This window comes from Daktulosphaira vitifoliae, unplaced genomic scaffold, assembly GCF_025091365.1.
Source record: "Daktulosphaira vitifoliae isolate Bord-2020 unplaced genomic scaffold, ASM2509136v1 Scaffold_4, whole genome shotgun sequence".
Lineage (NCBI taxonomy): Eukaryota > Metazoa > Arthropoda > Insecta > Hemiptera > Phylloxeridae > Daktulosphaira > Daktulosphaira vitifoliae.
In genome coordinates, this window is record NW_026099575.1 from 35493110 (window position 1) to 35637288 (window position 144179).

General features: G+C 27.7%; 10 protein-coding genes across 22 annotated transcripts in view; 5 read left to right on the forward strand and 5 right to left on the reverse strand.

Moving 5' to 3' along the window:
- Window positions 1–2171, forward strand: part of LOC126905890 (uncharacterized) — a 20022-nt gene extending 17851 nt beyond the window's left edge. Inside the window, exons 1-4 of one of the 4 annotated variants that reach the window (XM_050686010.1) lie at window positions 762–1044; window positions 1168–1342; window positions 1643–1779; window positions 1879–2171. In XM_050686010.1, coding sequence (XP_050541967.1) covers window position 1044; window positions 1168–1342; window positions 1643–1779; window positions 1879–2039 — 474 coding nt within the window. In that variant the 5' untranslated portion in view covers window positions 762–1043 and the 3' untranslated portion in view covers window positions 2040–2171. Of the gene's footprint in view, window positions 36–761; window positions 1045–1167; window positions 1343–1642; window positions 1780–1878 lie in introns of those variants that run through there. The other 3 variants (XM_050686011.1, XR_007704134.1, XR_007704133.1) reach the window with 3 other exon arrangements.
- Window positions 1–12028, reverse strand: part of LOC126905888 (uncharacterized) — a 16831-nt gene extending 4803 nt beyond the window's left edge. The window contains exons 1-4 of one of the 2 annotated variants that reach the window (XM_050686006.1): window positions 11872–12028; window positions 11493–11748; window positions 11056–11192; window positions 10886–10956 (exon numbers count right to left, since the gene is read on the reverse strand). In XM_050686006.1, coding sequence (XP_050541963.1) covers window positions 10886–10956; window positions 11056–11192; window positions 11493–11748; window position 11872 — 465 coding nt within the window. In that variant the 5' untranslated portion in view covers window positions 11873–12028. The remainder of the gene's footprint in view (window positions 1–10885; window positions 10957–11055; window positions 11193–11492; window positions 11749–11871) is intronic. The other variant, XM_050686007.1, reaches the window with a different exon arrangement.
- Window positions 12029–14333: 2305 nt separating this feature from the next.
- On the reverse strand, window positions 14334–60277 carry LOC126905728 (probable inactive serine/threonine-protein kinase DDB_G0274821). 2 transcript variants are annotated; one of them, XM_050685719.1, is made up of 7 exons: window positions 59959–60277; window positions 37252–37332; window positions 31577–31657; window positions 17821–18117; window positions 16918–17389; window positions 16481–16847; window positions 14335–16420 (listed from the first exon to the last, which is right to left on the reverse strand). In XM_050685719.1, exons 4-7 carry the CDS (start codon window positions 18002–18004, stop codon window positions 15947–15949), a joined length of 1497 nt encoding a protein of 498 aa, XP_050541676.1. In that variant the 5' UTR covers window positions 18005–18117; window positions 31577–31657; window positions 37252–37332; window positions 59959–60277; the 3' UTR covers window positions 14335–15946. The 2 variants fall into 2 exon arrangements, with proteins under 2 accessions (XP_050541677.1, XP_050541676.1); XM_050685720.1 differs by lacking the exon at window positions 31577–31657 and having other exon boundaries at window positions 14334–16420.
- Window positions 60278–68864: 8587 nt separating this feature from the next.
- LOC126905731 (intraflagellar transport protein 46 homolog) lies at window positions 68865–73310 on the forward strand. Of its 2 annotated transcripts, XM_050685722.1 has the most exons (9): window positions 68865–68966; window positions 69264–69420; window positions 69852–69967; window positions 70206–70277; window positions 70340–70568; window positions 70654–70763; window positions 70831–70937; window positions 71181–71204; window positions 73046–73310. In XM_050685722.1, the coding sequence occupies exons 1-9, from the start codon at window positions 68896–68898 to the stop codon at window positions 73198–73200; spliced, it is 1041 nt and encodes a 346-aa protein (XP_050541679.1). In that variant the 5' UTR covers window positions 68865–68895; the 3' UTR covers window positions 73201–73310. The 2 variants fall into 2 exon arrangements, with proteins under 2 accessions (XP_050541679.1, XP_050541680.1); XM_050685723.1 differs by lacking the exon at window positions 71181–71204 and having other exon boundaries at window positions 68888–68966; window positions 73046–73304.
- A 54-nt stretch (window positions 73311–73364) lies between these two features.
- LOC126905732 (homeobox protein rough-like) lies at window positions 73365–78773 on the forward strand. 3 transcript variants are annotated; one of them, XM_050685724.1, is made up of 3 exons: window positions 73365–73956; window positions 75722–75959; window positions 78571–78773. In XM_050685724.1, exons 1-3 carry the CDS (start codon window positions 73674–73676, stop codon window positions 78698–78700), a joined length of 651 nt encoding a protein of 216 aa, XP_050541681.1. In that variant the 5' UTR covers window positions 73365–73673; the 3' UTR covers window positions 78701–78773. The 3 variants fall into 3 exon arrangements, with proteins under 3 accessions (XP_050541681.1, XP_050541684.1, XP_050541683.1); XM_050685727.1 differs by having other exon boundaries at window positions 73367–73956; window positions 75722–75975; window positions 78567–78710; XM_050685726.1 differs by having other exon boundaries at window positions 73368–73956; window positions 78567–78731.
- Window positions 78774–82231: 3458 nt separating this feature from the next.
- Window positions 82232–111098, reverse strand: LOC126905726 (angiotensin-converting enzyme-like). The gene is made up of 13 exons (XM_050685717.1): window positions 110316–111098; window positions 105279–105437; window positions 104861–104957; window positions 104253–104396; window positions 103846–104037; window positions 103676–103773; window positions 103444–103613; window positions 103146–103270; window positions 102844–103087; window positions 100749–100847; window positions 85064–85204; window positions 83357–83523; window positions 82232–82739 (listed from the first exon to the last, which is right to left on the reverse strand). Exons 1-13 carry the CDS (start codon window positions 110838–110840, stop codon window positions 82597–82599), a joined length of 2304 nt encoding a protein of 767 aa, XP_050541674.1. The 5' UTR covers window positions 110841–111098; the 3' UTR covers window positions 82232–82596.
- Window positions 91897–95899, forward strand: LOC126905727 (uncharacterized). Its single transcript, XM_050685718.1, has 2 exons — window positions 91897–92052; window positions 94014–95899. Exons 1-2 carry the CDS (start codon window positions 92035–92037, stop codon window positions 95769–95771), a joined length of 1776 nt encoding a protein of 591 aa, XP_050541675.1. The 5' UTR covers window positions 91897–92034; the 3' UTR covers window positions 95772–95899.
- On the forward strand, window positions 96053–100063 carry LOC126905729 (uncharacterized). Its single transcript, XM_050685721.1, has 2 exons — window positions 96053–96368; window positions 98273–100063. The coding sequence occupies exons 1-2, from the start codon at window positions 96363–96365 to the stop codon at window positions 99722–99724; spliced, it is 1458 nt and encodes a 485-aa protein (XP_050541678.1). The 5' UTR covers window positions 96053–96362; the 3' UTR covers window positions 99725–100063.
- Window positions 111099–136728: 25630 nt separating the features above from the next.
- LOC126906149 (DNA topoisomerase I, mitochondrial) lies at window positions 136729–143994 on the reverse strand. 5 transcript variants are annotated; one of them, XM_050686468.1, is made up of 4 exons: window positions 143842–143994; window positions 143588–143678; window positions 142070–142119; window positions 136729–139413 (listed from the first exon to the last, which is right to left on the reverse strand). In XM_050686468.1, exons 2-4 carry the CDS (start codon window positions 143592–143594, stop codon window positions 137230–137232), a joined length of 2241 nt encoding a protein of 746 aa, XP_050542425.1. In that variant the 5' UTR covers window positions 143595–143678; window positions 143842–143994; the 3' UTR covers window positions 136729–137229. The 5 variants fall into 5 exon arrangements, with proteins under 5 accessions (XP_050542425.1, XP_050542423.1, XP_050542421.1 ...); XM_050686466.1 differs by having other exon boundaries at window positions 142070–142122; XM_050686464.1 differs by having other exon boundaries at window positions 142070–142122; window positions 143807–143973.
- On the reverse strand, window positions 140437–142063 carry LOC126906150 (tubulin delta chain-like). Its single transcript, XM_050686469.1, has 2 exons — window positions 141450–142063; window positions 140437–141389 (listed from the first exon to the last, which is right to left on the reverse strand). The coding sequence occupies exons 1-2, from the start codon at window positions 142003–142005 to the stop codon at window positions 140770–140772; spliced, it is 1176 nt and encodes a 391-aa protein (XP_050542426.1). The 5' UTR covers window positions 142006–142063; the 3' UTR covers window positions 140437–140769.
- Window positions 143995–144179: the final 185 nt, after the last annotated feature.

The window sequence follows — 144179 nt, forward strand, 5'->3', positions numbered from 1 at the left end:
ATGTCACGTTACAAGCTTTATAAAAATCTATTGATGTAAGTACTTATTCAATAAAATAATTATAAACTCTTCTTATTTTAATAACAGGTTATAAATTAGATCATAGAAATAATGATTATTAAGTGTTAATAATATTTAAATATGTCGACATTTTAGAAAAACGTAGAATACATATTAAATTTATTATTTAAGTCAGTGTTCGAGGTCAGTGTTCCGAGGGTTTTCTTTTTTTTTACTAATACAATTCCAAAGAAAAAGGAATATTACTATTCATATGTATATGTAAATTTTAATTTACTAAAAATCCAGAGCAATCGCCAACCGTAAAATAACAGCTCAAACGAAATCTGCTCTATATAGATTCAGTTTTACCAAAAGTACTTATTTACTTTATTATTTATATAGAAATTTTATGTTCAGCATTTTTGCTTACCTTAGAATAAGTATTCTTTTTTTTTTCTTTTTTAAAATGTGTCTTTTCACACTGATGATGTTGATAAACTAACTGACATTCAGAGATTCTAAGTGAAAGTAAGTTTTTTATGCCACGTTAACCCGTCTTTTATACTTTTCTTTTAATTCAATTAGAGATCAACATCATTAGTGTTTCCAGATATTTTTATTGACATATAATTTAATTGTGATCAAAGTTTACAATATTTTCCTTAAATACACAATAATATGAGTAATAAAATGATAGCATAATTTTTGTCACGTTAATACTATTATTACAACACACTAATTATTATTAATAAGAAGTACTTAATTTCTATATTTGTCACAAAAAACCCATGCTGGTTTAAAATATAAATTATCGTATCCATTGAAACAGTGAAAACTTTTACAAATTTTGTTAGTTTACAACATAATTTTGTCATATCTTTCAGTTGGCGTTTTGCATTCGACGATTCTTATATTCTCTCATCCATCTCAAATACGCGATAATATATACACAGTTAAATTCTATTTATCTTAAAAATTATTATCATAATTCTTAATTAATCTAAACGGTACTATTACAAAGTGAAGCACAGCATTCCATTAGTAAGTGTCACATTGTATAGATATTTATTTATTTGTCGCGATTTATTACTTGAAGTCAAAACAACATTTTTTAAAGATTAAAACAATTTTACAATTATTAATTAAAGTTTTATTTATTTACAGTGTCAAAAATTTATAAGAAATCTGTTATAAAACGTTTGAATATTTTAGAAACTAGAAATAAAAAATATACTCGTATCCCTCCTGAAATCATGAAACAAAATCGCCTGAAAGCTATTAATAAGATTTTGAATCGTGGAAATAATTTAACAAATATAAATATGTCAAAACGTCAAAAGTAATATTATTATTATCTTTTTTAAAATAAGTAAACAAAATTTCATATAAAATTAAACAACACAGAATAGTTAAATTACAAGTAATAAAACTATTGAATTCTCACTGAAACTTAAACAAACTATGATTATATTAAAGATATGAACGTATTTCAATATATAAAAATTATTTTATCAATATTTTTTTTTGGATATATACAATTGTCATTGTTATGTATAGTATTTAGAGAAAACTAAGCACAGGAATCGTAATATATTTTTATGGCAATTAAAAATTTAACATAAATTTGTTTACATTATAGCAACTATACAGTGAGTCTCAATGCATCATTGTTAGAAAATATGACAGGTCAAAATGAGCCGTCAGACTTGAAAAGGAAAAATTATGAGACATCGGAGATCAAAATTATTAAAAGAAGAAAAATGTGTCACAGTCCTAGTAAGTAAAATCGTTTTAATACAACATAATTTAGTTTCGTGAGTAAGAAAATAGAAATAAAAGTTGTTTAATTTTATATTTAATAAATATCTTTTCTAGTTCGTCATGATCAAATGGTTGACAATATTGACACGGTTATTCATAACGGCCATCATTATAATGTACAACAGGTTTATGATGCCAAAACGAATCCATTCCTGCAACGAATTAAAAGAGAGATATGTATGGCGAGTGGGACTATTATAATACAAATTCCATGAGAACAAATCTCAGTCATGTTAATGATTTCAATATTATGTGTATATTATTTTGTCTTATTTTTCATTTGTTAATAATTTCATATACATTTTGTTTACGTTATCAACTTTTTTTTTGGCAACTTTTCGTATTATTGCAAATATTCTTTTTAATTGTATTAAAATTCATTTACTCAATAAAAACTTATTTTTGTTTTGAATATTGTTCACATTATTACAATAAAAATAAATAGTGTATAGAAACAAATAATTTATTAAGGTTAATATTTAATTTTATAATTTTTAAAGTAATCGTTTGGTCATATTTTAAGTCTTTTTCAATATATATTTTTACATAGCGTTCATAATTGATATATAAATATTGTATTTATTAAAGCTGAACGTTGACTAGTGTAAATTTGACTGATGACAGACGCCCATTTACTTTTTGCTATNCTGATGACAGACGCCCATGACTTGCTATATTTTGTAATGTGCATTTTTTGCAAGTGTCCTATAATACATATTTAACGTTCGTATTATGCGTAAACATTTTTTTTGAACAGATTAAAATTGCATTATGAAAAACTCAAATGGTTAACAGGTAAATTGTAAAATCTACTCTCAATTATGTTTAAACCAATTTTTTTTAAAAATATTTTAGTTCTCCAACTTCAATTTCTAAAAATAAATATTTTTGTTTTTTATGCAAGATCTTACTAAAAAACTATGCCATTAATATATAATAATATAATGTTCATCGGAGATCCAAAAAGTTAAAGTAAGAAAATTATTCATAAGCCTATAATTGAACAGTGTCATAATTTTTTTTATATAATTACTTTAAGTGTATATCTTTCATTTTGTACACGTTTTATAAAAACTTTATATCTGCTATTAGATGTGATTTAAAATAGCCGTTTTTACAATAAAACTCTTGATAATTTTCGGAAAATACAGCATCCTTTAAACATATATTACATATATGTAAAAATATTGTTTCCCGATTCAATTCTAATTTTAAAAATAATTATGTTTATAAATATTGATGTATTTATAAACATTCGATTTTTACTTTATAAATATTAGGCTGTTTAAAAAAAAATACATAGCAATTTTATAGATACAAATTGCGATATTTGCCATTGTTATGGGCTCGTTTAATAGTTGAGGTCAAAACCAAGAATCGGAAGCTATCCGACGTCTGCCCAAATATCGTCCCTATCTCCTTAAATAAGTTTTAATTGCCTGAAGGAGACATAGGCAATCGTGTACCTTAGTTACACGGGATAAATTATTAAATAAAATTAGACTATTGTTTTATGTCAACGACAAAGTAAAGTTATATTTTAGATGTTTAGTAAATATAAGGTATATGTAATGTACAATACGTCTGACCTGAATCCTAGTACAGTTGGTTAGTAGGTATATCCAAGTGAGACGGAGCTGGTTGGCTCTGATGACAATTGGCGATAGACGGGCCGTTGAATAAAACAAGTAAGGTTATAAATAATATAAATAAGAAAAAAGTAATAATATTGAAAACTATGTCTATAACGGCCACTCATACACAACTGCCCTTTGTTAGTTCGACGTCAGTAGCTCTGGGTTACAGAAGAGTAGAATTGTCACATCAGCATCTCCCTCTATGCTAATTAATATGTATTACGAATTAAATAAATAGAAATAAAACGTGTGTAATATAAGTGGTAAGAACATAGTAATAAATGTTCTTACATTACCCTCTCCTTTATTAAAGGTTCGACTCTGAACCTTATAAAAGGTCAAAATATTAAGAAAAAGGGAAAAGAAAGAAGAGAAAAAAAAATTTGTCTAATAATGCTTTTTGAGCTTATAAGTTATGGTTCTCTTTAAAATTAGGGGTGGGAACCTTATTGTGTTCACGAATCTTCTTTTAATCTTGTATCTTCATGCGATCTTAAATAGTTGTTTTCTTACGTAATTAGTTGTGGTATTCGTTTTAATTGATAGTGGTGATATTCATGGTATATATTATAATTGCCTCCTACGACTTAGTCTGTTGTTCTCGAAGTTCATTACCACTACAAGATTTTTGCTTTTATTTACATTTCATAGGGTAAATTTATATATTAATGTTAGGTTACAAAGTTAGACTTATGCATTGCGATTGAATAAAAATAAATATATAAATCTTTTATGTGTTTAAATTTATTTTAAAATCAAAATTAATTTAAGTTAACCTAATTTATAGAATAAAAACGTTGCTAAAAATTCTACAAATTTACAATTTGCTATCTTACTTTTAACTAGACAATGCATAATAACCTGTATAAAATGATAAAAATAAAAATTGTGATAATGGAACTATTTTATAGTTATTATACTGTAACGTCACAAATTCGAAGGTGGACCGTTTATGATTTTTTGTTATGTCTACTTATTTATTTTATCGCGCGAAAGAACCTTTTTCTGACACAGCGGTGTCAACCACTCATTATTTTGCCTCTGACCGCTAGATAAGGCGATAAAGAGAAATATAATTAAAATCGAATTGTTTATCAGTATTGATCCCTTCCAAAAAGACTGGCCGTTATCGATTTGAAATTGCCGTTAGATCGGTGTTGACTCTTCTCTATTCTTTCTTCTGTCATTGACCGTGCTAGGGTGCACACATTTGTTGTTTTATTGACATATTTTTCAATGATGGAGTAGAGCCGCCAACGGCGAACGGCCAGATCTTTTCGGCGAAGCATCCAGACCATCGGATGGGTCTCTTCGGAGACCGGGTATCGTTTTCTTTTTTATATTATATTTATGTAATGAGCTATATTTTATTAATTATTTTATTGTAAATTAACTTAATTTTGTTTATGTGTGGAGAGCACGTGTTTCCCTTTTCTTCTAGCCAACGCTAAGGAGCGAGTGTCCAGACCGCTCCTGGTGTTCTTCATTAATTTCCGATTAACATTAACGGATGTGTTCCAATACCGTCCGTGATGTTTGTAATATTATTTGTTTAAATATTTTATTTTATTTGTATTGCCTTTATTTGTAGACATGGTTTTTGATGCATTCGCATTTTTGTCCATGTTTAACTTAATTTTCTTTTTTTAACAATTAAATTAAATTTCCTTATTAATTTCAATTGTAATATTTATTTTATTGCGCGAGTAACTTAATTACTCGCGTGTATTTCATTCCTATTCCTTAATCTAGACACGGGCTACGGTATGTTTTACATATCAACCACATACAACTTTGATTGTCATAATTGTGTTCTATAAACCACGAGGCATTATAGTAATTTATACATATAACGACATATTAACTTAGATAATACTTTTAATTAACTTAAAATTAAATTCTACCTATGGTCCGGTAATCATATCTGATAGGTGTGACACCTCGCGTAGGTGGTGGCGACCCTTGCTACTCTAGCTAGTCGTTATGCAAGTGACAAACCACGTTGTTGTTACAGGCCGAATTACTAATCTAAAAGCCCGCTTGCAATACAATATAAAAATATGCATGTATTTAAATAATACTTATTATATCTTGTCTACTAGTCCAACTGTACAGAACGTAAAAATCAGGTTTCGATACGTGGAATAAAAAATAAACAATTAGTCAATGACAGTTAGTTTCAATATATAATTTTATTTAGTAATATGTTATTACACTATAATTTAATGTGTACTGAAATAATATAAAAGAAAGTTATTAGACAGTTTGCCGTGAAGATGGCAGTTTTGTTTAAAGTTGTTAAGTTAATGTTTTCTTAGCAATCGACCTGTCAATGCCTGTAACATATCTAAAAATTAATTTTCATTTTATTTAACCATACCTTAATTAATATCATGCAGCACATTGACTTATATTAAACTGTATATTTGATTAATATGATCAGAAAATTTAACAAAAACTAGTATATCAATTGCTATTCAGTTATTGTAAAAATTTTAAAATGGTCATCTTGAGTTATGTGTTATATAGACTTATGTAAGTATATTATTTAAGTTCATTTTAAATAGTAAAACTTTTATCCTTATTAAGTAGCAATATTGTTTTGAGTAGAATTGTCACATCAGCATCTCCCTCTATGCTAATTAATATGTATTACGAATTAAATAAATAGAAATAAAACGTGTGTAATATAAGTAGTAAGAACATAGTTTTTTTTTTTTTTTTTTAACAAAATTTTAATTATTACGCTATCTGTTACAATATTGAACAATAAGCTTAAGTGATAACATAAAAAGAAAAAAAAAAAACAGACAGAAGAGACTGAGTGAAGAGACCTCCCATTGGAGGTACTTCAACATGAATATTAATTTAAATTTAAGGTATTAGTCCTAACATAATATTAATAATAGTGATAATAAGTTGGATTGATATATATACATTTTTTTTTTTTAAATTATAAAAGTAGGTCACGACACCACTGTCTTTTTAATCTTTTGTGGGGATTTCCTGGAATAGTTGTAGATGATAGTTGGACAATAAGGGGATTGGAATGATGTGTTAACTTGTTATTGAATCGTTTGTAGTGGAGTTTGGCTAGTTTAGTGACGGTGGGTAAATTGAAGTCGGAATAAAGGGTATCATTTGAAATATAGAAGGGAGCTTTGGAGATGACGCGAAGGACTTTGGATTGGAACCTTTGTATACGGTTTGTATTTGATACTTTGGCTGAGCCCCAGAGTTGCAAACCGTAGGACCAGATGGGCCTGAGTAGTAGTTTATATAGCAGTAATTTAGTAGGTAGTTTGATATTTTTAGAAGTTAGGAATGGCCGGAGAAGACGAAAACGATCGTTCAGCGTTCGAGTTTTATTTTTAATGTGAGCTGACCAGGTAAGTCGACGGTCGATGTTGACTCCAAGGTAGCGTACATTTTGGGCAGTGGGGAGGGGTTGGTTGTTAAGGAGGAGGGTCGGGCACACTCCTTGCCGAAGTGTAAAAGTACAATGGATCGATTTGGATTCATTCATTTTAACTCCCCATTCCTTGTACCAGGCTTGGAGAAGGTGAAGGTGGTCCTGAATATAGCTAGAGGCTAAATGAGGATCAGGGCTAGAGGCTAAGATAGCTTTATCGTTGGCAAAGTCACCGACAAGCGTATGGAGGGAAGAAGGTTGATCAGATATATATATGTTAAATAGGAGGGGAGCTGTGACCGCACCTTGAGGTACGCCTGCATTGATTAAAGTAGAAGAACATAGTAATAAATGTTCTTACACCATTTTACATTGTTTTCGAAAAAATAATGAAATTCTTTTGTTTCCCGTAAGTGAGGGAAATCTTCCAAAAAATTACAAATATCAAAATTGGTAATTTTCTACTTTTTTATAAAAATGAACATATTAACATAATTTTTTTTTAAAGATAATTCAGATATTAATGATGTGTTTTATTTTTTATATAAATGTGACCCTTTACTTGCCCACGCATAAGGTTTTAAAAGGGCAACTTTTTCGACTTAAATTTTGAAACTGTTTCGCAAATAATGACACATTTATATATAAATATATATATATATATATAATTAAAGCTTATGTAGTATACTTCATTTTGAAAAAAGAAGAATTCGACTTCTTATAGTGTATGGTACAGAACGCCTTTAGAAGGATCTATTTGACCAGTTGTTATAAAGATCGTTGATTATATTATTTCGTGGGACAGCTGATCACTAGCATCTTGCTTTACTCACCCCCTTGCTCACCCATCACAGCAAATCGATGACCTCCGTGTCGGTTTTCATCCATGTGCAGTTCATTGTCATAAGTCAGTCAGTCGTTTAGTTTTACGTGTCATTCCTTTTCTGTTGCAAGCGTCTTTGCTTGAATAGAAAATTATTCGGCCATTGTACGGCATAGTTTTTTATTTCTTGTTTATTGCACCCTTGTGCTCAAAGTTTACGTGCCCTTGCACGCCACTAGTGATTGGGCCATGACCATCACTAAATATCTTCATTGCCGTAGTCGCCTTTTCGCGGTCTGTTCTCATCTGCCATTACGTACCTGGATTTACACTCTGACTCGTCATACTCAGATATTCGACACCATTACCACAAGATCTCATACAATCCACTAATCATCATCAACAGCGTCATCTATACAGCTGAGTTTTATATTATTTTTAATGTTAATTATTGTTTGTTCTAATTGAGATTAATTATTTTGTTTTATGCCGCTTCGCCGGCCACTAGTATTTAAGGGCCCCCCGTTACCCCTTAAATTTAAGATACTCTCTGAGGAATTTCTAATATATGTGATTATTTGTTATTTAATTATTGTCTACTCTCGTTTACTTATTGGATGTATAGTTAGCTGTCATCTCCTAGGTGACCCACTCTCACATCATTATTAACGTTTTATTAAACAGGCTTAAGGTAAAACGGCATTCTAGTGCGGTGCACAACTAGCCGTCCTACGGTCTAGCTGCCTCGTACGCAACATATAGTCTTCATCTAAATTTTATATTTCTATATTTTCTTTATATAAAATACCTAACAAGGATTTGATATATTAATAATTCCACCAATTTTTTTATATTAGTTATATGAATCTAACTTAAATCGGTTACTCTACAGTCATTCACGCTTGAGGTACGAGATTCGAACCCGTTATTCAAATTGCCATTTTTTTGCATTTTTATCTTAACTCTACTTAAGGTGGAAAAATCCAAAAATTCCTTTAATTTTTATCTCATTTAGATTGAATAACTTCAATGAATATCAAAGATCCCGTCACTTTAGTCTATCCTCGTGAAAAGGAATTTCTTAATCATATTAAAATTATTTTACATTTCAGTTTTTTTTTTTTTTTCGTTAATTTTCCTCAGCTCTCACTTGATTAATTTTTTTAACAATATATCAAATAATCCCAACTATTATCTAGTAAATATATTATCCTCATAAATGAATAAAATTCTCCTTCATTACATAATAAGTTGCTTAATCATATAGACAATTAAAATCTTTCATTTCCAGTGTTTTAAACAATTAATTATCGAATAAAATTTGAAATAATCAGTTATAACTATAAAGTTGCATAATCTTACTTTTTAATTTATAAATTTTTTAACTCAATTTGTGAGTATATGAAACCAGTCTATAATATTCCACATTTTTGGTGACATATTACTCTATTAATTATTTAAAAAAAATGATTTTCATGTAATCATGTAAACATTAGCTGATATTTTCTCTTGTCTTAGGTTGGAACATGTAGCTGTTGTTTTATTTTTATTAACCATACAATTATGCATTTTTTATTTCTATGTCCTTACTCAGTAAAATAGAAGTATATAATATTTCAAAATTTTACTGTTAAATTATAGGCTTATGAAACAATTTTCTTATTTTAACTTTTTGGATCTCCGATGTCTCAAACTTTTTTATTTTGTGTAAAGTTGGAACATGTAGCAGATTTACCAGAATTACATAGACTATTTATATTTGAACCGTTTAGTACACGAAAGATGGAAGACACCGTAATTATCAACAGCTATTTGATTATTTTCAAATATCTCAGGAGTAGCACTAAGTTTAGCTCTCATGCTCTCTATTTATGTTATAACAGTCATATATAGTTTTTAATTTAATTTCATAGTATATTATGTATAATATATTATATAAAATGATCAACAAATTTCTTTTGAACACAAAAATTGTAATACTCGTGAAGTAAATTTTCTGCGTTGTTTAATTTTTTAGGCAATATTGATTACTTATTTATGAGAAATAATAAAATTACATTTAAAGTCTTGTTATTAACTCCTCATGTAAATCTTTATTTGTATCAGATGCTGTAAAAGATTCATGTTGACCATTATAAACTTGCTGATCTTCATAATAAGGACTATTGTAAGGACTTGAACTAGGAGTCTAGTATATTTGAATATTCTCCTGCGACTTTGCTGTATTCATATATAATGCATTATGAATCTCTTTTTCATCATTTAGAATAAGATCAATGAATTTTGCATAACTTAGTATAAACAAATTGGGAGAATAGTAATACACCACTTGTTTTCCTTTGGGTGTATCAATAAAGTATCCCACAGCTGATGTATTCTCATGTCTAAGGTTGGAAAACGTAATCGTTGTTCTTTAGTTCGTTTATTGTATAATAATTAACACAGTCCATATTTCTTTCAGTCGAAAATTATGCTATAAAAATTATACTTTATGTATAGCTGAAAAGGGATAAAAAAGAATTAAGAGTAGATTTTACTATTTACCTGTTTAACATTTGAGTTTTTCATAATGCAATTTAAATCTTTTCAAAAATGATGATTACACAGAAGCGCTCGAAGAGAAGTAATGAATTATAGGGTACTTGCTAAAAGACGCGCGTTAAAAAATATAGCAACAAGTAAATGGTCGTCTGTCGTCAGTCATATTTACACTAGTCAACGTTCAGCTATAATAAATACAATATTTATATATCAATTTTGAACGCTCTGCAAAAATATATTGTGAAGAAGACTTAAAATATGACCAAACGATTACTTTAAAAATTATAAAATTAAATATTAACCTTAATAAATTATTTGTTTCTATACACTATGTATTTTTATTGTAATAATGTGAACAATATTCAAAAGAAAAATAAGTTTTTATTGAGTAAATGAATTTTAATACAATTAAAAAGAATATTTGCAATAATACGAAAAGTTGCCAAAAAAAAAGTTGATAACGTAAACAAAATGTATATGAAATTATTAACAAATGAAAAATAAGACAAAATAATATACACATAATATTGAAATCATTAACATGACTGAGATTTGTTCTCATGGAATTTGTATTATAATAGTCCCACTCGCCATACATATCTCTCTTTTAATTCGTTGCAGGAATGGATTCGTTTTGGCATCATAAACCTGTTGTACATTATAATGATGGCCGTTATGAATAACCGTGTCAATATTGTCAACCATTTGATCATGACGAACTAGAAAAGATATTTATTAAATATAAAATTAAACAACTTTTATTTCTATTTTCTTACTCACGAAACTAAATTATGTTGTATTAAAACGATTTTACTTACTAGGACTGTGACACATTTTTCTTCTTTTAATAATTTTGATCTCCGATGTCTCATAATTTTTCCTTTTCAAGTCTGACGGCTCATTTTGACCTGTCATATTTTCTAACAATGATGCATTGAGACTCACTGTATAGTTGCTATAATGTAAACAAATTTATGTTAAATTTTTAATTGCCATAAAAATATATTACGATTCCTGTCCTTAGTTTTCTCTAAATACTATACATAACAATGACAATTGTATATATCCAAAAAAAAATATTGATAAAATAATTTTTATATATTGAAATAAGTTCATATCTTTAATATAATCATAGTTTGTTTAAGTTTCAGTGAGAATTCAATAGTTTTATTATTTGTAACGTAACTATTCTGTGTTGTTTAATTTTATATGAAATTTTGATTACTTATTTTAAAAAAGATAATAATAATATTACTTTTGACGTATTAAATCCTCGGCCATTCTATTAGAAAAGTTTTCTTCAACGTCAGGAATCTCAATTGATGCAGGATTTTGTTCTTGATGTTTTGACATATTTATATTTGTTAAATTATTTCCTCGATTCAAAATCTTATTAATAGCTTTCAGGCGATTCTTTTTCATGATTTCAGGAGGGATACGGGTGTATTTTTTATTTCTAGTTTCTAAAATATTCAAACGTTTTATAACAGATTTCTTATATATTTTTGACACTGTAAATAAATAAAACTTTAATTAATAATTGTAAAATTGTTTTAATCTTTCAAAAATGTTGTTTTGACTTCAAGTAATAAATCGTGACAAATAAATAAATATCAATACAATGTGACACTTACTAATGGAATGCTGTGCTTCACTTTGTAATAGTACCGTTTAGATTAATTAAGAATTATGATAATAATTTTTAAGATAAATAGAATTTAACTGTGTATATATTATCGAGTATTTGAGATGGATGAGAGAATATAAGAATCGTCGAATGCAAAACGCCAACTGAAAGAATTGNAAATATAAGAATTGTTGAATGCAAAACGCCAACTGAACTAATTGACAAAATTATGTTGTAAACTAACAAAATTTGTAAAAGTTTTCACTGTTTCAATGGATACGATAATGTATATTTTAAACCAGCATGGTTTTTTGTTACAAGTAAACTGAAAAATTATTATAATAATATGTTAAGGAAAAAAATAATGGATGTTATTGTGCATTTTATATAGCCATGTGTATAAAAATGTCAGCATATATGATATTTTGATGACTTTTTGTTCATAACCAGCTTACAATGAATAGAAATATATGTCAATTCAATATTATTATTATTCCTTCTCAATTTTCGAACTTTTAAATTCGCTTTTATTAATACAAGTTTAAAAGCGAATTTATAAAATAGCTTTCAAAAATTGTCTTGCCTTTCGCAAATTTTAAGTCTAAGTTTTAAATATTGAGCAGTTGCTGAAATCAATGTCAAACTTTTCTGCGATACTTATGATAATTTTTGTATGAATAATTAAATTTGACTCTTCTTCTTTTCCTCGCATTTATCCTAACTACTTGAGGTCGACGAAATTTATAACTCTAAATTTGACTAAAAAAAATTTGTAAGCAGCCAGACTATGCTATGGATTAATACTAAAAAAATACAAAATAAATTTTATGATACATAAAATTGTTATTCTTGAAGTATTACGTTTTTTATATTTCACAGCCATTTACATTAAAAAAATTGATAGTTAGTAAAATTGTTTAAAACTCTTATATAGAAAGATTAATTTTGGATTCTCAAAATAAATATACCCATAGAAAATTAAATGTTTAAGGTATGATAAAGAAAATATTTATTTATTTTCAATATTTTAAATCTAAAACTGAATAAAAATTCGTTTAAAATTCATACGAAGTAATAATAATGTACTCTTAAATTACGAATGTTGTTTCAAATGTACTTATATTAAATAATAAAAAATTTTGATTCTCATAAAACAAATTCATTGGGTTTTTTTTTATTATAATAGGTAAAGTATCTTAAGTACCATAAATGAATTAATAAAAAACATATATTTTTAAATATATGTGACATCGAGTGTTAGTACATTTTTCACTGTATATAAATGTTAATTTTTTATAAAAATGAATATTAAAAATTTAATAAAAGCTTTCTTTTTGTTCAAAAATGAAAAATACACATTATCTCAAAAACAGGTCCTGATCAGTCAATATTGAGTCTGAAGTCATTTTTGGAATAGCGACCCTTTAGTTTCGGCCTGGTTCAAAGATAGTTTTATAAGAAAACCGATTAAGCGTTCTGTAATTTTATTTCAAATTTCGGTTCAGTTTTATTGTGCACAATGTCTGTAAGAAGTTCTGTTATAACTGCAACCTCTGCCATAGATAATTCATACGGAATTTATACAATACTACAGTAAAGTTTTTCACTTATTATTATATAGCATATTTTCATTATTATTTAATATTATTAAGTAATAATATATTTTGTAATATGGTACGTGTATTCAAAATTAGTACACGTATTAAATTATTTGGCTAAGAAGTGTCAGTGTCAGTATTTGACAGAAATTTATACACATCTCACATATCAGGAAAAATTTAGATCGTATAGTTGATCTGTGAAAACGATACAGTTTTCTCGAATGTGCAAACTTTTTAACTTTCTAGATGGTTTTATCAAATTATCAAATATTTCAATTTAATTTCAATTAAATCCTATAGTTTTTTTAAAAATAATTCCATCAGTTCAAACAAATTAATTCTTATATTTAATTAACTCTAGTTTAAATATTGCTCTCTTAGTCCTCAATGGGAAATTGTCATAATGTTTCTCCAAAATTAAACAAGCATTTTTGCATTTTCTTATAAGTAAATTACAGATAAAAGTATTTAAGTATGTTTAAGTGATTATGTTGTTATTTAGACAAGGAAGTTTAAACCTTATGAGGCAGATAACATAAATAGTACATTAAAATTCATAATGCAAAATATACCCATGTAATATTTCTTATGTATGAGATTTAATAAATGCGTCAAAACTATTGAGATAAATTAACATTTTATAATTGATCAGTAGGGTTGACACATATTAATAAATATACCAATTAGGAATAAATAATGTTCATTAATCTTACAAAACAATTACAAACAATATAAAAATTCTTAAACAATTACTGAGTAGGTATTTAAAATACAAATATATAATAACTATTATATTGATGTACATTTTACTATATAAGTAAAGTTTAAACAATTAAATAATCGTTGTAAATTATTACCACGAAGGCGATTTTGAAAATAGACATATATTCTTATTGTATACTAACATAATTAACTATTAACGTACAATATGTATAATAAAATATTAAAATATTAATATTTAAAATTTAATGAGAAAAAATAATATAAAGATACATTTTATAAATCACAGTCAAATTTTATTGCAGGAATGTATATTTTCAATTTTTTTAACATTTAGTGTCACGTGCGATTACATAAAAAATTAATAATTTAAAAATGATTCGTTTTACTATAAAAAATTAATTAAAATAGCTTTTAAGTAGTACATCTATCTTTAATTTAAAATTAATTTGGCATAATTTTATTGATGTAAAAACTATTTTTTGTCATGTTTAATGTTATGGCTTATGGCACAAAAAAAAAAAAGGTAAGATTAATATTACACTATTTCAATTCTATTGTATTTAAAGTTTTTAAATTAATGAACTAATATAAACCAAGTCAAGTCACTAATTAATATTAATTATATAACTTAACAAGGCTTAATGTATTGCAAAAATTATTTTAAAATTCTATTATAGTTTAACGAAACAAAATATCTCAGCCAAATTATCTTGATACATCTGAGCATATCAAATTAAATTTGTTTAGCATTACTTTTACATCGCATTGGCTTTATACATTTTTAAATAAAGCACACAAACAAATAATTAAACTTATTATTTTAAATTTAAGTAAAGTACAATATGTTCAAGTAATAATTATTTAAGTAGAGTTGGTGTCATGGTAGTCTTCATAGGAACACCCAACACATAAAATACATTCGAATTAAACTAAAATACATATAACAACAAAATTTAAGTAATTAATTTCGTATTTTTTTTTTATACAAAGAAGGCCTTTTTAATACTGAAAATTTATTTTCAGTATATAATACATTAGAATTCAGTTATGTACTTATCGTTGTCTATCACAGGCCTTAGAACACAATAGTACACGATAGCAGATGATAGTTAAATTAATTTTCATTTGAGTTTATAACATACTTACATAAATTATACGTACATTTTATATTGTAAATCAATTTTTAACATGTTATGATGAAATTATATTTTGATAATTTATATTTTACATACCTAAGATTAATAATATACACAAAATTATATAAGGTGTTCAGTAAGTAAGGAAACGGGTCTCTACTGCTCTCATTGTTTGTAACAATTGACATGTTTCCTTACTTACTGAACACTCTGTATAATTATAACTATCGTCATACTAAAATTTATAACTAATAATATCGTTATAAATTACTATTTATATTTTGATTCGAGGGACGTTTACAGTTATTATTACTTCATAAATGAGGTTAACTTATTAATAATCACATTAAAACAAACCGTCTTTCTAGGTCAAGAAGAAAACGATATCTTGATTAAATTTTTGCTAAAACGCAAAAAGCGTTGTGTGGGTATAAACTGTGACAACAAACTAAATGGTTCACTTGACACAAGTAATAATACCCGTATTTCTATTCTCAGAAGAGAGAACATTTGGGAGTTGAGGATGTACTAGACGGTGGTACTTTATCTCTGAACAAAACCAGAACCCTTATAGTATCTGGCTAAGATCAAACATTATATGAAAACTAAGTAAACCAGAGGGCTATCTAGACGTGGATCGTCGACCTTTAATGGTTGCTTGAGTAATCGATAGTGGCTGTGGCTTAGCTGGCGTCGTATGTGTGTGTTGATGCTTTGCTAAATGGGCTTTTTGTCTGAAACTTTTTCCACACACCGTACACATAAAAGGTTTCTCTCCCGTGTGAGTTCGAATGTGAACGTTCACCGAGTATTTATCTTTAAAGCCTTTGCTACAAATGTGACAATGATGCAATGATCTTTCTTTTTTGGCGGGTGGATTAGTGGACTGATCATCTACAGAATTGGCAGATGATGTCGCCGAAGACACTGCTATTGCCGATGAGCCCAACTTTGTTTTACCGTTGGCAAGTTGAGACCGGCGGTTATACTTTTTAGCTGGTGGCCTGCTTACTGGAGGTGATGAAGATGTGGATACTTGTTCGGGTTCTCTGGGGTCTAGAACCACTGTTGTTGGGATTTGTGAGATATTTGCCACCTACAGAAAATAAAAATTCAAATGATACAAAATAAATATTTTAATAAATAATAAACTCACCTCTGTAATGAATGATACGAATCCCTGACTACTGTTGGGACAGTACTGTTGGAACGAAGGAGACATATCGCTGTCAAGTGCTTCAATGTATTGAAAGTCAAAGTCTGGCAAGAGGAGATCATCGACGTTTTGCGAAGAACTACCGTCGCCGGCTACCAGTAATGACATGGACGGCATATCATCATCTATCATCACTATAGTATTACCATTTATGCCACTGCTATTGTTGGTCGTGCTTAACACGTCTTGCATGTCTACTGTGGACGTTGACGGGTACGAAACATCCGGAATAGAAGTTGGTACGGGTGACGAGTTTTGGCTATCCGAAGCTGTTGAAACTGATGGTTTGATATCCTTGTCGATATACCTGTTTATAAATTCATTTACTTTAAAATTACACTGATAAATTACGTTGTATAGGATAGATTTTTATTTACCTTTGATGATGGTTATGATTAGTTTTACCTAATAAGGCGTTTCGAAGAAGTTCATCGCCGGTGTACTCTACAGACTCTTGTTTGACAACGTAATCTGCATGTTCTTGTTTAATGTACCTACAAGATTGATCGACTGGATCCCCGCCGTTCATCGACAGCAAAGCTTCGTCAAAGTTAGTGACTGCACTACCACCCTGGTGGTGTTCAGTGAGTGCCGGTATACACCAAAGTGATTCACTGGCACCTCCGTCTGCATTATTGACCACTTCAACAGTATAGATAGCACCGTCCGTGTTCAGCGTTCGCCATTGATCAGCAATGTCTGATTTATCTTGGAACGATGTTGGCGCACAATCCAAATCAAAACCGTGTTCACCGCCCATAATAGCTTCGAACCCGTTGTTGTTATTGTTATTGTTGTTATTATTATTATTGTTGTTGTTGGCGAAAGTGAATTCGTTATTGTTTCTCTCTGTGTCAAATAAATTATGATAAAATAAATTTGCTAAATTCGCTATCTTAAAAATAAACCCACAAACAAATTGATTTTGTAAACTTGACACGAGAATAAAAATAAAAAATGCTTATAATTTTATTTGAAAGTGTAATTATGACTTTTAAATTATCCTAATCTTGGTGCTTTTTTTTTTTTTCAAAATCTGATGCGTTAATTTCATTAATTTTTTTGAAAACCCGACAATTAAAAAAAACTAATAGCAGTTAATGTAAATAAATAATATTTAAAATGAAAAAACTAATTTTTCAAAAAAAATCAAGTTATCATATTAAAAAAATCTTTTTTTCTATAAATTATTAATAATTTCAATACTCATATTTTATACTTGTCGGATTTTTTGAAAAAATATTCAGATTTATGATAAAAAATTTAACATTTTCAAATACCTGAAAGAGTGGGGTCGTTCAACAAATGATCCACGGATGTGTTTAGCCTGTGTGATCCATCGTGAAGAGACTCTAGATGTAGTCCAAGCTCCATAAGTCTAAGACTATCACGGTTGTTCGCGTCTGACCCATTGTCGCCCGAATAAAGCGCAGTCTTTAAGTAATCACTGGACGCTACGTCCATAATATTTTGCAATTGAGTTTAATTTTAAACACTATTTGAGAAGTACACCATTTACATTTTTAGTGACACCAATGATAATCACTACTGAAATGCGACTGAAGTAATAGTTCTACCTGCAATAAAAGAAAAATTTGCATTAGATAAATATTATAATAAACAACAGTACGGGGGTTAGGAATGGGAAATTTGCGTACACACATAAAGTACAATTATATAGAGCGCTATTATTATACAATAATATAATTAGCACGCAAAACTCAAGAACAGGTAATGTAGATGATTTGTGAACAGTATTAAAAGAATCGCTGAAGGGACCGTAATTAGGAGGATCACATTAACTTATTTACCTTTTGTATTCGTGAATTACACCTATAACAATGATATTGTGTAGCATACATCACATTCTTATAAGAGTAATTCATATAAGTATTCAGTATGAAAAGTGAAAAAATAGTTTAGGTTCAAACTAAATGTAAATTCAAAATACTTTACAAAATGTATACTTAGAACAGAAATAACAATTACGTATATATTATAAGTCACAAGATACTTGATGATGTTTTGGTAATTTTTTTTAATACTACAAGACTAACTTTTTACAATATTATGCGATTAAAAGTCCATACAAATTAGATAAAAACACTATTAACCTATAAATGTTTAATTATTGATCGAAAATATTTAAATCAACTTATAAAAAATATTTAACAAGTTGTTGATCAAATAATTATGTAAAATGGAGTACGAAATCAAATCTCAGAATGCAATAAATTGTTTACAATAATAAATACTTAAATAAATAAAACGTATTTTAAATTTAAGTTTTCTAAACTAATGAATCTTCGCATAAATGTTTATTTAAAGATAGTTAATTAGTATATCAGATCTCCAAAACCGCGTTGAAACTTAAACACGAAAGCGTATATTTCTAATTATTGAGTGATCAAGTACTTTTCACTCATTAAAATCGTTGAAAAATAATACTTTCACATTTCGTTTCAGATAATTTATTTAGTAGAATATAATGTATATATTATATTTATATTAATCGTACGGAATGCCTAGTGATGTTCATAGATTTTTGCAGGGCGGAGGACTACCTTATTTTTTTACAACTAAATGCTCTCAAAATACTTTTAACCAACTCAACCTACTCCTCGGGTTTTATATATAATTAAATTATTATTGTTTTGCAGAAGACAAATTTTTTTTATATTTATCTTTAATTCATTTGGATACTATTTAAAAAAATATTAGTTACTCTCTTAAAGAATTAAAAAAAAAAATCTAGTTCTTATAACTAATAAATCAACTAATTTAAGATTTTGTAAGTCATTAGACATAAAAATAATTATGTAGCTACGAATTAACTAGCTATATTTTGCTATAATTAGCTATATATTTTATATATTGGAGCTATATTTTAACTTTAGGATAGGTCAAAAACTGTCATGAGGGGTTAAACTTTTCTCAGTCTTGTATTTTGAAATGACGGTTGTATGCCGTATTCATTGAGTTTATGCATTTCAAACGATCTGACATATATTTTAATCATCTTGTACACCTCATTTTTTCAAACAACCTCTCATTAACGAACTGTATTCAACTGTGTCCAACCGAACAAATAAAGATTCCGATGTAATAGCAATGCACTAAAATTGTCATTCATCATTATGTAGATAGAATATCCTGTTTAGTGGAATTGTTGGCCGCCTTAAATCAATAATTTTGCAAACTGAAATTAATCTAGACCTTAATTGATATCAATGATTAATTAAATTGTGTATACGTTACACAACACTTTGTTCTACAAGCTTCAAAAAATATTCAGGCCATCTATCACTACTTATTTCTAGAAGTATTAAATATATTATGCATAGTTTATTAAACCAGTTAATATTATTAATCAATCTGAAAAACGGTTAATGGTCAATTCAGAGTTCACATATTCTTCCGATGAGATAGTTTCTCAGCGGTAGACGAAGTATTTTTGTGTTTAGGTAGGTTACAAGAACTCTTTTGTACAATAAAAAAATAGTAGCGTTTAATTTACAATCTGTCAGTTTTGCTTTCGGTGTAAATACTTTATTATAGACAATAGCTACAAAATTATACAAAAAGTTTCAACGTAAATTTACTAATTATCATTAACTGTCTTGTGGGACGAGGCTGTGAGAAATAAATGTAAATTCCTAGCAGCTAATTACGTATTCGGATCTAACATCCGTTAGATGTTTATACATATATATAATGAATATTAAATTTTGACAAGGTAGTACTATAGTTAAATTTAAATTTTCAAAATAGAGTGACATAATTTTACTTTGTGTGCAACTTTTTCGTCTGAGTAACATATTTTCTAATTAATACAATGCTTAATTATCCATAAAATATATAAACGCATATAGTATTAAAAAAACCCTCTGATAATTATCTCTAAAGACTGTGATATTTCTTTAAGTTTCACTGGTGATCGACAGTAACACAATAAACGAAGGTTATTAGCCCAGACGTGAAATTTGGTTAATGAGTAAAAAAGTAGACGTATTATATCGTAGGTGGATACGGTTTTACAGTAATTGCATAATGACGTATCGTCTACCGGTTGTACTATAAATTGATAACAAGTTTAACCTATAATACTCGTCAATACATCAGAATTAACGACCGGCTGTTATGTCATTCATGAGTAAGCTTTAGAGATTTTGTGTTAGTGCATAGCAAAGCCTAAAAATGTTACAATAAGTTATGGCTATAACATTAAAATGGCAAAAATATAAAAAATTCAAAAAAAAAGGTCTCAAATAACGTAAAATATCGTCATATAAAAAAATATATAATTAAAATTTAATTATACTAAAAACGTAAAAAAAATTAAACATTAAAATATTGCATTAGTAATTGTAATATAACGTTATTTAAAAAATTTCATTTATTTTAAAATAACGTATTAAGACAAAGTATAAGGTAATCAAAATTTCAGATTGATCGTTTTAAGAGATAAAATTGAACACATGCTTTTTTTCATTTTATTAGTGATGCTATTGGCAACATTGTTATACCATGTATAAACATTAAATTAATAATAAATATTATATTTAAAAAATATTAAACAAATTCTTTTATTATTAGTGTCTAATATTGAAACTGTTGTTTAAAAATATTTCAAATAAAATTCTACTCATTTTTTATTAGTTATGTGTTCACGTGTGTTGTTTTTCATTAACTCAAGAATTATATGTAAATGATATGTTATAACGAATCATGTATTTTATTACATTAAATTTTATCATACGTAATACAGTGAAGTCTTCAGTCATCGGAAAGGCTGGGGCTAAATTATTTTCTGTTATGGAAAGGTTTAAGTTGGATAGAAATAAGTATTAGATGGGTTTAAAAAACTGGGTATAAAAATATTTTTTGATCAGGGGTCATTCTATTGAGCTAAAGTTTCGTTATACTATAAAAATATTGCTACATTAAATTATTTTTAAGAAGTTTGTAAGAGATTTCACTCTATATAAATTACTTAAAAATTATGTATACTTTATGTCAGTATCGTCCTGTGAGGGGGTTAGGAAAATTTAATCGTTTAAGTCGGCAATTCTTTAATATAAGAAGACGCTACCAAAAAAATATTTATTCAAAAAAAGGTCGCATAATTTAAAAAACTAAAAATACTAACAAAAATTTAAACACTGAACCATAAATTGTATTTCGTTTCCAGTTTGCCAATTTTATTTTATCATAAAAGGTTTGTTAGGATAGTCTATCAAGTTTCATTGTATTCACCACTGTAATGATATTCTTTTTTAACAATAATTTTATCTGGTCTATAGTTCATCCGCATTTCGAAATAAACATCGTTAAATATTAAAACAGTGAGTTATACACAGACATATGCACGAGGTACTTGGAAACATATACAGGACGTGCACTCACCACCAACACACGAACAACCTGAGGCCATGGTAACCTACTTCGGTCCTGCTACGACGGCTTTTTACTTAAATACACACGCACACTAATACATTAGTACGTATGGATATACTGACTCGTACCACGTACACGGTAGCGTTTTTTAGTTAATCAGTGTTTTCAATCGAGAATTTTCTTTTTGGAAGCCGCCACGGTTAATGAACGTTGCCAGTAGTACTTGGTTAGCATCGTGTTCAGCCCTATGTATGGTTAAATCTTTACTTTAGAACGTTTCAGAGCAATTAATTAAGATTTTAATATACCGGAAACATTTGGTAGACTATTTAATTTTTACTCGTTGTTTCTCTTTACAAGTATTGTAATAATTAGGTAAAGTTAACATAGAAATATTAAATTGAATTTGCGAGAAAAATAAGATCTTTAGGTTCATGGATGTCATTTTAATTTATTTTTTTTTAGTATGGATGTACATCTAAATAGAACGGGATGAAGTCGAAAGAGTTTCTTAAGTCTTATTTGGATGCTGAGAAATTGAGACCAGAAAGACTATACCTCAGGGATCAAATTGATAACATAGAATTTTAGGTACGTTTGACGTCCCAGATTTAGTCCATCCTAATTCATAGTTAGATATCTATCTTTACATGAATGGGAATGGTATTAATGCACTCAATTATTATAAGGATATGTACATTTTTAGGTAGCCGATTAAACCTTTTTGGTTTTCAAAAATTATTCACATTCATTTAAATTTTAGTTATCGTAATATGATATGATAAAATTATTAGTTAAGTATAATCTTAAAAAATATTCATCCGTGTTTTTATCACGCATAAATGGATTAATGTAGCGATGGTACAGTTATCTTTTTATTTAAATGGACTACATTTCAGTATTTCATAGAAAGTCAACTCATTGACATCTTTAGATAGAGTGATACATATCAGTATTAAATAGAGTTAGTCATCGGTCCATACGTAATTGCATAACAATCCAGTAAACCTCTTGAGACGATTAACGTTTCGAGTGAGTTTGGTGGAAAGGTTCTGATATAATTGCGCAAATGTTGGTGACAAGCAACAAGTTCGACTTGAACACATACCGCAATAGTCAGATAGGGATCGTTTCGTGGGAAATGATTCAACGTATTAGGATTACAAAAAAAAAAAACAATAAAACAAGTATAGTCCGTAGGTACAATGCGTCAGCGTTCAGTTATGAGGCGTGGCCTGGAAATATGATTATATTATTTGCAATAGATTTTATAGTAAAAAAAAAATATATATATATTATTGTATGGTATGTTAAAATCCTCGGGCGTTGTTTTAATTTTTACTCTTAACGGTTACTATGATTTATAGGTAAACTGTAGTAAACAAATTGAAGAATTATTTAAGTTTTTGCAAATTTCGTTATGAAAATGGAACATTTTAGGATACTAAGAAAGTTATTTTTAAAAGAATGTTTTTTAAGTAGTATAATACAGTGTTTAGATTGGAATTTCTTAAGGCCGTTTGATAAAGTTCGTTTTGCTTTAAACATTCTTAGAGCAAAGAGTCACTGACGCTTTCTAAAAATAATCTACAGAAAAGCCACATTCTTGAATATTAGTATTATTAATAACGACGCGATAAGATTTTATCATTGTCCATGTGCACAGCATAACAAGAATAATTATAATTGTTAGCGCAAAGTTGACCTGCCTTTCAGTTACAATGCGTTTACAATTAGCCAAGAAGAGTAAAATAAATAAATAACAATTAAACGTTGCGTCGTTGCGTCCGATGATTGAGTTGCGGAAATGTTGACGTATGTGCTTACATTCTTCATTTTATTGTTTTTTATGGACGCATCCATGTTAGCGATAAAGCTTGGAAAACACTGAAAGGATATTGTTATAGAATGTAAGACAAGGAAACATTTTCTCTGAAGTTTAATTTTCAGATTACCTCTGAACAGCGATGGATCTGAGAGACTCGACAATTTCCTCGAATTTAAATATACCAAAAATATATACGGAGTTTCTAGTAGCAAACGAAGTGAACTGTAATAGCAGAGACGATTTTTCTGCCAGTCGGACTATGTGTATGAAAATGATTTTAGTTTTTATGTATTTGCAGTTCATCTAAGTTTTTCTGCTAGATATGATACAAAAAAATTATTAATTTAATATTATTTGATTTTTATTCTGGTGATCGCATTTTAAATGGCAAAAAATGTCTAAGATGTTTACCGATAGTTTTCTAAAAGATATTGGCGGTAGCACATTAAAATACAATCAGAATAATTTATTGAGATAACTGCCGAATGAGTAATAAAATTTATTATATTTTCTCTTTCATCACACGTGAAGTTTGAAAATAAAAAATTGACTGCAAGGTTGCCAACATACAAGAAATATAATACATCTATGTATATTTGTATATTAATATTTCAACCGAAAGCGACTCGCACGCATGTGTGTTCGGTCTCGTGCTTAAAACCTGTTTGTTTTGCCTCGAGTATAGTTTTGCTCTATATCCACACGTACAAAAAAATGTGTATATTTTATATATGGTAAAGTATAAAAAGTAGACTAAATTTCGTATGTGCGTCATTCTATAGTTGATCAACGTTAATTTTATGTATCCAGTCTAGAATAATTATATTATTTTTCGCTAATAATGTATGTAGACTTATGTACAACGGAAATTTTCTTATTTTAATAGGAACTGAGTTACAAAATACCAAATTAGGATCTGAATTTACATCTAGTAGTACGATTACCTTTCAAATTATTAAAATATATTTTAATGGAAATGGGTTGAAAGGTTTTAGGCAAACATATATTCATTAGAAAATAATATACATTTTGCGAGTGGGTGCTTACAAAAGAAGATATTTCGCATTTTTAATTAGTACTTACTTATAAAATAATCTTTCAAATATAAATATATATTTTTTATTTTTATCTACAAGGTAATTTTATTTTACCAACAGTAATTATGATTAACTAGATCGATAAAACGATTTATAACACGATAATGTAATTACCAAGGCTCATAACTTCCAATATTAACAAATTTTTCTTAGGAAAGTTCTAAAAATACCTACGTGAGTTATAAATTTGTTTTAAATCAAAATGGTTTTAATTCAATTTGTTAATTTTCTTGTAGAACTTATGACAGTTTAAAATAGTTTTTTTTCAATATTGTTATTTAAAATTGTTTAATATTTTGATTGTACTTGGAAACTTAATAAGCCATAGTAATATACAAAAATTAATAAAACCATAGAAATGCTCTAAATGTAAAGAAGCCATTAAATGTCTTTCAAAAATACTATTATACTTCATAGTTACTAAAAAATAGTATTTTAATAGAATAAAATACATTTTTTTCACATTTAATATTTTTTTTGCCATTTTGGTTTATAATATTACACTAAAAACAGTATTTTCAAGTGCTTATTTTAGGCTTTAAAATATCACGTTTTAGTTCTACAATTTATGAATATTATAATTATATTTGAATTTCAAAAGATTATAAGAAATATAATATGTTTTCAAAATAATATAAAATTAAAGAAGCATCAAGATAAATATACTTTTATATTGTTATATTGTGAAATAAATATTTTTGCAAATCTTAAATTACAAAATTAACACAAACATAATAAAAAAATTATTCTTAGAATAAGAATTGTACGTAGTATTATCTAAAATTAAAAATATATTTAAAAAATTATTCACTTGAAGAATTTTACAAAATTACTTTAATAGATCGAAAATACACGAAAATACTTGTATAAGTAGTTCATGGATTGTTTAGAAAATGCAATATTTTATAATATAATTAATAAGATTGTGCAGCTTTGTATATTAACTATAGAAAGATATTGCTTTCGATGTGGTACGATTGTTATACTCGGTGTATTTCCACTTAAATTAAATAAATATTTAATGTACTAACTGCTACGTCAATTTGTTAAAAATCTAATTATGTAGATATAGAGAGCCACCTAATTGGAAGTATAATCTACATATTATTTTTTCATAAGATATATTTATATTGTGCATATAGTTTATGAATATTAAGTGCAAACATTTTTTTGTAGAACGAGATAGCTATGGCTTTATATATATCATATATGCATTCTATTAAATTCACTTGAAACGCATTATATACACGCCCTGTTGTACAAGTAGAATAAATTATACAATGGATAACATAAGTTAAATGAAAATAAGTGCAAGTATATTATTTTTATGCGTAGTAAATCACCTTTTAGATATTATTACTCATTAAATAATAATCAATTTAAATGCACACTTAAAATTAAAGACTTAGGGCTACTTTTTTGGAGTAAGTTATGCTTTTCTGCACATATTGATCAAATTTATTTAACGTTATTAAAACTTCTTGATTTTTAAAACATAATAGCTACAAACTTAAAAACATAAATTATTTAAAGTTTCTGTACTGCTCATTAGTTTGCTCTATACTTCAGTATATACTTCCTTACTGCTGGATAATGAAATTAGAATGTGTACAAACTCGATTTGTTAACTGTGTAGCTTTCATATTAAGTAAAAATATTGTTATTGAAGCAGTATTTTAAATATTAAGTTAGTATTTTCTCTTTAAACAGAGGAAATTGATTGATGTAGTTATATTTGTAAATGTATGAATTACCTTATTGACTGTCTGGAATTATTAGAACAAATTAATGTACATGTATATGAGTTACACTTCTGGTTCATAGTTTCGTTTGACCTATCACACTATTCCCAAACCTTTAATTATAATAAAATGTTAATAAATTGTAACAAATTTTCTAATTGTAATTTTTTTCATAGCTCTATGCCTAAATCATTTTCAATAATCATGTTCTGTATAATGTTATTTTGATATATGTTTTAACATTCTTCTTTTTCTCCTTCGCTTTTTTTTTAATTATTTGGGTCCGGCCACCCTTTTCCACTTCTACTTTCAACGTTTATTTCTATACCATACCTTCAGCTTCTGATTTCTTACATCTCATAATATGAACAAACCCTCTAAAATTATTTTTCTCATTTTATCTACGATCGACCATACAACTATACTTCCTCATACATTTTATTTCTTATCCTATCTTCTCTCATCACTCCACTCATCCATCTATACATTCTTATCTTTGTTGCATTCAATCATTACTCTTTCTTGTCAATCACGCAATACTGACCCATACAAAATAGTTTGTCTCACTGCACTTTTTTTAGCCTCATTAGGATTCTCTTATTATACAAAACATCGGACGCTTCATTCTCTTTGATCCACCCGCACTTAATCTTATATCTCACATCCTCGTCAATACTACTGTTCTTAAATATAAAATAATTTTTATTTTTTGTACTTCTTCTCTCTTGGGCCTAATAATAATAATATACTCGTATATGAATATCAAAAAATTTAACATATTATTGAAGACTTCAAAAATATTAATTAATAATAGATGTTCATTTTTTATTTGCTCCGTTTAAAAAGTAATTAAAATTAGCTGTTTAAATTGTGGATGTGAAATTTTCAATTAGTTGAGTGATTTGTAGTGTAAGTCGTCATTTGACCTTAACCTGAAATCCTGTACAGACTTATAGCGCGAAAATCGAGAGTACACCTCGTAAATCACAATACGTAATTTTTTTAAATGTCTTTTACACTGAACGCGTATTGACTTTATTACAACAACAACTATAATTTATTTTTGCACGATCAATCTTATACATTTGTGTTATCTAAATCGTCAATATTGCAATATGTTACTCTACAATAATGTGTTGTAGAGTTTATTTGTACAATGCCGATGCGAATACTGTAATTGGATTTTGAACATTAGTCACTATAGCTTCTTGTCGCCAATTTAACAATCAGAACTAAATGCATACTAGTAGTAAATAAGACGGCATATTATGATTTGGTACTGTGGAGATGTCCTCTTTAACAGCCTGCCACGACAGTGAATATGGTCGACTTGCTTCTTTTATTTATTTACTTTACTACACTGTAATCAAATAACAATAGTTGTGCGTTGTTATTGCTATGGCAATGTCGGGGTAAATTGTGTCTCAAGAAAATATAATGATTTAATCTAAAAAGAAATATAATAGTGTTTACTGGTCTTTACAAAAATCAAAGTAGTAAACGAGAGAAAATGTGCATGGTAAAAATCGCGTTCATTGTCAAAGAAAATGTGTCGGACAACACTAATGACCGGTACCGTAAATAAATTGAGGTTAAGGTACCTAGAAAAGAGTGAATTTTGCTTTCATTATTTTTTTGTTGCCATAATTTTTATATTTACAATAAGAGCCTAGACGATACTGTAATACATTTATAAATTTTGTTTTTCTATAAAACATTGCTTTTAATAAAAATTGTGAAATTTTAATGACAAAATATTAGGGTATGGCAACATCACATAATTATGCTAAAATTACTTATATCTTAAGGATAATGTATAACTCCCTTGCGAGAAAGTCAATATCTTTATTCATAACGGAAATCGCTATTATTGTCCAACTGTTCGACAAACATCTTGATTTAACTAATACATAATGTAGTGATTTTTTTGCAAATAATATAAAAAATTGTATAAAACTTATGTACAGTTAAAAGTGGTGAATAATACAAAAACATTGTTAGAAATACCGTAAAACAAAAATTTAGAGCATTCCAAAATTCTAAATTCAGTTTGTCTAACTAGTGGAAGTTAAATGTTTTTTAATATAAAATAAAATTTTCGTTAAAGATTAATTGGTCTGAGGATTCCATTCACGTATAGACATGTTTAAAATTGATCTAATTTAACTTTATTTTGTATATTATAGTTTTTGGATAGAATTCTATTTGTGAAAAGCTGTATTATATTATTACATAGTTTGACATAAAACTGATAATCGACCAATTTTATTTTTATTATTTTTTTACCATTTTCAATACAAAATTTAATTCTAAGAATTTATAATTATTATATAATTGTGTAGTGTCTATTTCTGTACTAAGACGTTATAATCAAAGAAATGTTTGAACAAGAATCGTGTACGTTAAGTAAACAGTTTAAAATGTGTTCATGCATCGCAATTGCCTACACAATACGCCTGGTAAAAATATATAAATAGGATATGTAACGGTTTTATGAAAATGGTCTTTGTAATTAGTCAAATGTATTTATACTATGAGCTGTATTTAATAAAACATTACCCATACTTCCTTTTATTTACAATGTTATGGTCCAGTGCAACAGTTTTTAGTAAAACCATAATAATTTATATGGTGACCTAATTGTAATATTTGCATTTTGTTTATTGCTGTTTAATGAGAGTGACACTTGTCCTCGGAGAATGTTCTAAATCTTTTGCCCCCGTGTCCAACCATTGTCGAATTTTTATTGCAACAAAAATGAAATAATAACTATTTTATAACAAAAACTACTTATATTATAGTTTTACTTAGCCTTCAACAATTGTACATGTCTAGATCATGCGCATTTTCATAAATCACTGTCTTTAGAGCGCAAAGAAAAACTGTTTTATTTTGTTAGTTTTTCTTAAACATAAAAACCATTAACGATGTTTACAATCATAAAATTAGTGCATCAACATATACTGAGATATTGTATGTAGTTTGAATCACTCTTGACTTAGTTTGTCTATAGTCTATAGAATATAATGTAAATAAAATTTACATATTTAAACAGTCTTATCGTTTAGAATTTTATAGAAATTTATCAAAAATACATTTTTTTATTTTAAGAATTTATGTATATTTTCTCAAATTTAAATAATTAGTGCATCGTTAATTAACAGATGGATAACTTGTTTTTTTTCGATAACCGACCAGAAAGACAGCATCCTGTATATTTTATGTATAAATTTGAAATTCAAGTAAAATATTTATTTATATACAGTTTTTAATGTATTTTTGAAACGTGTTTGCCATTTGCGACGAAAGATTAGTTGCCGATCTGTCAAGCAGGGTAGGAAAAATAAACAGTTATTTTTAAATAAAACAAAACAAACGTTTTAACAAGTTTTACTTACCTTAACAATTTTGATTTTTAAAAGATACTTTTTTAAATATTTTAATTTTAAGTATTCTAATTTTAATATACAACATTTTTTTTAGAAAAATATAATTATTGCAATATTATGTGGTAAAATAAAGTAAAAATATCATGATTTTGTAAGACAAAATGTAATTTTTTTTAATATAAAAGAATATTACAATCTGTTAATAAACAGAACAAAATGTATTTAAAGCACTAAAGTATTTGTTATCTATATATATCAGGTAAAGTATGAAGTAATACACAATAAAAAAATCATGTATAACTCGTACAGTGACTAAGCGACCAGAATTTTTCTTAGGGTAGTTAAGTTCAACAGAATTATTATGTAAAAATTAAACTTAAAATGTTCCAAAATAATAACATTGATTTTTGGCATTTTTAAAAGGATTTACGACACTGCTGACAACGGCAGATTCAATTAAAAATATTATTTACAAATAGTAAATTACATATCATTAAAATTCACCAAACTAGAATTTGATTTGATTGATTATTTAGAATACGTATAAAAACGATTAGTTGAGATGTTAATAATTGTATTTAGAAAAAAATAATTTATTTTTGAAATGTTTTCAATCATTAGTAGAGCAATTTAAAAAATATCGTGATTTAAGCGGAAAACACTTAGATTATACAGACTTGGAATTAAATTATCATGTCGAATTAAATCATAAATTTTAATTTGTCGAAGATGTGTCGGTTCGTATAAGATTTATGCACCAAAAGATGCAAATGATTGGTGGCAATTCCAATATTATACACATTCACATTTTATGATACTTTACTCTCGTTTGAGATACACGTCGGTGTCACAGTTTTACGTTAATGGCGAGTCTACGGGCCAACGTACCGTTTTGTTTGGGCAACTTAATAACAATAATAACGATGATAGTAATAATAATAATAATAATAATAATTGTAGTAGTGTAAGTCTGTGGCAACAATATTTTGTTAAGCCGAAAAAACCGGTCATCCGCATCGACCGTTGTGCTTTACACACGCATTCTTGGATTAACAATAATTCCACAGAAATTAGCATAGAATAGAAATCTGTTTCTTTTTTATCGCTAGTATTACATCTGTGTAGATAAATTGATGGCCAAAACATAATAAGGTTTACTCGCCTGGTGCAATGTGCATTTTAATACAGTAAATCAAGTATTCTTTAAAGAAACGCACGATTGTATATGATATATGTACGTGTGCTCCAGGTATAATTTTCTGTTTGAGTAAGCGTTTTTTAATACACTAATTATTGCTAATTTAAAAGCGGTTTTCGGTCAGTATTTCTGCACGCAACTGCGTATGACTGTGGACACTGTGCACACATAATTATAATAACGCATAATTAATACAGCACTGTTAAATGGTATCATGATACCGACTACACTTTATTCCTCATTTTTTACTCGTATGGAAAAACAACTTATATTGCCGTTTCACAGAAACTATTTTAATAAATTAAAAAAACTCCGCTTTTCAACAACGACACTTCCTAATTAGTGTCTAAAGTATCAAAATATCTTTGGAAAAACAATCTTATACCTGATACATTGCGCACCAACTGAATCTGCTCGAGTTATATACACCACGACGCCTGTCCATTAAACTGCATAATAATTGTGTCTAAAAAAATAAAAACGAATTTTGTATAATGAATATTTCACGTAGGTAAACGCCATTATATTTTATTAATTATTAACGAACTGGAACAAATAATAAATTAACTTTTTAAGCTAAATTTGTGTTGTTTTGTTAAATTGTTAATTAAATTTCTAAAAAATGGTTTTTTGAGGAGATCAAAATTAATAAGTATTATACAATTTTGTGCTAAGCATATAAATTAAATTATTTAATAAACCACTAGTAATTATTTATTTGTATTTTTTACAGTTTTGTTATTTAACCGGCTTAGAGATTTTTTTATCAAATAGTAATTTATAATACTGTGTAGTTTGTTTATAGGTTACTTGAAACAAATAATATATTCAATTGTTTAATTTCTAAAACAGAAATGTACTGGTTACGAAGCAATATGATGACACGGTTATAAATTGCCCAAAGTTTCCATAAAAGTTTGAAATCGTCGTTGGTCTGTAAATATTTAACAACGTGCTGCGTTGAACGATTATTTTACAGATGATTGTATGTCAAAGTGCCCCACCCACACGTAGTTTTATGACTTAATGCAAAATTCTCAAATATAACGGTCGCATAAAAACCTGGCTAGATTTGATATCCATGTTTATGATATAGTAAAATTGCCGTCTTTAATAACATATATTCGGATAAGTCACGACAACGTCCGTCCCTCTCGTGTCGTCAATCATCGACTGGCACGATGAGTTGAACGGTCATTACTGTGCCTTGCAAACGTATCTTACAGTTGAACTTTGGGTTAAAAATTGAAAACCAGTTTTTTAGAAGTAATTAAGAAACGCAGTGCGTCACTGGAACCTTCTTAGCCCAGCGCACGTTAATCAATGTGCGACATGAACAGAGTAGTTTACGCATTATGTGTTCCCTTAAAAATGTTCATTTAAGTTAATAAATAATCGTTTCTCTTAAAAAAAAAAACAATAAGATGGAAATAGATTATAATTATTTGAAAAAAAACTTTTAAATTCGGTGGAAAAAGACTTTCGAATAGTGTTAGAAAAAACTGTTTAAGATGATCCAGGCGGATAGACGATTATACACAAGTATTGTAAGCTACAATTTACGTTTGTCTTCTCTTTTTGTAGCACAGCAAAATTATACGGGCAAGCCAAAATGGATTGACGTCAATTTTTAGTCATTAGCGTGTCATGGATTATAATAATTTATTACTAGTATTATTATATTTGATTATTATCAGTCATAAGAACTGTTGAAAATTTTCCAAAAAACAACGATGTGTAAATTTTATAGGATTTATAGAAATTGTCTCGACAAAGTACTTATTTTGCACTAATTAAACTTCAGGCACGAAATAATGATATTTTTTATGGAGCTATTCATAATAGGGCAATTAAAGGTATATGGTAATAATTTGTTCATATCATTATCAACTTCTACTCCTATTATAAACCGATATCATTTAATCCATTTATAGAACAAGTTAATAATTTTACATAAAGTTAAAGGATTGTACAATTCTAGTTCATTAGAGTTTTATTTTGACGCAAATGTCAATATTCAGTTATGATCTTAATCAATAATGCAAAATTTTGGTAGTTTTCCATTTCATGTCGTAAATAATAAATCCGACACACTTTACTATCGAAAGTGTATTTAAATCTTGATCAAGCGTTTAATCACGTACATAGTGTACTTTTACATACTTTTTGTTTATAGTCACTTTTCATTAAAATAATTATCGTTACAACGCCAATATTCGTTTGGGAGACGTAAAAAATCAATGAGACTTTCTCTTGGCTCTCATTTGCATATAAATAAATCAAAAGCCGTCTGTAAATGCCACAGAACTAATAGTAGGAGTAAAATAAATCTTGAGGCTAACGAAGAATGCTACATTGGCTTAAAGTTAGATAAAAATATATTTTCCCGTTAAACATCATTTTCTAAGCTGCATTAGAGTCTAAACACGTTTGTACATTTTTTACATGAACCATAATCAAGTTAAATTATTCAATCATCGATATTCATCTTATGAATTTCTATCAGCAATATTAATACATATTAATGTATTATTTGTACTATTTTTATACATTGTCAATACTTAAAAATTCACAGATTCTTATTATTTACCAACAGTAGATACTTTCCACAATATTTTATCATCATGATTTTTATTTGCTGTTTGATGGCAGTTCGGATGAGAAATTTTACGGACATTTTTCATTCTGGTGGTAACAAAATTAATTTTAGGAAATATTTTACAAAAGATTCTGGTGACTAGAGTAATTTTATTTGATGCCATGGTTTCAATAGAATGTGATTTATTTTGTCTTTACTGTCAACTTCATTTGGCAAATAATTTATACAACACTCAATCCTATAGCTGATTAACGTTTCTTTTATACCAATGTTGTATAATGTTAATACAATGGACTATCTTATAGTATGATCAAAAAGAAGATTCAATTTGAATGGCGTTAAACGATCAATGCTGCAATTAGTCATTTAAGCCATACCTTCTACATAAATTTGGCTCTTAAGATCGACACATAATAATTATATAACTATGCGGTTGTTTGAAGTATCGACGGACTGTTGCCAAAATTTCAATTGAAATTGCTACAGGTTGCAAAACTGAGTACCCACACACCTAACCGCAATCACAGCGGCCTCTGACATTTCAATCTCGATGATTAATGTTTTCTTAATTCGGTAGGTCATTAGACGTATTTGGAATAACCCTCTCGTACTCGAGCAAAGCGTAATACTTTTATTACATTATAAATTTACTGTCATGTTATTGCGGTTGTTATTCTCGGAAACTCAACTGGGGTAGAGAAATAACAACAAAAAGTAATCTTAAGAATTCTCTGAGGGGGGGGGCAAGGTTGATACAGCAAGGTTGCGTCAAAGTCAGATACTTGCATTACATTTTTTAGTAGGCCAAACAAAATTTATCACAATAAAATCAGTCGTTGGTATTTCGAAATTCTATTTTGAATCGAATGTGTTTACTTGCGTACTTTCGTGTGCAGCAGTTGGTGTGCAAAAATAATATAAAAAAAAAATACATTTTTCTACTAAGTAAATTTTCTCACCGGCGTTTGATCTCCATTCATTCCTGATCATTTTTTCTTTTTTTGTCGCTTTCTTGTAATTCTAATTGTGTAGTTGAAATAAAAATTACTCGCAAACTTGTAATGCCTTATCATGCAAAAGAAGTGGTTGAGTGCCGAGATGCCGAGGTCATTAAGTACACGAATTTTTCCCAGATGTAATGCCGCATGACTAATGCGTACGCGAGCATTGGAACAATGATCAATCGTGACTCGAAAAGTCATTGCCATATTGTTTATATTATGTGCAAAAAAAAAAAAAAATAGAACTATTGAGCTATGCGAAATTTTTATCAAAATGTGTCCATGTGTGCATTGTATCGAACGCTCATTCATTCGGACTCGTCGGTTTTTTAATAATTGAATTATTGTCGTAATATCTTATTATAATTCATAAAGCTCCGAGTTTCATCATGATAATCTGACTTCTTCACTATCAAAATACCTAATATTCTAAATGGTCTATAAGGATTCAGTTAATTCATTGTTTAAAACGGATCCTGTAGATAACCTATTCCAGAGTATTCTCAGCAATGTTGCTTACCGAAACTTCAGAATAATTCTATTCGCCGTGAGAACTTGACCGATCACTTTCTATCATCTCTGAATGCTATCCCATGTCCATACTTATCGTAATTGCTGTGGGTGAGTTTGTTATTTTGTGTGATTATGGGGAATCAATAATCGTCAGACCATATAGAGTTTCGCTTTCTAGAAAATTTTTATATAGTTGTATTATACCACAACGTAATATCGTAGCCGTACGGTTGGGTCAATAGATGAATACAATAGGTCGATCAGATTTCGTTGGTCAGATAAAGACAATAACAATAAACCGAGTATGCGTATTTTTTGTTGTTGGATTCGAATAATTAAATATTTCTATATTATGAAAAATGGTTGTTGCAAAATCAGAGCGAAATAGGAATTGTGTGTACAAATATGGCACCGGACGTTTGTCATTATATTCTAAGTACACATTTATGTTGTTAATAGAGTTCACATTAGATTCTAATGAATGAAAACATTATATTCGACATTGTGTTTTTTTTTGTAAGTTTAATATGTGCATAAATATGAACATCGTTTACCATTTTTATACTTTATAAGAATCTCAAACAGTCACAATTTATTTCAGAACTCTAATCAAAATTCTTTAAAAAATATCTCACTTTGATAACTTTTATATGTATGCAAAATTAATGATAGATTGCTTTTATTAACTCAAATATAGGAACATATAAATGTCACTGTAATTTCGTATTAGATTTTAAGTGTTGCGGTATAAAGGTACGTGATTTTTTTTTGTCAGTAGCCGCAATATATCTCAAAGGATTCGTTTAACATTATGAGATAATTCTTAATAAATTTTGTGTGCCGTATTTAGAAATAATTTATATTTTTTTCTAATATTTGGCGAACAAGTTTAAGATCGTAAATATTGTACGTCATACATTTTATAGGATTATAAAGCTAAACTTGAACATTAAAATAGTATTACACTCTAACGGCTATAGATATGTAACTATAAAATACAAATGAGTTTGTATCAGCATAACATGTTTTATGGTGTACTTATATCTTTTGATTTGACATCAACAAGTTGACAGCGATTAGAGCCAAAATAAAATGGACTAAGCTTTCCAAAAATGGTTTCAACAGTGGAATATATAATCGAGGTAGCCATCTAAAGAATTGAATTAATAAATTATATTAAAAGCTTATAAAGTTTTTGACAGGCATTCTTAATAAGTCAGTGACACATAGTATAAATCGCATTTGTAAGCAAATAATATGCATTTCTATTTCATTCCAGTGTTTTTTAATACTTTTCAAAACAAATGTTATTCAACCAAGATAGATATTTGATCCATAGGTCATTAAAATATCTGTGCCGAAGATAACGATCGATTTCAAAACATATTAGTCTACGCCTACCTTCTATGATTTAAATTTTAATAACCTATTGAAGTCTTCATGTTGCCTAGCCAGACCAACTCTAAAACAACATTCAAAACTAAACTGCCGTTGCGTGTGTTAATAAGAGTAATAAAACAAACCGCATTTGTTGTGTAGTAGTGTTCTAGTTAATTGGATCTCTGTATTAATTAGAAACTAATTTGGTTCTACATTTCACTGTTTAGTGTTTTGATTGGCTCGTTTGTAAGACTGACACAACACTGAATGTAAATACATGCGTAATATACGGTAGTGTTTTACTAAACAATTCACACAACAGAAAAAGGAAGATAAATTAGAACCAAATAAAATGTTAATCTTTATGACATTAAAAACAAATTATGGTAAAATAAATCGGTCACAGACATGTTTATCTGCACCTTTAGAGTTAGTGTTGGGTTAATATTAATTGTGATTGTACTTTATAATACAATATTTTATAAAAAGTTTAATTTTTTATAAATCATAAGCGTTTATTTAAATAGATATAGTGTTTTAGTGTATTAAAATTTATCAAACATTTACCAGCAACAACGTTTGATGGCCAACAGTCACGTTGATTTAATGTTTTTACGCATGGCGATTGGTTCCACATGACTTGGCAAGCTGCAAAAAAAACATAATAATGTAATACTGTTTTTTTCTTCAATTATTTATAACCAAAAATTATTATAACAAGCCAGATTTCATCACATAATTGTAAGAATGATGCTGATAATTGGAAAATATGAACTATAATTTTATAACGTGTGTCTCATTTCACATATATTTACAAGCATTTATTAGGTTTATTAAAAAAATTAATATTTAGTCAACTCGTCATAAATTTATGCTAACAGAACGTCTTCCTCTATTTACACTGGAAATAATGGTAAGGCTATATGGTTTTCATGCAAAATACAATATAAATCTATGCATCTCTGTATCTGCATACACTAGAACAATTATAATAATAATAATAATTTTTACTGTTGTGCATTGTCATCGACGCAAAAATTAACATCATAGCCGAATTTGTGAATGCGTTATAAAGCTTTATCGAGTATTGTTTGTTCTTAGTGCAATTAACAGTATGTAAATCATATGCGCTTTTGTTGCCCGTACAAAAACATTTCCATTGTCCAATGTCAAACAATATACGTGTAAAAACCTTTTATAATGTTTGTTTATTCAAATGAACAAACTTCAAATTCTCTTAGTAGTTTATAGAATGTTTAGAACTAAACTTGCCAAAAACCAGTAGTGTATTTAAAAATATTGTAGGGGGTCCAGATAGATTTTAAAACGTAGAGTAGTGAGAAAATTTACTCCTCCGCTACCCATGTTAATATTATTTTATGTAAACGAGGAGACCAAGACCACAAGAACTCCCAAAAATACGCCACTTCTAAACAATATTCTTAATGTAAATAAATTTACTGAATGGATTTTTTCAAATAAGATTTTATTATTTTCCTATACTCAATCTAAATATTACTGATAATATACAATAATAAGCAGTATTTATTATGGTAGCTACATCGATACTGAGTATCTCATTTAAATATATGAAAACTACCTAACACAATTGGTAGTGTTATACTAGCAATTTTGCAGTGAAGAATAATAAAAAATTATTTCCAAGTGACAATATTGTTGGTTTATTTGTAGTAAAATATTACTGTAAATTAAGCTTTTAAATACTTAAAAATTTTATGTCGATAATTTTCGGCTGAATTTTAATTTTATGAGTACACAAAATTTCCAAGAGAATATGCGTCTAACATTGCTATATTTTAAAATAATTATGTTTGAGTTGTGAAACTAAATGTAAAGTTTGCTAATTCATTGGTAAGTATTATATAATTATTTAGTGGATGACTAGAAAGAGTTAAATGGAATTTTGGTTATTTTTAACATAATTATACCTTAATAACTAGAGATATTCTTCCATAATTAATATTATTTTCTTTGAAAGCTTATATCCCATGTTATATATTTAATGTAACGATCATTAAAGTCTCTCGTGAATAACTTGATTGGCAAGTCCAAACGTGCTTTTTTCAGATAGAAAAGAGATAAAATCACGTCTAGGATGTTATTGACTGGGTGTTTATGTTTTTCATAAGCTCGTGGGGTCATAAGGCCGTCGACACTTTAAAACGTTTAAATGTCAAATCGATGAACGAGTAAGTTTCAATTATATTGGCTTGTTTTTTTCTAGACAACCTATATTGGTGTTGAAGTGGTTTATACGATGGCTAAAAAACGATCAGCCGATTATACCGACGCAATATAAATTTTTGTTTAAATGAATTGCATAGTAATGAGTAGTGTTACGGAGAAATCATGTAGTAGTTTTTTTTTTTCAAAATTATTTTTGGCAAAAATAAAGTAGCAGTATTATAATGTCTGTATTTTTTTTCTACTTATCCGTTAAACGAGCAGACAATGTAGGTCACTTGTCGGCAATAATTGCTATCGTACGTGTAGGTACGTAAGTATTTCGGCTACTTGTATGTGTGCATTTTTTCGGACTAGTCACACAAGACCATTAGAGGACCGTAAGACATAATAGCATAAAAAAATTACATATGACACAGCTGCTGGACAAATTGCTTATTTTTAAGAGGGGTGGCAGAGAGCGCTACCAGAAGAAGGTAAGAATAGTACAGAATTTTAGTAACATTACTTACACGGTAATAGCATCATGTGTGTACTTGTTAAAGGCCTTAGGTGTAACTATATACTACTCTTATGGTGGATAAACACGCAAGCTGCTAGTACTCATAAGATAGGCGATTGCCTCTGGTGACACAGTGCACGTAAATACATTACCAGGCAATAGTAACAAAACATAAGAAGTATATAAATTTTTTATCTTCTATATCAAACACACACAAACGCGTTATAATATTTTATCCTCGGGCTGGTGAAACTCTGTTCGGCGAATACGAATTGATGTCAAAATAATAATAATAATTATTATTATTATTATTACAATGTTAATTTTACTGTTCGTGCGTCACACAAGTTATATAAAATATATTATTATAAAAATTTTAAAGTGACCAAATACCGTACAGGGGATTTTAATTAATTGATAAACTCTGTTTAATTTATTCGATAGTAATTTATGTCATTGGCGTAAGGTCAAATTATTTTTTAATTTATTGTAGTCAATTTAAAAAATATATAAAAACGTATTATTCAACATTCGAAAAATTTTCCATTGATCTACACGGTTTGTTCTAATAAGATTTCAAGCAAACATTCATAAATCAAAATTCTGGTTCCAGACTACAAACTTTATAGAAAAATATTTGTTTGTCGTATGTTTTGACACTTAATTTTTATTCAGTCACCAGTTACTTATCGTTTAAATGGTAGTAATTAAATTAACTATTCAGCATCCGCTTATATATTATATCCTTGACAACAGTTAATGGAAAACCAATTCAGTTGTAACACAAAAAGTAGTTGTTCAACGACTTTGAGTAAAACTATCTCATAGATTTTGTTTTGTATTATAGAACGCATGTTGAACTGTACTTTGTAGTTTTTCCATTTTTGCGCTTATTAATATACAAATGACAAACTAATGTAATAATAGATATATTCGTTTAAAATTTTATAATTCATTATCTATAATGAACAACTAAAGCTGTTACACTTATGTAGTTCGTTCATATTATGAACAAAAAGGAATGTACTTGGACGAGTTATTTGAAATTTAGAGTAATAGTTTTTATTTTTGTATCAAAAGGGAATTTGTAGTACTATTTATAGGTACAACAGACAAATGGTTAGTAATATTTAAAAAAAAGAATGTAAAAATAAACTACGTTACAAATGATACTATCGCGAATTTATTGTTTCACAATTGTATTTTAATATGTTTTGAATTAACAAAATGATCGAATTTTTTTCTATTAAAAACTTAAATAATTATACTGTTAATTTAAAATAAAAATGATCAAAAAAGGTAAATTGTAAAACGACGACAATTTCGACGGGAACATGCTTGTTTTTATTTTGGTGAAACAAATTAGTTTTCATACAGTAAAACTACTTTTTAACTCAAATTATAAATACCATAAATATTTTTTCACGAACAACACCAATACATTGAGTGTAATAAATTATTTATTTTTCAAGTTTATTTATCGCTTATGTATAATTAAATAATATCTTTCAACTTCTGAAGTGAACTAGTGAGGTTATGTTACGTAAATAGAGGAATTTTATTTTTCAGAGCTCGTTCTTTGTCTGATAAAAAAGGCATCATCTAGTAATCAAAATAGATTTTGTTAGCTATCTATATTGTATTTAACAAATAAAAAATAGTTTTTGTGTCCCAATCAATACTCGAAAACAATTGATTTCACAGAAAGAAAACAGTTGAATGTTTTTTCAAAGTATGGTCAAGTAGTAAAATAGTAAAATGTACAAGGGAATAAGTCGTACTACTCGAGCGAGTAGCTTTCAGAAAACATTTGTCTGTGTAATTAACGTAGCGATGGTTTCGTTTACGGCACAAAGAATGATATTACACATTGTGTAAACGAACGATACGATCAGTGATATGATATGATCCTACTGAATGTCTACCCAGTGGGATATTGTGTGCTAGACAGTCCCGTTTTAGATTTTGAGTCATGTACACAAGCGTATGGACAAACACAAATAGCGGCCGGTGGGAGTAGTAATCCTAACCAAGTTTTGGGGTACGGACGAAAAATGTTTATGGACACCGCGAGATTCTCCGTGTGTACCAGAGCGTGTACGTACGGACCGTGACGGCTTCGGTGGCGGTCGACCGGAGAAATACGGACGGAGTGAGGCGGTGATGATGGCACGTCCCGTTACCATTCTTTACTATACGACCACGACCGCGTAAATAGGTTTTTTTATATTTTTTATACTTGTGTATAACATTATGCCTTCCACCGGGAGTAGTATATGAGTGCACACGCGTGAGGACTTCTTGTGCCGCTACTACTACAACGGTCGTAATGATTGCTTACCCAAGGACGTTCCACATTATTTCCATTATTATACCACTCGGTATTATAACGACCGTCCTTCTGTCGGTCTTCCCGCCGGAGACCAAACCGCGGTTACGTTGAAAAAGCCGGACGTCCACGTTATACCGTTATGTTTTAATAACGATCAAATAATATCAAATATATTGTCCAAGGACGACATGTCAAATGACCGCTATCTTATCGGTCCACGCATCAGCTGTTGATAACGATTCGATTCATCGTGTTTGTGTTGCGTTTATGGAAATGTTATCAGGGTGGATAATCTCATTCGTTAATCCAACTCATAGGTTTGTTTCGATTACTTTCAGAATGACTTACTATTGAATAAAAGTCGACGTTATCGGTCCACAATATCGTTTAGTTCTTTGATATTTAATATAAAATTGATATGACATGGGTAACATAAGTTATGCTTTCTACAAAATCATTATTATTTCTATCGTAGTTATCATATACTACTTATGGATAATTTAACTTTCAAAATTTACGAGAAAGTATTTAAACAATTAAAAGCCTTATTAAAATTTTAAATAATTATCTATATGATACCACTACGGGAAGTGTAAACATTTTAATGGTATTTAGTCACAAACGAAAATAATACCTATGAAATTCTTCCATTTTAAAATTAAAATCTAAATCATTTACTATCTTCTAAACTACTAGAGCCTAATCTATACTACAAATTTCAAAAGACTTTCTTAAGAAGAAATAGTGATACGGGGTTAAAAAAAACTGGGTGAATTGTTTCGTTTAACGAAATACTAAAACTGCTAGAACTTGACCTGGTGAACTACCATGTGCTCAGATATTTCAAGTCTAATAAACGAGTTTTACCATCGATGGTTCCGTTCTAGATCATAGAGTTTTGATATATTGTGTTGTTGATTTAAGAAAAATTGTTATGACAACAAACATATTTGTTTAAAAAATATTTGTTCATAAAAAGAGTAACATAGTTTTTATGTTGAAAAATAGCTATTTAAAGGAACTTTAAACATCAATAAATCAATTGAATTTAGATAAATAAGTAGTCTTTAGGTGAAAATCATAAAGTATGAAAACTTGAAATGATGGATTTCTTTAACAAAATATCATTACCAATCCAGCGAAACTATTGACTTAAAATAAATACATTATGTTTCTATATTTTACTACTAAAATAGATTGAGTTTCTGTTGAACACAAATCAACTATGTAAAGATATTATTACAGTAATAACGTAAATACAAACTGTTTTAAATTATATAGAACAGTTGAACATCGTGTCTAAGGTTCTAATAAATTGTTCGACATTTAAATAAAACCACAATTTAAGGGTAATTTTTTTACATACAAAAACTATTTCATTAGAATTGAATCGCATCGTAAGAAAAAAATTCAGTATTTCGTATTACTGTGGTGTCTGATCACGGAGTGTCGTGAGAGAACTCAAAGAATAAGAATGAACAGAAAAAATTCCCTTTGGTTCAGTTTGACTTGTACATCTAGGGCATGGTGAAATGTCGTCAATATAATCTGAATAGTTTTTTTAACCAACGATGGCGGACGCGGCTTAGTGAGAACCAAATAAAAAGTTCCAATAGAATATTGTAAAAATATTTGAATAGAAATATTATTGTAAAGGTGGGCGTATGTTCGATCTCGGACAAGCAATTGTTCGGTGAGGAACAAAATATTTAGAATCTCATTCGATGACAGTGATAACCGGTTGAAATGTCTTTATAGAACGGAACTTACTATTGATTGTTTATTAAATTCTACATGTCTCACGGTTGTAATCACACTCAATCGCATTTATTAATTTTTTCCGCCGCGTCGGTTCAAAAGCGGTTTGTTAAGAATTATGATTATTAAAAGGTTTCACCGTACTTGTTATACGATATGGTGTTATAATAGTTATATCGGAAAAGAAATGATAAACCGGAACACATATAATTCTATAATATCCTTCTTAAGAAAGTAGAATTTAATTTATTACACATGCCTACATTATATTTATTATGTAAATTAAGCTGCTTAGAAAAAAAAGGTTTTAACGGACATTTTATGGATTATTCTAAACATCCGGTTAAACATATTTTCAACATGTCTAAAGTTTAGATAGAAAATGTTTCATTAGCTCGTCATAGTAGCATTTTATGCAATAGTAATTATATATGTCTTATCGGTCAAAGATTTAATATGTTAAAGCCTCCCAAAAAGTAACTATTAAGAATAAATTTCTTTTGAAAATGGTTTTATGGAATTATTAAGTTTTAAATGTTTTCTTTTTAAATACATTATTTTTAATGTTTTAATTAAGTAACAAAATTATAAAACTAATAGGTTAAATTTCGCCAATAACTTTTTTAGTACTCACTAAATTTATTTTATAGGTAGCCGTTCTTTTTATTAACGCACATTTCTGAGTAGTAAGTTAATGAAATATGGAATAATTTTAATATAATAATGAATTTTAATTAAATATAAAATTTAATTTTGATGGTCGTGAGTATAACTCAATAAAGTGTGTTAAACGTATATGTATAAGTGTATGGCATATAGTGATTAGTGGGTGATGAATTAACACTTAGCTTTCACTTTTAGTACACAGCAGGTTAGTGTACTGAGGCCAATAACCTTTTCTGCTCATTATAATTTGAGATATTCTAAAAACCTGAAATTCGGAAACGTTTAATTGCGTGCGCGTTTTATCTCACTCTTAGAAAACAATAAGGTAGTCATTTATTTGAATATATTCAACGACCTATGTAAAACATCAAGCAATAGTGTTTCTTAATAAATTATAAAATCAATTAAGGTTGAAATGTATTTAAAAGAAAATCAATTACTTGGTACTGAAACTCATGAGTTCAAAATTTTCACTAGCGAAGTCGTGACGTGCTGTTCTCGAGACATCTCATTAACAAGATGATTGCGAAACATTTGCTATGGAGGTCGGTCGATGAACTTAAAAAAGTTGGAAACGTACTGACCACCAATAATAGAAAACAATTGATCTATGCGTATATGATAACTATAAGCTGAACCGCCAAATTTTCATACATTGCAGACACTGTTCGATGGTGTAAATCCCGTTAGCTACTTTATAAAATTATCGGCATTTTTTTAATGATAAATGTGTTATCAAGTCTAGAGAATTTTTGTATACGCAAACTAGAGGATAAAGTGAAAATTAAGCCTCTTTAAGAAGTGGCTGATAATTAAATATTTTCAAAACTGTATAAAATTTCGATAGATTTAAGCACTATCTTTTATAAATTAATACAATGTAATATTGTATTGAGCACCTAAAACAGTTTATGATGTTTTTGAGTCGCGCTCTAAAAATTTGTGCGTATATGATAACAATAAAAGGAATTAAATTAAAAACCGTACTACATTATTATATTTTAAATTTTGCGTTCACAGAGCAAGTAAAAATCAATCCGACATCGGTACTGACATTCAACAATTACTATTTTTATCATTGTGGCCATGGTCTTGGTTCTGCTTCTAGGCCATCTACCCTAAAATGATTAACCATTTGATATTGTTTTGCTCTTTGTACAGTAAAGATCACAATTTCATAATATCATATAATAGGTATTCATAAAATATAATTTAATTATTGGCGAATGCAGTTGTGTATTAAGTTTCACCATAACGAACACGTGCGAATACAATTGTCAATAATCAATAGGAAAATTTAGAACCTTGGGTGCAATTCCATTCATTCGAGACTTTAATTAAATTTTAATGTCTTTAGATTTAAATTAAACTGTAATTTGTTTTATAAGCGTATATTTTTTAATGATGATTAACGATAACGTATAAGTTAATGAATAATATTTAAATAAATTGAATATATATAATTGTATTTTTAATTATTTAAGTTGTACTAAATATGAGACTAAAATTGATCTTTGTGTCCTTATATGATTATAGGTAATACTATAATAAAGGCTAAAAAAAAAAAATTTATTATATTTATGTAAAAGAAAATTATTAAGGTGTCTTATAATCAATTGTCATTTATTAAACATCTGTATGTATAATTAAATAATATTTAAGAATATTACAATTTTTGATTCAAATTAAAAAACAAAACTGCATAGTAATGAAGTATTATTTACGTTAAAAACATTATCAACATGATCGTCATAAAACACCAAAACTAAAATAGAATTACTAATTATCCACTATTAATCGGCTTTATTAATTTTTAGTAAAAAACTATCAATCAAATATTATGTATTTCATTGTGCACATTGAAAATACATAGTATTCTATAAAGTACGGGTGATACACAAGAGCAAGAAAATTTTCAAAATTTTCGTTTCTCAATAAATAAAACTCAAGCCTTTATAACAAAAAAAAATTAATTATTTTAAAGAACCATAATTTTTAAAGAAAAAATGCATAAGAAGAATCGTACCAATAAAATATATTGTACATATACTCATTTTTTATAAATGTCTGTGACTATAATCGCAGTCGGATCTTTTCAGTGGGGTTTGCCCTTATAAAATAAATTCATATATGACTTTATTCTACAATATTTTATTATAATACTTTAAAACACGACTCTTGGTCATTCAAAGCTGACAAATCGTTCCATAGTTATTTTAGACGTTAAAAAATATATAAAATTTACTAATAACGGTCATGACATTTCAGGTGCGGTTATAGGATGCCATTTCCAGAAGATTTAATAGTATTGTCATTTAAGGCTTCCAAAGACGTTGAAATATGTGTTCTACTTATATGCACACGAATCAGTCATTGCCATGGGGTTAATAATGACACTAGTATTCATTTATCAAATAAAATTACTTCTTAAATTCAATTACAGTACAGTTTAAAATGGACAAGTGCATAAATTATCCATTTAATTGTATCAATAATCATGTCGGAAAAGTGTACTTTTTTCGTTTTCAATTCGATCAATTTAATTGCCATTAAACACAAATAATATTTTTATTTTTAAATTCCAATCACGATCACGGCACCACAAACATCCGTGTAATTGGAGTGTACATTTATCTACATGTAAATGACCGATAGTGTTATACATGCGGATATCCGGAGAATTTCAACTGTCCAACATCTATCGAGGAAAATAATCTCAAGACAATGGTCTGGGCGGAGTTGGTATGGGTACCACTATGATATTATTATGTTGCCTATAAAAATATTAACGTTTGTGTGTGTATCTGTGTACAAAAACGTGAAACTAAGTCACTAGGTACTTGAACCGAAGCTGTTTAGAGAGCTGGTTGTTGAGTTCACGATTTTTCCCCCTCAGTCCATACCTCAGACAGACTGCAGACGGGCGGACGGACAGAATGGGTTCCGATTTCATCAACCGCCTTCGGCCACCGACCGGTTCGCGAGAAAACCCCGAGCGTAGGACCGTAAAAAAGTAATAACGCTTACAAACCAGTACTTTTAAATTTTCATTATATCTGTTATTAATTCACAATTTTTTTTTGTTGATTTTGTGGTTTAATCGATTAGGTTTCACATTTTTACGTTGTGCATCATGATAAAATTGAGTTTGTTTTCTATAGCCAAGGGCAAAGAAATATTTATAATGTGAGCAGATGACAACGTCAACGATGAAACGTATGCATAAAATGAATATTTCACACTTAATGCATTCAACACCTTAATATTAAGATGTATAAAGAGACAATCAAGCTCTCATCCGAAGGTTCTTCTATAGTTGTGGTGCATACTGCACATGAATTTGATTATAATTTTTTTTTTTTTTGTAACGAACGTTATTTTAATGCAACCAGTTTGCTTTTAAACATTTTGTTTTTCGTTTTTTAATTGTCACACACACCTTGTCACAATTCGCGTAGAATAGGTCATGCGGTGTTTGTCGCACATGGTGACTAACACGGTCTTCTTACGGTCGTACGGCTATAGATAGCTCAGTGTAGTAGATAGTGTTTTTGTAGGCGTGAAACTCAAAAGTCTTGTTCTATCGTAGGAAGTTTTTTTCTAATATATAATTTTGCTGCAAAATCTAGTACCACAGTGACATAAGTTAGTAATTCACACAACTATCTTAGGATTACATACATAACTTTGACCTAGACATTAAACTAAAGCGTATTTATCAAGTAGATGAATCGTTACTGTAGTATTAAAGAAAATGCAAATGTAAATGTTAATAGCTAAGAAGAATTCAGTTTTTTAGACTTGGTGACAATTAATAGTTTTGGAAACTATCAAATAAACTTATAATACTTGGAAATCATTAATTAACACGGATAAAAATTGAGAACCAATGCCAAGTATTCATTTCGGACGACGAAAATTTACTACTGGTCCAGAGGTGGAGGCGCAGAAATATAAATAATACATGTGCGTGTTTTTTATACATAGAGAAAACAAAAACAATGTTTAACCAAATGTGCTCACACACGAATGCCCATAAACTCAAAAACCAGTCGCTTTGTATGAGCATAATATTTCCTGAACGTGATCGCACTTGTAATACAACAACACCGTTCCCTGAGTCCCACGATCGAAGCCATGACGACACTTAGTAAATCGGTTTGGCTATTATGTGATAATTATTTTCCGATTTCGTTGTATACAGTGCATCCGTGCAATTAAACACGTTCAACAGGCCTTTTAAGATTAAGGCCTATTATCTTATTTAAGATTAAGATATCGTAATATTTTGTATTTTTCTTGTATTCTTCTCATTTCGCTTATTTATTACAATCGAACTCATACAACAGTAGAGAAGCATCGTACACTCTACTTATTCAAAAGTTAAATTGAATGTAAAATAAACATACTCGATATCATCTTTGAACTGTATGTGATTCATATTAAACGGCCAGTAAAACAAAAGCCCAAGTTAAAGTGAACACATTGGGAAAATTTGTGATAAATATCTTAAAGTATTTTTACAAAAATTTCATTCCATTATTTTACTAAATTATTGAAAATTTAAAAATGTCGAAAATAATTATAATTAGATCCATTCTAATGGTGGTTTTGTATGTTGCTCTGTTACTTTTTTTTTTGTGTCAGAATGAAATATTTTCAGATATCAAATTTACTGACACTCAATAACGGAACGGTGGCGATTATTGTGCATTGAACAAAGAATACCGCAGACCACTAAAATTTCATTATTCAGTGCATTGTAAAATATCAAATTTAATATCGAAATGAATATTACGATTATTCAAGCCAATTAAAGCTGCTATCTTAACGTCTTACAATAACTTTTATTTCTGACTCGTAATTAGCTGATGCATTTGTTATTTTTGTATCTCTCACATCGTGTGACGTAGTCATCTACATACATAGAATAGATAAAATCGCGAAAATCCTTAAACGACCAAGCGTGAGATGATCTCGGCAATTGTTGTTAATTATTAATGCTCCATTGTCTGAAACAATTTACATACAAACACATGAATGATGCTGTCTGCTATGTACACCTCGAGCTTTCGTCCACAAGGCATTCATCAGTAAACGCCATTATTAATCGGATTCGCGTTCCACGTTAATGCATAATGAATAAGTTATTGTTAACTTAAAACATTTACTTGGTCAAAGTTTAATAAAATTAATGAAAAAAGTATGTAAATGAAGAAAATTTATTCAAAACTGATTTGTTGTACTGTTAATATTTTGTAGAAAATTGACATAAGTATCAATTTTCAAATAATTTAAATAAAATTGTTTGTTTAAATGGACAGAGTGAATTTCACATTGATTAAACAAACAAATCCATATAAGTATGGAGAAAATCTACGTTGGCATATTTGATGAAAAATAATTATTTTAATTTTCGTTTTTATGTTGATGGTAAAATAACCAAAAAAATGTACACGACAAGCTCAAATCGACCTAAGAGGTCAACATTTCATGACGACCACTCTCGCGATATGGCAAATAACAGGGAAAATATCGAAAATTTTGGGTTATTACGAGTAAAATAAATATCCGAAACTCACAACATAAAACCAATGATGTATATTCAACAGCGTGATGAAACGTGCAAGCGATAAGTCTTAATAATCTGTTACCGGTTGTCAAACTTTCCATTTTGGGAATTGGATTTTGAGTGAGCATAAGTACTTCTTATCTATGGCATCTGTAATACCTATAGAGCTCATAACTAATTTACTTGTGCGCGTATTATTGTACGGGCAAAATTATACGGACCGTATACGCCATGTACAGTGTCTAATTAAAATAGATATTGAAGATCTCACACGAACTCGTCGGGCGAAAGCCGATTATCTGCACGGAAAATATCAATCACTCGCCGACTGTAAAGAGCTGTGACGGCAGTGAACAAGAACATCAGAAGCGAAAAAAACGAGACGAGCTAACGAGATAAAGTATTTCTTTTTCGAATATTCGAACATGTCTAGGTTATGGCGCGAAAATTTTTAAATGATTTTATGCAAATAAATTCTTGGTTTGAGTATTTGGGTCAACCGCGACCGTATGCTCGAGTTGGGGGCGGAGTTACAAGCGTAAATAACAATCGAGTGCAACATTTTATATTCATGTACATTATAAATACACACAATGGAAACGTTAAACTTCCATTTTTGACGTCTCGTCTCTTCTCATTTATACACGCAAGTGTATAAATGAATAGGAGTTTCTCCGCGTATGGACTGGTTTTTTATTTGTACCCGAATATTATTATTTATTCATGGACCAAACGTGTACTGCAAGTTCGTTTTAACGACACATCGACTGTATTATGGATGTTGTACTGAGAATATGTCAGCTCGAGTAATACGTCAAACGCGTTTGTCTTCGACGCATCGACGTTAAACCCAAATAACCGGTACACACAAGTCTCTGGCTCAAAGCATCTGTAGAAAAACTAAATCTATTAAGGAAAATTTAGATGAACTTCTACCAACCGTCCACCCACATCCGGTACTTGTACTCGTGAAAAAGTAGTATGTAATTATTTATTAAATACTTTTATTGAAACATTAACAACCTATGAATTTTCTGAAATCAAAAAAAAAAAAAAAAGAAACAATGAGTTTCAACATTTCTTACAGTTCGTACTACCAACTTTTAAAACTAAACTCTATAATGATTTAATTTTTAATATAGCACGCATTATCTATTTAAAAATAGATTTGCTGTAGAGTTACGGGCCCCACTTTAGCCATTCTTATGCTTACTAATAGTGGTCAATAATTCATGGATATTAGACCGTGGCGTAACCTAGTTCTATAGACCTCACGATGGATAGGTACAGCTGTTGTTGTGGTAGTGGTTTCGCGTACTCTGTGGAAGGCCGCTGTCATTGCGAATCTTTGATCACAATAAAGGGAATTTCGCATTAAGTGACACACACACAGGATCGTCTCAACACGATCAGCGTGCAAGTTCGCAGCTCAAATGATGCAAGACACTTGGATAATGCACCGAGTACATACTACATTAAAGAGTATTTGAACACAGAGAAATATTGTTATGATATGTGTGTATTAAAATATAATAAAGCGGAATCGTGATCTGTGGATAATTTTTCGTCCAGATCGTGATTCGTGTATGCTAATTTCGTCAGAGGCAATAAATTAGCAAGAGTTCCCCCCTTGGGGTTTTTAAAAACAATATAACCTATAAAAATGACATGTAATATGTAAAACTTTGCGGTTTTGGGTAACCTATAGAAACATTCATGTGTTTGCCATTTTTGGGACGTTTAGGATACTCGTCTTAAGTTGAACATGTCCTAGATTTTTTGGCCAAAAATAATTTGGCCACGTTTCATTTGTACATGCCATGAAAGCTACATACTATTATTATAATTGTCCTTAGAAATCATTGTACATAATTTTTTTTACAAAAGTAATTAACGATATGATTTTGGAAAAAATTATTTCGATACATATATAACCCTCAACTCTTGCCAATTTTTATACATTTTTACGTGCTTCCAGTACATTTTTTAACCATGAGTATCCAATGACATTTTAAATAATTAAATCATAATTTATTTCGTGTTGTAGAATGTGCAATACTAATTAAATAGAGCTCAATACTAACAATACTCCGAATAATAAAATCGAGTAGACAAAAATAATTTCTAAAGATATAACTATTATATTATGTATGCTTGACAGTGATATGTATTATGTTAATTTATATATGTAACGATATGGAATCATACAAACAACGGTACCGATATTATTTTGCCACTAAGAAAGTGGGCGTTTATCGATTTCCATTCAAACGACGTTGTTGAGTTGACGACCAACTCTAATATAGATTCGCATCGATTATGATTTTACACAGGCCAATAATGCAAAATAAAATCAGTATAACGAAGTTAACTACGGTCTAAGGATTTTTGGCGACGCCAACACATTTAGCAAGTATATGTTGCAAAAGGAGTTTTATGTGCCACTATCTGAAAATATGATATCGCGAAATACAACTAACTCTGATTAAATTTTTATGAATACACTACCGGGTCATAAAATTCTAAGAATTTTTTACTTAATTATTTCGCAAACACTATAAATTATAATTATCTTTGACTAACTCTTTATAAGAAGATGATCAACCAGTATAGAAAAACTATTACGCTGGTATAATCTTTTTAAAATTATAGAATTGACCCAATTATCAATTTAATATTAAGATGTACTATAAAATTATCGGCGCGAGGAGTCACATGATGATCTTTGAATGGGTTCACGGCCATCGACCCTATTTGGTGATCTTGCTCTCTATCGTTCACGAAAATCCTGGTTTTGGTACCAGTCAATTTATACTATTCGAATTTGCTATGACAGACATAATAGTGGTGGATCAAAACAATAATCGTGCTGCTGATGATGACGGAGAAGGAGTGGGTTTGCCGGTTTTTACAGCACCCACGCAACATATTTTGATTAATCTGGTCCGGATATTTCAACCTGACGGTACAAACCGGTCTAGTCGTGTCCCCACCGAGGAATTTTTTCCCCTACCAGATTTTTTATTAATAAATACTAATCTAGCTTGAAAATAGCTGAACATTGTACAGCTTTGATAGGCAAAGAGCTGCAAGGATAAAGCCGGAGCATATAGGGTTCTAGCGCAGATCCGTTTTGACTCGGGTGTGGTCCTGGTCACGACATTACCTACATTTTATCATGATATATATTAAAACAACTTATTGTAGCCTTTGGAATAAAATAATCTAGTTGACACTTGATACTATTGCAAAAAAACCGATGTATTGATTACCTAGCTAATTATTTAGTGTACATAAAAAAAAAAGTAAAATATGCCCATAAATGTTTTCAAAATTGTGTGTCTATTAAGTTGAAATCGGTGTATTGTAAGTGCTACAGTCAATATAATGTCATTATTTTTCGAGGGGGGGCAGCAATTAAGCGGAGATAATTTTAAATGGGTCAGTGTCGAATTTCGCGGTATAGATAAAACGAACTGGTCGCCCAACGGTCGTTGCACTTGAACGTTATGTAGGTGAACGCGCAGACGGGTTATTTGAAGTATGTCTTTGGTCAGGGAAAACGCGACTATGTATCGGAAAAATCGATAATGGTCGACACAGTGGAAACGATGACGTGCTAAAAAAATACCTAGACCAATATTTACCTAACAACCGTGATTGATGTAGTAAAATTCTGTTATTCCTATATAAAAATATATGCGTTTATGTACAAGAACACCGATACAATGACACGTCGGGTTTCAGCATGCTCGGAATAAGTTAACGCGTGAAAACATAATATCGAATGTCATTAGCATAGTGATACCATGCCACCGTTTGAATACTTAATGTGCTCATAAACCCTACGATTCATCACAAATCATGAACATCAAAATATTATTTGTATGTAAATTGAAAAAAATTCTTGGAAAGAGATGCGAGGTTAATGTCAAAGTATCACGAAGAGCGAGATTATTTAACAGATTAATTGCAATTCACATAAAACACTTATTTCGAGGTTATTGATTGTTCTACCCTTGAATAAAAACAGAGAAAAACAATAACGTTATGACGCTTTTGCTCATATTATTTATTTTAGCATAAAAATTTGTATTTTAAAGGTGTTAAATGTGGCTGATATTATTTTACCAAGTAAAACTATTTGGAAGACTAAATCTCTAGTATGTCCCTATTTAAACTGCTGTCCTAATTGTATTAAAAAAATCTGCAGTTAATTATTTTTTATCAGCCGATATTTACTCTGTTAGTATATTTATTTTAAGAATTACTAAAGTTTTCTTAATTAAAAATGTTTGGTTTACTATCAAACAGGATAGTAAATAATTAATAATTAGGTTATCAAAAAACTGTTTAGTGCTCCCAGTATGTATATAATTATGGTAAGGAAATACGCAGGATTGAAATATTTACATAACATTGACAGAATGATAAGTATATTCATAGGAGCTACCAATGGTGAGCAACATCATTGACTATATTGTCAAACTAGTTCTTACATGTTACTGTAACGGTACAAACTACGACCTACTGTCTCCAGTCGACATGCACCAGCTCATTTTTTGATTTATAGTGGTAGCGCCTAAGCAGCACCAGTGAGCTTAAACAGCTGGACAACAAAAATACTCTTGTCGAGTTAAAAAAAAATTTAACTGAAAAAAGATACACGCATTGTAAAATACAATACACAAAAAGAAAGAAAGAGAAAAGGAAAAACGCCTCGGCGGAGCGGAACACACAGACCGCATTAAAAACCAGTTTCCACGACGCGACTGAATGTATCAGCTATTATTACAACTCTTGTCTGGATAATTAGCCCAGATCTGAGTATGTTACTACTACCAGTTGTAGCTGAAGTACTGCAGCTGATAATGATTTTTTTTAGTTCGCTATTCCAGTATTGTGGAACTTTATACTATTTTCATATTATAATTTTTAATGACGAATGTATATAAATTCACAATTTTCTTAACAATTATATTGGTATTTGATTATTATACAACATTCTAATGATAATAATTCAACAATATAGTAGCATCATCATGATTCAAAATCATATTCCTAATGAACTGTGTTGAATGGAAGTATACTTTAGGGAGCTGGAGCCCTCTTGAAGTTTCGATAATCCCCTGACAATATCAGGGTAACAATGATAATTGAGCTATTTTTGAAAATCGTCGTCATATTTCGTTTAATATTGAGTTGAAAACCATTTTTTTTTATTCATCAACTTTTTTTAAAATAATTTTATTAAAATATAGAAGAAAAAAAGTTCTGCTTTCACCAATACTTGGAGCCTCTGTCGAAGAAAATTCTGAATTCAACAATGAGCGTAATACGATAATTTATAAATCGTATAATAAAACTAATATAATAAAAGGTCTACGACGAGGAAATTGTTAGAAACGCGTGAATTGCATACTAGAAATATAATTTAAAAAAATTAAACTCTATAATTATATCGTAAATAACTTCCTAGAAAAGTAGTAATTAATTAAAATCGTTTTTATAATATTTTAATATTTTTATCTCGGTAACGTACTCGTGTCTTGTAAGTAACGGGCGTTAAACTCTCCGAGTGCGTCGCGTCATTGACAGACGTGGTCTGTAAACAACACTCGAATGCGTAAAATAGAAAAGTTCTTGTGAATATTTTTTTATGATTTATCTTTTTGACAGCAAATAAAAGAAAAACCGTTAAACATTTTAAAAAATCAACCATGGTAAGGTCGATCATATCTTATTTACTAATTTTTATTCACAACCGTTATTACTTAAATTAATTATACCAAGTAAACTTTAACGGTCGATTAAAAATACTGAAATACAATCAAATGGCTACGAGTTAAAGTAATGAATGCTGTTAATAAATTAAGATTTTATATAAATACATAACCTGTCTGTATGTTATAACATCTTATATCCTGGACAGGTAAATTTGATCGGCTGTTGATTTAATAATATATTATTCATAATTTTTTGCTTTAATTAACTGCACGAACAAAGGTATGTATGAATAAGGAAGTGTGTAACCTTTTTTTGGGGAAATTAATTGTTTATTCATTTAGTGAAAGCATGGAACTAATCTACATTGGATTTTTATTGCACTCGACTGCAGCAACTACTAAAAGAGAAACTTAAAATCGAAGTTAATATTAAACGGTACTTAAAAATTTTGTTAAGACAAAATATTAGTATTTGAATTTACCGTCGAGTCATTAGTTTCACGTCTCAAATTTATGACCCGAGGACATTTTTTTATCAAAAACGAATACAATTTTTTACGTACTAACTCTTAATTATGTCAAGAAATCTTGTTCACGTCTTACTACTTTTTTTTGTAAAACTAAAAATTAAATCACGCAAGACGTGAGATCAGTACTATCTGTTTCGAAATTTCCAAGACTTTATAGTTCCTCAAGTGCCGCATTTAGAGTGCATATAAATTTTGTAGAAACTGACAACCAATTATTTTCTTCCCCCAAAGTCGTTAGCTATCAGTCAAAATCTGATGAACTTCTGTTCATATATATTTATATAGTTACACAATCATAAGAACGTGAATCCATTGGTTCACCACCAGCACAGCGATGATAAAATTTTGCACGTGGAGTATATTCATGTAGCAAATTGTTTGTCTGACCGACCACAACTATCTGCAAGCATCGCGAAAACGTTAAGCATTGCAAATCACGATCGTCTGTGTAGAGTCTTTGGTTCATCTCACGTTATTTTTACGTGGCTGGAGTTGTTAGTTCCACGCGACCGGTAGAAGAATAAAACGTTTATAATAATATATTGCGTTTAACGTATAATTTATAAATAATGATACGAAAATTTCGTGGGTTTAATTGGTGGTCGTGTTTCGAAAAATGAATTACACGGACCCAACATGAAATGGAGTTATTTTTTTGTTTGTTCCTAGGGCTGCGTTCCATCGTTAAGAGGACGGTAAACTATGATAACTTCATCGGCGTGTGTGACTAAAGTGAATGAAAACGCCTAGATGGTACACGAACGGAATCCATTGTTTTCAGTGGGTCGTTTCCATCACGATCGGTCATCAAAAAATATTCACAGATTTCGAAGAGACAACGACTGGACTCCATTTGTTTTATAAATACAATTTTGTCCCCCTCTATTTCACACACACCCTTCTCGCAGGACATGTATAAACTAGTTTCGTACGCTTTGCGGTTATTTCTCGTGTACAACAAGCATAGGGGTACAACGAAATACTAAATAATATAAATGATATGCTGTTAATTTATTCCTTCTGTAGTCGTCAATAACTCTATCATAGGACATAGTAATAATATACATGCACTCGAGATAATTTGTAGAACCTGTTGTTTTTCAGTAATAAAAAATATGAATACAACCGCGTGTTATAATAAATGTAGACCCAATACCGTGAGCGCACAGGTGGAATGTCGCTATCGATGTGAATCGTTCAAAGGCAACAAACTTTCTATTCTACCCCAGTGCAGCCAGTTACAAGCACACCCGTAAACTAGTATAGTGTGTAACGATAGTAATGAAATTTTTTTACCGGTGGCTGATGTGGAGTATTAAGAAGGGAAATCATCATTACCATTACACACAGCGTACGATATTTTCGTTGGACATTAAGTGCTCTCGCCTGGGTCCGTGATGAGTCTACATCTGTCTATGTACATATAATTTCTCGCGGGGGATCCGCTACACGTCAAAATGTGGACGATTATTTTTTGACGGCACGATTTCTATATAATATTACATGCTCGGCAGTTTTATGGTGTGCCGGCGGATACACGTATAGAAATTTCGTGTAGAGAGGAAAAAAAATGGCAACGACCTCAGCCGAAACATGAATAAACCTCAGACTTCATCGTAGACACTCAACAGTGTCAAAGGTCGAGTTTCTCCTCAGCTGACACAGCCCCGATCGGTTTTTGACCATAAACGGACTTTCGTGTGTTTATTATGGTATTCCCCAATTTATATTACCACTCCATCTAGTAAAGAGATTGATTAATCTCGGCGTTTAACTATTTACAAGTGATCTCGTTGAATTGAAACTCTTGTGGTCGTTTAAACAATACGTAACAGTAGTTTCGGGTATTAGATTAAGCCGTTAAACGACGTCATAATCATGATTAATTAGTGCTATAATTATTATTAGCTGCTTTCTTTCTAAGGAAATCTAGAATTACAAGCACTTTTTTAGCGACAACCTCGCATTGATCCTCGTCACTGTTGTCCGAAGTAAAACCGATGCCATTGGAATTTCGTCCAGGAAACCACCACATATCATTACTATGTCCATTAATGTTAGAAATTAGTATTATAATTTAGGTACTATAATTCATGGGTTATTAACGCTCTAATTCGTACAATACTTTAAATATTATTCATACATAGCTATGCGTAAACGAATCCCTCAGTTCGTTGTCGTGACTTAACGACGTCAATTAAAACTGTAAATTTATAATGAACATGTACTACCAACGTACTCAACAGAGTACTTGTATTGATTAGTGTATCGATTTGTGTAATTAACTATTTATAATAATGCTATCAATTATATGGACATTAACACAATACAATTGTTTCTACTGTAAATACAAGGCTTTGATTAATCATTTTCAAAAAATATATTAGCACAAATAGTAAAACCTAGTGTATCTAATAGCACGGCATTTTATGTGTCTAGAGTAATAATAATGTTGGACTGTTATGAAAAGATTGAAAAAAAGTTCGGTCGTAAAGGACACCTTTTACTATGGTAACAGTAATATTGTTTCATTTTATATTTATTACAGCTACTATAACTGTAATCTCTTGTAACAGCTGCCGTTTCTATAAAAATAAAACCGCATTGTCATTAAAAAAACTTACGTCCGAATACACAAACATGAACAACAACGATTTATACAAGAACCTCGTTGAGGATGAAGACGACAACGACGAGTGTCATATAAATAAGACCGTTGGCAGTGGCGGGCGGAGGGAGAAATTCCGTTGAGGTTATAGAGGTGCAATAGTAGATGTATACACAAGAAGAAAACGGTGCCCCGAGGGGGTAGCGCACATTCGGCTGTAACCTGGATACACAAACCCGTGTAGGACATAGGGGGGGCCGTGTCCAGTTCAGGTAAACTACTTAGATCGCATGATTTCTCGAGATCGTAAAAAAGCCGTTGATGGTTTTTTCTTCACGTGAACGTGGGCGCTGCAGCTCCTTAGCTACGTAGTATATAAGACCGTAAAGTGACAATCGTAAAAAACAATAGAAAAAACCAGGGTCATGTAATAGTTAAATCTCTTTTTTAAAGAAAGAAAAGAAAACCGGCGTTATGTTTATTGTTTTTACTTTAAGAATCTCCCAGAAGTAAGCACAGCTAGATAGTTTTACATGTAAAAATTAGTTATTCTAAAAGGAGAGATATCTATCAAAAAATGGAAAATGCAAAGGTGTTATACTGCGGTACACCTTTTCTTTTCTATAACACCTTTCGGTTACTATGGATTGACTTACTATTTTTTATTGTTATTATTATGAGTATCGTCATCGCATTGTATTATTATGGTCACCAATAAAGGCCGACCAAAATTACTACGCAAGCGTTAAATGTGACGCGCAACAGGTTTTGTTTATTGCCACCGTTATAGGGTTAGTTGGTCACCTCAGAGTACGATCAAGTGTGTATTATAGTATTTCAAGTGGACAGCAGATTCTTATTTTAACCACAACAACGCGACGAAGTTTTTTTTTTTTAAGACCTACCTAGTGTTTTTTAATCACAAAAACCGTATGTCAGTGGCCGTGAAAAATATCCGTGGGACGTGGACTAGTCATGCGTTTAAATGTTAACATGGTAGTATTCTCGACAAAGTCGTATCATACGTTTGTTAGTGAAGACAATAAAAAAAATGTTTAGGATTTAAAAAGAACTTGAACTGTCCTGATGTCTCAACGGTTTTAGTGACAAAAGACTTGAACGGTCGTATACATCTATACTAATGCAACATTTACGGGGAAAACGTAACTACATCAATATCGACGCCGAAAGTTTTTTTCGATTGTTCATGAAATACAATGTCCGATTTTTAATCTTTTAAGCGTGGTATTATTAACAAAATTAAGGAGTTCATCAACCCGCGATTGCAACCGCTAAACGGTTATGCGGAAGTCGCAGTTGAGTTCCTATCTCAGGCAGTTGTTCTTATAGTATTGTATTGTAACAATGTAATTACCATGATCGTCGACCCAGTAGAGCTCGTGTAATCCAAATACGAGGATCTCTTGTGACGCAGCGATGACCTTTTGCACAACAAAACAACAATATTTATAACAATACTCCGAACGCACAGCGGCGGTAGCAAACACACATTAACGAGTCGGTGGTGCCGTTGCGGTGGCTCTTACACGGCCTAATACGCGCACACGCAAAGGGCAAATTCAACGGCGACCGGCTTGGTATGTGTGCGGCGGAACTTTCGACGCGCGGCGTGTAGTTAGCGGCCGGCGAGACCGTAAATCACATACTGCACGCACACAGGTAACTCGACCGTCTTGGCGGCGGAGGCCACGTGAAAACCAGCCGTGAGTCCATCCGCCTCCCACCCAACCACCAATCGCAGTTACCCAAAGACCTAGTTCCACCGCTGCTGCTGCGGACGCCGCGACCTCCTCCTCCTCCTCCTCCACCTCCTCCTCCGCCTTCCCCTCAAACCGCAGCAAACGCTCGCACTCGCATACACGGCGTGCAACTGGTTCCGTTAAATCTCTCAGCTGTGCGCGGCCACTTCGGGTCACACACACAGACAACCGCAAGAATAAGACCCGCGTACGCATAGAACTTGCCGCAAGAGTAGCAATAACAGAATGTGTGCGTTATATAAAAAATAATAATTCAATCATGTGTGTTGCACATGTTGCTTGTTGCCAAAAATAACCCGACAACAAAATTACTTTTATTAAGTACGTTGTATTTAGCTTATTAAAAAAAAATTATTTTATGTGGTCCTTATGTCGACAGCTTATAATCGTTTATTGAACCCTACCAAAATTCACCTGTCGTCTTTAGGTCAATACGAAATACACAGTTGCTTCAACAACCTCAATATTCCAAGTGAAAAATCCGAAACTTTTTAAAACATTATTGATGGAATTTCTCATTATGGTTTAAAGGCAATACATTTCTTTTAATAAATTGCTTGAACTTGAGGAAATTTCTATCGGGTGACATTTTTTTACCTTCATCTTTAGTAATAAACATAAAACGAAACTTATTTTTTACTACTTGTTCTAGTAGAACAGATGAGATTTTAATCTTGATGTATGAATACAGTTTTATGGATGCAAATAAAATAAAATAAAATTTTTACTACCATAATTTGATCTTTAAATCGAAATATTTTTATTAATATTTAATTTTCATTAAAAATGCATTACTTTTCCATTGAAACTTTTACTTATAAAGTATAATATATTTGTATGTTTAGAAAATTAACTTTTATGAAGCTTTCTAATGCGAACGTTTGTTAGGCAAGCTTATATAAATATATTTTATGTTGATGGTTTTTTGCTAATTCTTTAAATTGTTAAAATGTGTCGCCAGTTTTTGATATTTTTATTAAACAAGTCTACTGTCTAGTAAGCTAAGTGTTTTGTGCGTAATTCACTTTACTTGTTAGATGTGAATAACATTTAGTACTATACATGTTATTTAACAATTGATACCATAATGTGTTTCTAAGCAAATTGTGTTACATTTGTTGTTGATTTATTGATTGAAATTCACTACAATAATTTAGATATTGTTATTTCTAAGCAGTGGTGTATTTACGGCGGACATGGGGTATAAAATGTAAATAAAATCATATTACAGGAGGTAGAAATCTCCACACTACTTTATTTTCTAAAAGTTAAGTAGACTCCTATAGAAAACGTCTAATTATGCAATGGCAATTTGTCATTATTAAATTATAAGAATTTATAAGAAAAAAACAATAATCACGAAAGAAACTTTTCTATAATAATTAATAAAAGTTTATACAATTTAATAAATCATAAAATTAAAATATTTTCTGTGCTATTTAAATCGATAACTCTACTTAAAAAAAATTTACCAATATTACAATTGCAATTAAATTTAAACAATTGGCATTTTAATGGCATTGGAATAGTTTAAAATAAATTGATTTCCTTTATTTGGTAGAGTCTATTTGCAATTTGCAGTGTGTCATTATTAATAATGACTTTTCATTACTGGAAAGTTCAAGGAGAGCGTTTGAGAAATCGTAATACCAAAACGTTTATAAATCAATCAAATGTCACGAAGTAAATTGTGCAATAAATTCTCAATTACTTAAATTAATCAATTGCTTAAAAAAATATGATATTAAATTTTTGTACAATAAAAGTCTGATACTAGTGACATTTTAAAATAATACAAAAAAAGCTGAAATAAGTTGAAACTTAAAGTATATTATGCAAAACTGACTACAGTAATTTTTCCTAATCAATTTTTGAAAACAATCTTAAATAAATATTATTAATAAGACTAATAGATTAATGACGATTTATTACACAATTGGTATATTATATTGATATATTTACAAACTATAAAATGTAATTCACAGTTTTCCCATTCAGTGTATGCTAAAAATTACACTAAAAACATTTTTTTCTAGTCGGCTTAAAAGTAAAAAATCTCTGAAAGAATAAAAATTCGATTATAATTTGTGTAAAATTTATAAGACATTCTTAGCTACCTTGCTCAATAGTATGTATGAAATTAAATGTTGTGATCTCAATCACTGTGTGGATAAGAAGGTTAAACAAAATTATATTAATTTTTATTTAAGTTATCTGAATTCTCTTTTACTTTACTAGTGATTTTTATCTTAATCGTTGTATTAATGAATACATGGAAGGCTATGTCATATCAACATTAAACACAAGTTGAAACAAGTGCTTTGTAGGTACTGAAAACTCTACAAATTTAAGAACGGTGTGTTTAAATATAATTGTCAGTAACAGTGCTGTTTTCGCAATAAACCCTTTTTTATTTTAGGGTATACGTTGATTTGTAAATGTATACCCTTCTACATAACTAGCACACAAGTATTACTTTTTTAGGGCATACGTTTATTGAAAAAGTTGTTAGTGAATACCCTTCAAAGCACCACTGGTCACTAATTATTGTTTTCATCTTAAGTAATTATTATCACGCCGAAACGTCTTTTTTTATGTATACATTTTTTTTAAACTAAAGGTAATAATAATTTCAATATAATTTTATTCTTTTTAATTGAATTCAATTTATAATGAGATGACAAGTCATGTAGTTTTACTACTCAATAACCTTTGGCTTTCAGTTGTAAATGATCTAGAACAAGTTGAATACCTCTTTCGAAGCTGTGTAATGTGGCTGTAAATGTTGTAAAGGGTTAACGATAAAAATAAAAGCCCGTAGAGTTGTAAAAAAAACGTTAAGTCTACTCACGGACTAAAGAAAATAACTGTTGCAAATCACAACTTCTCCAATACTATACTGTCGTTGAACGAGTCAGCATTGATCTTGAGATATCTATTCATGAAATATATTTTTCTAACGAGGTGTGTGATATTTGTTCATGTTTAAAGAAACACATGCGAATGAACGATGCGTAGGCGGGTGGCACAGAGAAAAACGGCGTTTGAGCATAACGTGTACAGATTTAGAAAAACTACCGGTGCCGTTGGGCCCTAAAAACTGTGTTCTTTTTGCCAAACTCAATGCGACCTTATCACACGAATCGTGGCGCACAAGAATTCCTCTACCACAAGCTTGTGTACACTTATATACGACCAGGCACATAAATTCGTGGCGGTGTAAAGTGTGGCACTGGTGTCCGCAAGATAATCATGATAATGGTCTCCTATTGTTGTACGGCACTGGGAAACCGGATTAAAACGAGTGCTTTCGATCCACACGACTAAAATAGGGCGTGTACACTGTACTTATGTGTGTGGGACTAGTTGGCTAGGCTAGTGTATGTTGATGAATAGGTTCGAAATGAAACAACGGAACTTTTTATCGCAATTTATAAAAAATCGTTGTCCCGATCGCCGAAAACAAATTTTATTAAAATATTCGATAAAACACTTAATGAATTATGTAACGAATTATGTCATTGGAATTACGCGACCCATGAAGTAGTTCGCAGAAGGCGTCCAACATATTATTATTGCGAAACGATTATTTTTTATTTTCGAATCATTCTTGTTAATTGAAAGATTTGCAAGTAAAAGTTTTAAAAAATAATCGCTTTCCAATGCCTACAGAATTTGAAAATTTATTTGATCCGAAATTTTATTGCATCACTCGACCGATTGATGGCAATGTACGTTCGTGAAACGATTGGATCGTCAAATACCGACTTGGGCATATCGGTTGTATAAAAAACAAATACATTTCTCAAATGCGCGGTATATTAAGTGGGCACATTTTGAATTTTGATTTATTAAATGTTATTACCGTTTTTGAGGCTCGCAATGATCGTTATTAATGTTCCGAGACGGTTTTTGGACTTCGCGAAGCAATTAAAATTCGTTTTCAGGGCGTTTCAAACAATGGAGTAATAAATGTATACGACATACTTTACATTTGCCCCATCGTTTGATTAGGTGTTGAAATTAATGGCAAACATATTTAGGCATATTTTAACAGTATACCGTTTTAATAACTGTAATTATTCATTAACAACGTTCGGCAGTACCAGATTCGGTCCATAATAATTATTTTTAGCAATACTATGGTGTTATTATTTTAGTAACTCATTATTTTTTTACGTACGTTTTGGAGAAAACGTGTCAAACCAGTTTTAGTCTATAATGGTATTCTACAAGCGCTTGGTTATTGATTAGTGTATGACACTCGATAAATTGTGCTGCGAGTTAAAAAAATGTATACATTATCGGATCAATGATCACATGTACAGCTGCAGCTATTAACCGAAATCAGAAATGAAAATATACATGTCAAATTCAATATTATACACTTCAGGTACGTCGAGGGGCGTTTGCTTGTTAACTGTAATGATTTAGTGGACGCACAGCGGACAAATAAATAATTTTCGTCTTGACAGCCCAACAGCTGAGGACCTCGATAATTTTTAATTTTGTTCATAAAATAACACTCCAAAACAATTATTGTGAATACTAATTTTTTTACTTGAACTCGACATGTCTTTATTTGGTACAGCTTGACTATAGAAATCAAATCACATCCGAACCGTTCAGTAGAACACACGACATTAGTCAAACAAATAAAACTATTTAATTATAATCTCGATCCAAGTTTTTAGATACTAAATCTCTCATACGTTCATTATTTAATCAGCTTGGTGCACATCTTTTTATTTCGAGTGGCGCATGGCTTAACGGGTTTCCGCTTCTAGCCACGGTAAGATTAATGTTGGTTTGATAAAACAAAACACGGTTAAAATGTCAAAATAATTTTTCAATATTTAATCCGTCAAAAGTAATATATTATTAAATATTTGGTAGACCACATTGTTGAGTTCATTATATATTCACTATGTTCAGTCCGTTTATATTTTTGATATTATATTTCACCACGTTACTCTTAACCTTTTCCTCAGCAGGCAACAGGAAGACAACAAGCACTTATATTTTTGTTTGGTTAAATAATCGTGAGGCTCTGTTGTATTTCGATTACTGAAAATACTATATGGAAAAACAATATTTCTCATTATTCAAAATATTAATTGAGTAAAAGAAATCGAAATCTCGAAAAAATGTGACTTATTTAAACTATTGAGTTGGAAAGCTAAAACTAATTATAATATGTTATTTGTACAACAATTTTAATTGGTTAATAAGATAAATTTCAAATTACTTTAATGCACCAACTGCAATTAAAATAATGTTAGTACTAATCCACAAATTAATTAGGATAAATGATTTTAATTTTAAATAAACGTGTTATGAAAAAACAATAGTATTTAATCAATTTTCACGCTTTAATTTAATAATTATATTTAACTGTTTGTGAACAGATATCAGTTGAAAATCAAAATTTAATATAATTTTAAATAAAATATTTATAATATTACTATGTATTAAATTGGTATGTATTTAATGAATTAAAGTAAAATTTTTTTTTTCTTTGATATTTACATTTAATTCTTATAACTGATCTTAATCTCAATAAAGTTATTTAAAAAATTTGCATGGGTTTAGTTTTCATGTGTTTATTTATTACACTTTCAATAACAGAATATGTATAAAATGTATTAAATTATAGTCCAGATATTACACTTTGTATGCTTGAAAAAAACGAACAAAAGATAGGCACAACGTTGTATAAAACTATGAAGGATATCATCACGATTTAAGTTTTTTATACTTACACTATAATATGTGTATTGTTCAATGCAAAGCGCATCCACAAAATAATGTTGCTATTTATTAAAGAAACAACAGATTTAATTCTTTAAAAACATTCATAACCGTGAGAAAAATTATTTGACTTTACTATTGTTTACAGACCAAAAATGCAATTATTCCTTATTATCATTATTCATATTAAAAGATATAAATATATAAGCATTTTCTAGAATATTTAGTGAAATATTTATACGCAGAGATATATTTTAACTTTATTTAATAGAAGTAGGGGTTGATTATGATTATTCAAAAATAAATTCTTGTAGAAGGGTTAGGTGGAGACTGACCGTTATCCCTAATAAATAGATAATACTAAGTAGATATTTTTATGATTATTTTCAATAATTATTATATATTATTTTAGTAAGATAAAATTTACAAAACTTTAATGCTTGGGAATTTTTAAGGAATTTCTGAAAGCTTGGTAATTTTTATTTAAGACATTTTATTTTACTTTCTTTTTGTAAACTATCTCTAAATTAAATTTTAAATACTATGAAAATCTTTCAAATACATTTATACATAAATTGTTACCTAATGATCAGACAAACGATAAATAAAAAATAATAATTTTTTCAAACAATATTATCTGAATTTTTTTTTTCTTAGATTAAAGCTCAGTGAGATATTAGTTGAATAATTTGAATATTTCCTCAGTATGTACCATATATATGTATGTAGTATAAGTATGTAACGTATAGAGATAGGCAAGTCCGAATTGTATGAGTGGCGAGAAATATCTTTGGGCCACTCTGTATTTAGATCTTTTTTGGGAAAAGCTTTTAAAATAATGTGATAAACTTAAAAATATCAATCAATTTTTAAAAATTTAGATTTTTTAGAGTAGACGCTGGATGAAGTATTTGAATGTCAGCTGGATTTATACTTAATTAAATATATTAATTGTTTAATTATAAATAAATACGTACTTAAATCACGATTGTTTTTTTTTTTTTGTTACAATAATAATAATAATAATAATAATAATGTACATTTTTTGATCTCTCTGATATTTTTCTCTATTAAGATACTGAAATAACGCTAAAAACACAATATAAAACATTGAAATATGGAAAATATTCAACATAAATGTTTGTATTTAGTTAATTTATTTTCTGAAAAAAATTTATAACTTATGTAGGCATCCCTAAAACTTATAAAAAATAAAGTAAAATGCTAATTATTATGAGTCTTGGTTATAATAAAACATTTAATATACCAATTACATAAAAATAATTTGTTGTTATATTTGTGTTTTATAAACATGTAACATAAAAAATAAGAAAAAAAAGATTTTTTACTTGGTATTTACTATTTTAAGAAATATAAAACTATAATGGCTGAACTAGAATAACATATTCCTTAATAATTTTTAATAAGGTGCCCTGTTTTGACAGTGGAAACTATTTTAGGTTCATTTACATATATTATGATTATAGTTGCTAAGTAAAAATAAATAAATAGAATAATATTAATTTGTGTAATACAACTTGTAAAATGTAATAATTTGAAGACAATTTAAAACTAAAAAACGAAATTAAAAATGTTTTAATACTTGCATAAAATACCTTATTTGCATTGTTTAAAAATCAGTGGATAATTCATTATATTTGTGAATTTAATTATATTTATATTTGTACTAGAAAAATTTTTATCTGAATTATGTTGATACTAATATAAACCAGACGCCTATTGTGTTCAAATAATGAAAAATTTAATAATTATTTCATAACTTAGTTAACCAAAAATCTCACATTAAATCATTTTAAAATCTTGCCTTAATTTTTGAAATATGCAACACATCATACAAGGATAATTGAATTCTAAGAATCATTATTATCGTTACGCCTGTTAGTAATTTAGTACACTTCAAGATATACTTTTTGGTATTAATTTGCCTATACGCTCCCGAGTTGTACGATAAAAATACTATGGAAAACATAATATTATTTGAACATATAACATATGTTTATTATATTATAAACACAAAAATCTCTAAAAAATTGTTTTCTGTTTGAAAATATATAACCGCATAGTCTGTGACCGATTTTGGATATTTTGACATGGGAGGCACACGTTAATTGTAACTATAAACTCTTAATGTTTTATTCTTTTACTGTATTTTTCACTTAGTATGAAATTCGTAATTATGTAGAAATAACCTTATTTTTATTAAAATATATTTTTAGAAGTCCGTCTTTATAATAATGTAGTGAAAAATATGCTCTTAAAAAATATTGCCAAGAGAAAATTACCAGGACGGACATGCTACCCCTTAAATTCGCCACTGAGCCTATTTATAGAAATCTAAAAAATCGCTACGCATATTTTTAATTAATGCAGTTCATTATATTTAACCAATTAGAGTGAACTAAATTTATTTTATGAACATGTTAGAGATTGGTAGATAATTTCAATAAAATGTCTTTCTATTGAAACTCGTTATTTCCATAGTTTCAATTTATATCAAATCGATATAGTAATTGTAAGAGCCTCAAGTGAAATCTATTTTGGAGTATCAATTCTACAATAAATTCATTTTTTTTTCGCTGCATAGTAAAATATATATATTTTTTTAATATTACACTCATAAATGTATGTAATTTTATAGTTGTTGTATTAAAGTGTTTATATAAGACATTTGTTTCAATTATTGTTTGAAAAATAGTTCGGTACAGAAAATATTTGTATAATGATTATCTTGAAAAAATCATTATAAAAATCGCATTAAAATGAAATACTTGACGTTTTACTTGTTTAGTAAGACAAATATAAGTTATATTGGCATGAACCACATTAATTTGTAAGTTATTTAATTAATTGTTTCTATTATGTTTACAAAATAAATGAGTATTAAATGTTATATTACACATAATATTACATAATTATCAATATACCCACCTAAATACATTTACATAAAGAAGATGAAGTTACTTATTTTTGAATAATAACGAAAAACTCTTGAAAAAATCAATGCTATGTTCATTATAAACACGATCTATGTTTGTTGCCATTAGCAACAAGATAAATTGAAACCAAACATAAACAAATTTCCATTTCAGTAGTGACGAATTATCGTAACATTCATTTCCATTTATAGAAGAATGAATTTTCATAAACCGTTCGAAATGTATGACGAAGAGATTGATGTAAAAGAAGATGCCGATGAAATTGAAAGTGATACAACGGAAAGCAGCTTGGAAAATGAAGGTAGTCGAGATTTGAGAACTCCAAGTGCTAAGCAAAGGAAGTTGTTGGTAAGTCTATTGTGAAAAAATTTATTTCGTATATTTAAATTTATATGTAACATTATAAAGTGCAACTTTTTATATACTATTGGAAGTTTAGACTATTTTTTCTATTTTTTATACGACTATTAACATTTTAGTGGAATTAAAAATACTCAATTAGATGTTAAATTCATCATAAAAAATACCTAAAATTGAAAACAAACTGGATGATAATTTGTTTTCACTAAACAGATTTAAACATTACATTAGTTCTATATAAAAAAATAATTGGAGTTAATTTTTGAACCATTAATTGTTTGTTTAATAATAAAAATTCTCTTTACTCTCAAATTATTAAAAATTTTATAACGAGAAAGATAATTTTATTTTCTCGATAAACTTACTTAATTAATATTAGTAAAAATGTATAAATTTTTTATTGCTATTTTTTTGTTTAGATGTCAAGCAGTTCTGGGAGGAGATCAAGGAGCAGACTACGAGCTGTAGATTACGATGAAGTCATTGAGTCTGTAAAAGAAGATCATGACAATTACGATGTCCATGAGGCTAAAAGGTTAAATAAAATTAACTTTAATTTATTATGCTATGAAGAAATAACTATGGTTTATTTAGTTATATTTTGATTTCATTTGTTTTTAAAATTAATTTTGAACTACAATTTTTTATTGCATATAAAATGCTATCAAGCAACCAGTATCTAATACTTAAGTTTCTATAATAATCGTTATCCACCTAAAACTTCCTGTATTTGTTCATAAAAAATTAATAAATTGAAATATTTTCGTCTTTAGAGACTATGAAAAAGACTACAATGATTTGAATTTGTCTGAAGATATCAAAGATATATTTAAATACATACCTATGTAAGTAATTAAATAAAGGAAAATTAATTTATGCATAAAAAATTATTAATATATTTTCAAAGGTATTATCCTCAGAAAACTAAAATTGACTATAAGCTTGTACCATTTATACCTGATTATTTACCAGCCGTCGGAGATGCGGATGCTTTTTTAAAAGTTATACCTCCTGATCCTGATATCCAACAAGGTATTGGCTTGGAATACTTAGACGAACCCAGTCTCAATCAAAGTGACCCATGTCTTCTAAATTTACAACTCAGAGCATCGTCTACAGTTTCTACTAAAAATTTGGTAATGATCTTATGAAATATATACATTTATATTATTATTAAAATACATTTTATGTTTGATCAATGCATTTATAAATACACTACAGATTGTAAAAAAGTTAGAAAATGCTGAGAAAAATCCAAAGGTTATTGAACAATGGATACAAAACATTAATGATTTGAATCGCAACAAGACTTCAACGTTTTTTTATTCGGTGTATGTGAAATATTATATTAATATATTTTTTCATTTTTGATTTTTAATTATTTAAATATATGAATAGTAAAATGCCCGATGTTGAAACATTAATGGCTAAATGGACTGAAGACGATAAAAGAACGGCACCTAATTTTGACAATGATTTACCAACGGTAATTGATGAAGTATGTGGTGAGTAGAAACTAATAAAATTATTATATTCAAAATGATTAATTAGATATAACGCATTATCTTTAAAATTATAAAACAAATATACATGTATTTTTTAAACGTTAATAGCACCTCATGTTTTATAATTTTCAAAAAAAATTAATCCTATCCCATCTTTAATGTTTAAATGTAAAAATATATATCCGTTTTATAATTTTAAAGATGGACAGGAGGTAAAGCGCCGGGCTATTTGTTTATTTTAAGTGTACTACACCTCCCGACTTATATGTAAGTGTTAATATCATTTAAAATCTTGGTTGAATATTACTATATTTTCTTAATTAGTTAATTTTCTCATTTTTAAGCTAGTTAAATATATGTTTCCATTAAAAAAACTTAAATTGATACTATTTTAAAGGGCTAGAAGGAGAATAATATCAAATTTTTGAAAAGAAATAATTCTACCTTATATTATGTATAATGCTTTTTAGCTTCTTTAACAATGGAAGTAAAAAAAAAACTATAACATGTTATTTTTATTTGTCTGTCGCCTCAAGAAGGGTTGAACATAATAATATACACAAAAAGCTAATCTTTTATGTTTAACTTTTGAACATTTTCTGAAAATCCTATAAACACCTATAAACACCTATAAATATATATATTCTTTCTTAAAATTAAATACTATCAACAAATTTGCATCGAAGCGATTTTTATGATATTGATTATAATAACTGTCAGTTATCATATAATTATGCCGAGTTTCCGGTGTGTCACGAATTAACTGTAATGGATTTTCATAAAATTATATTGAATAAAAATTTTTATTTTTATAAGTTACGATGTTAAGTTTATTATAAAAAAAATAACTTTTTAAGAAGATTTCCAAATTTTGAAAATGATGTAGGATACTATGACTTCCTTTATTCAATTAAAATAAACTAAACTGAATTCTGATAAAACTTTACGGAAAATAATTAGTTTACCATATAATAATTGATAACCCTATTAGGTCAATCCATATTAAATCATCCATTAGTCCATGACCATTTTTAGTTTTTTTGACATTTTAATGGTAAAAAATATCTGTTGAACCAGTATTTCAAAAGTTATTAACACTAAATATGCAAAGTTATTTATTTATTATAAGCCGCTCGATTACTCCAAAATAAATATATTGAAAAAAAAATTTGGTTTTTTAGTTACATATATTTCTTTATTTATTAGCTATTAACTACTTTTGGCCGACCCCAAGCAATTGGCAATGACGCGATAAAAAAGAAGATTAGCTATTAACTACTTACTAGAATCTCCCCTTATAATGTTAGGGGAATTTACATTATTGTTTGAAATGATAACATTCATAATTAATTAACTTATAAAGTAGAAAATTATCTAATTAAGAAAATTATTGGTCGATAACAATTTTTGAGCTAGTACTTTGGATATTATTTTCATTTTCTAACCTAGACGGGACTAAGAGTACGACTGGGAAATGACTAGTGATAAAAATACCAGCACCCACTCCTCACCTGTAATCATAACTTTAAATTGTTAATAATTTTTGAAATACTGGTCCAAAAGATGTTATCGATTAGTCAATCTCATAATTAGAGTATTTTCTATTTTATAAGCTAATTAAAATGTATGTTGCCTTTACAGAAATTAGGTTGACACCCTTTTAAGTTATATTCTAAAAAATAATTGTTAGCTGACATTTCAAGAACTATAAGTAACTAAAAAAATCCATAATTTTTTTTCCAATATTCTATTCATTTTGTGAGCAATCTAGTGATTTATAATAAACCGATCACTTTGTATAGACTGGTATGGGTTATGTTATTTTTATCATTATTCTTATCACTGCCACCCTGATATTAAAATAGTCATAACTACTGAACTATTGGTTAAAAAATTGTTATCTGACAGTCATTTTCTCCGTTACCCAATAATTTATTTATGACAGATAAAATAACTGCTTATGAGTTCATCTTTAATACTCAAAATATTTATTAAATTAGTTAGACGTAGTCTTAAAATTACCCATTTGAAATGTAAGTTATTTTTTATAAAGAATTAAATATAATTTTATATTACACGCAATTAATAAATTTTATTTGTTGATATAGACTACTTCGGAATTCCTAAAACAGAAACCAAGATTGAATCATTGCATGTGTTGTTCTCCGTATACTTAGCTATCAAAAAAGCACAGTCTCAAAATACTACTGTATTACCAACTTCAACAAACACAACGCCTGAAAACAGACCGAATAATTATTAGTTTTGGCTTGTTAACATATTTTATTGATACAAGATGTTACGTTTAGACTAAAAAGTTTTACTTTTAATACTTACTACTATAATTTTCTTATGTCAATAACATGATATATTATTTATTGTTTATTTTTGAAAATTTTTATAATATACTACGTTTATAAAAAAATGTTATTCTTCAAAAAATCGACACGCACGTACATCTTTAATGAAGTTTAACTTAATAAAAACTAGACGTTGTATTAAAGATACTCTAAAAATTAAAAACTAAAACGGATTACGCGAGTTTAACAAGGTAAACAACGACAAAATTATCATTTAAAAGGAAACACCCTTCTCCACCACCTCTCTATCAGCCAAAGACATTTGGAGTCTTACTTTTATGTTCATTGATATAAAGGGTGAAAATTCTCCCCTTGGACACGCCTACCTAGGCTCGTCCCATCGGACGTCACCATCGTCGACAGTGTTATTACCATCATGACGGAATCCAGGGTGGCCGTTCGCCGGCCGTTGTCGCCTAGAAGATTCTTTGCCATGCTTTACGAGACCGACTCGGCAGATACCATTCACAAAGACCAAGAAACTTGGGGTGATGGATCACAAATATTTATCCGTCCACAGTGCGACCTCAATCAGACATCCGACGAGAATCCTAAGAAAAGGCCACGGCGTCCACTAAAGTTTTGTCTACCCCAAAGACCAACGACAGTGGCACCTTTTTTGACCGAACACCCGTTTGCTGCCGGACTGACGGCGTTCTGTAAGTGTTTTTATAATCCAAATAGATAATTAAAAGTAATATTTGCAATGAAATCGTATTATAAAAAAATGAAAAACTATTACTTATTGAATAGAGAATTTCAGTTCACTAAATTTCGAGGACTACTTGTTTAATTTATGAATACAATTTATGAAGATCATGTGACCTTCCATGTACTTTTTTCAAATTCCTATATTTGAGCAATTGTCTAATTTCCATATCATATTTTGTTACTAATACATTTTTTTAACAATATACAAGATGTTACTTAATTAACTAATTAAATTAAGTCTAATAACTAAAAATTAAATTTTATGAGAAAATTAACTTTCCTATAATACTAAAATGAATTTAATTGAATTATAAAAAATATCATTTATTATAAATCATAGTGATATGATAGCTATTGAAAATTTTATGAATTTTAGAGAACAATAATTCAATTTACTATTTTTAGAAAAACTACAGACTATTCTTCATAAACTATAAAATCAAGTGTTCATTGACAATTTATCATTAAAAAAAATACGGTTCAATTGTTTTTCTAAATATTTTATTTGTGGTAGTAAACAACTAACAAGGTTACAAAAAAACAAGTTTATATTGAATAAAATAGTTAACCGAAATTAGTCAAATATCCATTATTATTTTTAACTAATTTACATGAACATCGTTTCTCAAATACAAACAAATACTTATTGAGTTTTTAAATACCTCCAAAAAAATTAGAACACAAGAGTAGTAAAACATAGAAAAATATTTTTTTCACAATATTTTTATAAATTACATCATAAAATTTACGTTGTTATAATTTTGATGTTCATCGTATGAAACACATTCTGTATAATATTAATATTAAGTTATTTTAATTGAATAATGTCACAAAAATACACTATCCGTTGTTAATTAATATAAGTTTACTCGTTTACGTTTATTCCAATTCTAAGCTATAAGAAGGAATAACTTTTGTCATAATTTTTCAGTTATTATTCTGATAACAAAAAAAATATTACTTCTTATCAACTAGATTTTTTATTTTGTAATTATTATCCAGTATAATAGATAGTAATTACAAGATATACATATTTTATGAATGAAACTAAACAAGGAAGGTGATTAAATTAGTTAAAATATTCTTATTAAAATAATACCTCAATAAAACTCAATACACATAAGAACAAGTGATGTGATAATTTAATCAGTAAACGGAAATTAATAAATAAGACGGGGACTACATAAATCGTCCGGAAATAAATCTGACTCACATTATAGCTCACCATATGACATCTATTGTTTCTTAAATCACATCAAATAGAATATGATATCTTATCGAAGTCCTATAGGTTGAGATATTGGGTAGACATATGATTAAATTACAAGCTAATGTACTGCTTTTTTGAAACACCGTAACAATTAATCCTTCTACCAAGTTGGTTGGCATATTATAAGGATACATTTCACGGGTTTCCCAATCAAAATACTTTCAAAAATATTACTTACCGAAATCTTGGCAATAAACCTAGTATAAACCTTGAAGTTTTTTATAACATCACCAAGTTGCCAATAACTGTTTCAATAATTAATTACATTATTATTGTAGAATACATTAAATATTTGTTAAAATGTTTGAGTATAAATTTTTATTTAATTTAAAGTTATTATTTTATATAAAATATAAATCTTAAAGAAGATTTCTTATTATAGGTGTCAAACTATAATAGTGACCTATAATTTTACACACTTATATTTTCTTAATTATGTGCAGTGGAAAGAAAACGTAGAAAAGAAGGGCGTGGGCCGAGGCGCCAGAGAACCACATTCAGCCCCGAGCAGACATTAGCATTAGAAATGGAGTACAAAAAAAATGAGTACGTTTCACGAAATAAAAGATCCGATTTGGCTGACACTTTGGATTTATCAGAAACTCAAGTCAAAATTTGGTTCCAAAACCGAAGGGCTAAAGATAAGAGACTAGAAAAAACACATTATGACTTACAGATTAGGTGTGTATGATTTGAAGTAAGCTTGATAAAAAATTAGGTATACAATTGTTTTAACGATTAGTTTATAAGTTATCCTAAGATTAATAGTTTTTAAAATTTTATTTATTAATTCTAAATTAAATCCAATACTTGTAACAGGTCAATGACAATAATTTATTCATATTAACTAATTTATACCTAAAAACAATTCTACTAATGTATTTATCTACAATGATAAGAGTTCTTTAAACAAAATAAAATTAGATCTTTAAATAATATAGAAAAATTGAATTTTTGGAATAAAGTTTGAATTTTCATAGCGCTTCAATGTACCTTGTAATATGATCATTACTATCAATTTATTTAATGAAATTTTGACGATGTTTAAGCTGATTGTTCAGTTGTAACACTTGTCAAAATTCATAATAGACGTGAAGCTAAGTATTGAATATCTTCTCAATACCAAAGTAATGAGAAATTTTAAAAAATTAGCAACAATTTATTTTAATTTTATACAGTTTTATTTTAAATATTACGCGTAAATTTGTTTAGTCAACATTTTTGAAAATTTTATAATTTAATAAATTTCATTTAATCTATTAAAGACTCATCGCTACTATTCAGAGGAAGTTGTCTTAAATTGGTTATTTATTAGTTATAAAGGAAAAGGATAATGACTCATGAACTTATACTAAAATCTCTATCAAATTGATTTCTTGTATACAAATTGATCACTTGTGGCCACAAAAAATTACTAAAAAACCGCGGATACGTATTTCGGAAACAATGTTACCATTATCAACGCTAAACATCTACTGACGGTTTTTCAGTATTTTTTTGTGGCTTTTTGAGTTTAATATTTTTTAGTTTTTAAATTAATAATATTTTTAATATAGTTTTAATTTTATTTAATCTTGTATATCAATTAACCAAATACCAAATTAGTGATACACGCGTTAATTCGGATTGGTTTATGAACTGAATAATATTTCAAGTTAATTTCTAATCAGTAATTTTTGTCTAAAATTATTATGTGGCAAATTTATGTATTCCTTTCATAAAAGTTGACCTTACATCATTCCAACGGAGTACAAATATAATTAGGTAAACATTCACTCGTACCACTTTTTTATAAGTATTTATATATTATAATAAAACAATAAAAAGATAAATTACCAGTACTAACAGTATGCAATTACCATTACAATTCGCCAAACTTTTTTAGATATCTACTTATTTTTACTAGTAAAAAATTATATTTGTCAGGTTAAAATTTGATTGAAAAAACAGTTTTTTGAACGTTGTCATTATTTCAAATAAATTTAAAAGAGTTTACAACATAGCGTATTTGATTTTTCTAATGAAAATGGATTTTTAAATTGTACAAGCAGATATTTAGTAGTCACATTTGATGTGTAACGGAGTTCATTTATAATTATAGTATTATCGTTTAGCTTATGGTCGAAAAAAACGTAAATAGGTTTTGTTTTATGTTGAGAAGTATTCTGAGTGTTTACACTACTTAAAATTATTTAAATATTAATATTTAACTATGAATTAAGAAAGGTTGGCATTAGAAAGATAAATTTAATTACAAATATACTATATCACTGTTGGAGTGTTCAAAAATAAATATTTACTCGAATTATAAAGCTTCGAAGTATCAATTTATAAAAAAAAATGTTTTATTATTCAAAATTTTATTAATCTTTGAAATATTTAAATTTGTGAAACAATATTCCGAAAATTTGTGATTTATTTGACAAGAATCAATTATTTTATTTTTGAGTATACCTCGTTTTTAAGTTTTATTTAATGATATTCATAGGTTTTATAACGTGTTTGTTACATCAGTCATATATAATTCTTACACACAAAAATCTAAAAAAAAATGAATTTCATGTACCTGTAATGTCAAAAATGTTAATATTTTTAATTTTTAAAAACAATGTGTCAAATTTTAGGTACTTTAAGAATTTGAATGAGCATCTATAGTTTTTTATAGAAATACTTGAACGTTTTTCATAGTTTAATGCTCATAAGGACGAATAATGGTAACAAGATAAACAAATAAAATGATGCATTCTAAGATCTAATAACCGGTCTAACGTCTTCTTAATGATGACAAATCATTATTGAGGTCTAAATGTTACAAAGCGCATATACGTGTTCTTTTGTGTTTGCCTAAATTGTGTTCGACAAACTAAACTCGAGCAAAGACAGTAGCCCGACGATTATGGCGGCCGGGACAAATCCGATTGGTTTCCACTTATTTTGATTCACTTTACAGAGGCGTCGTGCGAAAGTTAGTCAGGTGCCTCTGTAATATTTTGTACTTTATTTTTATTGTTATTTCGATTTTCATTATTTATTCGCAACTGAGGATTTCACGGTGATTTTCTTCCACGACGGTGTTCGTCGAATTCCCTTTCGCAACATACACACGCCTACCTATCCACTTTGGCGTAATAGATTCTAATCGAATCATTCGGCCGGGTTGACTCGTATAACGCTCGCAAGGCAAAACTGACAACAGCTGTTGCCGTTAATTATGCAGAATATTGTAGATTTTATCAATACCACTGCTCACTAACGTTTTTGATCATTGATATTTTTTTTATTTTCCAGACAGATGTTCCAGCACACGGCATTCATTTTACCTAATATCTATCAGACTTTTCATTCGACTTGAACTAATCCTTTATTTCTCCGAGCGTTATTTTGTTTTAGAATTATCTTTTATTGTACACCTTTGTATATAAACTATGTATAGGAAATATATTGAACATTTTGAACTGTGTACAAATTATAGATCTAGTCCGATAAATTTTAATTATTATATTGTAATACTTAATGTTATTAATATCTTTGAATAAAAAATGAATATTTTATAACTATCATTTATTTTGATTTACTAGACGTAGTCTAAACACAACTCTTGAAATGTTTTTTTTTAATTTGAAATTTTCATAAAGACATACTTAAAGAAATAAATTGATTTAACCCGAACATAAACTTGAGTAACAATTATTGTGATCAGATCACATAACTTATAGCATTAAAACATGTTGTTTTAAGCTTTATAATAAACACTTAAACATATTGTTTTTAATGATTTAATATGCACCAAAAATGCAACAATACATAAAAAAAAAAAAATTACATTTGAAAAAAATGTCAACTTTTATTTTATACAAATTTTTTAAATTTAAATTTATAATTTATTATAGTTAAACTACACTATAACCATTAAGATTTAATATACATATTTTTTTTAAATACATGAAAAAAATTCTATTAATTATTAAAAAGGTGGACTGTCTATAATTTTTGTTATTGTCTGCTCCTCAACCCAAAGTAATGTACGAGTAAATATTTTTTTTTACATGAATTTGGAATGCGCAGAATTTTTGCTACAGATTATTAGATAAGAGAATAAATACAATTAAAATCGAATTGTTTATCGCTCAAGATACTTTCCAGACTAATCGTTATAGTTTTGAAGTCGCCGATAGATAGTGTTGGCTCTTCTTATTTCCTTTTGTCATCAACCGGACTTGAGTGGAGATGTTTTTTTCTTCGTTGTTAGACATTATGTATCATTTCAATTTAACCTATGTTTTTGATATTATTTTTGAATAATTATGAAATGTATATAGGTCTGAAAATTTTAATTGCACCTTCTTTATAATCATCAAGAGTTACATGTAATTAAACTGATATTTCTATTAAAATAATTTATTACGATAAAATAACAACAAATGATGATTTTAACAAAATTTCGACACATTTCTAATAAATTTAAAAAAATAGAATGTGTAATTATTTTAAAAATTCGAGATTTTAGAACAATTCAATTGGAAATTTGAAATAGGTTTAGAAAAAAATATTTTGGTTTCGGATGATTAAAAAAAGTATCATTATGAAATAATGAAAATAGTATTTCAATGAAAAGTGTATTTCAACTCATTGATTTATATCGCGAAAGAAAAGTACAGTGGGATACAAAATCAGTTGATTACAAAACAAATTAAAAAAAAAAAATGAAAGAAAATCTGTTGCAGCAATAAACGTATGATCCTCGTTATATATTTTACTTAAAACTAATATTAATTATGATAACGAGGCACTTGAGCCAAAACCTATCAACTATCATATTAGTCCCTTAGATTGTCAAGAACTTTTGTCGAGAAAATAGACAGACAACCCGGATGTCATTGCTGTCATGTTATATTTCAGATGTGGTGGATACTACTCATTGATATAACGACTACTAGTCGTCCTTGTGAATTTGCCCGGTAGTATTTGCACTAAGTCATCAAACTATAGACATACCTAATGACGATGCTACCGCAATGAACTAAAATCAACCCCTCGTCAAATTTAAATTTAAGATTTTCTTTATAATATTAGCTTGTTAATTCAAAAACAGTACATGTTCTATTGAAGTATGACATTAGTACAGTTAAATTACAATATTTAAGTCTATCCAAATACCAGTACAGCGCTCGCCCACATAAAAAAATCCGGTTTTTGTGGTGTTTTCTTGTTGGCAAATTTGAATTTTTGTATTTCGCTACATGTGTTATACGATAAAGTTTACGCATATTTTATAATAATTAACTATTTTGGCACTTTTGTTGAATTGAAAAGGAAATCCTCAACGTTAACAAAAATAGCAATATTGTCCAAGACCACAATATTACAGCGGAATTACGCAACAAAATATTATGCTGATGGACTCACCTGTTTTTTCCACGGTATTTATAATGTATGCGTGTCTAACTAACGAACACGGATGACATTTGAATAGAAAAAAATTTATATGTGTACAGGAGGGGGGGTAAATTTGTGGTGTGTGAGTGGTATTCTCACATGTCGTTAACGTATTATATCGACTACGAGATCTAAGTTTGCGGATCGTTAAACTTATCGCCGGCTATCGAAGAGCAATGGCCAGAGAAGAGAACGAACAAGGCTTAAAAAAAGGACTCCCCTGCACGCGCTTTTGATTTGTTATGTGTATAATATAAACCTCTCGTTTATGTCTTCATCATATTGTTGTGCTGTTTAGTACTTTGTCCGTCGTGATTATGATCCGATGACACGCAACAGATTACAACAACCCCTCGTCTAATGTACCCCACGAGTCCTTTTGTGAGGCCAACGTTTAAGATCGCAGTACATATAATACAATGATTAGAGTTAAGTGAGCTATAATATTTGTAATTGCTCTGTAACAGGAGGGTCGTACTATTATTAATAAACCGCTAATCGCATTTGTACTCGGATAGTTTAACAACACGGCAACACTATTGTTATTTTTCAGCCCTCTCCAGTTAGAATCTAGTGTTAATTGTTGTACTGCATAACAACCACAATACATTGTCATAGTGTACTTTGATAAAGATTAACTAAAAAATGAAATTAAAATGCTATGAAAATGATATAAAACTCGGTTAATACTCATTCTTATTATTATAATTATTTAAATTGAAATATTGGAGCTTTATACAATCGAAGGGACTTGGTTAAAATTTTTAAAAATCGTAACAATGTGGTTTTGGTACTATTGTTGTCTTAGTAGACAAGGGTGTATTCTTTAAGAAACAAATAAAGCTAAAAAAAATAATTTTCATTGAAATTACTTAAATTTATTAAAAATAAATTACTTTGCTTGTACTTATTTCTTAATGTTTTAATTAAATTTGTATGGGTTAGGTTGGGTTCCTTAATTGGTATTAAAAAAATTACTTTTCACAAAGTCCAATAACGTAATACGTTAGTTAGAACAATAGTTATCAACTAGATTTGAATCTCCTAGATAGGTTGTAAAAGTATATGTTAAAGATTTAATATTTATAAAGTAAAAATATTTTTTTATTAAATAGTTAATAATATATCTACTAAATAATATTTTAGAATAACAAAATAATTTACATGGCTAATATATAAAGTATAATTGTTTATGTATAAATAAACAATTATTTTTATTAACATTAAAACTACAAACCATAATAAAAATAACATAAAAACATTTCTCTGATATTTTAATGAACTTTTGGTTTGTTTAAAGAATTATTAAGTAAAAATTATAATCAGTAATTTTATGATGTCAATTATTAAAATAATTATAATTGCTAAAAATAAGTACTTATAACAAATGATATATTTGTTTGTTTTATAAATATATTTCAAAATAGTCAACAAATGTATCTAAATACAAAATATATTTATTTCTATTTGACTAAACTTATTTAAGTTATACAAAAAATGAATTGTTAATATAAGTAGAGATTTAATTGAAGTTTTTTCATTTTTAACTTAAATCCAGTCTTACCGCCTAAAAATTATTCTTAAGTCTAAAATAGTGTAAAAGTATTAGAAGTGTAATAAAGTTATTTACACATAAAATATGTCTACTGATTTAATTAACAGATTATCAATGCATTGAGTTGACCGACAAATTTGGGTTATATTGTGATGGAAGTACGGATTTACAGATTCTGCGGTTTTCTGTTTAAGCGAAATAGTTTTTCTGACTATAGATTTATATATATATATATATATATGTTATAATAGCTAATAAATTAATTAAGCACATTGTATAAATATTCTACAATCGTAAAAAAACTGCCTAACAGGAAAAAATTGCCTCTCAAATATTTTTCATCAAAAACAAAACAGATAATGATGAAAAGAGCATTACGGTGGACGTTGTTAAAGAAGTAGCTCCATTGTAAAATCCTCCGTATACTTGTAAATTGGCTGTTTCGATGCTATGCTTACAGTAATCTCCATCTGAAAATATCATCAGTTTTATTCGAATGGAATTTATGTAAAGATTATTTGTTATTCAATACATTTTTTTAAGTATAAAATTAAGTGAAAAAAAAATGGAAGTTATACAAAATTTAACATAAAGCCAGAAATATAGAATCTTTTTTCGTCGAATACATTCATTCCACAAGGACAACTAGTCGGTCATAGAGGGATTTTTTAGCATATTGATTTTAAAATGTAATATAAATTGTCATAAATATTAAAAGTATTGTGTTTTTTACATTTAAAACTAAATCTAAATAAAAATAGATTTTATCGCACAAATATATACAACACATTGTGTTAAAACTTAAAAGTTTATTTATGTTTTTACACGTCATTTATAAATAAATTATTTTGCATTAATGCAGAATAAAATATATTTTTGTATTCAATAAATTTATTAAATGGAGACTTAAATTTGACATCTTTCAATGCGTTTAAAGTATTAAATTATCAAATTAAGGCAAAACTGAAATGAAATTTGTACGATCAACGTCATATGGAATTTAATAAATAATTTATATGTATTTAACACTTATCCTTATTACCAATGTAATATACGTTCAAACATTGTCATTGTAATCTTTACTTACCGTATGTCCATCCAATAAATTGTTCAGTTCTAAGATTTTCATTTCGCAACCATTCTTCAAGAGGTTGAAAGAATTCTCTTAAAGCAGATCCGTCTAGCCGATTTTCACCTATGGCTAATGATAATGTGTCTCTCCAATTTTCCGACGAACCCGGTTCCATAAGTTTTCTATAAATTAAAGGATATCTTTAATGATAATATAATAAAATAAAATACTATAATATTGAAAGATCCTCATCGAATGTAAATAACTATATAAATCAAAATCCAGTTTAAAACAAAATAATATATATTACCGTGACCCCGTTTAAATGTATTCATTATTAGGTTAAAATAATAAGTACATATCATTGAAAAAAATGTTGATAGAATTGTTAAAGAATATTTTTGATTCAATAATAATAATATGTTTATTATGTCTGATAAACTACATTATTAATTACTTAACTGTTATTCTTAATAATTAATTTAAATTCCATTAGAAATCCTTTTTTTCAACTTAATTTTATATCCATTAACGTTTTGATTCAAACAACATCTATCTTTTCTAATCTCCCTGCTGAGGGATAATCGTTTGTAGAACAATTAATAAATCCAATGCAAAAGTTTTTGGACAAAATATCTCTTTTGCTTAATTCGCTAACCGGAAAATGCGATGAAGTGTATCAGAGATTAATTAATGTTCTCGATCTTTATTTTTGGGATTATTTTCCTCTAGAATAAACGCGAAAAACGTTTCTTACATGATAAATTGCGAGTCGACCGTCTCGTTTTGTCACTTGACAAATTAGTAAAAAAACGACCTCGTTGCATAACATAATATTTAGTATTTTTCCCATTATTAAACATCGCATTTCACTGCAATTATACAATTCTCCGCATGTGTCCGATGGCCCATAGATGGGAAATGGTCCGCGAAAAGAGTTTCACTTTTCAACAAAAGATTTGTCCTCAGCATTCAAAGTACAAAATATGCGTCGATCTTCAATTACAAAAACAACAGCGGCGAACGTATTAAATAATTATGAATACAGTTTATGAAAGAATTGTATCTAATTGAAACGTTCTTTTAAGTCTTTCGTGTTATTGATATTATTGTAGCATCTCACTGAATACGAATATGTGGGTGGATCGCAGACATATTGTCATAGAAATGTTAATTATAACGTTCAAGAACGCGTTGGTTCTTTTTTTTTTAAGAATACCGAATCTAATTGATTTATTTTGCTACAAATGCTGGATCCATAAACGTATGAGATGAACGCTCTAGTGGTTAAAAAAGAACCAGATACAAACGACCTCACAGAGAAAACTCAAGTACAACTATTAAACATGTGATGTATTGGTATGATAATTAAAAAATGTTGAAAAAATTTCTAATACGGTTTATGCCATCGTAACACGATACATAATACCACAAAAAATCACTTTTAGAAAAGTTATAACAAAGTCGATTGTATTATTTATTATGTTACGTTTCCACATATGCCTCCAGGATGTTTTTAGATAATAATTTTTATTTAAGGTTTAAAAATGCCTTATCTAAGTATATAATAATCGGTGAAGATTAATTTTTTATGTTCTGGTATATTCGTGGATTAAAATTAATCACCTTGAAGATATTTAAGGTATAATATGATTAATATGATGTAAACAGATATATTTTATCATATTTATTACGTGATAACACGTACAACATTGTACTTACTTTAAGATGTCACCGGCTTCTTTGCTTCTGTAGACATCACACTTATGAAGTAGTTTGTTGGGATCGTTTGGTCTGTACTGACCGGAAGCTAAACACATAGCTCTGTGAATTTGGAATTGAAGTATTGTGCCAAAATAATACCTAAAAAATATTTATAAAGAATGAGAAAATTACTAATAGTTCTATATATTAAATCACAAAATAGACAAATAAATATTAGCTTAAATTAACGAACCACAAACATGGTTTTTTATTGGCAAAACCTGTTTTCTCCGTGTAGGTTGCAAAATTAAATAAAAATAGTATTATTATTATTACAAAATGTTATTTATATTTTATAAACTCTCCCAATGTCATTAGAAAAGTACCAGTGTCATCGACCTATTACTTTTATTGTCTAAAAATTTATAAATTCAAGGTAACATACATAATGTATTACATACTAAAAGTATCACACAATTAAAACTTATCAGTAAAACAGGTGATTTTATAGTAATTAATAAGTTAAAAGTTTTTTATTGGTGGCAATGTAATGCAATCTCAGCGTCCTATTAATTCTATTTACGAATTTAATAATTATTTACATTGCAAAAGGAATGGTATGGAAATCATCGAGAATTCGTGTATAGAAAACTTATTACAACATTTTTAGCGTTCGAAAAATCAAATATTAATTATTGAAAACCAATCTCATACATAATAATATATTATAGCAAACATTCAAGACAATGGCGCGATTGTATTACTAATTGAAATAGTAATCAAATAGAGAATTAAGTAAGCGATGCATAACAATAACTTATTATTAAACAAGAATTCAATTAACCGAGTAGTGGTCTCAATGTTCAATTATTATGAAAATTATAGCATGAGGCAAAACTTATGTATTCATAACTGATATGAACCGTTCAAACGATAGGCAATTTTTTTAAACGACTTATCGATAATTTTAACAAACAACGCAAAATTTGTATAAGAAAGCAGAGTGATCCAATTTGTTTGATTACCGAACGAAAGGATCTAACAGTACAACAGACGCGTTTCGGTAACAATATAACATATTATGTTTCTTACGTCTCACAACGGCCGAGTTACACAATTTGTGTAAAATTGGTCCTATTACTTAATTTGATTGTTTACAGTTATTATTATTTTTATTTCTTAACTTGATAATAACAAAAATTGAGTGCACTGATATTATTAACTCTACACGTGAAAACTTATGCGTATTTCTCATGGCATTTCCAATAAATGTTTTGCAGACTAAATAATTGTCACTGAAATGTAAACAGTCTTAGTCGTAATCAAAAAGTAACACTAATTTTATGGTGAATTTACTTTTTTAACAAAAAACAACGTTTATAATATGACAATGTGTAATACCGAATCATACGACTTGCCACTCAGCATAAGTTAAGTTAGAATATCAAGAGTATGTACAAGTTGAAAGTCCGAGAATGTTTAGCACTTTTTTTCAAGTTACAATTACAAACTACATTTAATAAAATTAATTCTTCGTCATTTGGTTCATTGATTTATATTATTACTGTGCATTATGATTTATCAAGTAGACTACCTCCTATGTACATTTATATGAAAAAATCATTATTTAGCGAAAAAATGGGAATAATAAATCAAACTGTATAATATACCCGTACAGTAATAATAATTTAGTAAAAACGGATATTTTTAAACTAGTTTTCTCTTGATTTATAAATCAAATTAAAATTTTGTCATAATATCAGTATAAATTTGAATTTAGTTATCTTTTTTAATTTTATCTTCCATTCCGGGTGAATTTATTTACTAATTGGTGTCTAATTTACTTAATACTTTATGCGTTTTTTATTCATAGTTTTGAAATAATATATTACACTAGAACTTGGAATTAGGTAAATATCGTTTTTAAATAATATACTTGTGAAAATTTGAATTGAAAACATCTTCAAGGTTAATCTATGCCTAATTTATCAGAAGAATAAAAGAAATTACAACTAATAAAAAATATTTAGCTAAAAAAAATTATTAAAATCTATAAATAAACAACTTATAATAGAAAATCGTTACATGTTTTGTATGGCCAATATTTTAGCATAATAGATAATCGTTGATTGATTTTAAGTTTAATGAATATTTATTTATAAAAACAATATTTAGATAAAATAAATTAAATGTAATGATAAAAATGTTACTTATTTCCAAAAAGATTGAATACTTTATTTTAAAACGTACAGTTTGTAAAATATTTTAATATTACGAAATAAAATTATAAAATTATACAAATAAAAATAATAAAAAATTTTATGGGACAATGTAACATGGAATTTATTCAAGTTAATTTTCTGAGACTCAAATGTACAAAGTAATTGATTATTTATTTCTTATGCAATAATAATAACTAGGGATAATAAAAATTATAGGTAAATTTGAGAATCATTAATTAATTTTTTTTTAAAGAAGTAACATTTTTAAAAATAATATTTAATGTATTTTATTTTATTTTTATTATTATTAATATATAAAATATTTGTTCAACTTCAGATTTATCAAAGATTATCTAATATTATAATAAAAAGCATGTCAAAAAATAGTAGTATATAAATAGTATTTATCATAAAAAAATTGTATTGATCCATACATTTTTCAAACAGTTACAGAAATATAAAGTTAAAAATGTAAAATATGAATTCGAGAATTTTTACACAAAAATGTCATTCGGCAGCCATTTTCACCGCGAAGACAAAATAAAAACCGAAATTTTTTTTTTTCATAATAAATTATATTACATAATCTTTAATTTAATATATATATATATATATAAGTGTCAGTACTTCCGGAACAATTTCAAAAGGTAAGTTGAAAAAGTTAATTTTTTGTGGAGAATTTGGTATTTTGAATTCCCCCTTGTGGTCAGGTAAACGGTCAGATTTATAAAAAATATATACGAAATGATAGGTTAGTATATCACGTATTTATATTTAAAAAATTATATTGATTTGGTCATTTCTAAAAAAGTTATGTCTGTTTAAGTAAAAAAAAAAGGAAAAAATGTCAAAAATTAGCTATTTTTAAATTTGTAATTTTTTTTAAAGATTTCCCTCATTTACGGAAAACGAGAGAAATTTTTTCAATTTTTGAGCGTAATGTTTTTGACTAGATACGATTTGTGATCTTTTGACGTATTGTTGAAAGAAATCGTTCCAGTGAGAGCTGAGAAAAATTGGTAACAGACACAAAAAAAACACATCATAGTAAAGTTAATACCTTCTCAGCTTCGCATTCAAGCTAAAATGTACATTTTTTATTTTAACAACTAAAATTGAATTTTTTTTTTAAATGTTGTTAAAACTTCATTAAACTTTGAAAGACTTATTATTTTCAAATTCAAAAAACATAGGGTAATGCAACTTTTAATTTCTTTTAAAAAATTTCGTCTCCTATGACGTACGACTATTTTAATTTTAATATTGTAAAATTATTTTTGATATTATATGTTATAAACCAAATTGTTGCACAAAAAAACTATACACTTGTATTTGAATTTGACCTTGACGAGTTAAAGAATTTTATATAAAAAATTTGAAAGTATTAACATCCATTGTCTGATAATAATTAACTCGAGGAAAATTTTTTTTCCAAAATGTTGATTTTTACCATTATTTGTGTTGTTATTGGCCATACAAATTTGTATAAAACATTTATTAAATAGTTAAAATCAATCATTCTAGTCTGTCTATTATTCTGGTGGATGTTTTTAATAAAGTTATAAAACGCAAAAATATTTAATGTAATTATCGGTTCTGCATTTCATAATCAAACAATAAGTACAGTAACTAAAATTTAAGTAACATTTAAATGGTTATATGATATATTTAATATGCATTTGACCATCGTTGATGAATATATTAACTTAAGTATATTTATATAACAGCTGGAAACTCGTAATGGCCATGATATTTTGTTATACTGTGTAAAATTCGTTCTGTCAGCTAAAATGCACATTTTTAAAGTAGATAGAATTATATATGAATACAGAATATGTTTAGTTTCCTACATCATTAATTTTCTTGTTTTATAGTATTATTATATTTGAAAAATAAATAAGTTCGAAAATGGTTATTTATTATAAATTAGCATGGAGCACCATAATGTATAGCCATAAAATATTCAGAAGTATAGCAAACTATTTTCTAAAGATTTCGTTGAATTAAAACAGAAGATTATAAATAAATATAAATACATCAAATGAACAATTTAATATTAATTGATATTTATGCATTCAAAATAGTTTTATTGGTTCCAAAACAGGAATAAAATTATTTTGATTTTAAAAAACATAACTCTCCAAAGAGTTACATTTAAAGCATTTCCATGGCGGTTGGAGACCGGTTTGGTTATAGGACACGAAAAGTTTAAATGCTAAGGACAACTGTATTCTTTTATGTGTTTCCAGCACTCATTCTTAATTATATTTCAAAATATGATATTATAAATATTTTTCCATATGTTGTGTACGTAATATAAATGATTTTTAATGAATAAGTATTGTGATTTTTATGACTTTATTCTTTTATATATATAGTAAAAAAATATTTAGACGAAATATTGATATTGCTCTTTCTTAATACTAATGGAACAACGAATATAAAGAGGTCAATGAATTCAACATTTTGATCGAATAAATAATACACTAGCTTATGTTTGTAATGAATATTCAGCTAATCTTCTTTCATAATATTACAAACAAAAAAAAACTTTTTAACTAGTAGTTTTTTGAAAAAATATATGTATATATAATACTATAATATATTTCAGAGAGCATCCTAATTCAAGTAAAACGCGTTACAGAATTAAATTACACAATGAAAATATTAAAAATATTACGTTGAAATTCATTACATATCATTGATTGTAAATAATGATATTTTACAAATTTAAAAAAAACTATCAAACTAAGCACAGAATTGAGCAACAAATTGCTTTAATTACTAAACACATCTTTCTTACCTACAGTCTTTAACTTTTACATATTTAAAAGTTAGATGAGTAGGATGTTTAACTAAAAAACATATTGAACAAAACCATCTATCAGTACTTTTTTTAATAACTTACCGGTTTTGTGAATATGTATACATTTTTTATAATATATTTCTTCAACACAAACAGATCTAAATAGAAAAAATTAAATAATCATCAAACCATTAAATATTTTTCCTATTAAAATCCTTGACCAAATTTAAACAAAATTATCGTTTTTACCTGAATAAATAATACGGTCTATTTAGATTAATATAATAATAATAATAATAGTTACCTATCATTTTTCTGTCACTTTTACGTTTTATATTGTTACACTTATGGTAAAGAATGACAAAACATAATTATTCGAAATCGTTAGTCATTTGTTTTTAACTAACTTTTTTTAACATATTGAATATTTTTTAAATGAAATCACCGTAAAATTTTAATTGGAAATTATTAAAAAATTCTTACATTATCCTTTATTAGAACAAACATCATACGCCATATACAGAATGATCCGTTTATCATAAACCATTTAATTACTTACACAATAAAAATAATTTCGATGAAACTCAAATTGTTTTTTTTTATTATTTACATATTTTCTCGGTTTATCAATTAAATCTTTTTCAGTTCATATTTTATACCTTAAAAGGGTGACAACTTATTACCCGCAACTATCACATCTACATCTAATTAGATTATAAAATATTATAAATTAAATTAAATTTTATAATAGATTATAAAAGAAAATGACTGGTCAAAAACAACTTTTGGACAACTACTTATAAATTTATTACCATTTTAAAGTATAAATTGAAGGCAATGTGTACTTGTGACTACTTTTATCGTTATACATTTCTCGGCCAAATTCCTCCTCCCACCAAGGTATAAAAATGTTAATAACATCTTAAATATTAGTCCAATAGTTGTTATTGACCAGTAATTTTTTTAATTAAATCATTATTAATAAATAATCTAGTTGGTTATGTATATTCACATTTTAAAGAATAAAGTTAATTATTGAAAAATCAACAAATATATGAAATAAAAAAATTTAAAAATCATTTTTATATTGTAAATTATTGTAAGTTTATAATAAACGGATCACTTTGTAAAACAAATGTTACAACTATGTAAAAGTATGTACACGATGTTATGATAGTTTCTCTGTATTAAAAATATTATATTAATAAACAACTGGACGAAGAATTCGATTAAGACAAACTTTAAGCAAGTACCTACTTTTGGCCAGCCCAAACAACAATCGCATTAGTTTAAAAATTCAAATAAAATTATTTATAAATTAAACCAATTTCAATATAAACTAATTTGTAATTTTTAAAACTTGTGTGATCGGACAATATAAAATAATCAAATTAATCATGTAGCTACTAATAAATTAATGTATAAGCATTAAAAAAAATATTTTACATCATATTGACTTGTAAGAAATCAAAAATTAGAATCTTTAAGTTTCTAAAATATTTAATAGTTAGTTACTAACAAATATTGTTAAATGATAAATTAAGTGCAAAAACTAACAGATGTGTTGTGTGGGAAGGAGTATTAAAGAATGATTTCTGTAGGATACAACAAGGGAGTAATCGCGAGTAAAAGGGCATAGATATATTCGAAGGTCAACGAGGATTCTCCTCCTTTAGAGTTCATTATAGAGCACCCTTGACTTAAAGCAAATAACCGGTTTTCAATGAATAAAATAAGTTACAAAAAAAATGAGACAAATACAAGTTCAATACATTATATGTAGAAGGAGGGATGGGCTTGCAGTTAAAAAAAATGGTTAGCACAAAAAACTTACTCCCATTCCTGTTTATTGGTATTTTGACAATATTTTACTGGATTCAATCCAACATCCAAGAATAATATAAATACTAAAAGATCATACATTCAATTGTTAATTGTTCATTGGGCAAGGCAGAGTCAACATGGCATCAGCAACCATGGTAAGATTTTTTTTTATTAATGTCTTCTTATTAAATATATTTTAAAGATAAATACTTCAACTTATATACTAATTAATTAATTTTCAAGTATGAAAAAATTTGAATATAAATTTTTATTTTCTTAAAATGTTAGAATATATTAAAAATGTTCTAATACAACATTCTTTTTAGTTTTATAATAAACTATTGAACTNTCTAATACAACATTCTTTTTAGTTTTATAATAAACTATTAAACTATTATTGAACTTAATATGCAAATTAAATGTTATTAATTTAAAAAAATATACAGAGGATGATTGATTTATCGTTCATCACTATATTTCTTCTAAAATATTAATAATTTTGACTTTTTTTTCAGCTTAGTTAAGAAGTATTTAACTATTTAAAATTCAATAGTTAAATACTCTGTATGTCCATTTTTTGTCCCTTTTAATGATACCAACTTAGTTTTTTTATGGAAGCATACAATTTTAACTAGTTCATATAAAAAAAAATGACCTAACTAAAGAAATGATTGGTCGACAACAACATTTGAATAAGTTTTTCAAGAGTTATAAATATATTTATACCTGACTTGCGTGTCAAAAATTCACAATGATAAAAATAACATAACCCACACCTCATCTCCATTCTACATTTAAAAATGTTAATAAATTACGAAATACTACTTCAAAATTTGTTACATCATTTTTTTTGTTTGATCATTTTCTATTATAATTATTCAATCTAATTAAATATATATGTTAACATTTAATAAAATAAAGTTGGTATCCTGAAAAGGGACAAAGGATCTAAAAAATATTTAATCAATTATAAATTGAGAAATAAACATTCCTAAACAAAATTAAAATTTTTTTTTTCAAAATTATTACTATTTTATGAGTAAAATTTAACTAATTTAGTTGTCAATATTAGTAAATCAATTATCTTGTAAACAAAAATCATGAAAAATCGAGAAAACTATAATTTTATTTGCGTAGTAATGTTTTTTGTGTATTTAAAAAAAAACTTAATAGTCTCTTTACATTTTGACCCTTACGACGATAGTATTATTAAATTTATCATATAATTTAGTTTATAAATTCATAATTTAGTTTGTTTTTTATTTCTAAACTGGCCAATCACAATTTTCAACATTTTCATAATTTTTTTTTTTTGCAATAATCTTTAATAACAAAGTAACCAAATGTCATACGCCACGTTTTATTACATATAATTGAAGTAAATATTTAAACTCATTTTCCCTACCAATACCGTTTTTGTAAAACTACATGGTGATTTTTTAAACATAACCCACTATACTACTTACAGAATAAAAATAATTTTGGAATTTTTTTTTGTGATTACTTTTAGTTACATATTGTTCTTAAATCATTAGCTATGCAATAATTTTTAAATTTATCCCATGCATTGTAAGGGTAGATATTCTTTTTTTCAAATGAAAATATATATATTGAATTTAATAAAGTGTTTGAGATTTTTCATTGATAGACAATAGCATTTGAATCTTTAATGTAGCTTCATCCGTTAGATGTAACTTTTTAAAATGTCGAATTTTTAAATTAAAATACATTTATAATAATTGATAGATCATACTAACCAGTATTGGTTTACTGCTCTTTTACGACGTCGCTGTTCACAGATACATAGAGTTTATTGTTAACTATGACTTATTGACAAATATGTTTTCTGTTTTATCAGTTGGTGTATTTATAAATGGTCATTCACTATATTGTTCCTTATAAATTACTGTACTTTAAGCATATCTTTCAATAAAGTTATAATTTACAAAAAATTCTGCGTGTCTGTGAACAGCGACGTCGTAAAAAAGCTGCCAACTGGTAGATAACTACCGGTTAGTATCCCTTGATAATCCCTTGATTATTATGTATGTATTTATAATATTAAAGTATTTTTATTTTTTAACAGTTTCTTAAAGATTTTTTTTTTAATTTTTAGATAAAATCAGCTTTTCTAGGTCTCCTAGTCATCTCGTCCGTTTTAGCGGATGTTCAAGTATCTGACAACAATAATTCTGCAGAACGCAAAGACGTAAAAACTAGAAGTTTTGATTCTGCCTTCCCTTTATCTAATGCTGGTGCATTCGCATTCGGAACAAGATTAGCCGTTCCACCACCTTCAGCCCCATTCTTCAGCTCTTACTCAACAACTGCTGCACCATTAGCTTACAACAGTGTAGTCTCAACTACCGCTGCTCCTCTTCTTCACGATGAAGCCTTTGTCAGCACTACTGCTGCTCCAGCTTTGGTATCCAGCACCCCAGCACCAATTTTCCCTGGTTCCTTCATTAGCTCTTCCACACCAGAACCAGTTTTGTTGAACAGGTCACCAGCTTTTGCTACATCATACAGTCATTTGTATGGTGGATCTTATGGCCCATCATTTATTGGTTCTTCTACAATTGCACCAGCTTTCGTTTCAACTACTGCTGTTCCCGCTTTGGCTATTGACCAGGCTGCCATTGTTAAATCCGAAGAAGCTGTTGAAGTCAATGCTGCTGCCGTTGTTGCTCATGCTCCAGCTCCACACCACGAAGTACACATAACCAAAGAAGTACCAGTGCCATACTATGTCCAAGTTGAAAAGAAAGTACCATACCCCGTACTTATCCGCGTACCACACCCTTACCCAGTAACTATTGAAAAACACGTTCCATACGCCGTTAAAGTCAATGTAGATCGTCCAATCCACGTTCCACAACCATATCCAGTAGAAATTGAAAAGAGAGTGCCATACCCAGTTGAAAAACCAGTACCATATGAAGTCAAAGTCCCAGTTGACAGACCATACCCCGTTCACGTTCCAGTTGAAAAACCAGTTCCTTATGCCGTTGAGAAACCCGTGCCATACCCAGTACGTGTAAATGTTGACAGACCATACCCAGTAGAAAAACCAGTACCATACCCAGTTCCAGTCGAAAAACGCGTGCCATATCCAGTAGAAAAACTTGTACCATACCCAGTAGACAAACCAGTGCCATACCCAGTCGAAAAAGCTGTTCCATACCCAGTTAAATATGAAGTCCCAGTCAAAGTTCCAGTTCCAGTAGAAGTTAAAGTTCCATATGCAGTTGACAGGCCAGTACCTTATGCAGTAGAAAAGAAAGTGCCATACCCAGTTTCAGTTCCAGTTGAAGTTAAGGTACCTGTGCCTGTTCAAGCCCCAGTTCAGCGTTTTGCCACCGTTCACTACTACCAACAAGATCCAGCCGTTTTAGGTACTATTGAAGGCGTTAACTACGGATTAGCCGGATACAAAACAATTGCACCAGGTGCTTCATTTTACGGTTCTGGCCTTTACAACTCAGGTTTAGCCGGATATAAAGCAATTGCACCAGGTACTTCATTTTATAGTTCCGGTCTTCACAACTCCGGTTTATTTGGATTGAACGGAGTACAAAAGAATAGCTTAATCGGATCACAAGCTCTATTCGGTTCCTCTACACCTATCCCATTCTTGGGCTCATCTACCCCAGCTCCTTTTGCTGATTTTGGTTCCTCCACGCCTTTCCCATTCTTGGGATCATCTACCCCAGCTTCTTTAGCTAATTTTAATGGAGTAAACGACAACACTGATGTAAATCTCTCAAATAACCAAGAGACTGTAAACATCGGAGGATCAGTTAAATCCGATGAAGGACAAAAGGTTGAAAACTCATCTGATGAAGTTTCTGTTAACAGCGCAGAACATAAATAAACAATTTTTTTCCAAAAACTATTTTTTTATAATTCTTAAACACCACAGACTTATGTAAAAATATCTATTTTTTAATTCTCAATTTAAGTAAAAAAGTAAATTTTTTTAATATATTAATTTACACTTAATTAATTAATGTAATTTTTTTTTACATTTAAGTAGATGAATTATGAATTGTGTGATGATATGGAAATGAAAATATGTATTTTATTTTCTTGGTAGGAAATGAAAAAGAGAGAGAAAAGTTATTATTAAATTACCCATACCAACCATCTAAAAATAGACCAATAAGATTTTAATACTAGAGAATGTCAATTTTGTCATCTGGTAGGAGAATAGATACACAATATAATTTTTTATATATTTAGAAAAATAGTAGTAAGTATACCACAAATAGTATGTACATTAAACATAATTAGACGTCCATGGAAAGTAGATTTTTTTAGACAGTTTTAGTTCGCGTTCCTCACAGATAGCACATAAACAATGTTGTAGTACATTTTAGTTTTAACAAAGTACAGTAAAAATATTTTAATAATATAAATCTATCAAGTTTACTGAAAAAATACTCAATCACTACGTTGTTTCTCGATGGAGGTAAGGTTAATATGTTATAAAACAAATTAAAAATAAAATGTTTAGTGTAAATATGTAGTTTTATTATTTATTTATTTTTCATCGAATAATAATATGAAAATTGATTTTGAAAGAAAAAACTAGGTAGCTCTAGATGCTAAAAATATATTTTCATTTTCACATCAAAGCGTTTATGAAATATTTAAACAATATACCCTTCAAAGAAAATTTGATTAAAATATAACTTAATAAGTGAATACGTTTTATAAGTGCGTCAAAAAATTTCAAAAACAATACTTATTTTAAAAATAATCTAATTGTTATATGGGTTTTTGAAAATGTTTTTTATGGTATATTGAATAACTGCTAAAATGCACAGTGTTTTGTAGTGACTACCACTTTTCGAGTATTAACGATATCATTTATGTTTTTTAATTTTAACTTAAAAATATTACTAAAACACCCTTATATAAAGATTTCTAAAAATTTAATATTACATTAGTTTAATGAATACAAAACATCATATTATCTATATAAATGTATTGAAGATTTTTTGAATTTTTAGTGTTTGTTTATCAAACATTAAACATTTCTTATTTTGGTCAGAAAAAATAATTTTGAGGTTCATATCCATACTAAATTACTAAGAACATTCTAAATGAATTTTATAACCAAATAATTTATTTTATCTTTTTAGTATTTAGAGTTATAATTAATTCTTTTTTTTTCCCTTTTTTTGACGTTGAATTTGATTTTTTTCATAAAAGTATTTTGTGTTCTTTTGGTTTTGAAAAAGGCAAAGAAAAAAAAGTCTCAACAAAAAATGATGAGTAAAAAAACATAAATAACTAAATGTGGGACAATAAATGTCCCAGTTGACTTGCCACTAGCGTATTTATAGGGTTGAATGGGTGTCATAACCCTCACGACAAAAATAATTATATAGTCAAGATATACATTTTTTTTCACTTTTTGGAGAGTAAGTGAAAAACTTTCTTATGTAAATCCTACCCAAGGTTATATAGTTTCATGATTACTATATTAAGTAAAATAACAACTCTTTTTTAAAATTTAACTAGGACTAATATTAGCTAATAATAAGTTTAAAAATGATAATAATATTAATAAAAGTCATTCGACAATTCAAAAATGAATTTTTACTTAATTTTACACTTGAATATAGTTTACATGACTCAAAGTAAACGCACTTTTTTTCGTTTTCAAGTCAGTCAAGAATTTACATACAAATCCTAATAAATGAATAATTAATATTTTAATGTAATAATTCAATATATTGAAGCATTTAATGAAATAATTTATAAGTTAACGCCCTAATATATTAAAAGATAATATTGTTATACTTTCTTAACAATAGAACAAATATATAATTAAAAATTTTATAATAATAATTGGTCGGTCAGACGTACTTTTTTAATACAATTTTATTATTTAAAATTAGTATGAAAATTTTAGTTATTAAAGAGCTCTATATAAGTCTATAGTTATGTATACATAAATTATACGCGTGTAATTGGTTGATAAGAGTACTCTATTTTGATTTAAGTGGGAAAGTAGAGGACATTGATAAATATTTTAGTGATCGCGGGCAAAACAAAACGTATTTAAATAGATAAAAGGCTATCGTTAATAAAATATTTCTTTAATAAATAATCAACGGGGAATAAGATGAACAAGTCACACAATTAGATTATTTCGTAATCGTAAACTATCGACAATAATAATTTTTTATTAGTTTTTTTATTTTGACTGAATAATGTAAATATATATACATTAAGTAAAGCGATATATTCAGATAAATTAATTTACGTATTATGACTATTAATTAAACACTTGTATTTATGTATTTAATATTATAGTTACAGAATATTTTATTCGTATGTATTATATTTATTTCATTTTTTTAGAAACAAAAATGGCTATTCCTGACGTTGTTGTTGACTCAAGCGTCAGCAGAAAATAATTCTTCTTCACCTGATAAGAAACCAATAGAAAAGTCATCAAAAGATTCTCTGGTTTATAATGAATCCAAAAAAACAGATAAACGTGGTTTGGATAACACTTTGGGATATGGTAATATGAATAAAGGAAGAGGTGCATTTTCAGCTCCAGACGGTACCGAATTCCCGGATTTTCCGTTTATACATGGTAACACGGCGGACAGTTCAAGTAGTCAATTGACGAATGGAGAAACAACTGATCAATTTGGTAATTTCAACTTTGAAAACAATAAAGATCATCAGGTACCAACTGTGGGCATTGGAAATACTGGCCATACTTCACATTTTACACAAATTCACCATGGAACTATCGGTGTCGGCGAAAATCATGTATCTCCATTAAAACAAGGAACCAACCAACCACAAAATCACGGCTGGATGGGAAGCCATTTTAATGGAGGAGGTAACACTGTCGGAGGAACATCAGATGATAATTCTGGGGTTAGTGGTTTTGGAAATCATGATGACGGTGGTAACGGAGGAGACGGGTATAGTTTTCTTCGCGAATTCGAAGGATACAGTGGAGGTGGTAGTGGAAGTGGAGGTCATGAAACTGAAGGAGGTGGTCATGGAGGCAGCCACGAAGAACACGTCAAGACGGTATACATAACAAAAGAAATTCCTGTACCTTATCCCGTTCATGTTGAAAAAAAAGTACTTTATCCAGTCAGAGTGCCTTACGAAAAACCGATTCCTTACCCTGTTCATAAGCCTTATCCTGTACACATCGAAAAACAAGTTCCGTATCCTGTCAGGGTACATGTGCCACAACCCTATCCAGTTACGGTCGAAAAGCACGTACCATTTCCAGTTAGAGTAAACGTCGATCGGCCTATTCCTGTTCACATCCCAAAACCTTATCCAGTTTACATCGAAAAGAAAGTACCTATTGCTGTTGACAAACCAGTTCCGTATCCGGTGAAAATACCAATAGATCGGCCAGTACCTGTACACATACCAGTTGAGAAACCGTTCCCGTACCCAGTTGAAAAAAAAATTCCTTATCCAATAAAGGTACCTGTAGATCGGCCGTACCCCATACACGTGTATAGAGCATACCCAGTGCACATCGAAAAACCTGTACCATATCCTGTAAAGGTACCGGTAAAAGTTCCATATCCGATCGATGTCAGATTTCCCGGTCATGGACACGCGCAAGGACAACAACAGCAAAATCAACACGAAGGGCAACATCAAAATAACTTAGGATACACAAGCGATGGTTATCAAGTGGATAATTTCGACCAAGCATTTAACAATGCGTTTGGAGTAAATGGTCAAAATGACGCTTTACGAGATCAACAAAATTTTGGCGAACGCAAAGGAAAGAATGAACGACATTTTAGAAGACGTGGGTAATGTGTTAAGGATGTAACTATATCATTTTACCAATACCATTAGAAATAAATACTATCGTTTCGCGTATCAACCGTAAGTGATTTGCTGCCATTTTGTACAACCCAATTCGCCTTGGATGCGACAATAAATATTAGTATTATATAATATTTAATTCGAATCTTGAAATATATTATACAATGTAACTTTTAGTAATATTAATATTTCTATTTTTGTATAACGTACAAATTAATATAGAAACAACTTATTATACTGTTTTTATTCTTGGCCCTCTTGGTTACTTACTATTGTTTAAAAAATGTATATTTTAATGATTATAATAATTAATATATTTTTTTTCTATATGTTTTCTTTATTATTACTTTATTACCCAGATTATTTCATAATTAATTCTAATAAAATTTCAGAGAATTGCACAAGACATAAATAAAATTTAACATACTTAAAGACTAAAAAGTGTAAACAAAATTAACTATTCAATAATAATCTCAGTTAACAGCGCACATAGCGTGAAAAAATAACCCTATTATCTATTTGTCAATCCGCGTACGCAATCCTCGAATATTTGTAATATTTGCCGAGATTTATACAGCCGTTTTGATAATGGAGAACGCCAAAAGCAATTACTGATTACTCCGGTTGTTATAAAATATTTGAAAACAAAACTGAAATCCACTTTCGTTTCTGTACGTCCGCCTTTATTTTATATTGTAATAACGGCGGCCCGCAATATCGACGCGTCAGAAGAAGAAACCGAAACGTGTCGCACTCATAAGTCTGAGTAATTGCATTGGACACACGATGACAAAACAGCTATGATATTGTACTCTTCATTTATAAGAATAATATCATTAGATTCTTTACCCATCATTATGTCCGTTATTGCTATTATAATAGTATTCGTAAAGAAAAATATTTCGGGTAAACGGAGTTTATTGTGCGGAATCTTTAGAAAAGCCGATCATATTTTATGTTACTAATATTTAAGTAGGTTATTGTAATGTATGTATTTGCTTTGAGTACTTACCCAATGTACGGAATATTAGCGGGCACATGGTATTTGGATCCTGGATCAAAATCCGTTTCAGATCTTAGCACTGGTGGTTTCACTCCACTTAAACGTTCACTACAAGATAAATGATTATTATTGATAAATTTTATTTGCTATTAAAATAAAAAATATTAAAAGTAACTATTGCTGAATATTTAATTTTTTGATATTGTTCTAAAAATAATAATATAGTCGTAACTTCGTAACCTAAACAATGTAATTGGTTCCCTATTTCTCCCTGATTTCTAAATAAACAGTAAATTATTATTTTGTATTATTATTTTTATAAATGTTAATATTTAAATGATTTATATAGATTAGAGTTGATAAAAAAAGTCTATCTTCAAAATTTTAATGAGAACCATTTTAACTTTATTAAATACATTAAAATAGACGTTTTGTGAAGATTTGAGATATTTAACAAAAATTTTACTGGTCACTCAACATGTTTTTAGTATTTTGACCGAAAATACCCTAAAAAAACAAAAAATGGCTTTTGTTATTAAACTTTTAGTCAAACATTATGACTAGTATATCACAATAGTTTGATTATGACATCCACGCTATCAATATTCGACTTAAAATTTTGAAATTAAAAAATTTGAGTTCTACAGTAATATACTATATTATGTGAGTAATATAAAACTATAATATTACAATAATAAGTAGTTTTTATCATGTAAAACAAATTTTGGAAATTAAAAAAAATATTGTTAAATTAAGGTCTTTTTCTTGATGATTTTTTTTTATTTATTAATGCTTAATAAAGTGTTTATAAGGGATATTTAAAGCACTTAATTAGATGAATATTAGTAATATAAATCTCCGAGTTCTGATTATCAATGATTATTAATAATACAATAAAAAATAATATGCATTATCTAAGGTAAACTTAATAAACTGCCAGATTTTTTTTTATGATTTATTATATGAACACTAAAAATCCTGTTTATTTGGCGATTAAAAAAATAATAAATAAATTATGAATCACTCTGTATATACTTCAACATGTAATTTTTTTTTCAAAAAGTGATCACACTTTTTATGATTTTTTCATTACTGTTTATATAATTTTATATATATATAGTTAAGAATAAAGCACATAGAACCCTTTAAAGAATATTTAGTGAATAATATTTACTAATTTAGAAGAAGAAATTCTGGTAACAAAATTTTAAATTTATAATCTGCTAATACTTTAATAATTAAAAACTAACTTCTGTAAAATGTATTATATCAAATATTTTTTTATTATTTTAAGATTTAAACATAGATAAAAAATTATTTTTGATGTAAAGCATTTCATGCAATTAATGATGCAAATTTATCCTTGATTAGTCATGATGTATTTTTGATGATATTTAACTTTTAATTCAAAAGTATATTTATTACCTATTAATATTAATTAATGTTTATAAATAATGCTCTATAATACTCAACGGATACGGGTTAATAAAAGAGATAACCTTGGAAACGTATGTGAAAAATAAGTAATTTTACTAAATCATTAATTTTTGCGTGTGAAAATTGAAGTTTCCCAACGTCACATAACATTTGTACAATATTTTTGTAATTTGACATAATCCAACTTTTTGCCTTGAAACTATAATGCAATAGTCAAGGAGTAAAACAAAGAAATATAAAATACCTGGTATTGAGTAATTTAAAATTTTAAAAATTACACTTCAAATCAATTATTATTTGGTTTTTGTTTAAAAAGACATCTAATAGGAAATAAAGTGATTGGTTAAAGTTTATTAACAAATATATAATTGTTTATTCAGATTGGCAACTTTTCTCGTATTAGTAAAAAAACAAATTAATTAAATAGTTTGTCAATTATACATATAATAATCAGTAAGTAAGGAATTGGATTTCTTTTGTTCTTATTGATTGTAGTAATTAACCTGTTTCTTTATTTATTGAACACTCTGTATATATATATGCTAAAGCAGCATTAGAGTAATTGCTTATAGAAATATTAATGATGATCAATGTCTATAGTATTTAACTCAATCACAACACACTGATTCAATTAAATGTTCTACAATTAATAGTGGCAAATATTTACCGTAAATCCCACCAATGGCAGTTATATCTTTCCTTATGAGTTGCTCCTCTGAAAATATCCCACCTCCATAAGTCTAATGCCAAGCTAAATGGCAAAAATGTCAACTTATCCATTGCAAGTCCAAATAAATAGTTAATGTTATGTGGAATGTCATCAACTGAATTTAATATTAAACCCAAAGTCTGTAAATGTTTTGGCGTTGAAACTGACAAAGATATGGCCTCACTAATAGCTTCGTGAAAACCTGTATTAAAGAATATTGAATATTAATTTTATAAAATTCATAATTATGTTATAATAACCTGGATTAGCTCCATCGCGATAAACTTTTGGTTGATGTTTGTAATTCAAAAAATATTGAACGTGAGCCATCTCGTGGTGAACAGTTATAAAATCTTTCATATTTACTTGAGTACACATTTTTATTCTAAAAGCAACATTTTTTTCTAATTATATTTTTATTAATGAATTGAAAACAACTTTACAACTAAAAATTAATTAATATTTAAACTTCTTATTAAATATGATATTTATTATAAAATGTGTAAATGTAAATTTTTTAATATATACTCTTTGTACATGTTATATGATTTCAATTACCTATAGTCTTGTCTGTTACAAAAATCCCACGCAGAAGGTTGACAAATAATTGGTTGACCTGGAAGCTCTTCAAAAACTGAATTACCCCAAAATGATTGAGGCATTGCAGACATGTTCAAAGAAATAAAGAATTCTTCAGCTACCCTGAACATGGCTGCTGGCGTATAGCCCTATCACAAAAAATATTTTTCATAAAATTAATGCTATGATGCTGATATAGATTTATTTATACCTGTTTGATCATCTGTGGTGTAACATCTAAATAATTTTTACCAGGATAAGGTATAGTAAGGTCCAAAATATTTTCCCAAGATTGTCCCCACATGTTTCCTAAAATAATTAAATATCAATTGTAGTATTAAACGTCATTGAAAAAGCTCATAAATAATATGATTAACATACCTAAGACGTGTGCAGGTAAAGGAGCTTCACGACTTATTCTTTCTGGTCCATAGAGATCACGCAACTTCTTCCTAACGTACGCATGAAGTTGTTCATACAGAGGCTTGATTTGTTCCCAAGCATCTTCTAATTCAAATCTGAGAGATGCTGATTCATATGGAAACTTCCACATTTCAGCAGCGTCTGATACATCTGTACACGCAAATATGAAGAAAAAGGATTATTTTTTAAACTAATTTTAAATAAATAATGGAACAGTAAAATAAAAAAATGCTGTAAAATTAGTTTCAGTAAGTTATAATGGAATTTCTTTATAAATACCAACATTTGACAGATATGCTAATTTAGTTGCATTTTATGTGATTTGCGGTGCTAACCTAAATTTGTAATAATATTAATTTACTTACTGTTTACCGATGCAGCCTGGTTAGAAACATCTACTAACTGTTCAAACATATCTCTAATTTTTTGCCCAGTTCTTCTCCTCCACTCAATCCACGTGTGCTGTAACTCATTCCAGTCTCGGCTTCGGGACATTATTAAGTTCAAATCTGAACAAAAAATAAACGAAAATTGTATTATTTAAATCAATTAAGCGCTTTTAATACATTCAGTTGTTTCTATTTTCATCCAATTTAGAATTCGTATTACTTGTTTTCCTAATATCGATTTGAAATGTACACTTAGTTCATATATTTTATAATAAAAATTGATCACTTGTGACTAATATTCTTTAAAATTAAAATCATATTATAATATTAATTTAAAACTAAAAATAATAAAATTATTAAACTCAAAAAGTTACTAAAATTTGTGGATACTTATTTCGGGAATAATATTTCCATTATCAACGCCGAACACTTACATTTATTTAATTATGATTTTTGAAAAATGTTTTTTTTTTATTCTCGTAATTTTTATTTCAATTTTTGTATGCAAAAATGGACATGATGCTTATTGTTTAACTTAAAAGTTATTTCAATTGAATAATTCATATTAGTGTACAAATACTTGCCTGGATCTAATCTAAGTCCACACCGGAGCGGCTCATCGTATGCGCAAACGGAGGCGCTGTTGTAAACAGCTAACATGTCGTTTATGAGACGGTTATACTGTAAAAGAAAAAAAAACAAAAACAGTTATGGTCCATTATGCCTAATAATATTAGGCAAGAATGATTACACGGAACGTGATTAATGGTGACTAGTTTTTGTGTATTTTCAACATTTAAAAATCCGAATGGCACACAAAGATACAAAGCACACGATGTATTCAAACGAAACGACGTGGCTAGAATATACAAGTACGCATTACTTTAATAATGCGTTCATTTGTGTACCAAAATAAGGGGCCATTTTGCTGTTTTTAATTTTAGCTTTTTACGCAAATAGTAGTTACTGCTAATTTCTAAACGTTTTAAAAAGTTCATTTACCCGACTCAATTGTTCAGGTGACAAAGCGGATGGTCCAGGCATGGACAAATACTTCAACTGCCGTCTCAGGTTAGGATCAATAATGTTGTCCGTAGTCAATCTATTCATGATCGAATGTACTTTTCTTTGAAATTCTGAATACAACAGCTGTTGTTCCAACTATTAAACAAAAATAATTATTACTCATTTAAGCTTATAACTTTATATTTTATGTTTTGTTAAAAGTGTCTTGTTTTTAAACGTGGAAATTGATTTTTTAGTTTACATGATATTTAGTTTATAAATATTTAATATGAGGACAAATTTAATTTAATAATATTTTTATTAAATCTAATTAGTATGTAAATGATTTTTTTGACATGGAAGTTAGAAGTTTTGCCTAATCTTAATGCCTTAGTGATTTACATAATAAAATTCGAATGATAATTATAAACTATTAATTAAAAATATTTAAAACTCAATTATCAAAGTATTTCTGTGATTATTTGCCAAAAACTCATATATCAACTTTAAATATTTTTCAGGATAGCAATAACAAATCAAAAATTTCAATAGCATCTGATACAAATCGACATTTTTAAGGTACAAAAAATAAATCTAACTAATAAATTAGATATTCAATTTTTTAATAAATGATAGATAAAACCCATTTTATATAGATCCTCAATTATTCTAAAACCGAATTTTATTACTTATCAGATTTTGAATACACGGCACAGAAATAAATTTTTATATAATATAGATACATTTCAAAATTTTTTTATAATTGTAGTTTTTTTTGAAGGAATGTATTAGTATCAAGAACAATGGGCATGATTGTTTTAGATTACTCTTTGTTTAATATAAAAATTAAGTAAAAATTAAGATTATTCCACAAAACACAATTATTTAGGTAGCAAAATTTTTTTTCGCAGAGCTTATGAATTATTTATTTACTTTATCAAGGCGAAAATATTTAATCTTTTGGATATAACAAACTACATTTCCAAATATTTTATTTAAACATTTTAAAGTTTCAATTTGCTCAAAATAAACAAAAAACTGTCTTAAACTATTATTAACAAGGCATATAAAATAATAATTACAGTGGCGAATAAAATAATGCTTTTAGTAATGATTAGACAAAAACAACTCGAGCGTTATCGACCGTGCAAAATTAATGCCATAAGCGATTACTTGCATTTTATAACAAGAATATAAAAAAATTGTTTTTAATAGTCGCTAGTTAAAGTGAATGAAAAAAATTGTTTTCCTGCTCTTTAAACGGGTTCTCTAGAATACCAAAAATCTGATTCCTTCGTGTATTATTTTAGAGTACCTATTTCGATCGTAAGTCGTCCACAACATAATAGTTTTAGTGGTTGTTGAAAGAAAATTACTCGCCATGAACATTTTTCTCTGACAGCAAACGCCATTCAATGGTCTTCGCGTGCAATGACGTCAAGGTTACAGGCCGCGTAGGGTTCCCGCGAGATTTGGGACGGTGTCGTCGATGGATTCACATACGCATAATAAAATAACCTTTGGTCTCACGCTCACATATAAGTCAGTAAAAAAACACAATGCACGAGCCAGATTAAGCGGATTCGTCAAGTTTAATTTTACTTAGTTGCGTAACCGCTTGCATCGACTATGATAAGAAAAGAGTTAATGGTGTTTTGTAATATCTTTTTACGGTAAATACGTTGAAAATACAAGAAATCGTAAAGAAAGACGGTCAGAGGATACAAACGCTTGTAGGGATGGCACAAACGATAAAGAACTAATGGTTTCCGTGTCGTCTGAGTGTATTGTTTGGAAGGTACAGACAAAATAATCGCAAGATAATATTTAACCGCGTGTACTCGTTACGTTGTACCTCATAATACGGCTAAACGATTTCCTCGGGCTGAAGGACTATTATTGAGAAACACTGTCGCCTTTAAAACAGAAAAAAATCCGAACCTCGTTTATGTATGGACACCAGTAAAAAATGGTTGCGACTCAGGCGCGCCGTCATATTGGCTGAACGTGTTTTAATGCTCTTATTTACACTTCAATTGATACATACGAGACAATGTCAAGGACACAATTTGGTTAGTCATGCGCATATACTCAGCAGCAACACATCGATACCAACAATTACAATACGTATAATTGTTGGTGGTAAACTTGTTGTTAGCCAATAGATAGAGCAAAAAAAAAGTCATAACAACAATAATAGAAATACAAACTATGACAATGATAGAGGAACCGCAGAACATATTTTGTTGGACAGAAATAAATACGTGGTCGATTTTCTAGTTACATTACATTACATGGCACAAATAAAAATTCTATTGGAAAATGGTTGACCTTCTTGCCCATTTCTTTATCTAGCATTTTATCCTACACGTAGTATGACATTTTTGGTAGACATTTTGTCTACCAATAACGCATCCAAAAAATAAATACTTTTATGGTATCATTTCAATAATGATAGTTTCTAATGTACATTGTTCATATGTTTTTTTATTGACTTACATATCATTTTTACAAAGATTGTTCATGAAGTAAGGAGACAATGAGAACAATAGAATCCTTTTTCCTTGGTTACGAAGGAACTTAATAATCTTTAATCATAATTAATGCAAATAATGTTGAAGGTATTAAATTAATCTATGTATGTGCGTCGAATTTACACTATTTGGCTAAAAAAATATTGCCTACGCTTAATTAAATCAAATTAAATTATTTATTTAGCAGAGCTGTAACTAATATATTCTAAATAATTGCTAAAAGTCTATCAAGTTTTTATTTGTAAACATAACTATAGGTAACTATTAACACCTCATCGATACGGAAACTATTCTTGTCCTTCAACAATAGTAAACGCATCAATAGCTTTGAATGACATTTAGCCCGTAAAATAAACCAATCCTATAATTTTATTACTTACAATTTCGAAATAGGTTTGACTATTATAATTAGAAAAATTACATGTCATAGTAACATAGAAGATAAAAATTAATATAATATATAATTAATGGTTATTGACATAACTAAAATATGTCTAAAAATTCCATGAATAAACGTCACACCTTCTCAGAGACGGCAAAAAGCACATTTAAATTTACTTCAATGTTTGTAAACACTACAATATCACGGAATAAGTTTAATTATATTAGTAGGTATTAATAAAAAATACATTATTCATTATATTGGACCTATAAAATAAATATTAATTAGAAAAATAGCCAACATAGTTGAATTTTTATTTTAAATTTATAATTTAAATTCAATTTTTTTTTAACTGATGAACACTATATTTGAGTATTTAAAGCTCATTTGATAACTATAAGATTTGTTTATAGCCTTTAAGTCGCTAAATTTGATTACATTGTGTTAAACTAACTTTTTCATTAATAATATTAAAATTCACAGATTATTTAAAAATAATTTAAAAATCAGTTTACTTTTTAACAAAACAAAAAAGTACTTTATTGGTTACGTTATAAACTACGTAAAGTAGGTGCGGGTAATAAGGTCAAGTATTAGACTTTTTATAAGGTCTAGCTAGGTCTTGTTACTCGTACCAACCTTAGTTTATAATGTATAACATTGTTTTTTCAAATTAATGATATATTTAGCAAATTAGCAAACTATTGTTTTTTTGTTATAATAGGAAAAGTAAAATAATTAAACGTTTTAATGTACATACTCGTTCATGTATTAAAATAGCTGAATCAAATGTAAACACTATGCTTATTCATTATAGTATTTTTTGCTGAATTATGTGAACACGAGGAATATTTTTTAAGTTCTTCCCAACTGATTCATATTTATAATGGAAACAATATCCATTAAATTTTACCATTGAGTTAGCACAAAAATAGTTTAATTTTATATACACAATTAAATAACAACGTATTTCTAGTTAAAAATTCTGAATACGTTGCGGTTTTTATTTTTTATGTTTTTTGCAATAAACATTTGACATAAATTTCCTGATAAGTTGCAAAATAATTAAAACCATTAGATTTTACTATGTACATTATTAAAATATTGTTATGCTTTTGCATTTCTACAAGGTTGCGGAAGATGATCTATGCGCGTTCTAGAAGATTTAGTGACATACGATTAAGATCTCCAAACCTTGTCCCAATAGTCCTTCTGTAGGTTTTCCATTTAAAACGTCAAGTCGTGATGCATTAAGCCGACCATCAGACCGTTTATCCCCAATGCTACTGTACGGAGAATCTGAAGATTAGTTGTTTATATAGTCATTAGAATACAAACAATATTTTGTCCGGAGGAAAATGAAGTTTTTATATTTTGAACTATTAACACTGTTCCACAGTTAATAAAAATTGTATAATATACCCTTAAATTTTGATTACATAAATTATCATAGGTCGTGAGATTGTATTGTTCCGTGAGAGTTTTTCGAACAGTTCAACTACAAACTAGGCTCATAGACGAGTGTTAGTAGGTTTATTTAAAATGTACAATCTAATGTTAACACAATAATTTTATTTATGAATATTTTTGTGTGATCAAAACTTAAAAACTATTAATAAATTGAATTTACCCAAACGTTCGTTAAACGCGTTTAAAATCTATAATTGCGGGTTCGTTAATTGGTTTTTAAAGTATCAAATTACGGTACAAGCAACTATATTTCATGTCAATGATAATTTGAATGAAAAAATAATAAAAATAAACGACACACATTACTAACCAATGTGATATTTTCATAACTTAGACTGATTTTTAAAGCTAAAATTTGTCCACACAAACTTTCTTAGTAAAAAATTATTATTCAGTCATTTAAACTTAAAATAATGAAAATAACTACAAAATACATTTAAACGACTGAATAAATGCACTTAAGTATAGTGACGCATTTTTTTTTTATAATTTTTTTTGTGTGTCTAGTAAATTAATAAAAAAAACTATCGGATATAAAATATTATTATTTGTATAAAATATTAATGCGAATCGGTATAGATAAAGTAATATAACTATATTAAGTAATTTGAAAGTATAGCAGTAAAAAGGACGTTTCGGAAAACTTACTGCTCTGATTTGTGTAGCTTCATTTACGTTGGTTTCGAAATCCCACTGAGCCTGAACATTTAAATTGCACTGTTGTGAGCCAGCAATGTCGAGTTGTTGTAAAAGCTGCCTCAAGTTACTGTTGGATAACATCAGAGGTCCTTGCTGAAGAGGATTCGGTGACGAATCTAACCTGGACGAAAACCTACCGCCGGGTGTCGTATCAAAGCTCTGTTCGGGAGTTTCAGTACTAAATTTCCGACCGCCCCGAGTCGTGCCCTGGATGGCTTGGCGCTGCTGTTGCAGTTGCAATTGCTGTTGCTGTTGCTGCGTCAAGAAACTATCGATTCCCGACCTACCCCTCTGCTGTTGCTCTTGCTGCAAAATAGCGTACCTGTTGAAAGCCTCGTGTACCTGTCTATTTCGCGGATCATCAGCCAAAAAGAAATCGTTAGGATCTATGTACTTGTTATCGCCTCGATCCCTCTGACCAGCCGTCAGCGCGACAGCGGCCAACAACGCCACCCAAACGACCGGAATCGTCATTACGGCTGCAAATTAAAAAAAAAAAATGTTTCACAAGTGTCTTCGAAATGTATATACTTGACTAATATTCAATGAAAAAACAATACGATGCGTTTCATAAATCTAACAAACTACGACAATAGTTCACATCCGTAAACGATGTCTGAGAACGAACGAAAATTTCCACCGTCAACACTTAGAACAGTGAACGTCAAACTGCGGGCAGACTAATCGTACGCGTTGCATATATGCGGCGACTGTTTAATGAGTTCGGACAACGTGTTGATAACGAAAAGGAGACTTGAACGCCGCCGCCGCCACAGGGCTTCCTCCTATGGCGCGTTCCATTGTACTTTTAAGATGTTGGTGTGGGTGGGTGGGGGACTGTCGATGCGCAGCGCGTGCTGGACGATTGCGGAAAGTTTGCCTTGAACCGACTCGTCGCACTTTAGGTTGACAAGTGAATATTTTTTCCACATTTTCTAGTTTTTTTTTTTTTTATAATTTTGAATAAAAACAAGAAAAAATTCAACTTGCTTATTTCGAAGATTTCTACCCAATTAGCTTGTCAATCATTCGTCCCCAACCGGTTTCCTGGTCTATTTACATTTTTTTTTTATTATTTTAACGTTTACAATGGATTGTCCATCGATTCCGCACCTTTTGTTGTCGTTAAACAATCTGCCTAGTGCTAGTAGCGTTTTACTCTATACAATAGACCATCGATTATGAATACATACGTTATTGATCTATACTACAGCTTATTACGGATATTGATCAACCGAATTCTGAAATTATAAGTATTATTTTTTTCATTTGTCTTCACAACTCAAGTTCATATCAATTATCTGTATTCATGGACAACTAAATGAGACAACGAACGTTGACTCACTATTTTACAAAACACAGAGCAATTGCTTTTATTATCATACTTTTTAGTGTTATTATTGTACTTGTTGTTATGTTTAAAAAATGCATTCATAAATATTTGTATTATTATTAAAAACATTTCATCTTTATGACTTTTTTTTCTATCATTTTAAATAAAAGTATAGTTGATACATTATTGTATAAAAGTGTTTAAGTTATTGTAACACCATCTTAATTAATTGTATTTGTNCTAGTGTTATTATTGTATTTGTTGTTATGTTTAAAAAATGCATTCATAAATATTTGTATTATTATTAAAAACATTTCATCTTTATGACTTTTTTTCTATAATTTTAAATAAAAGTATAGTTGATACATTATTGTATAAAAGTGTTTAAGTTATTGTAACACCATCTTAATTAATTGTATTTGTAGATCCAAATATCCTTGAGTTTCAACTTACAAGTTATCAAATAGTTAATTTATGTTTACTGAAATTCAGCTGGAAAAACTAAATTTGCAATTGATTATTCTTCTCCAAATAAGTATAATTATCTATCTTTGTGTATTATACCTATATCCAGTATTAAGGAAATACAAGTCAAAGTAGTTTTTTTTTATTACGATCAAGTGCATCGAACAAGTTGAATTAGACCCGACACATTATTACCACCTAATTACATTATACCGTTTCGCTTTTTAATTTACCTCAATATTTTTCTATCCTAACAATCATCTTTTGGTAACTACTGACAGTTGCTGTATTATTGTAATTTACAGCGATCAACGGATCTTGTAAAAATGCAGGTAAACTCATTGGGTCAAAAATGCTTTTATTGTGTAATTCTTAAGAGGATTGTAAGTAGAATTTATTTCATAATGTGGCCTACAATACTTTTATCGTTAACTTTTTATAGTTAAACGTTATCATCGATTTATGTATTACATTCGCATACATGATTTGGACATTTCCACGTCTGGAGTTAGTCTTAGTAAAGTACTTTATCACTACGTCATCCATGTAGTATAAGGTCACACGTTCAAGCTACCAAATAAACTACCACTCAACCACAAGTTAATATTATCAGCTTCAATAGTTAATTTATATATGAATTTACTTCCGCTGTCTGAATTGTAAATACAAAAAATACTTTGATGGAAGTCCTAAATACTGCGACGACCGTAGAAGTTACAGAGGATTGATTTATGTCGCAAGGCTGTGTCCGTCTTGTCATTTTAATTTTGAAAAATTCTGAAGTTGTTATTGTGCGTGTTTACACTAAACTACGTAAATTGCAGCAATAAACATTTGCACTGATCACATAAACTACAAAACAGTATAAAATAATGTTAAAAATTAATAACATACGACCAATCCGTGTATATTTTTGGCAGAGAAGAAGGTCGCTCTGTATGAATTTAAAAGAGTTAGTTCATCAGGTATACGTTATTTAGTGTGTATTTTTTTTCTCTATGGGAACATTCCGGCCTATTGTTACTCAACTTAAGGACGTGCATTTTTATGTACGAACTCTGACAATTGTAAAAACGATCGGGTTTCTCGTTGATAATTTAAAAATATTGCTAACAAATAAAAATGTATTCGTTTAAAAATAAATATTAGAATAAACTTATTTTCATTATCAAATGATTTAGGTTTTCTTTTTATTCACAAATTTTACATTTATGTACCTCTAAATCCGATGGGAACATATAAACAAACATCTAGGAAATGGTGAAAGTCATCTGAAATTGACAACATTATATTTGTTATTACAATTACATATTTGTAGGTGAATTGTTTTTTAAATAGTATTTGTGAGTTACTGCTTTGAGAAAAAAGTTTTGTTCAGGAGAAACAGACAGATTTCCAAAAAAACAATGCTATATTAAACTACCGCATGAATTATTATTTTTCTCTAACAAAAACTACAAAATGATTATAATCATTTAGTAATTTTTGCGATAAATAATATTTCTAATGTAATGTAATGAACAAACATTTATTTCTATAGACAAACTCAGCTCTTAATTGGTTATGGCATTTTTTTAGGATATTCAACAGAACATTAATTGGATTTCACTAACAAACTCGTGTTATGACAACTAAAGGAATTACAGTAATAATAAACTGGATCATTATTTACAACAAAATAAGAACTTCAAATTAACTATTTAATGAAATTAACAATTTTATAATGAAATAGAAAGTAAAAATTTAGTGAAGATAACGTAAAGAGCTACTTGTTTAATTTATAATAAATTGTACTGTTAATTGTTTTATATTAGCCATACAAACGTGAACTTTGAATTTTTTATAATAAAGAGCTATTATTATTTGAAAGCTCAATGAACTTATAATAAGAAATTTTGACTTAGTAATCAGTAATTAAAACTAAAATTGGTTATCCTATGAACGCGATACTTATTTTCTGTTAAATATGAGTATGATGCGTTAAAATAGATTTTTGTATTAATACTAGCTTTTTTTTAAAGAATTTTCATTTACCTGCCATACAATCTGAATGAGTATAGTGAAGGCAAATTCTATCATAACTATCCAACAATTATGAAAATTACTTGTAAATATATAAAAAAAAAATAAGTAGCGGAGAAAAATTGGATTTCCCGAAAATTTTGTCAAAACTGCGCCTATGTCATACTATTTGTTAAGTCATAGTCAACTCAATTAGGAAAAATACTTCTAACAATTCAGAACATATTCTTTTGCATAATTGTTTGCAATTAAATAATAAATAATTTAAAGTAGTATTCTGTCTGTTTCTGTTGCGTAGTATATTAAAGTAAAATTTGCAGAAAATAACAATTGCGTATAAGACAAAGTAATAACAATTATTCAAATTACTTTCTCGCCAACCTTAACTCGGTCGTAACTTAACGTCGAATAATGATCGTTCTTTTTAACAATCTTAGAATGCACAGTAGTACCCTAATTAACTTTTTAACAGACACCATGACCAATACTACTTAACACGAAAACACTGAAATATTCTTTTAACTTTAAAGGAGCAAAATAAATGTTTACACACAAAAAAAAAAAATAAATACTAAAATATATATTTCTAAGAATAAAATACTGATAATTTTTCATATCTCAATTATGATTTCACTTCCTTTAGCCTCGTAATAATGTACAATTATCAAAATATTCATTCAATATAAAATTTTATTTATAAATTTATATTTAACTTTTATTATTTATTCATATTTTTTTATTTAAAAAAATTATACTTAATTTGAAGAAAAAAATGTTTAATGTATAAAATTTTTTATAAGTTCTAATTACTCAATTACATAATAAAAGATATATTGGAATATTTTGTGTGATTATAAAGAAAATATTTGTACCAATTAAAAATTATTTTTAGACGTTAATACTTTAATATCAGTCAAAATTATCAATAACAGTAATTGACTAAATTATTTTTCCTGTTACAACTGACAAAATTTCAATCATAAAAACGCGTCATTTATACTATTGTTATTCTAGTGATAAAAACTACAATTTTTTTTCAAAATTAAACAACAAGATTCTAATTTTATTACTTTACAACTGTACAATATTATTTTATTGACATTATAATATATTATAAGATATATTTACTCACATAACGTTCTTTTTAAAATTAGCTATTAATTAACTTTAAAGCTCAGGTAATTCACTAGACACTATACCGGGTCATGCCCTGTATTCCTTGTCCCTAAATCTTTAATTTTTAAATTTATAAGATATATAACTTGCATCAGTAAGTTAACCTCAATGTCATACTCATTGTACACGTACAAATTCATTTATGATATAACGTAACTAATCAAAGTTGAAGTCACCATGACTTTTTTCCCAAGAATCGCGGCTTGAAAACACATGAGCAAATAAATTACTATATTATCATATCAACTCGTTGTGAAACGTTTGTTTTTTTTTATTCGCTGGTATTTTTGCAATATTTGTCTCCCATGCATAAATTTAGATACTTGAACATAAAAAATATATTTACGATAATAAACTCAAATTAAATTTAAACTCTTCTAAGTGTCATAACTTTACTTACAATAGTGTTTTCAAAAAATCAACATCAAAATCACAATTTATAGAAGTATTGAAAAAATCTTATATTTCCTACATAAGACGCTTCATTCATGATTCAATAATCACAATGTGGTAAAAGTATTTCAGACTTCTTCGATATAGTAGAAACTAATATGTTTTAAAATATGTACCCATAAAAATAAAAAAATTCAAATGAGGAAACAAGAAATCTCAAGCAAGTATTATCATATTTTCCTCTGAATCATTATCTAATAATGCAAAATGATTAACTTTTAAAGCAAACTTTTTAATGAGTTAAATAATGTAACAAAATGTTTAAACGTTAATCATACTAATCAATGAAACATAAATCATATTTATATTTATACTTTATAATATTTATGTAATATTAGTTATTTATTAAATATATAAAATAATTTATTGATTTATTACTTGAATAAAATAATTCATTAAAAAAATAATATGAATTGTTAATAATTATTTATATCATAAAATTAGAGTAATGGACTTTTATTTGTACTTTTGTATTTTAAAATGTATGATAAGATTGATTCAAATAAATTTTTAAGCTGAATAATAATCATACTAACAACATGCAACCATATAGAACAACGAATTGTGAATTGAATAAAGGAATTATTTAAAAAAAAAACCCAGCACAGTAGGAACGTGACATAGTTGTGTCAAGTATAATGATATCAGACAGTGATTAAAATCAATATCATAAAAAACGCTTCGATGTAAATAGTGTTTAATTTAAAAAAATTGGAGGATTATTCCAAATTCTACATTATCTCCTATTTCTTTATTTATATCTGATTACAAATTTTATGATTTATAATTGTAATATATGAATATATATATATATATAAATATATAAAGGGATTATTTAAAAAAAAAGTATGTCGAATGAAAGAGGTACATAAATAGTACTTATCTTCAAAAAAATAATATTTATCCATATGTTTTTCAAAAATGTATAGCGTTATAAAGTTAAAAATATAAAAAAGAATTTTTTTACAAAAATTGTTTTTTTTTTATTAACATTGATGTTTGTTTTCACGATAAAAACAAAATAAAGTCGGAACATTTTTTTTTCCATAACAAAGTATATTACATAAGGTTTAATTTAAAATATATATAAAAGTGTCAGAATTAAGTTGTAAAAGTTCTACTTTCTATATGCATTTTTTAGTTTTAAACCCCCCCCTTTATATAGAGAAATGGTCCGATTTAAAAAAAAAGTTTACCGAATAAAAGGTGTATATAAATACTATTTTTCATGAAAAAATTGTATTGTATTTCAAAAAGTTATATAAATATAAAGTTAAAAATGTAAAATATAAAATCGAGAATTTTCACACAAAAATAGCATTTGGTAGCCATTGTTACCGCGATGACAAAATAAACCCCAAATTTTTTTTTTTTCATAATAAATTATATTACATAATCTTTAATTTAATATATATATAAGTGTCAGTACTTCCGGAACAATTTCAAAAGGTAAGTTGAAAAAGTTAATTTTTTGTGAAGAAGTTGGTATTTTGAATCCCCCCCTGTGGTCAGGTAAACGGTCAGATTTATAAAAAAATATATACGATATAATAGGTTAGTATATCACGTATTTATATTTAAAAAATTATATTGATTTGGTAATTTCTAAAAAAGTTATGGCTGTTTTAAGTAAGAAAAAATGGAAAAAATATCGAAAATTAGATATTTTTAAATTTGTAATTTTTTTGGAGATTTCCCCCATTTACAGAAAACGAGGGAAATATTTTCAATTTTTCAGGATAACGTCTTCGACTAGATACGATTTGTGATCTTATGACGTACTGTTGAAAGATATCGGTTCGGTAAGAGCTGAGAAAAAGTGGTAACAGGCACAAAAAAAAACACATCTTAGTAAAAATAATACCTTCTCAGTTTCACATCAAAGCTAATATATTGTGAAGTGAGAATGGAATATTTTGTTGAAGAACTCATTTAATGGTTGCTAAAATACAAAAAAAAAACAAAATTAATTACTTAGAAACAAAGATGATATTTTTAACAATACTTTAGTTGTAAACAAAATTCATTCAACACGTGTTTTTTAAAAGAATTAAATACTTCAACACGAATGGGTGTACCTTAACCTTCATTATGCACAAAATTGGAAAGCTTGTTCAAGAGATTAGCGTTTCCTCAGGAGATACCTATTCAATAACAATAACAGTTTTTAGTAATACACAGTACCTGAGATGTATCTCATGACTTATTGACTCTTTTACTTAGGCTGTGCTATCTAATAATGCACAATGCACTTAAAAAACTACGTATGTTCCTATTACGTTTCTTTATTAACCGTCAAATATAATGAACCGTGAGCGTGAAAATGTAAACACTATTTTTTGTTCAGTTAAGTTAAATGGTCATAATTGTTTCATAACATTATTACGAGTGCGTTGGAAGACAATTGTTTAATACTCATTGGAAAAATAAATAAATAAAAATGTCCACTACAATTCGGTCAAGGCAAATATAGACATCAAGAGTTTTCTTTAAAAAGTTTGTTTAAAATTTATTTTCTAATACAAATTAAAATTTGCAAATTCGACAAAATCAGTCAGTTTGAAGTTTCTTGAGTAATTTACAGAATATAAACATCAAACAACTCGGACTAATATTAGTTTATAAGAAATATACAGTGCTGAGTTATTTTATGGTATAATTGAATTAGTAAAATTGCTATAAAAATGAACTAAAAATTAACATTTATAACCTTTTTTAGAGTTTTTCATCTGAAAAATTACAGCTATTTAAAGAACATTGATTTCGAATGCAGTTAATATAATTTTAAAGAAAAATATATTTAATGCAGTGATGCAACTAAGAACCCTATAGAAATTTTTTTAGATTCAGAAAACATTTAGACAGAATATTTTCAAATGAAATTATAAATAGTCTATAATTTCTGAATGCTAAATATTTTAAGTTAACCAAATATTAATTTTAAAATGTTACTATAGTGACACATTTTTAATCAACTGACATTTAATTAGTTCAATTGAATTATTTTGGTCATGGATTTGTATTGTATTAAACTAATTTATTTTATATAACTTATGATAAACACAAAATTACTGTGGGTAAAATTTATTTATAATTTACCTTGAGTTGAGTCGGTAAATTTCATCAGAATTTTTAATAGCTTAAAAATTTTAAGGTTTCCCAGAAGTATTTTCAAAACCTACGTCTTTACTGAAATACAATAGAATTGACAAAGATTATAGTATTTTGTAATTACTTTGTAAATACACCATCACTCATCACACTACATAGTATCATGTTAAACTCATCCACCGTGTAATAAAGTATATAATACATTGTCGATAAATACTCCATACTCGACGTCCGGTCATTAAATTACAGGACAAGTTTAATGAACTGCGATGCAGTAATATGATTTTTATAAAAATACGATTGTCATAAAAATATATGTCATTATATTTACGACATATAGTCTTGTAATATGCGACTACACAATCAAGTAAAAAATGAACAACCAAGACATTAATAAATAATAATATGCCTAACACAATAATTATTTTTTTGGTCGCATACACGCGAAGAAACAATAAACACATTATAAATCGTTAAGGGATTAAGATTGTATCTACAATATGAATGCATATCGGTCATAGGAATTCAGAAGTTCAATAGCATTTCAATGTTATTAACGATGTTTATTGATCCTAATAATGAAAAACCTCCTATGCCTATTGTTTGGAACGGACGTCGACATATTGTTCTGTGTATAGGTAAGGCAGTGTTATAAAATGGGGCGACTCAAAAAGGGGTCACCAGCGATAAGGTGATAACTAACGTGCGATGTCCTTCGACAGCCCAAAAATTCATTCTCAAGTAGATCACACCAGCATGGGTCCGTTGACGTATAGCGCAACAAAACAATTACAAATAAACCTTTAAAAAGAAAACATGTCCATTTAAACTGAATTTAGTATTGGAACACTCATATTGTGGATTTTTATCGTGTTTAATCAACAGTCATGCAAAAAACTATAACTATGTTCTCTACGAAAAGAAAAAATATGTCGAGGATGAATGTAATTAATTAACTAAACATTTTTTTTATAAATACAATTAAATACTAAAAATATAAATTTTATTTTTTATTACTATTCTTATGTAGTAAAACTAACAAGAAAGTATTAAGGGATCAAAACCCCATTTACCTACAATTATAATTCATTCAAAAAATAAATGTTAGCTGTACTAATAATAATAAATTGTATGTATAAAATTGTATAAAATTTCTTAAAAATAAATTTAACCCAACACTAGTGAACTTGAATGTACTATATTGTATACTTTAAACGTAGGTTGGTTTTGTAAATAGTGTAAGCACATGGTATTGTTTATTATTACTAAATATACAATACATAATTAGTAAAACCTATACTAGTTAATTGCTTTTAGTTGTCAAAGTGATTTGATCGATAAAAGGACTAATTATAATTAGCTACATACATATTACTAGTTGCCATTAATGACTACCACAAGTTGAATAGTGCTGTGATGTTTATGTACGTTAAACATAAACAAATTATTAATTACAAAGGAGTGAAATTATGAATTTCAAAAGCGTTTTGTCGCTTAAAGTTCAATACCTCACATGTAATTTTTTCAATTTTCCTGGAGAACAAAAAAAATAATAGTTTACATAAAATTACTTTGAAATGGCGATTTATTTATAAACGACGCTTTTGAGAGCGTCATAGGAACAAAAATATAAAAATAGCGAGGCTTCATTGATAATTGTTGGATAATTTGAAATTTTAATGCTAGAAATGAGACATCTAATAATGAACCATACAGTGGAACGCTTTATGATAAATCATAAATTAGCAAAAGACGAAAGAGTAGTCAACAATCAGAATCCAGAAGACATAAAATCAGCTTGTATTGTTTGTACCAAACTGAAAATAAAATTCAGAATTATTTTGTGAATAACGGGAATCTAATTAAGGAAAATCTGTAGGAATAAGAGTCTAGACATAGCGAAGCTCCATAGAAGATCGTAAGATAATTTAAGACCTTAATTCTAGAAATGAGGCATTAAATGATAAACCGTAGTAATAGTGTACTCTAATGATGAACTTCACTAACTTTGAAAAACTTTATGGTGAATCATCAATTAGCTCAAGGTTAATGAATCTTTAATTATTATGTACAAGAGTTAATAACCAATTGCGACTACCTTGTTACCTCAATACATTACACATCAGTTAAAAACCGACTTTCATCATAAAATTTGGTATGAGGTGCACAAAATAGACCATTAGGCCTCAGTGCATAAGCAGTGTCTATGCTCACACCTTTAGTAACTAAAACTTAATACAAAACTATTACACGAATATATCAACATTAGTTTTATCCTTACCAAAGATAATTATTTATATTTAACATTATAACAAACAAATTTTTAGTAAAAAACAACACAATCAATAGAAATAAAATAATCAAATATTATAAGATAAGCTAAAGTTTGTAAGAAGTACGAGTAAAGATTTATAACCATTAGACAATAACCGAGAGTGCTTTGCTTTAAAATTCATAACTGTCTAACCCACACCATTTATTTAGTACTGAATAATTAATATTGTTGCATTATGAATTATAAAAATCCTATGTGATTTGAAATACAGTCGTCTTTGATTTTTACTTCACTACTATTGTTAATTATAGTAGAATCGTACTTACGTACTTATATGTGTTACTCACTGTAATCTATTTTTGATCATACAATGATCAATTATGGTTAGCAGTGATAACAATTACTATTGCCAAATCCATTGATTATATCGAAGGACCCTGACCCATCCCCTAATTGTCAAAACTTGCTAATGAATAAATAAACACAAATAACAATTATAAAACATTATAAAAGTGTAGGTGTCCCATTTGAAAATATTTTATTAGTAGTATATTGTTGTAAGTAGTTGAAAATGACAAAAATTAATTAATGACTAATTTTATATTGTCATTTTGCTTTTTAAATTAAATAATTTGTGTAGTAATGAGTCATATGGCGGCATAAAATACGTCAGCTATCTTAGTACTAACCGTGTGAAAATAAACATGTCTGTTTATACACAACCCGACCGTCGTTAACTCGTCAAATTTGATGAGTTTAGAAAGTTAAACATTATACATGTAAGTACAATCATCGATTGTAGAGTATGTTTGTTAAGAATGAAAGTGTGGCAAGCTATTAACATGACAACAAATTGAAAATTATTAATAAAAATGTTATTTAATTACATACTCATGGAAAACTTGTATAACTATTTTTAATTGCACACACTAACATGTTTAACCCTGAATTTACGACAAAAATCTTTTGTAAGCATATACAACACCAATAAAAATACTGTAAATATTATGATCGTTAATCTAACAGCTTTATTACGGCCAACAAGCGTTTAAGTCTCCAGTTGCGAACAGTAGTGTCGCATGTTAGACGAGGTGATAGTGTCTTAGGATGGGCCCTGTGCGTAGGTAATACCATAAGTTACACTTCGTGAGCATGATAACGCAAGTAAATTAATTATTATTCGCATGGCAAAACTAAAATCATAATATTTTCCGGAATGAAGGACGTACGTGACACATCGTATTAGATATGGATAGTATAGAGACAGTCTTTTGGAGGACTATATAACAGGGCTGACATTGAATGTTATTTTACAGTATAAGCGATTAATAATCAACTAAAATTTAATAAGGATTACATTGTTTCCGCCAATTATAATTCTTTAATACGTTTTTTAAAATATAAAACCATATTTCACTTTTTTTTTCGTTCCTATGTTTGCAGATTATATATAATGTGATTACACATTTAGTAAATTTAACTATATTTAATCATCAACTAATGATGATAATTTTATGGTATTGTTTAGAATTTCAAAATGGCATGCATACAATAGCATTAAGGAAATTTATGAAAATTTCTTGTACCTTTTTAATTAAAAATAGTACGCGAAATAATTATTTTTGAAAATATTTAATATGACGTCGCCTATTTGCATAAATGGAACGTAAGAATACAGAATTAGTGTTGTGTTACTAAGAATATTTTTCCGGGAATATTCGAAGAAATAGGGATAATATCCAGACCTCAGAGGAATATTCCCTTAGAAAAAATGTATAAATTAAATGTGCACGGCAAATGAATAGTATTTTTTAAAAACAGTTTCAGAAGCGCATTATTGGTCAAAAGTACTTCATTTCGCATTATTTGGTTGTATTATTGTGATAACCATTATGATAAAGATAAGAAATATAAAGAATATTCAGTAAGTAAGGAAACAGGTCAATTGTTACAAAAAATAGAACCCCATTTCCTTACTTACTGAACCCTCTATACATGATAAAAATAAAAATTGATAACTTGTGGTTAATTATTTAAAATAAAAAATATTAATTTATAACTAAAAAAGAATATAGAAATGTTTAAAAATTATAATAATTTAATTAATTAGAATCTTGGCCCGCTGTAAAATTCATTATTAAACTTGTGTAAACTGGCAAAATGTGATAATATTATTTAGCGATAACGTCACTAGAAGAATATAAGGGTGTTTTCGATTGAGATGTCAATAAGTGTTTAGCGTTGATAATATAATAGTAACATTGTTCTCGAAATATGTGTCCGCGGTTTTTTAGTAATTTTTTTTTGTGGCTTTTTGAATTTTATATTTTTCATAAGTATCTAAGAAATATATATATTTAAGGTTTCATTTAGGACTAAAAGATTTTACAATACCTCTCCACGCTTCTCTATCCATCGTTAATACTTGTCCATCTCTGACGTCTAACATCTTCATGTATTATTCGGCTAACTCTTCGGGTTTTTAGATAATAAATGAATTAAATTTAAGTTTATTGTACAGGTACAATTAGTGTATTAGCAAAATTGACCTGCGGATTTAAGTGCATGGGCAGTTCTTCCTTTTATTTCTAACAACTAAAACTAAAACTAAACTTTATATATTAGTGATAATGTGTGAAGTTAGTTTTTATACAATTTAATAAAGTTTATTTATTGAATAATAACTTAAATCATTCAACATTTAATTAAAATTGATAATGAATATTTTTGAGTATATTATAATTTTTATTTGAGATATTTGGACTTTTAAGTTTATATATTCAAAACTTTAAACAAAATATAAAAAAAAATAACAATATTCTGAAGAATTTACCAGAAAATTCACGAAATAATTTTTAAGTTTACATAGTACTATACAGAATACCAACTTCAAATTATTAATTGCTATAGTACGATTCCCAAGTTTAATCTGAATCTCAAACATTTTTCCGTACTGTTAAACCATTTATATATTGACACATGGCGTCAAAGTGTAAAAAAGAGTAAAACATTGACAAAAAAAATAAGCAAATATGAGATTAAAGTGTAGTAATGAAATAAGTACATTGATAAAAACCAACAATCATCACAATACAGGTCAAGGGTATAAGTCATAATTCCTTAAACGACAGATCGCTTGTAAGCTCTCTATATTGTACTATATGAGAATATAGTATAAACGTTTTCCTGAATGCAAAGTAATGGCAATAACAAAAACAATCAATCGATTATTTCATATAAACATGGTACTCTACATAAAGACCTAGACCCCTGACTGTGACCCGTTTTCCGCCCGTATGGTTATGGTAAGTCGCACATTACAAGTATACATCAACAATTTGTAAAATCTCTTAACGAGACTAATGGTTTACGATGTGTTAATAGATTAGACAGGTGTATGACGTACGCAAATCTTTAGAGGATTATTTACTAGTATACAATTTGTTTGCGACATTGTAATTTAAGATACGCCTAATTTAATTGCGTGATAAGAATATTAAAATTTATTTTGAGAATTGGCAACACGTTGTGATATAAATGTATGCGGCGTCCTCAAAATCTACCGGAAAATCTGTCGACCGTGATAAATACTATATTAGAACAATATTGTTCATTACGTATAAATGTTATTTCTATATTAATTATCAAATAAAAAATGTACACTTTATAGTTTGAGCAATTCGACAGCTTAAAAGAAATAATATTTCATTTACTTTTTTTATTTCATTGCCAATTAACTTAAACATTTATCTGCGAGGAGAGAATAAATTGTTTATTCTGGAAATAAAATGTGATTGATAACCAAAGAAATATAAAATGTTTATTTAAAATAAAGATTGTATTTTAACTATATAACCTTTATTTCACATTTAACATTCTAAATATAAGTTAAACAATTTGAGCCCTTCTATAATAATTATTATTTGTAGGATTCTTATAGATAAACTTACCTTAAAATTTTAATAAATTTTTTGATATTTAAAATTGAATTCATAAATTAATGACTTGGTTGTACATCTACGAGTAGATATTCAAACTCACGCCAAAACGTATTTTCAGTTAAATGTGTTCGTATAAAAGTGAAAAATATATTTTGAAGAGTTATACAAAAAACAGTATGGGTATAATATATACGAATTTTTCATAATTTCTAAGGCAATATTATAATTTTATCATTTAACTTCAATAAATGCAATATCTACATAAGAAATGTCAGTTTATTCTGTTCATAATTTTTAATAGTTACAGTACTTTCTCTAGGCCAGAATAATTATTTTATTAACTCTTTTATTACAAGTACTAAATACGAATAAATGTATATTATTACACTGCTATTGATAAATACATTTCATTTTATTTTAACTTAATTTTATATTCATTTTATTTTAGATCTCAACAGTGAATAATCTAGTGGTATGTCTATCAAACAATAATAATTGTTGTTTACAACTAAGCAATTACTATGTTCTATCATTATTCATTGATAACATTTAGTAAAGTAAAAACAACACACCCATTTTTTATCTGATGTCGACATATAAGTCACAATTTTAATTTTAAAATTATTAAGGTACTCATTGTTGTATGCTTTAAAAAATTAAAAATACATTTCTTAAAAAATTAAAAAATAATCTGAACATTTTATAAGATATTATAAACATTAAGCTTATACTTTAATAATAATTAGTTTAAGTAGTAAATATTTATTCAATAATAATGCTAGACATTTAATATATAAAAAAATATTTACAATAAAATTATTTTCACCTTCACTAATACAAAAAATTGTATTACATACATTTTTTTCTGTTAAAAATTAAAGGGTTAAATATATTTATGAACATAAATTGATATTAAAATAATATTATTCCACCTACTATTTTATTAAACACTTCATAACTAGAAATAAAGTTTATTATCCGATTAGACATAGAGATAATAAAATAAAATCACAATCACATCTCACTTCTAACATTAATTTGAAAATTTTATTTTCATTTATACTTTTAAAAATATTATATGAGATATTGTTAACGAATTATTACGAATACATATATAGAGTGTTCAGTAAGTAAGGAAACACGCAAATTACTACAAACGTGAGAACAATAAAAACCCGTTTTCTTACTTACTATACACTCTATATATGGGATTTATTAAGAATACAGTCCCTACGTCACCACTGTGCCACGATTCCCTGTGCTGGGTTTTTTAAATATTAGTATTTAAAAATTTAGAAAATATTAGGAGTGGGTAGTGTTTAGCGACATTCTTTCTTTTACTATAACTAACAATTAAACTATTCGAAAAGTAATCATAAAAAACTGGCAAATTGGTCAAAATTTTATTTAGACAGTTATCCATTTTATAAAAAAAAATAATAATTGATTCCCGTTTAACTTTCAAAAGTTACCCCTGAATTTCTATCTTTAAGAATATTTTTCTTTTTTAATAAACTTGATATTATTCATAAAAATAAATCACATTTTTATCTCTATAATTTTATAAAAGTATCATTATTTGACGAAATGTAGGGATTGTATTCTTAATAAATCCCATATATAGAGTGTTTAGTAAGTAAGGAAACACGCAAATTACTACAAACGTGAGAACAATAAAAACCCGTTTTCTTACTTACTAAACACTCTATATATGGGATTTATTAAGAATACAGTCCCTACATTTCGTCAAATAATGATACTTTTATAAAATTATAGAGATAAAAATGTGATTTATTTTTATGAATAATATCAAGTTTATTAAAAAAGAAAAATATTCTTAAAGATAGAAATTCAGGGGTAACTTTTGAAAGTTAAACGGGAATCAATTATTATTTTTTTTTATAAAATGGATAACTGTCTAAATAAAATTTTGACCAATTTGCCAGTTTTTTATGATTACTTTTCGAATAGTTTAATTGTTAGTTATAGTAAAAGAAAGAATGTCGCTAAACACTACCCACTCCTAATATTTTCTAAATTTTTAAATACTAATATTTAAAAAACCCAGCACAGGGAATCGTGGCACAGTGGTGACGTGACATAGTGGGATCAAGTATAGTGATATCTGACAGTGATTAAAATCACTATAAAAAAAAAAACGCTTCGATGCAAATCTTTTGATAGTGTTTAATTTTAAAAAAATGGTGGATTATTCCAAAAGCTACATGATCTGCTATTTCCTTATTGATATCCAGATTAAGATAAAGTATGACAAATGAAAAAGGGATACAAATATTATTTCTCATAAAAAAATTGTGATGATCCATACACTTTTCAATAAGTTATAGCATGATGAAGTTAAAATTGTAAAAAATAAAATCGAGAATTTTCACAGAAAAATAGCATTTAGTAACCATTTTCACCATTAAGACAAAATAAAGTCCAAAATTTTTTTTTTCATAATAAAGTAAATTACATTAGCTTTAATTTAAGATATTTAAAAAAGTTTCAGACTTTCTGGAACACTTTCAAAGGTTAATTTTTTGTGAAAAAGTTGTCATTTTGAATCCCTCCTTGTGGGTAGGTAAAGGGTCAGATTTATAAAAAAAATATACCAAATGATAGGTAAAGATATCAAGCATCTATAAAAAAAAATTATATTGATTTGTTCATTTTTGAAAAAGTTATGGCAGTTTTAAGAAAAAAAATTGAAAAAATTTCGAAAATTAGTGATTTTTAAATTTGTAATTTTTTCGGAGATTTCCCCCATCTACGGGAAACGAGGGAAATTTTTTCAATTTTTGAGGGTTATGTCTTCGACTAGATACGATTTGAGATCTTTTGACGTATCGTTGAAAGAAATTAGTTCGGTGAGAGCTGAGAAAAAGTGGTAACAGACACAAAAAAAACACATCATAGTAAAACCAATACCTTCTCAGTTTCGCATCAAAGCTAAAAGTAATATTTTTGTGCACTTTCGTATCGAAGCGTTTTTTAATATCAATGTGGTTTTTAAATATCAAGTTTTTAATGTTAGAGTATGCGAATAAAAATATATAAATTCTCTAGATTATTAGAAAAAGCACTAAAGATTATTTTAGACACATTAAAAGTACGTCTTTATCTAAATATCATTTTTGATCTTTTGTCATATTATTGAGCAATGTTAGCCCAAAACTGAGTATTTTTATAATAAGACAAGTAAAATACATAATATTAAAAATAAGAACCTTCTCAGCTTCGAAGCCCAAAAAAAGCAAAACTACATTCCATTTTAAAAGTGTAAAGTTCTTAAAAGTAACTAAATAAAATAAAATACGAGTAAATTCACTCACGTTTACAGATGACTATTAATTTATCGTATTTAAAAAATCTTTTTTGTTTTCCAAGGTTTTTCAATCGTTCATATTACCATTTCAGATAACTACGAAAACAAATTTAACTAAACCAACAATTGTGCCTCACAAGCAAGCAACAATAACAGTAATGGTCCACAGAAGTCGAAGTAATTCAAATTATTTTGATTAAAGGTCAACTGAGCTAAATATTCAATAGCGTATAAGTGTCTATTCTCGTTGTTTATAGTCTTGCGATTCACAATTATTTCTATACCTATAATATGGTATTCTACAGAAATAGCTTCCTATTTCAAATCTTCAAACGAGATTTGCAAGATGAACATGACTTATTACGTGGGTGCGCTCTGTATTTAAACATTATGTGTATACAATATCATAGGGTCACAATAATATCTATCTTATAATAGCAGAATACAATGCACAGACTCAAGGTCACTACGTGCACGATTTAATTGACCGTGGTAGTTAATCTGTAATAAAATCAACATCTTATATTAATAGTATATAAAGTTCATATTATTTTCCGATGGAAACAAATCGTATTTTTAAGTTATCTTATCCCCAGAGCTTCTAATAGAAAAATGTTTGTTGTTATTAAAAAACTAAAATATTTAAGTAATATATTACCAAAAACTAATACATTTAAAACTTAAAATTATTGATTTTTATAAAAATTATTTGTTGGTTTATCAATCTACTAACATAAGCACTTTAATCAAATACATGTGTGGATTACTTTGCTGAATGAGACATTTTACTGTAAAACAATTTAGATTAACCAAATTTATTTATTTTTTACAGAATTTTCAAAGTTATTTGTGTGATAAAGCTTTCATGAGTTTTAGTATTAATAGGAGTTTGTTATTAAACTTTGTTAATTGTAATACTATTACATCATTTGATTTAAAATAGGATAGAATTAGATAAATTAATCTATTATAATTTCATCTTAATTTTGGAAAATGTGTTTTATTGAAGTGTTTATATTGTAAACAGACAACATTAAATTAGCGATTGGACTTTTTAAACGGGAAGAAAAATTATTGTAAATAATTAATTTGATGTCACCTTATCATAACGGAGAAATCCTTACTCTTTTATATTTTCTACAAACCAATTATTAAAACAGTAGACGTCATGAAATGTTTAGTTTTTAAAAAATTACCCAGGATTAAATAATTTTATAGTTTGTTCATGTTATAACACTTCAAAATAAAAAAAACTAAATTACATTTGATTATAAGTATTTTTTTTATTGACATCATTTGAATATTAACACTAGTACAAAAAATAATTTGAAACTTTAAATAGATAGATAGAAGTTAATTACAATAAATACAATTTAATTGTAAATAATCCAAGTATAAATCCTCACTTACTATGATTGAAATTTCCAAATTGCTGAATTTGACTATTGGATTTTAAGCGCAATGGGTTGAAAGACGGTATCATTGGATTTTGAAATACTTTGATGTTAGGTTTTATCAATTCTGGTCTTACGTCCTATATAAACAAAGTACTTAATAGTTTTATTGTCGTATTATTTTATAACAGTTGAATATTTATGTTGTACAATAATAAATACAAATTATGAATATTAAACACTTCAGTACAACTAAAATAACACTTTAATGTGGCTTCAACATAAGTTGGAAGATAGTGGCGCAGCAAGGGGAGAGCGCAAGGGACACATACCCTTTCCTTGGACATCACCGCCTAATTAAAAAAAGTATTTTGAATGATAAAATAAGCAAAAAGGTGATATTGTCGTCGATCGTGGATCTGCCCTTTCTGGAATAATTAGACCCCCCCCCGGGTAACGAATATAAAACTTATATTATTACTTCTAAATATATACTAATACTGCCATACTACTTATTTAATTCATTAAAAGAGTAAATATATTTTAATACCAAATTTGTTAAAAAAAAAAATAAAGTTAGTTTTTATTTTATTAAATCCCGAAATTTGATATATTTTCATAAACCTTTCATTACATTAAAGAAAATTACAACCTTCTTGAAAAAGCTAAACACATGTTTAGTTCAGTAAATGTCAAACGTTATGTATCATGTGATATAAATTAACGACTGATCTTCTAAAACTTTACAGTAAATTACTTTAATCGGTCAGTAAAATATTTAAATAAAATATTATATTTAATAAGGAAAATTTTGTTAGACTCACTTTATTACCATCTTCTACAGGTTCAGGTTTGTTTACAGTGACATTTGCACTACCATACACCTTTAAAGCGTTTTTTCGATTGACACTAGTCCAATTTGTCACCATTTGATACATTGCGAATTTTTCCTCGGATGACGTGTATTCGATGTCTTGAAGTACTCTAAGCATCAAATCATGCAAGTACTTTGTAGTGTATGATTCTTTGTGGCGTTTATTGATGTAGTATTGATTAAAAACTCGATAAAGAAAATAATAAATCTTTCTAATAGAAAAAAATGAATTATTAAAAATAATAAACAGATATAAAAAATAGTAATCAGAGGAGCCGGGACCGCGGGGAGGGGCAAAAGTATCATTATGCCCCCCTAAAGAATGTGACAAAAAATTAAATAAATTATTATTATTTGGGTTAAGTTAATGTTTTTTAATAATTTCAATTAAAAATACGGTAGCACAGTGTGAACGTGGCATAGTTGGGACAAGTATAGATGATATCTGTCAGTGATTAAAATCACTATCATAAGAAACGCTTCAATGCAAATCTGTAGATAGTGTTTAATTTTAAAAGATTGGTGGATGATTCCTAAAGCAAAATTAACTCTTATTTATATCCTGATTACAAGTTTTATGATTTTTAAGTGTAATATATGAACAAATATTTACTATAACAATTAAATATAGTATGAAATTGATATTTAATAATTTATTATTGTAATTTTTACAGAAAAACTATAAAAAATTATAAAGTAGATGTTAATTCTATGGTAAACATGTATAAAAGTTAAAGGGCTTGATATAATACTTTTCAAAAAAAAATTGTTTGTTACTTATAAATAAATTTATTGAATTAAAAATTTAAGGAATTTTCATCAGAGACAAAAATATACTTTTCTAAACCCATTTTTGCGCTGATTTCAAATCTGCAATTAAAGTTTCGCATATGGACTATATAATAACAAAATTCTTCTCATTAATATAACAAATTTTTATGTTTGATAATTATGTTACGTATGAATAATCAATAAATATATTTTAATTAAAAAAATACGTAACAAGCAGAATATATAATATGCATTATATCAATATAAATAATTATTTAAAAAATTTGTTACAATAAAAATACAATAAACATGTTTAACGAAATTTTGAGTTTTCATCATAAATTTACTGGAAATAGTAATTAAATAAGTTTCTGATCACATATCAATCTAAAAAAAATATTTTATTCGTTATAAAATTTTCTGTTTAATTATATAAATTATAAACTTGCAAGTTGAGCTAAAATTGTGTTTAAAAGTTCAATATTTTTAAATTATAAACTTTTATAAAAATCAACTTTAAAGAAACAAAACAAAAAGTAAAATATGTCATTTTGAATTGGAATTTTGCACGTATTATTTTAATATATTAAAAATTAATAATAACTTGAATAAAAAATTTTTTTTATTTAATTTTTTCATGTGATTCTAATTAATAATAATCTCAAAAAAGAGGTGATTGAAAAAATCTAATTTATAACCTGAAATCGGCGTAAAAAATTGGTTAAGTGAAGTATATATTGGTCTATAATCATTAAAAACTATTTTATTGTATTGATATGATTTTACTGTGTAATTTAGTATAAAAATGAATTTTAAAAAATGTTTTTTTAGCCTAATTTTGAGATATTTACCTGAATTTCGAAAATCACATGAATATTAGCTAAAAATAACAATTCAAGATAGTTCAAAAATTCAAAGCAGCTTTTCTTCACTTTGAGGAGGCAAAATAATCAAAATAAGTGTAAATTATTATTAATGTAAATGAGATTCATGTAAATTGGTGGACTCATTACTATGGCAAACCTTTATAAAGTATTTTAAAATAAATTAAATTATAATAAAATTTAAACACAAAAATAGCATATTTGTAATCTACGGAAATTATTCGCACGTAGCAGTTAAGTCGTCAGAACAAATTTTTCTTTTTAACTTATAGTACATAATATAAGCTTTAGTTTAACATATATTTAAAAAAAAACCCAGCACAGGGGGGTCGCGGCACAGTGGTGACGTGGCATAGTTGGATCAAGTAAATGATATCTGACAGTGATTAAAATCACTATCAAAAATAAACGCTTCGATGCAAATCTTTAGATAGTGTTTAATTTTAAAAAAATTGGTGTTTTANATTTTAAAAAGTTAAACTGAAAAAGTTCTACGTTTTATACGTATTTTTCAAATTTTAAACACCATTCGTATATATAATGTATTTAGAACAAAAATTTGTGTTGATCTACACATTTTTCAAAAATTTATAGCAATTTTAGGAGAAAAAAATGTCAAAATTTACCGATTTTAAAAATTATAACTTTTTAGAGGATTTCCTCCATTTACATGGAACGAGAGAAATTTTTCAATTTTTAAAGACAATGTCTTCAACTATATACAATTTGTGATATTTTGAAGTATCGTTAAAGAAATCAGTTCGGTGAGAGCTGAGAAAAAGTGTTAACAGATACAAAAAAAAACACATTATGGTAAAATTAATTACTTCTCAGCTTCGCAATAAAACTAAAAGTCGTTTCTTATCGATTTCAGATTTTGTGAGTATCCCAAAATTATCTTTTAAGAACTTTATTACTAAAATAAAATTTTCACCAAAAATTAAATTTGTTCTTTTTACAGTATTTTATTTATATATATATACATATAAATTTTAATTTTTAATTTAGTTTAAGTTATTCTGCTAAAAAAATTTGATATTGAATATCCCATAAATTATACTAAACAGTTTTTAAAGTTTTTTTTATTTATTCTAATAAGTAAAAAAAAATTTAATTAAAATATTAACTATATTTTATTATATTATCAATACTTATTAATAATATAATTAAAATAATATGTATTATTACGAGTAAAATTTATAAATTATCGTATTTTTTTATATGATCACTAATATCCACCAAAAAATAGCTTAGTAACAATCAAGGGGACCGAGTTTTAGTCGTTAAATTTTTACCCTCCCATGTAAAAAACAGTTCCGGCGTCCCTGGTAGTATTAATTCTAATATTGTATTAAAAAGATATGCACTTGAAGTTTAAATCTCCTTCAGATACTGGCTCAGGAACATCCAGACATTCGGACATTATAAGAAACGCTTTAGAAAATAATTTAAATTTATCATATTGATTAAAGTCATGATTATAAAAATTATCTAAATATTCCATCCATTTCACCAGAACTTCTTTAGGTCGCGTGCCACCCACCACAAATAGATCATCCATGGAACTCAAATCAACAAATGATAAATCAGTCATGATTTTTGACTCTAGCTCTTTTCTAGTACAATGTTTCAGTGTACGCATATAGAACAAAACTTGGTTGTACGTTTTGGTTGGGATTCGACCAGCAATTTTTTTTACATCTGTTATTCCATACATATCAATAGCTTCGGCTAATTGAAGTTTTTCTTCTTCGTTCCATTGGAGGTGAGAAATCTTTGATACATCTCTCTTTGCACCCTTCTATAAACAATAAAAATAAAATACATTAATAGTTCAACCTAAAGTATACTATAATTTTACCATACAATAATACAAGAACCAACAAATTTTGTTTAAGATACTTTTTGTGTTATAATAAGATGAGTAAAGTAATAAACAATCTTTTAAATTAACTTAAAACCAATAGACTGCAATTTTTTAGGATAAACAAAATCTTAAATACGTAATTGGATAAACATATTGATAGCAAAACCGAAAAAAATAAAGGAAGATGAAAAAATGACAATACTGGTATAAAACAATCAATTAATTATTGTTTAAAAAAACCCCAAAATCTAAATGAAAATCAAAATATGTATTTATATTTTTAAACATCTCATAAGCTGATTAGTTTTATATACAACTGAATGTTTTTTTTTCAAATTGTCGATAAACTACAATGTTAGAATTTACAGTGATATTATTATGGGGTCACACTTGAACTAAATAATTTGACCATATTCATTGCACAGTGGCCGTCAAATGGGAAATTGGAGGACAGATCTCCATTCTTTTTTGACATTTTTGTACAATTTTAATTACATATATTTTGGAAACTTTATAAATTATAATTCAATTTAGAAGTTATTGAGCGTAATTATGAATAAAATTAATAACCCTACAAATTTAGTAGATTAAAATTTCTCGGAACTTATACATAGGTAAATTTAACGAGTACCTTCTAAAAAAAAATAAATATTTGAAATAGGCTTATTAAAAAAAAACCATTTATGCATGTCAAATAGTCCATAATAACATTCTACTATAGCAATACGAGTAAAAAAATTCTGGATAATTTGGGCACAGCTCCCATGATGAATTTTATTATAATGATTTTTCATCCCTTTTCATAGCAAAATCTTTTGACCGCTACTGCCATTGCAATTTTAACGATAAATTTCGTTTATAGTAAAATTTAAGTTTGAATACCTATTAGAAAATAATAATTTTTTTCAACTTATTCATTTAATTTTATAAAAATGATTTGACTTATATTATTTTGATATTCACAATATAATTTCCAAATGTTTAAAGAATTTTTAAAATTAAATAATCAAAAATTTTCAGTTTATTTTATATTAGTTTGCGCAAGTAATTGTATTCCGATTTTATTTAATATTTATACTCGTTGTTATATTTTTTTCCTTTATTAATATATACACAATCTGTTCCCTATAGGTACAATAAGAGTATTAGCTAAAATAATTATAACATGGAATACTTGATAAAAGAAGCCGCCACCCATTGATGACACTTTTAGTTAAAACTATTAAAAAATTAAATTAAATTAAACTAAAATCAACCAACAAATCGTAATTTGAAAAAGTGAATAATTCCTTTATTATTTTAATGTAATTTTTTTATCAAGGACGTATAAAAGAGGACACATAAAGGAGAACAACTGTATAGTAAAACATTTTCTTACATATATCGCCCCAGAACAAAAGGCCGATTATATCATTATTTATAATTGAAACACCTACTTAAAATGATTTTTTTAATTTTAAGGACAATAAAAATACTAAAATCTTAGAGTAAAAACATTAAATAATCATACTAAATAAAACATTTTTATTTAAATATTATTCACTGCAATTTTATTAAAATTGGTTAATAAATCCAACAATGTTTATTAATTGCACTTAAATTTTGACAGATTAGTCTTATATCAAATTGAATCAAATGTTCAAAAAAAAAAATATGAAAATAAATTATTTTAATAAAAGAATTAAAATTTAAGTCATAACTTTTATGCGAATCCTTTTTTTTTTTTTAATTACGTTTTTTGTTTGATTATCAAATAGGTTTACGAGGTCATAAACAACTTATACTTTGGTTTCATGCTTCTTCTACTGGCTATGCTTATAATAAAAATTGATAAATTTATTTCTATAAATATTAATTTAAATTATTTAAAACGCAACTATACATTATTTTTACAATTGCAAATTGAAACACAAGAATGTATTCTTAATTCGATCATAAAAATTGAGTTTCTAATTAAATATTAAAAAACTTAAATGTGTCTAGACTGTAATGTACACTGAATTATTATAGAATAGATATTCCATATATAAAAAGTTGTTCACGAGTTATACTGCACACACTCGATATATATAAAAATTGTAAAACTATTATATGTATTCTATGTATCATGATAAAAAACATAAGTGGTAATAATGATTTATTTAAAATTAAGTTCTTACAATTTTTTTCTTAATAAATAAAATTTATTTTTATTACAATGAATATGTATAATAATTACAGAGAAAATATTACTACTAGAAGATTTGTTTACAAAAATTAAATATAAAATACATTTATATATAAATATTTATATAGTTTGTAAATTAAATCAAAATTAGTATCTATGATCTATTTCCTACAATTGAGTTATTTTATAGAAATATCTTTTTGACACTGAAGAATACATACTTGATGGTTATGATCATGCAAATTACAGTAAATTACATTCATATAAAATTTTTACTATTATTTTAGATGTCATGAATGGTAAAACAGTAATTTGTTAAGTAAAGTAGTAAACAAAATTAGAATTAAATTAAAAAATAATTAAAATGACAATTCTTATCTTTTGTGTTGATTTTTTTTTTTTTTTACAAAATACTATCAACTGTATTTTCAGAAAATTATCACAATTTACAATCAAATATAAATTTAAGGTAGAAAATAAGCTAAGGCCTAGCACATAAAAAATATGCTTACAAATTTATATTTGTTTTAAACGGACACTACAAGAAATAAAAATTAAATGAAAGAATAATTGTAAAAAAAAAATAATATACATACAGGTTTTAATTAAGTCACTGCTAAATTTTTAAAACATATTTGCAATGATAAAAAAGGCACTCAATAAAAATTGGTACTATCCAATAGTTATGATGAACTCAGATTTATCAAGCAAAATACTGTAAAAAAAAAATAGGGAAAAGGGATAATAAAGTAAAAAGTATACCATTCAATTGTTACTATGTAGACAATTCACACATTCAATATTAAAATACATAATCTGGTCCTGCCATGTCAATAGCCCATCTAAATTTGTCTCTTTGCGTTTTATTGTAAATTTTTTCAATAGGAACATCAAATTTCTTACACCAGGCTACAGAAATACGTGGGTCCAAATAGTTCAATTTGGACGTACCCAAAGCAATTGTCTTATTTTCTTCTTTATCAGTCTCTTGAACTTCTAGTTTGGTTAGCTGTTCTTTCATTCGTTCTAATGCTTTTTTCTTTTTTTCTAATTGGGTTTGAGAGTGCACACTACCATCTTTTGCATCTCGTTTAGCTTGTTTATATGCCTCTTTAGCTTCTTTAACCTGAGTTCTTTTGTTTTGTATTTTTTCTTTAAGATTCCCCATTGATTTTTCATGGGTTTTTGGAATAGCCCTTTGATGGTTACACAATATAGCAACAGCACGATTGGCACGATTGTATTGTAATATTTTCTCAGCTACAGAAACATTAGGATCTGTTAATTTGTCTAATTGCTGTTGTAAAGTCCATGAAGCGTTGAACGTACGGAATACTTTAGCAGTAAGACCATCCATTAGTTCATGTAAATGTTGATTCAATATTGATGTGTTCAACCTATCAAAAAGATCATCACTGCCTTTTTTGTTTTCCATAAAAATTTTCAAATTCTTGAACACTCTTTTTTCGACAGGCACTTCATTGTAATATCTTATTGAATCTTTACCTAAGAAATCAAATACAACAACATATTCTTTTCCATTAAGTTCTTCATGTAATTGAATATGCTCTACACGTAAGGAACAACAACCAACAGTATCTGCTTGGTCTTCATCTTTTTCATTACCAGCTCTCAATGCCAATTTATCAATAAAGTACAAAGCAACTGATCGCTGTCTAACATGCATTTCTCGGGATTTCCAATCAGTAATATAGTTTTCTCTAATTTTATCAATTGACTTAGCTAATTTTCTAGCAGTCTCATATTTTTGCCAATCTTTTTCACCCTTTAGTTTTGATGAAGGATTTAACATTACATATTTAACTTGACCTTGAACATTTTCAATCCAACTTGCAAGCCATGTTACTGCACTATCATGTTTTACTTCTTTCCATTTGTGACCAGCAGGAGGTTTAGGTATATTAGAATCTTCACTACAGTTAATCAAAACATCTTCAGGTACCACTCTTTTTTTTAACATTCCCATTTTAGGATGCTCCCCTCTGCCTCTAAACAAACCAGGAGGTTCAATTTTAAAATTACCTATTTTTTCTTTATGGCCATCAATAGTACAAAACCCATATTCTTTTTGAATGGCTTCATTTTCCTCTTTTATTTTTTTTTTTTCTTCTTTACTCATTGCTTTACGTTCTTCAGATTTTTGAGTAAAATATTGATTCATTTCTTTAAAATTGCACTTTGATAAATCAGTTATTAATTCTTTCTCTTTGGGTGTCATACATTTACGCCAATCTTTAAAGAAGTTTTTATTAAACACTTCTTTGGTAGTATAGTCATGCTCAAGCATTTTGGCATAAAATGTTGCAACTTCTTCTGCAGATTCAGACAATTGAACACATTTACCTTCATAGTAAAACTTCACATTTTTTGGTAATGGTTCATAGTCAGGAGCAAATACTGGACCTTTATGTTCTAAAAATTTCCATTTTACACCATCATTTTTTTTTTCTTCTTCCCACCACTTCCAAACCTCTTGTTCTTCTTCTTTCTTCTTTTTGGACGGACTTTTAATGGGAGTTTCCTTTTGTGATGTATTATTTTCCTTTTTAATTTTATGTTTTGAGGAATCTTTAGATGAAGAATGATTTTTATCTTTTTCTTTATGTTTACTTTTATGTTCTTTGTCTTTTTTATGTTTTTTATGACTACTACTGTGTTCTTTTTTAATATGCTTTGTTCTAGCGCTCAGGGGAATGTCATCTTCACTACTAGCTGAGTGTTTACGCTTTCGACTGGATAATGGTATATCATCTTCAGATAGATTTTCTTCCTTAACAAAATTATCACTATATTTTCTTTTGCGACTGGAAAATGTGTCATCTTCATTATCGGAAAAATTTTCTTCTTTGATGCTATTTCCTAATTCATACTCTCTCTTAATTTGGGAGTTATAACCAGAGTCAAAACGGTCATCATGGTACTCCCGTTTGATTTCTTTCTTATTAACACCATTTTTTTCATGTTCCTGCATAACAATAAAAAAATTAAATAAAAAATAGTTTTTGGTTAAACAAGGCCCATTTTATCAATCATTTGATAAATAACATATATTTCAAAATCCTTTGATATAAGTAGTAGCAATATGTTGCCATAATTAGGTAAGTTAATTTTATTATGTTATAAAGTTAAGGAAAAGTAAAAGTGATAGACAAAACAAGGCCTCATGTACATTATTCAAATTAGTTTACCTTTAATTTTTTAACCCCAGTACACCTATTCAACTTGATTGGTGTACAACTGAGTCATCATGATTTGTTCAAAAAAAAAAAAATAATAAAGAAAAACTGAAAAGATTATGATAAAGTGTTGATAGTAACTTAAGGATTTTATAACCGAAACACTCATAAAAATACGATAAGATATATTTAAAAAAATATGGTTTACTTATAAATATTTCTAATTCGACCAAATGTGTGCAGTTAAATGGAAATATAAGATAGTTGAATAGGTGTAAACACGACACAAACAATTCATTTCATTTATTTATAGAAATATGTAATACATTATGAAGGTTTTATGATTAAAATAAAACATGTATTTATATAAAAATTTTTTTTTTTTAGAAGTTTTTAAATTTATTATGAAATATTAACAGTTGATTAGTTTAATGACAAGAAAAAATTATTTAGATTATTCAATGGCGCCTATGACCAGCATTCTATGACATATGTCATAATATAAATAATGGGTCAGTAATCCTTTAATTTTTTAGTTTGTCTACACCAATTTTTTATTATAATACAAAATTTATTATTTTGTTTAAAACTTTCATATAAATAATAAAAATAAAAAATTGAAAGAATGGTTGTAAAAATTTTCATTTAAATAGTGCTATTGTGCATATTAAATAACAACTGACACATATGACATCAGTTCAACATATTTATTAATATTTTGAAAATATGCATTAAAAAGCATAATATCTTTATCAAATTAAAAATAATACACTTAATTATAATTTATTAATAAAAACAACAATTTATTAACTTAATAATCTATATTATAAAAGCAATTATGGTTATATTAAAAAAATTGAAAATTTATAATATTTAAATACTAGTATTGTAGAAGTACTCTGTGTTAACAATATAAAATGAACACACACATAATTCTAACACTACAATTATAAGTTTTATTTGTTTAAAATTGACTAAAAAAATAGTATCTCAAACTTACTCTTCACAGCTAGGGACAAATAATTTTCTTTTCATTATATACAAAAACTAAATACTTGACTATCAATAGTTATAAAATTTTAAATGACTAGAAATTGTTAAAAAAAATCAGGTGTACTTAACTGTATTAATATAACATATATAAATCATTTTAATTTATAATAATCTTTAATTATTTCATCTGTTATTGAAAAAGCATATTTAAAATCTTCACGGCTTGTATTAAATTCAGAATAATGATGAATGAAAGCCTTATGCAAAAAAGCCCGGTTTGCTAATTTAAGCACAGAATTTAAAGAATCAACATTAACTGTACTGTTAGACAATACACTTAAATATTTAGTATTTAGAAAATGTTTGTTTTGATATACATGAGAAAATTTAACATCATCCAAAATATTTGTTGGAAATAATATAGTGTCATTTAATTTGTCAAATTTCAATTGTTTTATTAATTCATTATCAACAATACCCCGGCTCACAATTTTATTTCCAAGTGAAAGACACGATTTTTCATTTAATGATCGAATAGTTTGATTAATAATTGCTCCCCATTTAGGAGTAGATTCATATGATAAATATTCTTTTCTATAGTTAGGCGATGATATTGTTTTGAGTAACTTGTATTTTGTGTCAGATACTAGAGACATGAAATAGGTAAAATGTTGATTTTCTAGTGGTTGAAAAATTGAAGCGAGCTGTTTACTACATACTTCATTTATATCATCAAACGAAACTTTAATCTCAGAATGTCCTGCTTGTGAAACTTTATACAAAACAGAATTTTCAAATAAAAAAATACATTCTGATAAATTATATAGCTTACTGACAGAAAATAGAGTGTTGTAGTTTTGAATAGCATCTTTAGTTTCATAAGGAAGTATAATCACTATGTTAAACAATATTTTAGCATATTCTTTTTTCAAATTTTCTAAAACAAAGCAGGCTAATCCGGAACAGCCACCAGAGGAAGATAATATGATCAAAAAATACTTTACAGTCACATCTAATTTTTGTAACTCATTTCTTAATCTATTTGAAACATCCTCGTAAACTTCAGGTCCTTTAATATGATAATAATATGACCAGTTGTTATTTTTTCCTTCAATAAAATTAAAAGCTAAAGAGTTAGGTCCAAAACCCCAATTAATCGAAGTTGTTTTAATTTTAGGATCAGCTAAATCAACTAAAATAGTTCTAGGTTCCAAAAAGTCATTTGATTTTTTTTCAAAAAAAATTGATTCACTGATATTTTTATATTCTTTGTTATATTCATTAGATAAAGAAGAATCAAAATTATTATTATCATCAAAAATAATAGAATAAAAATATTGAGCAAGATGAACACCACAATTGCCAAAACACAATGTTAGAACAGACATTATTTAAAATAAGTTAGTTCAAGTTAAAATGTATAAAAATAATTACTAAGCCATATACACTAACCCTATCACGTTTTTTTGACTTTTCATGTTTTCGATCACTGAACTCTCGGTCTTCTGAAAAAAAAAAGAAATAATTATAATACATATCATTTAATCTTTCAATTTATAAGTAGTTCACATTAAGTTCATGATAATGCATTAAATGACATCTTACATAATAACTAACTTTAAATAATTAATCCCAAAAATGGAAAAGTTGTTGAATTAAATTATAATCAAAAAAATAATAATTGTAACTATATAGATAGTTAATTACCCAATAAAACAAGTAAAAATAAAAACAAAAATTCTATTTAAATTTTTATTTACAAATAAGATTAACTCAACGTATACAGAATTTAAAAAAAAAAAAAATTCTCTTAAATCATTTTTAAGAGAATTTATTTTTAACTATTTTGTACTTCTTAATATTTTTATTGTTCTTTTTATGTAAAAAAGTGAAATTTGAAAAAAATATATAATCTTATAAAATAGTAAAATAAATATGTAGTTTTTAAAAAAAGGTAGATAATTAAAAAATTATATTTTTTTTACATATTACTTCTTTAACAATAATCTTTGTAGATAAGAAATATATCTAATAAATGTAAGTATAAATATTCAAATGATCAAACTAATCATTTTGGTAGTTTAATAAAAAAATTAAATTGCATAGAATCCACATAACCTTATAATTCAACCAGGAAGTATGCTTTGAAACAAAAAATATAGCTTTTGTTGAATATAACAAATCAAGTATTTGAATTGATAAAATAAATATTAATATAATAATTAAAATAATAAATTATCATAGTTAATAGACATTTTAAGTAATAGTTGAACTATGAGTTTTAAAAGACAACTTCTAATGCATAAATGATAAGAAAAATTAAAAAATTAATTTATGTGAAATTAAGATGACAATAAGTATCACGTTAAGAATTAACGGTTTCATATAAAAATGATTCACCTCTCACAACTTTAGAATAGTTTCAATGTAACATCTAGCAAACATAAAATTAATTTTTGAAGACCGAATATGGTCAATCTTTATGGTCTCATTTTAATATTCAATAAAGTATCTTATATAAAATTTTAATTGATTTAATAATTAAAACTAAGATTAATAAACAGAGAGCATTATGAATATATCTATGTATAAACTCCTACTAATATGGCCTTATACTTTCTAATTTAAAGAATAAAACTTTTATATTTATTACCCAAGTGATTTAGGTTGAGATTTTTAAAAATCTAACCTATAAAAGTACTTTTAGTTTTTATCTTAAAAATTTGAAAAATAAAAAAAAATTGTATTTCTAGTTTTTAGTAGAAAAAACAAATACCATAACAAATAATTTTATCAATTAACTCTTTCAATTTTGGTTATTATTAAATATACTTATTTTAATAATAAAATAACAGCCTATTAAGCTGACAATAATTACAGAAAAAGGCCAGCAAATTTAACACATACTAGTTAAAAATAAGTAGTTAAATATCTTATAAATTGTTCTAAATGATTAATAACAGGATTTACCAGCCATGTTAACTTTAATCTTCACGTGGATACAAAAATGTTGGTCGTACTCGTGTCCGTAGCGGATGTGGGTACACTTCAAACTTCAAATCTATTCAATTCAAGAAAGTAATGGTTATAGAATATAACAAATTGCATGAAAATGAATTTTAACATAAAAATACTTTTATTGACTATACGTTATTTAAACGTAAAAATACAAATATAAAATAACACTACATAAAATATCTAAGACGGTCACACATATTTCTCACAGACGACGTGGAAAACATAGTCGAAGCCGCTTCCAGAACTCAGCAATAACGAACGATGGTGATTTGGACTTGTAAAATTTTACGCATAGGTATAACGACAAAGAGGGATCAGAGGTAGTACGTCAGAGAAGTGCATTGACTTTTTTTGTTTGAGCCGTTAATCCGGCAACGTTAATACAACGTTGCCAAATAAATAAACGCTGTTCTGTATTTTCATTGGTTACTAAAAATTAATGGAAGATGCACTATTTTATACAATTTATTCAAATAAAATAAATAAAGAAAACAAATACTCTGTCTTTATCATCTATATATAATATGTAAAATATTCAATTAAA

Excerpts from the sequence above, each read along its gene's own strand:
- LOC126905728 (XM_050685720.1), bottom strand. The coding sequence starts at position 18,004 with ATGGACGTAGCGTCCAGTGATTACTTAAAGACTGCGCTTTATTCGGGC. Across the intron at positions 16,848-16,917 it reads AATCATAACCATCATCAAAG|GTATATCGACAAGGATATCA; the intron begins GTAAATAAAAAT and ends ATTTATAAACAG. Across the intron at positions 16,421-16,480 it reads TCGTATCATTCATTACAGAG|GTGGCAAATATCTCACAAAT; the intron begins GTGAGTTTATTA and ends TATTTTCTGTAG.
- LOC126905731 (XM_050685722.1), top strand. The coding sequence starts at position 68,896 with ATGAAATACTTGACGTTTTACTTGTTTAGTAAGACAAATATAAGTTAT. Across the intron at positions 70,278-70,339 it reads ATATTTAAATACATACCTAT|GTATTATCCTCAGAAAACTA; the intron begins GTAAGTAATTAA and ends ATATTTTCAAAG. Across the intron at positions 70,764-70,830 it reads TCAACGTTTTTTTATTCGGT|TAAAATGCCCGATGTTGAAA; the intron begins GTATGTGAAATA and ends ATATATGAATAG.
- LOC126905732 (XM_050685724.1), top strand. The coding sequence starts at position 73,674 with ATGACGGAATCCAGGGTGGCCGTTCGCCGGCCGTTGTCGCCTAGAAGA. Across the intron at positions 73,957-75,721 it reads TGCCGGACTGACGGCGTTCT|TGGAAAGAAAACGTAGAAAA; the intron begins GTAAGTGTTTTT and ends AATTATGTGCAG. Across the intron at positions 75,960-78,570 it reads CATTATGACTTACAGATTAG|ATGTTCCAGCACACGGCATT; the intron begins GTGTGTATGATT and ends TTTTCCAGACAG.
- LOC126905726 (XM_050685717.1), bottom strand. The coding sequence starts at position 110,840 with ATGACGATTCCGGTCGTTTGGGTGGCGTTGTTGGCCGCTGTCGCGCTG. Across the intron at positions 103,614-103,675 it reads CACCACAGATGATCAAACAG|GGCTATACGCCAGCAGCCAT; the intron begins GTATAAATAAAT and ends TTTTTGTGATAG. Across the intron at positions 83,524-85,063 it reads GAAGCCGGTGACATCTTAAA|AAAACTTATGGAACCGGGTT; the intron begins GTAAGTACAATG and ends TTTAATTTATAG.
- LOC126906150 (XM_050686469.1), bottom strand. The coding sequence starts at position 142,005 with ATGTCTGTTCTAACATTGTGTTTTGGCAATTGTGGTGTTCATCTTGCT. Across the intron at positions 141,390-141,449 it reads CAACACTCTATTTTCTGTCA|TTTCACAAGCAGGACATTCT; the intron begins GTAAGCTATATA and ends TTTTGTATAAAG.
- LOC126906149 (XM_050686466.1), bottom strand. Across the intron at positions 139,414-142,069 it reads AGTCAAAAAAACGTGATAGG|GAACATGAAAAAAATGGTGT; the intron begins GTTAGTGTATAT and ends ATTGTTATGCAG.